The 121,896-nt window shown below is 40.0% G+C and overlaps 5 protein-coding genes and 4 non-coding genes across 31 annotated transcripts; 6 read left to right on the forward strand and 3 right to left on the reverse strand.

Annotated features, from left to right (window-relative positions):
- The first annotated feature begins 6,090 nt into the window (after positions 1-6,090).
- On the forward strand, positions 6,091-6,162 carry TRNAD-GUC (transfer RNA aspartic acid (anticodon GUC)). The gene has a single exon. It is a non-coding gene; the product is annotated as a tRNA-Asp (tRNA).
- Positions 6,163-6,270: 108 nt separating this feature from the next.
- Positions 6,271-6,342, reverse strand: TRNAD-GUC (transfer RNA aspartic acid (anticodon GUC)). The gene has a single exon. It is a non-coding gene; the product is annotated as a tRNA-Asp (tRNA).
- Positions 6,343-6,804: 462 nt separating this feature from the next.
- Positions 6,805-6,876, forward strand: TRNAW-CCA (transfer RNA tryptophan (anticodon CCA)). The gene has a single exon. It is a non-coding gene; the product is annotated as a tRNA-Trp (tRNA).
- A 5,948-nt stretch (positions 6,877-12,824) lies between these two features.
- On the forward strand, positions 12,825-41,007 carry TMPO (thymopoietin). 9 transcript variants are annotated; one of them, XM_055711491.1, is made up of 11 exons: positions 12,825-12,915; positions 25,172-25,298; positions 26,929-27,087; positions 30,621-30,721; positions 35,489-35,608; positions 35,711-35,806; positions 36,364-36,474; positions 37,354-37,443; positions 37,520-37,612; positions 37,745-37,839; positions 39,049-41,007. In XM_055711491.1, the coding sequence occupies exons 2-11, from the start codon at positions 25,235-25,237 to the stop codon at positions 39,338-39,340; spliced, it is 1,221 nt and encodes a 406-aa protein (XP_055567466.1). In that variant the 5' UTR covers positions 12,825-12,915; positions 25,172-25,234; the 3' UTR covers positions 39,341-41,007. The 9 variants fall into 9 exon arrangements, with proteins under 9 accessions (XP_055567466.1, XP_055567461.1, XP_055567464.1 ...); XM_055711486.1 differs by lacking the exon at positions 12,825-12,915 and adding an exon at positions 15,024-15,463 and having other exon boundaries at positions 27,013-27,087; XM_055711484.1 differs by lacking the exon at positions 12,825-12,915 and adding an exon at positions 15,048-15,463.
- A 4,753-nt stretch (positions 41,008-45,760) lies between these two features.
- On the forward strand, positions 45,761-55,335 carry SLC25A3 (solute carrier family 25 member 3). Its single transcript, XM_055711498.1, has 8 exons — positions 45,761-45,914; positions 46,067-46,220; positions 50,119-50,240; positions 52,822-53,001; positions 53,117-53,298; positions 54,026-54,198; positions 54,770-54,880; positions 55,001-55,335. Exons 2-8 carry the CDS (start codon positions 46,073-46,075, stop codon positions 55,159-55,161), a joined length of 1,077 nt encoding a protein of 358 aa, XP_055567473.1. The 5' UTR covers positions 45,761-45,914; positions 46,067-46,072; the 3' UTR covers positions 55,162-55,335.
- Positions 53,476-53,715, forward strand: LOC114017225 (small nucleolar RNA SNORA53). The gene has a single exon (XR_003562136.1). It is a non-coding gene; the product is annotated as a small nucleolar RNA SNORA53 (small nucleolar RNA).
- Positions 55,336-61,080: 5,745 nt separating the features above from the next.
- On the reverse strand, positions 61,081-62,107 carry LOC106631487 (inhibitor of nuclear factor kappa-B kinase-interacting protein-like). The gene has a single exon (XM_055711499.1). The coding sequence runs from the start codon at positions 62,105-62,107 to the stop codon at positions 61,424-61,426; it is 684 nt and encodes a 227-aa protein (XP_055567474.1). The 3' UTR covers positions 61,081-61,423.
- LOC102046678 (inhibitor of nuclear factor kappa-B kinase-interacting protein) lies at positions 61,081-69,801 on the reverse strand. Of its 4 annotated transcripts, none has more exons than XM_055711494.1 (4): positions 69,555-69,801; positions 67,774-68,000; positions 66,026-66,143; positions 61,081-65,141 (listed from the first exon to the last, which is right to left on the reverse strand). In XM_055711494.1, exons 2-4 carry the CDS (start codon positions 67,965-67,967, stop codon positions 64,311-64,313), a joined length of 1,143 nt encoding a protein of 380 aa, XP_055567469.1. In that variant the 5' UTR covers positions 67,968-68,000; positions 69,555-69,801; the 3' UTR covers positions 61,081-64,310. The 4 variants fall into 4 exon arrangements, with proteins under 4 accessions (XP_055567469.1, XP_055567471.1, XP_055567472.1 ...); XM_055711496.1 differs by lacking the exon at positions 69,555-69,801 and adding an exon at positions 69,299-69,496; XM_055711497.1 differs by lacking the exon at positions 69,555-69,801 and adding an exon at positions 68,886-69,163.
- Positions 69,802-69,872: 71 nt separating this feature from the next.
- On the forward strand, positions 69,873-111,113 carry APAF1 (apoptotic peptidase activating factor 1). Of its 12 annotated transcripts, none has more exons than XM_055711479.1 (27): positions 69,878-70,011; positions 71,839-71,980; positions 72,260-72,449; positions 73,708-73,905; positions 77,876-78,059; positions 81,876-81,988; positions 82,529-82,660; positions 83,067-83,305; positions 83,882-84,049; positions 84,956-85,087; positions 88,515-88,628; positions 89,220-89,398; positions 91,274-91,400; positions 93,491-93,616; positions 94,161-94,292; positions 96,190-96,315; positions 97,339-97,500; positions 97,770-97,898; positions 98,687-98,812; positions 99,677-99,796; positions 102,112-102,237; positions 102,587-102,712; positions 104,379-104,498; positions 104,836-104,961; positions 105,719-105,844; positions 106,291-106,437; positions 109,510-111,113. In XM_055711479.1, exons 2-27 carry the CDS (start codon positions 71,843-71,845, stop codon positions 109,651-109,653), a joined length of 3,750 nt encoding a protein of 1,249 aa, XP_055567454.1. In that variant the 5' UTR covers positions 69,878-70,011; positions 71,839-71,842; the 3' UTR covers positions 109,654-111,113. The 12 variants fall into 12 exon arrangements, 6 of the variants coding, with proteins under 6 accessions (XP_055567457.1, XP_055567458.1, XP_055567454.1 ...); XM_055711481.1 differs by having other exon boundaries at positions 98,687-98,806; XM_055711480.1 differs by lacking the exon at positions 69,878-70,011 and adding an exon at positions 70,162-70,274.
- The last annotated feature ends 10,783 nt before the right edge of the window (positions 111,114-121,896 follow it).

Genomic DNA, 121,896 nt, shown 5'->3' on the forward strand with positions numbered 1-121,896 from the left:
TATTTTGAAGCGAATTATTGACAATTTCAAGATTGTAAGAAATGCCATATTTCAGACCAAGTCAGACCAACAGTGGAATTGTTTTGGTCCACTGCAGTCTTTCAGCACAGCTAGAAAGTTTTGACTATTGTTGTAGCCATATGGTAGGCATATTCTAGTACCCCGAATGGCATTACACAGGAATACTTACATTAGTACACAATCTATTCGGGTTTTGGAGTGTCCTGATACATCTCTAAAGGCTTTACTGCATAAACATTCTTTTGAGACTACTCTGAAACAATACATCTCATACACCAAAAGAGATGCATTCTGCATACAAACTTGATCGATCTTCTTCCTTTTAATTACTGAGTCCTATCCTCTGATTTCTAAGCAGGACATCTCTCAGGGTTTTTACTCTTCTGAAGTTGAAATTATTAATTAAAACCAGCCAGCCTCCACTTTTCTTGGTTTTAATTTTCCAATTTTTTACGGTATTTCATCAGTACATTTGCTTGGCAACCCCTTTTGAGGGCAAAAGTGATTAGAATGCAGATTCCCTCTGAGGAGTCTATTCTTATTGGGAGTATCCATTGGATTCAAACCATGCCATAGGAATAGAAATGGCTAGATTCAACTATTCAGCTTTTCTTTCAGAGTGCTTTTTACTTAAACAGAAAATGCAGTTCTGCATGGGCACTTCTTGTCTATCTTATTTTGCAGTTCTCAGGACATAAATTTTCAGGCCCTGAGATTCCTCCAACAAGTTTTTAAAAGGCTCCATTTATTAGACAGTTCACATGATGCAACACGGAGAGGAAGCTGCCCAGCTGTGTGGCTGTATTTAGTACTGTATAAACTATAATAGGCATGCTAATAGGGGAAAGCCCCTTAAGTCCTTCCTCCCAGTAATCCTCCAGGCACTGACATACAATCTCATAGTCCCCTTTACCTTGAATTCAGCTCTTCAGCCATTGATTGTACATGGGATGACTGTTCACTCATTCCCTCAAGTGATGTAAATTGATTTTTCTAATAACTTCTAAAACTTCAGTTTAGCCTTGATCAAAATACATTAGCACAAAAAGACATCACTGAGTCATACAGTTTGCACAACAAATCCATTACACCAGACAGAAATTGTACAAGGCCAAAAAATACAGAAAGAAGTACTGTAAATTAATACGCCATCTGATAATTCATACATTCTTACTGAAAAGCTCAAGTCCCGTGCTGCGAACTTCACAAAGTGAGGGTACAGGCAAAAATTAAATGGAAAACAGAACACATAGAGCAGATGAAGCATTGGATGTGTGTGAATGGGCAGCAATAAGAGTACTAGATAACTATGAAGATTAATCAGAATCAAATGTATTCAATTTGCAGCTGCTCTTCTGGATCAGGGCATCCTAAAGACCACACACCAGTGAAGAGCTCCACTTCTCATCTAAGTTTTATGTTTGTACACCGATTTAGAAGCATTAATTTCTGCAGCTATAGAACACTCTTTTATTCCCCCCACTGAATATAAAATTACAGTCATTGGGCTGAATGGCACTGACTTGTGCCATTTTACAGTCTGGCAAGGAGATGAGTGCCTAACTAACTGCTCACAGAACTTACCTGTCAGCAACTGCTGGTCCTGAGGACTGTCCTCATTTCTTTCCGGCCACCCAGCTCATTGTGGCAACTACAGCTGGAGGGAACTGCTGGTGCAAGGAGCTGCTCTGACAACATTTCATCTTAGACTTCGCCCATTCCCCCTGCTGACACTTTCCAGATCACTCCATAAAACGCTGAAGAGGCAAAACCACTTCTGCAGCTTTTTTACTTTTCATCAGTTTGAACCTCTAACTTTTTTCTAAATAGACCTCTGTACAACAAATCTAAACCAAATGACAACTGATTTGTTTTCCTAGCTTCTTTCATCGACTCTAGTTTCAAAACCCCATATTACTCTTCAGTATCAGGGGAGTTCTTCAGAAGGCTGTAGTGTTTTGGAGGTGACACTGAGCAGGTGTCACTCGGTATTCACCTTGACTAATCTGAAGTAGATATATTTGTAAGTATGCATATATATGAAGCTAACCAAAAGCTATCTCAAGAAAATTGAAAGTAATCACAGTAATCAAATAAAATACAGTCATCCATACAGTTGTTTATGTTAAAAAGAAAGCTTACAATATTTAATAGAAGGCATCATTTTCAGAGTATGGTTCAACAAAGAGTTTATACTGAGAGATGCCCCATGTAAAAGGCTTGATCTAGTTCAAGACACTATTACATGGCCAAATTTTAAGTGGCTACTTAAAATTAGAGACAGTATCTTGACTTTGTAGCACCCACGACCATGTTGCTGGTATCCTGCATTGCACTGTGTCACATCCACTGCTTTTGGACTCCGGGATGCCTGCACAGCTGCACTGTGAGGATATTTTGTTCAGCCAAGCCTTCTGCCTGGGGGACCAGACAGTGCCTCCAAAGCAGCACTGCTGCACTTCACAGTTTGCATCTGAGATCTGCAAAAGGAAACCACAGTCTCAGCATTGCACTTAGGCAACCATAGTGCTAGAAGCACGGGTAGTTCTACATGGCAGGAGAAGTAGGAGCAGCTGCCATAGCATGGATCCATCCCAGATCACACTGCCAAGGATGGTATCAGCTGTGCTGAATCTCAGTGTGCCAGTAACAATATACGTTCCTTGTTAAGGCAAGTAAATATCAGCAGGTGACACAGGTGGATGACATCAAATTGAGGGGAGCAAATGATACGCTCAAGTCCAGGGCTGTCATTCAGCAGGACTTCGAAAGGCTGAAGAAATGGGCCAACATGAATGTCTTCCAATTCAACAAAGGCAAATGTAAAGTCCTGCACCTTGGATATAATAAACCCATACAACAGCCAGGAGCTAACCGGGTAAACAGCAGCTTTGCAGAAAAGGTCCTGGGGAGTCCCAGTGAACAACAAGGATGGACTTGAGTGAGCAATTGCTCTCATAGCAATGAAAGCTAATCCTATACTGGGCTGCATTAGTAACAGCATAGCCAGCAGATCAAAGGAAGTGACTACTGCCCTCACTCCCGTCTGGCACTTGTGAGGCTACCTGTGCACAGCCTGGGGCACTGCAATACAAGAAAGATATCAACAAACTAGAACGAGTCCGATGGAGGGTCGCCAAGAGAATAGGGAGCTGGAGCACGTGACAGACAAGGAGACGCGGCTGAAGATGGGTTTGTTCAGCCTGAAGAGACGCCTACAGGACAACCTAACTGTTGCCTTCAGCTACCCAGTGGGAGGGAATAGAGAGAATGGAGCCAGACTCCTCTTGGAGGTGCACAGCAAAATGACAAAAGGCAACTGATCAAGTTACAACATGGCAAATTCCAAGCAGATGTAAGGGTCAGGGTGGGGAGGTGTCTGGTGGGGTGGGTAGGAATTCTTCACAGTGAGGGTAGACAAGCTGTTGTGGCAAAGAGATTGTGGAATCTCGCATCCATGATGATATTCCAAACTCAGCTGGCTAAGTTGCAAGCAGAGGTTCAGCTAAGTAAGCCGCTAGCTTCCAGTGCTAGATCCCTGCCCAACGCCTGCTTATGGTCATAAAAGGCCTCTTGCATACAGCTGTTGCTCCAGGGAGCAAATCTCTAGTGGGTGCTGAACACAAAGCTGGTGCAATGATAACGAAAGCATGGAACAAGATTGTTAGGACCAGACACGTGGCATAGCTGTATGCAGATTCTGAGAAGAAGGCAGGTGCTTCACAGACTTTGGAACATTGATACTAGTTCCTAGTGCCTGTTCTGCTTTGTGTTTACATGTCCCTGTGACAAATCAACAGGGAATGCATTTGTTCTGTAACTGCAAGTCATTGCAGCCTTTGAATACTCCATCCACTTCAAAACAGCACTTCTGTTGTGCTGACTCATACCTCAGTGTCTCTTCTTGCTCCCCTTCTTAAACAGCTTTGCATAAGTCATATTCTTGCTTTGGATACACAAGGATATCTTTAAAAGACTAGCTTCAGAAGTACATAGAGTTTTCACTGAGAAAACAAAGGTGATCATCGTTTTCGCCATAGCAGGACAGTTGGTCAACCTTTCTTTAGGGTTAAGAACTGCCATCACCAGCTCAGGCCATAGTAAGTATTTTTAGTAGGTATGCTCACTTTCCCTGCCAAATGGGGAGTGGGAGGAGGCTGTGCAAGAGTATGTGCCGGCATATTGACTGGCACTCTTGGTTCAGGGTTGCCCTGCTTGGAAGAAAGTGTGGAGAATGTATGAGATGGCTGGTGCAGTCAGAAGTAGCTGTCCTAAAACGGGAGTGGGTGTGCAGAAGCACAGCGGTGAGTTGAGGTATGACCAAGAACTCTTGTTACTGAACTAGCTGCTCTCTAATAAAAACACCCACAGCAATGTACTGAGCCATTCCAAATGGTGCTTCAAGAGTCTGTTGCACCATAGGCTTTTCCCATATCTCCAGCGTGTCCAGAACTCCCAGCCAGACCTGCTTCTGCCGCCCATGAACAAACCGAAGAGTACAACAAAATGGCCGCACAACTTGTTGTGAGCCTAGCTCCGGTATTCTGAAAGTGCTTAGCAATGCCAAGAATTTGCATGAGATGTTATGGAGACAGTGGAAGTCTTGTTCCAAGAGAAGACAGCCCAAGGAGAGGTCTGTGCAGGAACCCGAGGCAAAACCAGCTCTGAGGCAAAGAGCAGCAGCTAAGGCAGGTCTGACTGCAGCAAGCACCACTGCTTATACAGGTGGTCACACCTCAGCTACCTGACGGCAGGGATCAGGGAACAGCAGGAACTGAGAGTTCGAGTGTCCCTCAAAATGCAAACAGGTGGTAATACAAGAAGTGCGAGTGGTCCCTCAAAATGCAAACAGGCAATGTTTGATCCACCAGAAAGTCTCCTAACTTGAAGTTAACCATCAACAGCTTTTGAATAAAATTTGAACCTGCACAGCAGGTTTAGACCAGCCTAGCAACACTGGTCCCGATCCAGCTGTGGGTGGTTTAAAGCCTATCACCTGATCACAGCCCTACCAGGCCATCTCATTACACTGCCTCTAAAGTAATGAAATTATTATGAGGCTTCAGTTGTTATTTTTCACTTGTCAGGACAAAATTTGAATCTGTTGCATCCACTGAGAAACAAGTTTATATTCAAATCCTTAAATGACTAGGCCAGTTTTTAAAAATGCTTCATTTACAGGTCACTTGTATTTAGATGTTTACATACAGACAGCTGTTTGTTCTTTAGCTATGCTTGTCTGAAAAACCTAAGCTGGGGTCTTTTTGTCCAAAGAGAAAACGAGCAGTAGCGGAGACATCAAAAAAGAACACTGGTTGTTCCACTCGCTTGTTTATTATATGGCATTGCATCTAACAACCCAGCAAATTAAATAGTTTCCTGTCTAATGTCACCGTGATTCAAACTCACAACCATGCTACTGCTGACTGAGTCAGTATCAAGCCATATGGTCAGTGCGTGTCCTTCTGCCTTTTACGCTCAAATCTCAAAGGAATTGGTTTCCATTTCTCTCGTTCCCTTTTTAGGTAGGTCAGAAGCAGGTGCTGGAGCCCCTTCACTCCAAGGACTGCTGACGGTAGGGCTTCTCAGGTTCCCGTAAAAAGAAACTGTCTGCGTGAACGAGATGCAAAAATGCCCAGACACCCGAGCTGCCGCCCGGCCCCGCACCGCCTGCAGCCGGGCGCTTCCCTGGCGCTGCACTGCTCGGGGGGCCGCGCGCGCAGGTCCCCAGACGGCTCCGTCGTGGGGCGGGAGGGAAGAGGAGAGCCCACGGGTGGGACACAGGGACACCCACACACCCACACCCCCCGCGCCGGCACGAAAGGTGCGCAAAAACGCGGACACGAGCCACGGGGCAGCCTTTCTCCTCCCGCCGACCCCCCGTCGGGACCCCGCAGCGCCCGGCACAGCCCCCTCCGCTGCGGGGGCGGCGGCGCACAGCTCACGGCGATGGCGGGCGGTATCGCGGGCTGCGGTGCCCCCCGAGCGCCACCCTGGGGCTCTGGGCGGAGCCGGGGCGGACCCCCCTCCCCGCGGAGCGGCTGCGACGGGGCCCGGGAGCCCCGCGGCTCCTCGTTAGTATAGTGGTGAGTATCCCCGCCTGTCACGCGGGAGACCGGGGTTCGATTCCCCGACGGGGAGAGGTGCGCTCGCGCGTATGTATTTTTTTTTTTTGTTTCCCCGAATTCCTCGGCGGGAGATGGCGCTGGCCCGCGCGCCAAAATGCGCCCGCCCAGGAAAACGAGCGACCTCCCCGTCGGGGAATCGAACCCCGGTCTCCCGCGTGACAGGCGGGGATACTCACCACTATACTAACGAGGAACTGTCTTGATGGCTCTTTTCGCGACACACCTCTTATGCACAAGCCCACACGGCCACCCACCCCTCCCTGCCGGTGGGTGATGGCATCGGAGGGGTTTCGGCAGAAGGGCGGACGGAGCTATCTCCGAGCAGCGGGAACCGGTACCCACGAGCCTGCATACAGCGGCAATGTGGCGGGAGCCAGCTCGGCACCACCGGGGTGGCGGGAGGCCCTGCAGCCTGGGGCCAGCAGTGGGGCGGGCGTGGGGAGGGTTAACGTAACTGCGTGGGAAGGCGGAAAGCGAAGCAGTGGCGGAGGAGAGGGGCCGGCGCGGGGGGCGCGACTGAATCGATGCCGTTGCCATTGCGGGTGAGAAGGGTCGTCTTCCGCCCCTGCCCCGGCCCCAGCTCCGTATCTGCGGGGCGGAGGACGGCGGCCCATTGTGGGCGAGTTCTAATGCTCTGGGTGCCAGTGCCCAGCAGGACCTCGTGGCGCAACGGTAGCGCGTCTGACTCCAGATCAGAAGGCTGCGTGTTCGAATCACGTCGGGGTCATTTCTTTTTTTCTATCTGCTTTCACAGGCTTCACCTCGGAAGAAACGTTGGGATGTTATTATTTTTTTTTTCCCTAAAGTTTAGGCTCTCCTCTTCTTGCTTGAGCCTGAGAGGGAAAACAGAACTATAGAGGAGGGCCGTCTCAGCGGTGTCAGCGACGAGGCAGCCTGCCGAGAGAAACACGAGGAACAGGTGCCAGGAAAGCCTCTCGCTTTCGACAGCCGCGGTTTGGGAGAAGCGCTGGGGCGAGGCAGCGCATCGAGGGGAACGGAATGGAGGACGCTGCCCGCCGTCCCGGCCGTGGGCACCGCGGCTGCCTGCAGCGGGGCAGGCGGAGGGGCCGGGAGTCGCCTCCCGCCTTGGCGGAGCCGGGGCCCGGGGCAGCGGCGGCCCCCGCGGGACACGGGCGTGCGCTGAGCGGGGCGGAGCGGGGATGGTGGCTTAGGGTTAGTGCCGTGTCCGTGTAACGGCAAAGATGCCATTGCACAAAATAGACGTGCCTTTGCGTGTGGTGGTTGTGTGTGCAGGGCTTTCTAGCATCATGCTGAAACACCAAAAGCAAGAACGTGTCAAAGATCTACTTTGAGTTTGTAAGACAACAGGCAGTATGGAAATAATGAGATAAAGTCAGAGGTATGGAAAGCGTAACTTTAAATTGTACATGAGACAGAGGCCGAAAGCATGGCAGGGAGATCTGTTTTCAATACACAAGTTCCCACGAGGCGTGGAAGTGCAGCCGGGGAGGCAGGCGGGCCGGGCAGGGCAGGAGCTCAGGCAGATGTTAAGAACCCTGAAGGCAAACAAAACCCTGATGGGGCGTGAGGGGAGGGAGCCTGGGGCGAGCCTGGGGGGTGGTGGGCTTAGTCTGTGGGGCAGAAGTTTTCTCGGAGCAGCCATTTCCACGTGCTGAGGTGCCAGAGGCTGCTGAGGTGCCAGAGGCAGAAGCGCTCAGAAGGCGCTTGATTTTGATCTAGGTATGAGATGGTGAGTCTAGAGGTAATGCTTTAGTGATTTGGATGGACTGAAAAGTTTGACACTTAATGAAATTTAATTAGGAGGGAAACAGTAGTTTGTCAAGGGCCTGAGTTTGAGGGACAGAGAAAAATACACCCGAGATACAATTAATTCTAAGTTTGTTAGAATTGTGTTGTAAACCGTGGCAGGAAAGGAAGAGAATACAGAAGTCTTAGAACCAGACTCAGCAGAGTCATCAAATTATGTGGGGGTTTTAAAGATAAATACTTTCGGTTTTACAGGCTAATATTTATTCCAGATACCCTTAAAACCTTTCAAATACAGAAATTCTGCGTCTTCCTTAAGTCCTCTGTTCCACTGCTTTGCTACCCCTTACTACAGACGCGACTATATGTAGTTTAACCTTCATGCCTCTTTTGCCATAACTTAAGTCCAGCCCTCGTGCTATTACACTGAAGAACAGTTTGTTCCCTTCCCCTTTTATAGGTACTTCTTACTTATTTGGAATTTGTTACGCCTCTCCATAGCTGTTCTAGAGTAATAGACTGTGTTTGCTGGGCCTCTGGTAATTTGTATCGCTCGCCTCTGGAGTCTTTCTAAATGAGCTGCATTTTTAAATGCCCAGAACTGGTCACAGTATTTCAGCTGATTCAGATTTTACCAGATCTAAACAGAAGAGGAGGACTACCTCACATGCTATGCTGACTAGACTTCCATTTATGTGGTTAGTCCTTTTATTATTTTTTTTTAATGCATAATCTGATGCATGATCTATCAGATGTTTCCCTGGCCCCCCAAAATATCTTATGCCACTGCCTCATCATCCATCAGAGAGCTGGATGTAATAAGCGGTGGCGATCTGCTTGCACTCCTGTACAGCTGCCAAAGCAGGTGCATTGCTCTAAGCATTCCAGATCGTTGCCAGACAGCATCTCTGGCTTGCAGCATCTAATGACAACACAGAAGATCTATTAATAGGAGCTGAAGTTTTCAGTTTTCAGGGTGTGGCTTCACACTAATATACCTAACGTAACATGAGTGCAGTCTGTCACAAAACAGTCTTGTTCTGCCCTGTCCATCCCTGCCTGCATGTTTCCCCTGTCCCACTTGGATCACACTGTGCAGCAGCAGCTGCTGGCTCAGCATGCAGATCTGGTGGCACAACTACTAGATCTAACACAAGGAGCGTGTCAGGAGTGCAGGGTCTGGGACAGGATGGAAGGCAGAATAATCCCTCTCAACAGCAACCAATGGCTCCGTTAAATTTTTCGTCAGTTGTTCTTTGGAGGGAGAGCCAACTGTCCCTAAATAAAAATAATCTAGTGACATTTCAAAACTAAATGAAAGAATCAGATGCACCTTAGCTATGTGCAAATTCTCCCTCTCGATTTCCTATTGGTAAAATGGGGATAATAATTCTCTTTACTCTCACAGCTCTTTTGTCGAGTTGACTCCGTTAATCCCAAGGCACCGAAGTACACTGCTGAGTATTTGTCTTTCACCAGCATTTCTACAGTACGTGTGCTTCTGGGCTTTTGTCCCTTTCTGACTTTGAAATACTTCATTTTGTAACCTCAGTGATCTTTTAACAGATGTTTTCTCTTACAAAATTGATACTAGCTAAATATAGGCAATAATTTAAACCCACATAAGGTTCAAAAATCTTGGAGCTAAGGTAATAGCTTACATATGGTGAATACAGCTTCTGCACTATCTCTGTATATGATAGAAATAGATCTCCAAATAATTCTTGTTTGGAAATGATTCAGTGTGGGAAACTGCCCTGTAAATTGTCCTGTTCATTTTATTTCTGTCAGTGTACTTCAGTAGGAGCTGATACTTCAGTAGGAGCTGATACTTCAGTTTTCAATCTTTGTTGGTACAGGCCTTTGCCTATCAACAGTGTCAGCAGTAAGAAGCGTTAAAACAGTTCTACCACTCAGTTGTACACATTCCTTTCCCTGCCTGGGGATGGTTGTACAGACCACCCACAGTGCTGGGCACCCCTGTATTCACAACAAGGGCAACAACCCCTCTGCTTACCAAGTCAGGAAACACGGATACAGCAGCGTTCCCCCGCGGATGCCAGTGAGCAGTCATCTGGCCTGTCCCCCTAGTGAAACTACATCCACTGGCAAGTTTAGGAGGACATACAACTTCTGTAAGAGAATTGCTCTAGAGCGATGTGCTCCATTAGAGTAAGGCACATTTTTTTCTTACCACTGTGCCATTTCTATTTGGAGTATACTTAAAAAAAGATGTTTCTGATAAGAAAGCTAGGGTTATTAAAAAGCCACCGATTTTTTCTAAATTAATCAAGAACATGGAGAAGAAATGAACGGTTCTAGAAAGTACAGTTACACTGTGCCATAATGATTAGTCAACTGCTTATTTATAGTAATGCTTTCCAGTTTCTATCGCCTTTCCCAGAGGAAGTATTATTTTCATTGTGAAAGCCGCTGTGCATCAACACTGAGTTAATACTTCATATAGGTTTTTTACATTTCCTTTAGCTAAGAAGCTATCCCTATCAGCTCAGTCTAAGACAAGGACACGTCACTAACACTTCCTTAAATGCCTTTGCCATTCGTGGATTTATAGCCTTCACAACGTTATTATGTATCATGAGGCAAATGTTACATGCAAATGCAAACTGTACATCCATACTTCATCACGGATTACATGTTATCCCAACCCTCCAATGAATTTAGGATACTTTTTTTAAAACACAGATACAGAAAATTCATTTTTTCAGTGCAGTGCAAAATAAAACATCTCATTTTTATGGGTGGTATTAGAGGTTAAGAATCATAAACTTGGGGTAACTCAGAGCTAGAAATCTGAGATAGTTCAGAAGGCATTAAGTGTTTTCATGTCAAAGATGACTGTATGACTGAAAATCTCTTTCTCACGCTCAGGAAAGCTAACAAATTCCAGACACTTGGGAGGGTCCTACAAAGGAAGGATTTCTGGCTTCTGCTTTCAGCATACTTTACATTTTTAGGCAAGTTTTACAACTGCAAGTTTTACAGCAGTTTTTCAACCACTGAAAATGGCCATAGTCTCATACCATTTGCACTTTTTTCCTAAACTTCACTTTTGTCACCATCTATACTGACAAGAGCTAAAATGTCACTACTTCTCAGGTAGAGCGGGTATTCTGGTCTTTAAAATACAGAACTTGATCTTACTTCACAGAAGGCACAGCAAAACAACAGTTTTGACCTCCAACCTTTAAGACACAACTGGTCTAATAGGTATATGGACCACTGTTGTTTTGGGGTGTTTGTTTTCTGTAAAAACATTAGAAAGGTGTTTTGAGTTTGTTCATAATGAACTCATTCCCTTATCCCCCTTGACTGATGCCTTATGCTACAAAATGCAAGCTTTCTTTCCTTCAAAAAAACCCAAACAATAAAGTTGCAGATTCTCTGCTGTATCCAGGTCTAATTGTGGTGATAGTTGCAGGTTTCAGTACTAATCATTATGTATGTGCACATTTTGGTGCCTTTTCATATTAATTTCGTATAATCTCGTATAATGCCCCTGTCTTTATCTTGCCTGGAGAATGCCTGTTGTTCCTAAGGAGCAACAATGGAAAGTGTAGAACCAGGAAATAAAGGACAGTTTTGTGCCAGGGATTTTTTGTGGACTTGGCTTCCCAGAGAAGCCTACTTCTCTGAAACAGTCACACTAAAGTCTTATTGATGCTTTTTTAGCTTTTGTCTCTTTGAAAGCAGCTAAATGTGAGACAATAAAAGAATCCAGTGTCCCATGCAAGGGAGTTATATCAGTGTAACAATGTAATGGAGAAAAATCATTCACAGAAGATAATATATATCTCTACAGTTGGGTAAATAACTTTCAAAACATAAAAGGACTGTAAATATGAACTGTAATGTTAATCTGAGGGTGCGGCTCCACAACCACTGTACTGGATTTTGAACAAGTAGCCCAAACACATGATGCTGAGTTTCTGCTGTCTTTATCCTTGTATGCCAGTTTTGCCTGACAGCAAAAAGGCAAAAAATACAGATCCAAGATAAAGCCAGTTAAGCCATCCATTTTTTGTGACCAAAGCTGAACTGAGAGTATAACTGTAGTGATTTGGTACTTCATACCATATTGCTGTTGCATTTTTTAACTGCACTTAATGCATTAAAACCAGACTTACCATCAGTGTTCTTAGATTGAAAGGTGTAAACTGACTTCAGTCTCAAGAGTTTGTTCCTTCCATTCCTAAGGGTCATTCATAAGAAAAGCACCAACTGTATTGTATATTTTGAACAGTACTGTGGGAAAATCACCTTGAGGGGAGGAATTAGAGAAAAATTGGGTCCTAATAGAAGTGTAGTATTACAGAAAGCTTTTTAGAGTAAAATACAGCTATCACCTTCAGGATGGTTGGCATGCACGGAATCTAGATCACCACAGTTCCCTAAGCAACGCAACTTGCTATCCTGGAGGAACAGTGGAGGGTGGAGAGGAGTGGAGACATTGTGGCCAGGCTCTGCTGTACTCCCTGCAGGATTGGGAACCTGATGATACCACACAGCTGATAAGCTGCATAGCAGCTGCCATGAGAAGATGACTGTTGCTGGGCCAACGACTGTGGTGAAGACACAAGCAGGAGCCTCATTATCTATGAGAGAAGGTCGGGAGCTCAGCCCACTCAGCACTTCAGGAAGGGACGGTTAGCACAGATGTAGATGAGCTCAACAAGAATGTAAATAAGGAGCCTTCTGACTAGGGTAAAATAGTTGTGGTAGTGGGAGATTGTGACCTCCTACTCAAATGGCCCCCCCGAAGAGGATGAATCCCCCGCTCAGGGAGCATGCGTAGTAAATTTAAAATGAACTGTATCTTTAAGTGAAAGCGAGAGAACTTTGCACCAATCATAGTAAAGGAATGTATGGCTAGAGTCACTCAAGCTCCACCTGAGAGCAAAGAAAAGTATAAAAAGTGATTGAATGAGGGGAGAAGGGGGGAAGACACCATTGAGACTGACTCCTGGGATCGGCTGATGGGTTGAGCCTTTCTTCTCCCCTCCTTGGGACGCCTTGGGTGAGACTTAAACTAAGCATTTCTTTGGGAAACTTAGAAAGACCTATTAGAGAGTTACCCTTTGACATTTATAGCCAGGCTGTATTGTTTGTAACTTTTCTGTGTGTTTTATACTTAATAACATTTTATCCGCACGTGCTTTCTTGCAGACAGTCACTATCACCAGCAATCCAAAAACCTGTATTTCTGTTGCACAAATAAAACTGCACTGTTTAAGTAGCTAGTTGTCGCAGTTTCTCATTGAATGTGACCGAACCCTAGAGTGTGGTCATGCTAGTTCATGAGCACGACTGGACTGGCGGTACAGACTGCTATTAGTGTATCCAGAACCATGGTATTTTAATATACATATTAAATGCAACTGGACTGATAATGGTAAATTGGATATCACTCAGAATTTAAACCTAGCCATGTCTAACCTCCCACCTCGGTGAGGAGAGTTAGAAGGCAAGGGGGTTTATTTTCTGCCAAATTACTCCACCCCGTTTAATGCAACAAGTACAATGAGTTGCAAATGTCAGCTGCACTCCTGTAAGAAGTGTTGTCAGAAAACAAGCTTCAGGCCTATAGTACTACTATTGTCTGTGGGGCTATTAGATGATGTCTGTACCATTTTTTTAGATCGTATTTCCACTGTTAACTTTGGTTAAAATTTCCCAGACCCAGTTGCCCCCTTTAAACATTTTAAACATTCCCTGCTTTAAAACATTTTAGACTTGATATCAATTGAGGTTGTTCCTTTTTTAGTTCAGTATGATAGCTGAAGAATCTCTCTGCTGCTGCCTTTCTGAACTATGCTGTATCAGTCTGCAAATGGTTTCATAGCTGAATAAGATGTAAATTCTTAAAAGTGAGGGAAAAATTATTTTACAAGGCATCTAGAGGCTTTTCAAGGTGAAACATACTATCTATAGTTTAAATTGTTACTATCAAATTGGGAGAGGAATTAAATTTTCTTTTAATCATTTCTGAAACACTTGTCATGTGATACCATATTCCAGGAAAAACTTTGGGTAAGGTATGCTGAGAAAAAAAATTAGAATAATCTAATTTGTTTTATTCAGGCTTAAAAGTAAGTGATAGTGGTCAATCCACATTAGTATATGAATATTGGCTTTGTATGTGTATGCTATCAATGGAAGAAGTTTCTACCCATCTTTCATCCTTATTGTCTAACAAACTGAACATGTTAAATATATACAACACCAAGAACCAAATACTTTCAGATATAAATTATAATGAACTGCAGATGATGGCTACCTCATATCACTACTTGCACTACAAGGTAAATAAAATTCCCTGAGCTAAGCTTCTCCCTTGTATTAATTACTTTGTTTCACCACGCCAATTCCTCAGCTAGAAGCATCAGTGCGAGTCCCTGATGTGCCTCGAAACTACCCTCCACAAAAATAACCCTCAGCACCTTCACGTGAGTTTTCAAAAGAATAGTTATGCTAACAGGTTCGCTACCGGTTAGCCGGATTTCTCCTGAGGCCTGGTAGCTAACGTACTGCGTGAGGTTAAGCACTTGGCGAGCGACGGCGGCAGGCTCCGCTCCCCGGGCTGACAGCTGCCCCGGGTGCCGGCGGGGCCGCCGCTGCACAAAGCCGCAGGGCAGCGGCGAGCTGGGCGGGCGGATTGCGCCGGGGAAGCCGGTGCCCCAGGAGCCGCGGCGGGGGCAGAGCCGGTAGCAGATGTCACCGCAGGTCACAGGGATCACCGCAGCTTACAGGGATCTCCTTCACCGCCTCCCCTGCTCCTCACGAAAGGCGCGAGGCTGGGCCTGGACCGCCAGCCCAGCGGGGCGCTCCCACCCCTTTGTCCCGTCGGGGGAGAACGGCCTGTCGCTGGAAAGGGCGAGACCCCGGGGAGAGCCCGCGGCAGCGTTAAAGCGAGCTGCACTGTTGTGAGGCGCCCACCTCAAGCGCTGGTAGCAGCCGCCGCCTGAAGCTGAGGGAGAACCCCCTCCGTGCTCCCGCCCCGCCCCGCGCGAGCACCACCCCCCTTCGCCTCTCCCGCCTGAGCCGAATTTAAACTGCGTTACTATCCCTCGCGCAAAGCACTAACGCTGGTGCGTCCCGCGCGCCTCTCCCCTTTTCTGCCCGACAACCAATGGTAGGGCCGCTTTGTTCTCCCCTCTGCCAATCGGGGCGCGGTTTATTGCTGGCTGGGAGAAGCGCTCGGTGTGCGCTCCCGCCCGCGGTGGAGCTGGGTCCTTAGCGCGGGGCAGGCGAGTTCTCCTCCCTCCCCCCCCCCCCGCCCCTTCTCCCCGCGCTTTGTTGGTGCCTCTCCTGGGAGGGCGGCGGCGATGTCCGAGTTCCTGGCGGATCCGTCGGTGCTGACCAAGGAGAAGCTGAAGAGCGAGCTGATCGCTAACAATGTGAGCCTGCCGGGCGGCGAGCAGCGCAAGGACGTGTATGTGCAGCTCTACCTGCAGCACCTTACCGCCCGCAACCCGCCCGCCGCCGCGCAGCCCGATTTCTCCAGCGACGAGGAGCGGGAGCTCACGCCTCTCGGCGCCAGGAACCGCGGCGCTGCCGTCGGGCGGGTGAGTACCGCCACCCCGCTGGCGCGCCGGGATCCCGGCCCCCGCCCGCGCTCTTTCGGCTTCCCGGCGGCTTCGGGCCCGCTTTCCCCGCCCGAACGGGTCTGTCCGCCCCCACCTGCCGCCCGCGGCTCGGGGGCCGGCGTGAGGCGCTGCGGCTCCTCGCTGGTCCTCCCGCCTGCGCTCCCCCTCGCCTTACTTGAGGCGCGGCCCGGCTTGGCTGAGGGCGCGACCGTGCCTGGCGGGGACGGTCCCTACCGGCTGGGGCGGCAGGGCCGGGGCGCGCTGCCAGGCGGCCGCACGGCACCGGGAGGCGAACTGGGACGCGCGGGGTCGGGACCGGGGCAGCCGCCGGGTCGCCCCCGCCTGTGCGCTTCTCGGGGGCGGCGGTGTCGGGGCGGCGGGGCGCTCCTCCAAGCCGGGGGCGGGCGGTTCGGTCGCGCGTGGAGCGCGACACAACACCCCCGCCCCCCCCCCCCCCCCCCCCCCCCCCCCGTAAACTGGAAAGCCTTTACTGCCATTTGGCGGGCGGTCTCGTAAGTTAAATACTTGGGTGTTGGAGGAATAAAGCAGGAGAAACTCTGCACGAGGCTGCAGGTTACTTAAGACGACTCCCGTCAGCTGTCTCGGTTGTACTGAAGCAGCGGTACTCTCTGTAAATATCTCCAGCTGAAAGGATGAAGCTGTGAGGGAACAGCTTGATTATTTTGTCTAATGAAGCGGACTGTTTAGTGTGAAGAGAGTCTGCTTAATGTAGGTGTCTCTCTTACACCTGTAAGCGTATTTTTTCATACAAAGTGCCGCTGCTGCTTAGACTTCCTTCTATCATGTAAGGAAAGAGGAGGGGAGTGGGTGCCATTTGTAATTTTTCCCTTTGCGGAAAATGTGATTTCCCTTTTAATTTTTTAATAAGCAGTCTGTAAATTTGCATATATTGGGAAAGCAATCTTAATTCGTAATTCTAACATGATTGTAATTCAGAGGTGTCTGTTTTCACATAAAAGGCTTGAATAACGATTGCCAACTACTGGAGTTGTAATGTATGTGATACTACATCTATTTAATTGTATCTCAAATACTGTCTTTCAAAGCTAATTTGTAAAAAGGTTGCAGAGAAGGGGACTCCTTTGAAGGTCTTTCATACTTTAAACCTTTTAAAAAACCCCAACAAATGGTTCTTGAATTAAGAAACTGAAAAATGTGACTGAAAGAGGAAGAGATTTCTGACCAAATTATTTACCTTTTTAACATCTGTCTGCTTCAAACACTTAACTGTCATTAACTGGACAAACCTTACAGTGAATTGGACACTTCTTTGATTTACAGATAATGGTCTGCCTGTAGCATTCGTGAGGTGCTTTTGAGTAGAATAGGACGAGCTTGAATCTGACGTTTCACACTTGAAGGAGAAGGAAAGTCACATAACTGCTGAAGTTTGTAGATCTGATTTTTCTTTTCCCTTCTGCAGTGCTTAAGCATAAACAGTTATGGGTGACTTTGTTTGCAGAATGGGTGGTACTCCTACACTTCGTTAACATTGTCTGGAAGGTTCTGTGCTATTTCTGCTAATTTTGTGTGCTAATGTTAGAGCACTGTATCCTCATAACTTCCAAAACTTCAGCAGATAGTCTAGTGACAGTTGCTTGAATTTGGGTCTGTTGTGCGCGCCCCCCCCCCCCCCCCCCCCCCAAAAAAAGAAAAAGGGGGGGGGGGGAAGATGGTTGATGTCTGCTCGTTGTCTATTTAGCACAGCTTAGGTAGTTCTGAAACTGCTTGTATTTTGAGTAGCTGTTGTCCCTGTTAATGCCTTCTGGCATAAGGGTGCTTCCCTGATCAGCTGTCCTTCCAAGAGTAGCGTATGCTTCTCAAGAGTAACTTGCCCCAAAACGGTTGAAAGGGAGAGGAAGTTTACATCCAGCGGAGTGGGATTCTGGTATGGAAACAAAGGGAAATCATAAGGGAAGGACAGGAGGGAAAGCACTCAGACCTATGAAAGAGAAGAAATGAGAAATAAGGGGTGAAAGGGAAGAAGCTGGGACTGCAAGGCTAAACAGAAAGGAGGAATATAATAAAGGAATCGCTTACTTCTTCTAAGTCACCTTGTAGGCTCTGGAAACAAAGGTGGATTCAGCAACCTCTGTCTTACTCCTCTGTGTAACTTTGTTATTTTATCTTAGGTATTGCTTTTAAGTGTATATTTAAAAGGACCAGGAAGCAATTTGCACCGGGTGCATAAAGAAATAAAAGTACTCTAAAATGTACTGGTATAATAACATGGCCCTTTCTGTTATTAGGTTGATATCTGAGTAACAGAATTGCAATGCTTTATTAGTTCAATTTTTATGTATATTGCATGTCTTGGAAGTTGTAGTATTGGTTTGTGTACGTTGAGGGGGGTATGGGAAACCAACAGTTTCAAACTTACAGGGGTTCAGCTATGCAGTGTTTCTAGAGCCCCAAAATGCTTGACTGTATGACAAAGGTATCTTCTGCGGGATTAAAAACTTTGGGCTGTACTATTCAGTGTTTCCTGTATCACTAAAAATTTGAATACTGCTTAACTTGAAAATTGCAAAAGTCTCTTCAGGTGACTCAGTCAAGGCTAGTATTAACTTGCAAAAACACTTGAAAGAGCACTTAACATAGGTTTGCGTTTTGGAAGGTTCTGTCCCACTGTGCTTTCTGCTGTTCTTTACTTTTTGATACTGCTTTGGATATAGCTTAATAATCTACAGTCCTTTAAAAAAAACAAAAAACAACCCACAAACCAACAATCAAAAAACCAACCAAGCAAACTGGTCTGGTAGTGAAGAGTTGCTCTCCCTGTCAGGATGAAATGAATGAATGTGTAGAGGGAGAGGCGTCGGAGAGGGCCAGAATAATTCTTCGAGCACAGAAATGGGTACTTTTGAATAGAGAAGAGCGACACAAGTGAGAGGTGCAGTCTCGTTAAGTTTGTGCTTACTCAGTGGTAATACCAACGAAGGAGTTGCAAGTGCTTAACTTTGTGTCTACCTGCAGAAGCCCAAACGACTTCAGTTTACAATCCCTTTCTATTGCTCAAGTCGTCTGAAAGGTTGGGATCACAGTCGGAAAGCAGTCTGTCCTTACTTGATGGGCATAGACTCTCAAAGATGTACGAAATATATTGTTTATATCGCTTTTAGTGTGAAAAAATTATTGTAATCGGGTTACTATATTGGCCTGAATAAGGGTGGGCCTGTCTTGTCAGGCACTGGAGGGATTTGCCGGTCGCTGAGCCCCCCCCCCCCCGCTCTGGGTCCGCTCGCACTGCGCTGTAATGCCAAGCGCCATACACCCCCTCCCCGAGCCCGCCGGTGCCCGGGTGAGGGGCGGGGCTGCCGGCCGGAGTGGCCGCCAGGGGGCGCGCGGGGCGCCGCGGGTCTCGGTGTGAGGGGGAAGCGGCGGTTGCTGCTGTTTGAACCTCTACCTACCTCGATCCGCCCGCAGGCTTACGGGTGCTGAAGGCGGGGCGAGGGCTGTTTACCTTAAGATGGGTGTGAGAGACAAGTTCAGAGGAGTACTCTCCAATGACCGCAACAGGGCTATTCAAAGATGGTAAAGCTAAACCAGGTCTCTTGATATTGACAATGTTTTGATGTCGCTGTAGTAATTTGTTATTTTAAACTGTCTACGCTGTCACTTTAGTGTTCTTGTTTTCTAAGTTCTGGACATTTGCTAGTGCATTTAGGTGCACGTTTTGTGTTGATAAAAGCTATGCAGCAATGAGACGATACACCAGTTTTAGGTCTACCACAAATTAAGTCTTCTAAATCCATCACTTTTCCAGCACAGCTTTATCAATACTACATCCGACCTATACCTTTCTCAGAACAAATAAAAATCTTAATATGCTGGTGATGTGAAGTTCAGATATTGTGAGACAAGTGTCATGCATACATAGTGATGCTGTTTCTGTTTCTTTTATATTCATGTGGGTTTATTTTGATAGGGGTTTTTATTCTGATACAGATGATTAACATGTATGTATGAGCAGATCAGAACTTACGGGGTTTTATTTTGACTGCATTGTTTTCAGGCCTTGAAACCATCATGCTTTGGGACAGCAAACTCTAGGCAGTTAGCATTTTTTTTTTTCCTGGCACCCAAAGTTATGAATTGGACTCTTAATCTAGTAAGATCTTACTTCCCCTCCGTGAAACTCAGCATTTTCACACTTTGTAATGCAGTGCAGCAACCCCCCTCCAATTGTGTAAAATGCAGTCCGGTTTGTAGAAGGTGATTTCAAAGGCTGTCAAATACATTAAATTCACTAAAAGTAAAATTAAATGTTAGCCAATTTTTTTTGAAAGGTCTTTATTGTGATATATTTAAAAGTGTAATTTTAAATATGGGCACTTCTTTAGATGAATACTTTTGTGGGGTGGGGTGCACGCAGAAGGCTCACTTTGCCCATCTACTCTTACCAGGAGAGGAGACACTTAATCATGCTTGTTTGGGCCTCAATCTGACAATATTGTTTGGAGGAGTCAGCTTCTCCAGCTCCAGTAATATTTTTGAGCAACTTTTTCCTAAGCCTGTTTAGCATAGTGGTATGTCGGGACAGTGGTTGGTATGCAAGACACCTTTTTGCTGCGGGGAGGGAATCATCTGCATCTGAATGCTCCTGGTCCTGGTTAGTTATGGGCTGAATGTCAGGACAGATAGCTCAAAGGAGAAATAACAATGAAATGGTGTTTTTGCCTCTTTAGGAGTATTGTTTTAAAGCACATACCAAAAATATCATCTTGACACTGTTGCCAAACAAGGGCTGTGCAGAGCTTAGAATGTGTAGGTTTTTATGACTTAGCTTATTGGTGCATTTAATGTCCTGGAAGAATCTCTTCTGAAACACTCTGATATTTTTGACTTTTAAAGTCATGAGTTGAAAAAGATCAGTTAGATGTCTCCTCATTACTTTTGTTAATGAAGGTATGAGGAGGCCATCTGGGCCTGAGGAGCCTGTTTGAAGCTTATAGAAGAGGCCTATCAGGTAAAGATGTGTTTTTTGTTTCAATCAACAGCAAAAAAACCTCCAAAAACAAACAAAAAAAAGGCAAGCAAGCCAAGAGCTAGCTTCAGCTCTTTGTGGTCAGAATGGTGTTGTAATGATAATATCTGTAGCAGAGGTAACTGTATGGTTTCAACCCCCTTCCCTAGTGTAAAAGGAAGTTCAGGAAGACTAGGAACGTGGAAGGTGAAAGTGCATGCTTGCGTGGGTGAGAGAATCTAAAGTATATATGCTACCTGGTGAAGGAAGAGAAGAATGTTCCCTGTGTGGCTGCATCTCTTAATTATTATGTGCTGTACATATGTGACCTAGAATATAGATTAACAACTTTGTGGCCTTTTAAATGGCACTCATCTGATGTCTGAGCTGTGAGCAGTAGGGGTGAGGTGAGTAATTCCCACTGCAGTGAGAAGTCCTGCCATGTTGTTCTACACCTTCAGACTTTCTGCAGTTCTAGACTTACCAGCCAGGGAAATCTGCTTGTTAAGAGTGCTGGTGTGATAACAGTGGTTATTTAAATAATATAATCCTGTTGAAGTAATTTTTGTCTAGCAGTGCATGTCAATTGTTCAGCAGGGACACATAAACAAGCCACATCTTCAGATCAGCATTCAGTTGACTGTGAGCCATGATACCATCTGTTAGTTTGGTTTCTTGATTTGTTTTTTGTTTTCAGTTTTCACTCTTTCACTTAGATTCTCTGGAAGCAACTCTTTACTATGCAGCATTCATCTTCTTTCAGAGTGGGTATGTTTCCTTCACTGGGTAACATGGAATTTCGTGTCTGAGGAGAGAAGGGGCTTGGAAGGGTTGAGTAGTCCCTACTCTTATAATTTTGGACTGTTACCATACATAGGCTTGGAAATTCTAAGTCTGGCACTTACTAACTAAGGTTAACATGTAGAGAATTCTAAAACTTGTGTGTTATCAGTATCTCTGAATTACTTATGCATAATTTCCTTTCCATTGTTTTTTGTCTGTCCTGTAGCTCTTGGTAAATACTATCTCCAGGCATTTCAGGTTAAAAATTTCAGTAGGACTTGGTTTAAAAAAAATAATATCCTACTGCAGGAAATGTTTGTGTGTGATAGAATAAAAAGTACAAGGGGAATGGAGACCTCTGTATTTCACAGTATAAGTTTATTGTTGAGACTTGGCATGTGCAGTTCCTTATCTTTCCCTCCCCTGAGAGAAATACAGTTGTTTGTTACCAGAGAGGACACTGTACAAAAGCCTGTCTTAACCTCATTCAGAGAAATAGTAAAGAAGCCCTGAGCCGTTCTGCTTCTGGTGATGAAGCTGCACCTGTTTAGGATTAAAGTCCTTCAGTATCCTAATGTAGGTGCCATTTAACTTGGGATTTGAAAATGCTTCTTTTGATGATGTCCCATAGTTGTCTGTTATATTATTTAATGGCTTCTTCAAGATGTTACTTGGATTTGTCTTTGGCAGAGTAGTGCTAGAACTAGTAGAGGTACCCATACAGTTTTTCTGATAAACTGGTCTGTGTCTGTTGGATTTCTATTCATCGGGAATGCCAAAGATAATGTAAGGGATAGCTTCTCATCGCTTGCATTTTCTGTTCCTCTCATTAGTGAGAGAAGGTGAAAGCTTTTTGCTATCAAGAGGTGACACTGAGATGGTGAACAACTTCTATGCTAGTGTTTTCCTGTGGCCCTGGAACTGAGAATGCTGTGTGGGAGCCCCATGCTTATAATTAACTTCAGTACTTTTTAGAAGGGTTGGGTCCTAGTTACTCTGAAGCTGAGCCTGACAGATACCACTACCAAATTGCCATCTCTTTGGTGTGAACAAATCTGTTAAATGAAGTACGCAGATCTTCTTCCATCTTCTGTGTTTTAGAAAATGGCAATGACTAGAAATATTTTATGCTGCTAGCACTGGATGAAATTAGAAAAACTTCAGATAATGTTTTACTGGTCTGGGTATAATGTTGCAGGAATATTTACATTATGTGCAAAGTGGTCAGCCGCACCACCTTACTTCAGTAAATCCTAATGTTTGCTGCAATTTCATTTTAAACACTTTACCTCTGTACCACAGTAAGACAACTTAAACTTCACTAATGGTCACCAGACCAGGAAAATGTGGGTGGGTTTTTGTTTGTTTGGGTTCTTTGTTTTGTTTTAATTTGAAATGATAATTTTAAAGCTAGCTCTTTTGATCTGTCTCGGGGGTAGTCCTATGGATAAGCTGTGATGATGCACAGCAGTAGTAATTACAGGTAATGTCATTGCTGAGTTTAATGCTGTCATACCACAGCCAAAGGATGAGAGAAATTCTTCTATTCTGCCTGGTGCTTCTAGGGACTGATCTTATTGGACCAGTGAGTTGTTAAATGACAGCTTTCTACTTGTACAAGTGATGTCATTTTGCTTCTGCTTTAAGGACAATAGCTATTAAAAAGTAGAAGTTGAAGACCTCACAGAACACAGGGTAATAAATGCATCTGGCCATATTACTGAAGAACACGTTACCTTCAACTTTTCATCCCCTCCCTGCCCCTCTTCTGTTCTGAAGCTGACTATTCTGATGGTCTCAATGTGTGGTAATCCTGTAGGAAAAAGTTAAATGGTACTTGGAAGGAAAAAAGCTCCATAAAGATATTATGAGATTTGAGTTTTACTGGTGTTAGAGGACTGTATTACTCATTAGTTGCAGTTAGATTTCTTGTGGCTAAGATTTCTGTAACACGTCTAGTAGAATATGATGTAGTTCTTCCAGTGTATATTGTTATAGTCTCTTCTATGGTTTGAAAGTGATGCCAAGGTAGAGACATGTTAAATTAGGTTTCCAGTTTCTTGAAAGTGCCATTGGAATGCTGATTTCCTGTACCAGGGTAGTTGTTTTCTTCTGAAATATGGAAGTAGCATCTTAATTAATCTGCTTGCTGATGTGTGCAAACACCAGAGCTGTCAGTACAGATCCCAACAAGAAAACACAGCATGTGTTTTAGAACTTCCTTCCACTGGTTGGGTAGTTCAGTCATTCAAGAAAAAAAAAAAATCACTAAATATGAAATTCTTGTTAACATGATACTTGAAACAGTGTTATGACCAATGCATTTGAAAGTAAACATGTCTCCTATAGCTGTAGGCTGGTTGTTTTTTGTGTACTACAGAAGTAGGCTCAATTGCTTCAAAAACTAATTAGATTTTTATGTGATAAAGGAATGGAATGATTGGTAGAGTTATCTGTCATTAGTCAAATCTGCCACTTGAGTGACCCTGTTCTTTCTTCAGACTGCTTGGAGTCGTGTTTATTAGAATTAAGAAATAGCATGAGCTCTTGCAATTCTGTTGCTTTTTAGCAGCTGATTTTAAGTCATCATGCTGGGATTTTCACAATCCAGGAGTTAGAGGAAAATCTGATATAATTAGGGGGTCAGTTACATTTGGGAAATCCTCAAACAGTCCTTGTTCAGCTTTAAAATATTGAGAGACTTGAGGCCAGACCAAGCTTGCATGCAAACCAATATTGAACTGGCATTAATGGCTAGCTAGATACTTTTGACTCATGTCAGTCATCTTACAGTTTTTTAGTGATACCTTACTAAATACAGCAAGAAGAAAACTGTTAATTGTGACTGTTACAACATTTGTATTTGGAATTTTAGTCTTGGATAAGTACCAGAAAACCCAGATAGGTCTTCTGGGCAGCTAAGTTGAACAAAATGTTAAGTTTAGAAGTTGTATCTGTTTGTGTTTGTATCTCTAAGTTGTAGAATATAACTTATTTCAAAGCATTATCAGTATCTCTCTTAGTTGAGAGCAAGCAGATCCTAAGCATATTTTTTTACTGTCTTAGCTCCTCACTCTCTTGCAGATCTTGGAGCTTGAAATGCCTATTGTAGTAACTGAGGCTTCCCAAGTTGAACAAATGTTATGATCACTCTGTTAGGATATAGTGGAAACTGCTAATTTAGGAGTAGCATTTTGGCAGATTATTTTGATAACCATCTGTATGTGGTGGTAGTGTGTTGCCAACTGTTCAAGTAGTGTTGCCAGAGTTGGGTTTGGGATTCGTTAGAGCTACAGTAGCAGAGGCCTAAGCAGACAGGCAGGATTTTGAAAATTGGAGATTGTTTATGGTTTTGCCTTTCTTGCACTCACTCTGTAACATTGGGTAATCTTACAGAGATTATCAGGGTAAGTGGAATGGGGATTTTGAGAATTTACTTGAGAGCGTGTAGATACTGAAGAACTTTCTTTTATCGTTAGAGGAAGAAGTGTTGACCTACTAGGTAGGAGAGTAATGAGAAGAAATCCCAATGGAACATAAATATTTGTAACCTAGTGTAGTGATGGTGAAACAGCTAGAAACTTGCTTCTCCAGTCATAGGAAAGAAGTCCTATCCTGTTATATACTTGGATTTCATATTAAAAAACAGGATTAGAATGAGTAGGTTTTGTTTGGGTTTTTTTTCGCTTTATAGGAGGCTTGTAATGGGTATTTCCTTATATAAGTAGGAGAACCGTGCATGTTTGTTTAGTAGGTGTAAATGTTTGAATGGTTTCACATAGGCTTTAATGGTGTAGAGGGGGAGTATAATTACTTTTTGTGGGTTTGTATTTAGGACTCTGCTATCTTCCTGTTCCCTTAGAAGAAAAAGATGTTTTATTAACTGAAAATGCTGTTTCTCCCTCCCACACTTACAGAAAGCCACAAAGAAAACTGACAAACCCAGGCCAGAGGAGAAGGATGACCTAGATGTAACAGAGATGAGTAATGAAGATCTTCAAGAGCAACTTGTGAAGTATGGACTAAATCCTGGCCCGATTGTAGGTAGGTCAACTGAACTAGCAAATACTTACCTGTTCAACAAATTTTTCACTAAACCTCAGTTCTGAGCACTCTTAAGCTTCTCTGATACAGGTACTAAGTTTAGTACCAATACTATTACAGTCCTATTTCCCGCTTTGTTTTCATTGAAGTAGTTATATTGAGAAGGCTTGAAGGATTGCAGTGTAGGCAAGTCCACTGTTTGTTCCTCTGGTGTACTTGGCCAGCTGGAGATGTTCCAACTTCTGTTCTGAAACTGCGTAATTAGTGCTGGGGTAAGTATGTCTTCTGATACTAGGGTTGAGATCTGGGGCCTGCTTACATAGGAAATACATCTTACATAATAACCTAATAGCATTGAGAGCAGAATGAGAGCATGGAACTTCCCCTTCCCTAGAGCATTCCCTACTGACTGCATTGTGCAGTAATGTTTTCCTTTGCTTTTTTTTTTTTTTTTTCTGGCTCCTTGAGTGTAGTGTTCTATCTTGCATGTTAACTTATGTCAGGAGAAGTCCTGAACCCAGCTTAATCTCCTGGCTTGGGCACTCACCTGTGAAGCGGGATCAAAGCGCCTTGCCTTTCAGATTGTGCACTGTCCTAATGGCAGGGGACTTCCATTTCACAACTCTTCAAAAAAAGATGGTTGCCTTAGTGTGCTGAGCCTTCTGTGGAACGCTCTTGAAACCCTGTGTGGATGGAAGTGTCAATGATGGAGCCTGGAGTCCTGTGTATATTCAGTCTTATGCATAGTCTTTTCTGTTAGCTGTTTCTGTATGCCTTCCCATTCAACCTATTCCTCTTGGATACTGCTCAAGTCTTCTGAAAAATTCAAGTACCTATGCAGTCCACTGGAAAGATGTTCAAATTTTGTCTAAGTAAAAGCCTCAGAGGGATTGGATTCTGTTTCTTTTGAGTCTGCCACTTCTTTTTTTTAAGAGTGGCTTCCTCTTATCTGAAATCTTCTGAGGTTAGACTTCTCTGCAGATAACAGCTCAGTCACCTCTACATGTTTTTGCCAACACAGTCCTGACATGGAAGTGTGTGCTAGACTTGATGCCTTTGAGCTTTTAACAGCTGTCTTTGATCAAGTGAGCCAACCTGACGGCCAGATGCAGCGAACAGGAAGTTTTGTAGTTGCTGCTTTCTTGCACTGCCTCTGATGCTTATTGGACTGAACTTGCCAACAGGGCAAAGGTTAAACTAAGAGGGAAGGGATGTTAATCCCAAGGTGAAGGGAGTAATAGGCTTAACAGTGGGATCTGCATGGAAACTGTTGCCCTTGCAATATCAACCTCACTAAATTTTTTGTGAAGGCGTAACAACTCGTGTTTTGCAGCATATGAAACGGAACATCTAAAGAAGCAAGTTCCCTTTCTGCAGATAAATGCTTGTAATTTTCAGTGTGGTAACAGGTCTAAGTTTATTTTAAGAATTCTCTTAAACCAAAAAGTTAGAAGCTGTAGAGAATTATATACCTAGAGGTATATGCTTTAGACCATACAGACTAATTAAAAATAAAAAAAACAACCCACAAGTTTAGAGATTCCCAAGGAATATATAACAGCCAAGTTCTAGCAATCATGTCAGGAAAGATGAAAACTATGTCTTTAGCATATATCCCTCCTTGTTATAGCTACTACTAGGAAACTTTATGAGAAAAAACTGTTGAAACTGATGGAGCAAGGTCCAGAACTAAAGGCACCCGTGCCTTTCCCAGAGATTTCTTCAGCTCCTGAGAACACCAGACAGAATGGAAGTAATGATTCTGACCAGTACAGTGACAACGAAGAAGGTAAGACTTAAGCGGAACTTGCATGTCAACTATTCAAACCATGTATCAGTAATGGTTGCAGAAGAAATATCTAAAGAGGGCATGATCTTGCTTTTAGGTTAGGCTTTGAGATACTGCTGTAGACCATGTGAGTCATTGTCATGGTTTAACCCCGGCCAGCAGCCAAGCACCATGCAGCCAGCTGCTTGCTCACTCCACACACACACACACCCCCCCAACCCGGGATGAGAAGGAGGATCGGAAAAGAATGTAAACTCAAGGGGTGAGATAAGAACAATTTAATAGGTAAAGCAGGAGCCGTACATTCAAGCAAAGCAAGGAATTCATTCGCTATTCCCATGGGCAGGCAGGTGTTTGGCCATTCCTAGGAAAGCATGGCTCCATCACACGTAACGGTTACTCAGGAAGACAAATGCCATGATACCAAATGTACCCCCCTTCCTTCTTCTTCCCCCAGTTTATATAATTAGCATGATGTCATATGGTATGGAATACCTCTTTGGCTATCTTGGGTCACCTGTCCTGGCTGTGTCCCCTCCCAATTTCCTGTGCCTCTCCAGCCCTCTGGCTGGCAGGGCCTGAGAAACTGAAAAATCCTGACTTCGTTGTTGCTGGCTGATGTTTATACTAAAAACATCAGTGTCCTATCAACATTATTCTTACATCAGAGCCAAAACAGAGCACTGTACTAAGAAGAAAATTAACTCTATCCCAGCTGAAATCAGGACAGTATCCACCCCTTATTCCATACCATTTACGTCATGCCACACATTTTTTAATACAACCTCATTAACCACTATCACCCTTCCCATCCTTTGATACAATACACAAACATCATTCCCCTAGTCTATGCACCACCCCTATAGAAATGTCTATAAAATGTCCACAAAATGTCCATTGAGTTCATTTATTCCATAAACGTGATCTCTTATGGCGGTCACTCAGGAGAATAGAGGTTGTATGGGGTTATTGGGCATCAAAGCCAGCTCAAGTGAGGTCACTGTTGCACTTGCACTGCTTCTTGTAAGGCTTGTCCTCTAGTGGTTCAGGTGGTTGCTGCTACAGTCATTCCTATAACATGAAACTCAAATCATGGGTTACAACAATTTAAAGGTATATCCATTACAGGCTCCACCCCTGGACCCCTCGGACTACCCCGTAGGGTTTAACATTGCAATGAACTCTTCCCCTTGCCCCTGCTTTGGCTTGGAGCAGGTTGCAGTCTGTGGATAAATCCAAGTGGAGCCTCAGCGATGAGCCACAGTCTCTGCGGGGGTATACCTGCTGCAGCACAGACTCCTCCACAGCCACAGTCACTTCAAGGTGCGCCTGTTCCAACATGGCCTTATCCATGGGCCATCACCGTAGACCTGCTCCAATGTGGCCTTACCCACAGCCATAGTCCTTTCAGAAGTAAATCAGCTCCAGCGTGGCCTTATCCTTAGCCACAATCCCTTCAGGGCTGTACCTGCTCTGTCATGGGCTTATCCATGGCCACACAGTTTGAGGTGCTCCAGCATGACCTTACGCACAGCCACTGATGCTTCAGTGTGTACCTACTGCAGCACTGACTCATCCACAGCCACAGATGCTTTGAGGTGTACCTTCTCCAATACGGACTTGTCCTTGGGCCAGAATTCCTTCAGAGGCATACCTGCTGCAGCACAGCCATAACCATGGCCACAGACACTCTGAGATATACCTGCTCAGGCATGGACTTAGTCACGGCTGCAGGGGCTTTGGGGTGTCCTACTCCCACATGAACTCATCCACAGGTCATAGTGCCTTTGACTTGAGTACACACTGGAGTTCCAGCCTGTCCAGTACAGCAGCACAGGAACAGCAGCGATGCCCTGGCCACCTGGCAGCCCCAGCACATCACCATTGCTGTTAACAGAATGTTCCTGGGCACAGCACAGTAAGATGATAATACAGCAAGCAGCGAAAGCAAGCAGCAGCCACTAACAAGCACTAGACTAATACACAGTAAGGCAAGCAAGCCCCATGATAAGCACAGAAACCTGCCCCTTAACAGCTAAACAGCAATAACAGCTATAAATTCAAACTAGCACATTCCAATCAAATCTGTTATTGTCTCAAACCCTTCATGTCCCATATTGGTCATGCAGTGCTAGCACAGCGATCCAGGTGCTTGTTCTGGAAAAAGAAACTCTTTGCTACTAAACTGTTCTCTTTAGTCCACTTTGCCCAGACTGGAGCCTGGAAATCTCATAGGTAGAATTCCATATTAAGTGTTCTAGTGTTCTTTGCGTTTTTATGTTTCAGTGCAGTTTTGTCTTATGGTGCTCACAGTAGTTATTTACTATAGGAAGGTGTATGAATGTTTGTGTATTAAACTTCTGTAGTTTTTTGCTTAATGTCTATCGTGTATTACTCAATCCCTTTTATGCTCTGTTCCTTACGGACTTACTTTAGGCTGGTTGATAGATTAGTATTGGGTGCAGTTTTTGCAGTTTTGATATCAAACTTATATTGAAAAAGTATAGGGGTGGCGGAAATGGAACCTAAACCACACCATACAGCTTACAGAAAGTAAAAACTGTAGGCTTTAAAGAGTGTCTTGAATGGAAAGTTAGAAGATGCTTATTTTGTGTGGTTTGGTTTTGGGGGTGGTTTACTTTTCTGTTTTTACAGGAACATCCATGGAGATAGGACAGAAAGGGTTAAACTAGAACCAAGAACTTGATGGTTCTCCCTTGCATATTTGGACTTGTTTCTGAGCTTTAATATCTTGCACTGTCAGGGGGAAAAGGGGTGTTAGAGAATTATTATTTATTTTCAAGACAGTCAAGAGCCCAGTCACAACTGACAGCTATCTCCTTACACTTACATGTGCTTCTTCTAATTACTGTTAAGATGGGGGGGGGGGGGATAAACATACACTCTGCCCCTGCCAAAAACCAAAAAGTCAAACACACCCCCCCACCCCCCCAAACCAACAAACCCCCCCAAAACCGAACAGGTTTCTATAAATGTACTCTTAAGTTGGTATAATGCTATTAGAATTTTAGAAGAGGGGGTGACCATAATACATCCTCTTACTGGTAAAATGATTGCTAGCCACTCACCCTTCTTCATCAAAAAGGAGTTGTATATAAGAGGACCTATTTTAAAGGAGATGAAACATAACAGCCTAAACAATGTTGAAAAGCTTCAATACCCTTACTACAATCAATAGTATAATGGTACTTTGGTTGAAGTAATTGCAGCTTGATACAAGTTCCTAAACGGAACTGTTGGATTGGTCAAAGCTTTTCTGAAGTGTAGGACTTTTAGGACAAAACTGAAATACTTGGGTCAGTGTTTTAAAACAGTTTTTAAAGTTGTTCTTCAAAAGTCTTTGTTCTTCTACATTCAGTTAAGAAACTGTCTCATGACTTTTTAAGGAAATGGTAAGTAATAACAGAGTTATGTTGCCTCTTAAAATGAATTTTTATTAAAATACAATTGGTTTAAACTAGTACAACAACCAGTAGTATTACAGAAACTAGTTATATTAAAACTGGTTACAGAGCCAAAGACTGAACTGAGGCTTGAGAAGAGAGAACCATTGAAAGCCAGGACGAAGACTCCAGTAGCACTCAAACAAAGAAGAGTTGTTGAACACAACCAGGTATGTTTAATTTAGTGGCATCTGGAATAGCTACTAACTGCAGGTGATATGCTCACTAAACACCTTACTACTTTTAACATAATCACATTCAGCTAAGTGGGCTGTGCTGTTTCTTAGAAGTTCTTTCAGAAAGCCCATTCTAATACAGCATGAAAATCTTTTGAATTAACTATAGCTGCTGTGTTTAGCCTGTCTGATAACTTTCAAAGTTATGGTCTGCTAAAGGCTGTTTGTCTGACTTGCCAGCTGCTGTAGCATCTCTTAGAGAAAAGTAATAGGCAGCCTTAACATGTTTGGTTTTGGAAACCTCACAGGTTTTTAAGTCAGATGGGCTGATGTCATCCGGTTGGTTGTTTGTAAACAACTTGATTTACTAAAAGAAGCAGTTTTTTTTAAAAAAAAAAAGTTTGAAAAAGTTTTGGGTGTTTTGATTATTATTTTTTTGGTTGGTTTATTTTAGAAATGTTTTAAATACATATACATACATATTTGTCTTGTTTGATAGCTATAGATACATGTATGCATTTTAAATACTTACGTTTAATCACTTAAACATAGTCATTTAAACGTAATACAGAAGGTAATGTACTTCTATATATGTATAAAAATATGGTCATATACAGAAGTGTATGTGCATACACACATGCACTAGTTATCTATATTATTTTTTTTCCTCAGCTATGCTTGTAGCAGCTGTACTAGAGTAGATGTTAATTTGATGGAAAGCTTCTCCTAAGAAGAAAAATAGCAAGTTTAAATTTTGCTGTGTGTACCACTTACCCTTTACTTAAAATAGTACTGGTTCTGTTGTCTTGGTGAAAGAGGGGTTTTCTGAAGCACCTCAGGCTTTCAAATTGCGGGCTGAATACTGGATTTGTTAGTTGGTAGCTCATCTGTCCTTGTGATGTGGCAACGTCACTAAATACCCTGTTCTCCAGCTTAGGTGACTTAGGATCTTTACAGTGTTATTTGTCTGACCAGTAAGCAGTGGTCGTGTGCTACAATAAAGGACTTGCACAGAAAATGTTCAGTGACTCAAAATCTGACCTGTTAGTAGCTTGATGTACGTTAGCAGCTCAGTGACTTTCCCCACTCACTGATTTATGGTAAATGCCAGTATTTCCGACTGAGATTGTATGTGTGTGGATGTAAGACACATGCATAGCAAAAGCATGTTTATGCATAGAGCAGGTAACACGCTGCTATGTGAGTTTGGGCAATACAACACAGTTATGGAGATATGTAACTAGTTCTGCTTATTTTTATTTGGATTTTCAGAGAACAAGCTGAATGGACTTCACTTCTACAAATCAAAATATGTAGTTCAACACACAAAATACTCCTTAATCTAGTCATGTGACTTTTGCTCATGATGGTCTTTATAATGGGCATCTGAAGCTTAGGTTCTTCTATTTTAAGGATTAATTTTTTCTAAATTGCTGTTTACCCAGAAATCCCTGCCAGCCTCAGTGTAACAGAGGTATTTAATGCAGCTATCAACAAGCAAAGCTTCCTAGTCTTCAGGAACCCATTTACAGAATAAAAGGGAAGAGATAGAGCAATGTGGCATTTTCAAGTGATGAGTGCTTACTCATTTTTTTGTCATCCCAATTTAATTGTAATAGCATTAGGTCATTACTGTGTTTTGTCTTGAAGTCTTTTGCGTCTGCAGTGCATATGCAATATTTTGTGACTTAAATATTTTAATTACCAGTAGTTAATCAAAGGAATATTGCCTGATTAATCAAAAAATTATCTGATTTCAAAATGATGCCAAATTCTTCAGGAGTTCTAACTCTAGCTTGTTAAACCTTTCAACTCCTGACTGCTGTGTTTAAAAAAAAAAACCACCAACAACAAAACCACAAACAAAAAACCAACAAAAAAACCCCACCCAATAAACCAACCCCCAAACCAACCCCACCCATTCCCAACAAAAATTTACAGCTGCTTGAAGCCAAGGAGAACTCAGTGTTTTTGGCCAGCAAATGTGTGTAGTCATATATTTTGCTGAGAATAAAAGTGTAAGATTGGGAAGATGTCTTTTTTTCTTTTCTTCTTCCTGTGAAATTGGAATCTTAAGTTTGCAGCTAATGTGTCAAGTGACCGTACTCATTCTGCAAAATTACATGCAATTGTTGTGCACTGCGTGGCATTGGCTCAAAGACTGTGGTGGCTCTGAGGAGTGGTGGGACTGAATTGGTTGGTATCGTGGTGTGAGCAGACTTGCTAGTCATTTCTGGGTCCTGTGCACCACTAGTCTTAGTCCAGATGTACACAGCTGAAAAGATTGTCATTTCGCATGGATGGACGTTGCTGTTTTCTTAAAGAGAGAATGCAAATAGTCTTTAAGCAGGCTGGCACAGAAGGAATTGGGTGGGGAGGTTGAGCAGGCTTACGGGTCTTACCAGTCAGTTAGCAGTGGAGGGCTAGATGAATTTGAGCTCTGCTGTTTGTGTTTAATTGCCTCCTAATAGTGGAGAACTGGAGGAGTTGGAAAACAACCCTAATTTTAATGTCCCCTTCCATTCAGGTAGGTGAACATACAGTTACAGTTCAAAACTGAGCCTAAGGCCCCATGGTGAATGGCACTGGAGAGAGAGGCTGAACAACATAAAGTCAGACTTTGTGTAGTGATGTTCTGCTACGCCTCCCTGCGGTTTTTTGACTACCTGGATAGCTGGGCTTCTTAAAAATAAAAGCATGCAGTGTTGCAGCTGCAGGCATACAAATTTCATGTGGCCTACACCAAATAAATTTGGTAGGTGATAGCTGAGGTAGACTCAATCTATAGCTTCACTGCTTGTGGGTAATGTGACAGTTAAAAGCACGTGCAGACTAGTACTTAGGTACCCCACACTGTCATACCTTTATTGGCTTATATAGAGTGCTAGTGTACCTAAACATGAGTATTACATTCTAATAGGGCTTTTTTAGTTCAGGTATCTGGGATAAGCAGACAGAGCCTGCTTAATTGACAATGAGGATAACTGTAAACTGTAGACAACTTTATTTTTTAATTTTGTCTGTTGAGTATACTCTGCTGAGGTCTGGATGGGTCTAATGCAGTAGACTGGGTTTTTTTTTTTTCTAGACTTCATGCAAAAAAAACTTGAAACTTGGTACTTAAAACACAAGACTGACAAACATCTGAAGAACTAAGGAGAGAGGCTGTTATTGAAGTACTTCTAACTTTTTATTAGAATAGAACTAGTTCCTAGTCAAACAGCCTGGGGCAGGGGAGCCCTCCATTAGTAGGGTGAGAGCATTGCCTTACAGCTTGTTTGAGTGGAACCACTCTGAAATTTGTGTTTTTCTCTAAGCTGAAGAAAAACCCCTCTCAAAGAGAAAGTGTACAAGAGTGAGGTGGGAAGGTTGCAGGTTAAACTTTTCTTAATAGGGAGGCTGGTGTCTGGTGTTGGGAGATCCTTCATTAGAATGCCGTTTGAATTGAAACGAATATTGGAGACTTAAGCTGAAATCTGCAATTCTATACAAAACATCTGAATCTGTTTGGTCTTAGTCTGTGTAGAAGAAATACATATCATGTGGTTTTCAAAGTATTTCAGTGGCTTTGATGTAAAGCAAAACACTTGTGCTCCCTCTGCTGGGTATGTCAGTGGCTGTAATACAGAACTGATGTTAAGAATTGTGAAGCTGCTCAGCTTCTAGTTTCACGGGAGTATCTTTAAGATACAAGTGGGGAGTGGATAAGGGCATTGTTAGACTTCTCACCGCCCCCCCCCCGCCCCGCGCCACTTTCCAGCCTGCTCTCTTAACATGTTTCAGGGCTAATACTGTCCCAGTGAAGTTATTTCTGCTGTTAGACCTGTCAGTGACACAGTTGCGCTAGTCTGTATAACTTCATTGGCACTGAGCATGACCTCCAAAAACTTGGTAATGCATCAATGCATGAAGTGTTAATGTGCAAAGTTTTCAGTATTAACAAAGCAGTAATTTTTACTTTTAAACTTAACCAAGTGAAAAGGAGAATCTTGTATATAATCTAGAAGAACCAGGCCTCTACCTCCCTTTCTCTCCTGGTCTATGTTTGAAGTTAGTTTTGAGGAGGATTTTTTCTGTGAGCATAAAACTTGCAATAAGGCGTAGGGAGTGGTCAGCCTTTAAGTTTCACGTTTCATGTTGCTACTTATATTTGTAAAGATCTGTGCCATGCTTGGTCAGTTAAACCTACTGTTACGTGGAAATTGTGAGTTTCATCTCTGTGAAATTTTTAAGATTATAAAATATCTCCTGCTGTCCCCTGTGGCTGGAGATTAGTTTCTGTTGAAATATAGGTGGCTCTGCTAAACTATTCCCATCACCGCTTGAGAGAATAGCCCCCTGTCTGGGTAGAGGCCAAGGTGATGCTTTCTGCTTATGCTCATAGATTAATTTTTTTTGTGTGTGTGTAGGCAGGTAATGTAATGGGCTGGAAATTATATCTGCTGTCCATGACTTGATGTAACTACTTGTAGCATTAGTTAGCTCACTCTGAAGTGAATGAATCACCACTTTTTACTGTTGGGCATTATTTAGTCAATTCTGTATTTGAACAATAACGTGCTCTTAATGTAAGTATTGTGGTCAACACTAATAATCTAGTTAGCTATTCATTACTGAATATATTAGGATGCACTATTTTTATATTTTGATTGTGGACACACTGCTTCTGGAGTATGCATGCTATTCTGGCTTTTGGTTGTGGGTATCCAATATTGAGAGCTGGCTTTCATGTATTTGATAATGTGTTTGATGCTTGAATAGACCTTTTCTCAAGATGGAGTTACTGAGACTGTCTGGACAAGTGGATCTTCAAAAAGTGGACCTCTGCAGGCATTTTCTAGGGAGTCTACAAGAGTGTCAAGAAGAACACCAAGGAAAAGGGTGATGAGAGGCTTATTATAATAGACAAGCTTTTTTCTCACTGTTAGGGTCCCAGTGGCTATTTTATTCAATTGTTTTCTTTTGTTTGTTTTAAACAAACAGGTGGATGCTACAGCACAGTTGCCTGTAGATGATGCTGTAATATCAGAGAGTACTCCCATAGCTGAAACTATATTGACTGCAAGCAACGAGACCCTAGTAAATATGCTTAGTAAATACGTTTAATAAATCATGCAAGTGGTATTCTTCTGTAATATACCTTTACTGACAGAATCATTCTGTTGTGAACAGATAGACTTTTAAGGAAAGTAAGACTATTTGGTAGTCTTTGAAACCACATATTTTTTTATCTGTATAAGTACCTAATGCTGTTCACTTTGAGATGGGACTGAGTAGACATCTGGGTCCCATCTGATATCTGTTTGTGGGGAGGGTTGAAAGAACCGCTTTAAAAGTTTAGATTTTTTTTTTAAGTACATGCAGAATATCTGCTTTTAAGGTTGGCTTTTCTTGTGAGCTAAATAGCTTTTATGTTTCTAAATGGCTTAAAAGAAACTACTTGGAATGATAAGCAATGTGTTTGCTGTGCTTATTTCAGAGTATCTGTTAGATAACCTTCTTGAGTTAACTCCTAACATGCATATATGCAATGCACATAAAGGTTTTGTTGTTTGCTTCTGCCACCTTTCCCCCCACCCCCTTATTTTTTTGTATTTTGGCTGATTCTGAGTTTGAACAATTTTGAATCTCGGCAGGTTGTCAATAGGGTGCCTGGAAATTTCAAGCATGCAGCTCCTACACTGTCAATCAGTGAACTCTCAGAAATGCCCAGAAGAACACCAAAGAAACCCTTGATGACAGCTGAAGTAAATAAATTAAAACTTAGATTGCTCTTGCTTACTCTCTGTGAACAAGATTCTTGTGTGTATGTGCTTACCCCTTAGTAAGAAGGGATGGAGGATGTCATTGCCCAGGTGGCTCTAGTAAAAATAGTGTTGTCACATGGCATAGAGGAGAGAATATAAACTTAATTTTATCTGCCCCTTTCAGATTTGGCAGTGGTGGTGGGAGAGTGGAAATCCTGCTGTTTTCTTTTTTGCCTAAGCCAGATATGTTTTGGTGTGTTATTTCTCCTTGTGCTGCTGTTTTTCTAAGCAAAATGTAGAAATTTTTTTCTTTCTTTTAAATTCTTTGAATAACTCAAATGTAGAACTGAACTGGGTTGTCTACCTTTGATCTTGTAAATCAGCCTATCCTGAAAAACCACAATGTTCCTTAATTTAGGTTATCAAATAGTAGGATTACTTTAGACCAAAATCTGAATTTTAAAAGCATCTGTACATTCCTGTCCTTTACCAGGAAAGAAAAGAATTCTTTTTCTGTTAACCTATTCAAGCTGTCAAATTAAGTCTCTCTTGGAAAACTAAAGCACTTGCAAGTATAATGTAATTGTATTAATATAGTACTGTAATATTGTTGAATTTTACATTACTTGGCTGAATTTAAGTGGAGTTCATTTCTTTGTGTAGTTACTTTAGATAAAACTTGTATTAATACTTGTGAAGCCTGTTCTACTAGTGGGTCTGGGGCTTATGAAATAGCTTGCTTTATTTTTTTTTTTATGTGACTGGAATGTAGACTTAGTTGTCAAGTGGAAAGTTGTGGGAAAACTTGGTGTTTTATTTTAAACTGCTTAAGTTTTTTTTAGTTAGTATATTACTGTACTGTAGCATTGTTTATTACAGCAAGAAGAGACAGATTGCCCACGTCGATGCTTTTTTAATCATGTTGGCCACAACCAATCCTGTGATCTACTCAACACAGCCATGATGGAGGTGATGGTTAGTTCTTTTGATCATCTGCATCATTGGCTGGCAGGTGTATTTATGCAGCATATTGTTTATCTTAAAGGAAACTGCGGAGAGCACGGAGTGCTTTAAGACACCAAAAGTGACCAGACAGCTGCCACTAAGAAAGTTTAAACTAACTTCTAAAACCCAAGAAGTAAGCTTCTTGAATGTCACTGGGTGACTTACTCATTCTTACAAATTGCACGTGGTTGTGGTCACTGAGAATCTGTGCAGGAGATTGTTGTGTTGTGGTCTGTTAGGCCTATAACTGTTTTTCATTTCCTAGGTGCTGGAGAGAACTCATACAGAAGAAGGAAGAGTAGAAAGAGATATTCTTAAGGAAATGTTCCCTTATGAAGTATCAACACCTACAGGAATTAGGTATTTCTAAGGTTTATGGGGGCTTGTTTACAACTGAGAAACCTATTTAGGCAGAAGAGTATCTTTATATTGGTAGATTTCTGAGGAAAAATTTTTGCACTCTGGCCCAAGACAGTTGAGATGACCGCCTAGCTCTTCTGTTCTAGGTACATAGGATTGAATCCAAGAGTCTCCTCTTTATTTAAATTGGGGATGGGAGAACAGGGTGGTAATATAGTAGGAATCATTACTGAATTTCTGGATGCTGGAAGTTAAATGGAAGGGGCTTCTCTAATGGCTCATAATATTTAAGTTTTTGGCTAGATGTAACTGCTTTAGGCTTGCTGTTAAATTAAGGAAAGAATTTTCAGATACCCTATTTTTTTAATTTTAAGTAGCAATCCTGTTGTGGTCAAAGAGTACTCTAAGCATGAATAAGGATGGCAACTAGGAAGGGCTATTACATTTTTCCTTTGCAACTTGGTATTTAAACAAAAATTGAAGCAACCTTCTGGATAGTTAAGTGATTCACAAAACTTTGTCCTGTTTAAAGAATATGAGAAAAAGTTGAGATTAACTCTAGTGTTTCCAGCATGTTAATTATAGCTTCAATTTAAACTGCAATTGCATAAAATTTTACCCTAAGGAAAACATATGGTACCGGTTACTACTACTGTGGTGTATCTGCTCACCACTCAGCTTTCTTCTGTCTTGTTTTGAGGTCTATCAGTCTTTTCAAATCTATACTGTTTTTTTTAATAAAAAACATGCATGTGTACTCTTCGTATGTAGGGACTTGGCAATGTCTACTTACTTGGCAAACCCTTACTACTTTGCCTCCTGGCTCTGTGTATTGGCTTAGCCATCAGTAGATATGTTAATGGCCAGGAACAATCTTAGGTTTAGAAATCCCAGTGGGGCTGCATAAGTTATTAAAGATGAAAATAGAGAGAGACACTTCCGTAGAGTTCTATTGCCAGTTACGATCCATTGATTATGTGGGTAGGGTGAAGTGACATTTGAGGTGTTTTTTTGTTAAATGATTGTTTGAATACTGAATGATTAACCTTACAACTAGTAAAGATAGACATGTTGGAGTTTTGAGATGGATATTTCGGGGACTGCATTCAGTAGAAAGAAATTGTAGTTCTTTACACTAAAGCTTTCCTGTGTACCTTAGATTGCTCTTCCAAATATGCAATATTTCAACTTTTTTTTTTTTACTAACAGTGCTAGCTGCCGCAGACCAATCAAGGGAGCTGCTAGCCGACCTATAGAGCACAGTGACTTCAGAATGGAGGAAAGTTTCTCTAAGTATGCTCCAAAATATGGTACCTCAACTGACATCAAGTCGGAGAAACCACCAACAAAAAAAGAACGCTCCATTCCCCTGTGGATAAAAGTTCTTCTTTTTGTTGTTATTTCAGTCTTCTTGGTTTTGGTTTATCAGTCTATGGAAACTAATCAAGGAAATCCTTTCTCTAAATACCTGAATATGGTCTCTCGGGGTGGTGCCAAATGAGTATCTTTCTGAAAGGCACACCCAATTTGATCTCCTGTTTCTAATTGTAGAGAACTCTTCTGCCCTCTCATCGGCTCAAGGACTTCTTACAAATAATGTGATTGGAACCTGATAAATTGGATAAATGAAGAAAGGTAATATTAAATGGACATCAGTAACTTTGTGGACTTCGGACTAGTAGGAGATCACTTTGCCATAGGAATAACGTTTTTTTAGATCTTCAAACTTTTTGTAGGCTTTATTTTTTTAATGTGGACATCCTTTAAATTCATTTTTGAGAAACTGTATATTTGTTTTTGCAAGAACTTGGAAGCTGAGAAGGGCAAAAATGTAGTAAAATGTGAAGCTGTGTTTTTAAAGCTTTTCCTTTGTACAGAAAAGAAGTTGTACTTGTCTCTATAGATTATTGTGGAGGAGGATTTTAACACGTGACAAAGGGAAATGCATCTTTGTATGCATTTTTTTCAGTAACAGTGTAACAGAATTGGGTATCTTAGGATGTAGGGAGAGTACAATGACAAACCTTTTCTGTAGGTTACTGTAACTTTAGTAAATGTAACTGTAAACCTGTTTGCATTTCTGTAAAAGTCTTAGTATCATTAGTAACTCTGTTTAAGCGTAACATCGTTTACATGTATCCCTTCATTTTAGTGCTTAGTGTTGTAGGAGCTGAATACAAATCTTAATTGGCAAGAGATGTCTTAGAGGAACTTATTTATTAGTAATATGCGTGGAAAATAAAAATTGCATCAATATAATTTGCTACTAAAATACTTTTTTGGGTCAAGGTTGTTATCTGAAGTAGTCTAAATTCTGACTTTAGCTGTCGTCTTTTTTCTTTAAAAACGAGGTCTTTCCAACACAGCTTTATGTGATTATCTTTGAATATTCATGTAGAGAAGTATTCTCAAAGTGTGAAAATTCCATATGAAGTTTTATTCTTGTATGAAGAGGGCATTGCTGCATTTTCTGCTACAGTTTCATCTTCTAAGGTGAGATATACTACTTTTATGCAGTTGAATATTTTTCTCAGTGGAAGCATGCTGAAACACTATTGTGTAACTTAGTTGAGCAGGCAGCTGACTTTACTACTACCAGTGAAGAGCGATAAGCAACAATTTTTTTAAAGCGAATGTATACACTTTGGTGTGCTTAAACCTGCAGCCTACAGATGTTCAGTCTTATTGCTTGGTACAAAATCGCAATAAATCATACTACTTATTCTTAAAGTGCTACTTACAAAAAGCTGAGAATATTAGTTAATATTCAGCATCTTTTTACTCTAGGTACAATTATTGTATAGACTATAGCTATGAGGAAGCTTTACTTTCTGTGAACTTTGGGACAAACATGGTAATTTGTAGCAAAGCAATAGTTTTTTTCTCTGTTAAGATTAATGTTTTTTTTCTTTTAATCTGCTTTTTTGAGTAATCCAAATAGCTAAACTTGTGTCAATCCTATAGAAAATTGTAACATAATACATTCACTTTTAGTGTCAAAATACAGAAAAATAAAAAATGATTTTAAAGTGTGTGGATTTTCCTTATCAAAATAAATGCATTGCTGAAAAGCAGCAAAAGCAAGACAACTGATGTATCAGTGGTGGTGTCTGTTGCTGCTACAATCTTCCATCTTAAAATAAAAAAAAATCCAATTGTGAAACCAGAGTGGTTTGTGTCAACACTTCATGTGAGGAATATTCGTCATACTTACACTATAATAATAGTTTTGCACCATAATCCTTTAGCCTGTGTTAGACCTTTAATTTGGGTGGGGGGAGAAGCTAGTCTTCATTTGGTTTCCAGTGCTTAAGGAACTTCCTTTTCACTTGAAATTATTTTTTTACCTCACTTTGCTATATGTTTTAACATGAAATATGTCTTTCTCTTCTAGTTACATGAAATATTTTCAGTTGATCTCCTTCAGGGATACTATTAGCGTCATTAAAAAAGACAAAAAAACCCCAAAAAAACCCAAACCCAACCAACCAAACCCCAAACTGAACTGCAATGCAATTAAATGTCATCATTCTTTCATTTATGCACTGTTTTTGGAGAACCCTGTCAACTTCAGTGTTACTTCACAGAAGGTAAAGACTTTTATACGTTTGTCAAAGTAACTTACATGTAGCTTAGTTGTAGTTGGAAGATAATGCATCTTCAAGACATGAATGAGCTGCTTATACCTGAGGCATTTAATGGTGTGAGATAGCCCTGAGAATAATCTGTTCCTTCTTTATTCCCTCTCTTCCTTCACCAGCCCCGAATATGAATTTACCTGCATTTCTAAAGCTTTAATGTTGTAAGAGTAACACATGTAGTAATGGTGCTACTAGCTGAATAGTTACATGTGCTTAAAACCTTCTAAATGCTGCTGTATAAGTTACACTGGAGTATGCTGTAGTCTTTGTAGCAAAGTGCTAAAGCAATAGGAGCTGCATGTTGTGGGGTGTGTGTTTTTCTTTGTTTTTTTGGGTTTTTTTTATAAATAATCTGGCTTTTGTTCCATTAGTTTATCTTGGCTTCTAGACAGAGCCAGGTTAAACTTTCGGAACCAATCACAAAATAGAGCAGTTATATGGACTGGTAGTGGTATCCAAATCCCAGCTGCAAAAATCTGTTGAATTCTAACATAGTAGATATTGCTTAAGTCCCTCTTAGAGCTAGGGATAAAAAAAGTATGGGAAAAAAAGCCTGTGTAAGTTAATAGGCATGACAAATGTTTCTTGGTTTTGGTTGCTGCTTAGAATGATGTGCTGAAAACATGGCAGATCTTGAATTGTCTTGTTTGAATTAGAGCTAATGCAGAGTTTGTGCCGTTCCCTCTAAATTGTGTGTTAATCTTTCAACACGCATCCAGTCTGAGGAGTCTGTATTGATTTGTATTTAAGTAGGAGAAAGTGTGATGGAATTTTTTCTTCTCCAAGTTTGCTTGTTAGCAGTACGCTCAGTACTGCCCTACAGAATGCTTTCGGGTCTCTCCTAGGCTGCTTCTATGTGTTTTTGCTTGCTTCTTGTGGCACAGCTTAGGGCAATCATGGTGTTAAAATCTTCAGTTCCTGCTAGTTACCTTCTCAGATGGTTCTGTGGACACAGTGTCTTTTAAAAAAAATGTTAACAAGTTTGGTGCAGAGTTATATCAGTAAAGCTGAGTACAAAAAGAATGCCTTTAGTAGCGTGTCCGAAGGAGGCTGCTCAGCAGAAAGAATGGATACTTGCAAATGAACCTTGTGTGGCATGTCTTGTGTGTGGTGTATTTGACTTGCTTTGTGATGGCTGAAGTTGCATATTGGGCTGAAAAGCTTTTTAAAAATTTTTCAAACTTCATCTGATCAAAACAGATACAGGGGTGGGTTGTGATGTATAATTTTAAATCTTATGTTTACAAACTTTGGTGCTTCAGCATACCCTTTGTTGTGTTAATATAGCTTTAACTGTATGTTTGGTAAGTCTTCCTATCTTTGTCTAAAGCTTCACTATGAATTTTGCTTTTCTTTTTCCTCAGGGAGCATACCAGGCTGCTTTGCACCAGTGCAAGAGCAAACTGTGACATATGTATACATACATGCATGTGTTCATACAGCATAGGGTTCACAGATTGATGGAACTTGCAAAATAGTCCTAAATTGGCATATACACCTACAAGTACTATGTATAGATTGAAAAGAATTAATTCTTCATGTTTTCTGTCCTACCTCACTTTGAAATTCTTTGTCAGCATTGGTAATTTGTGGTTAAAAATTCTGTCTGTGTTGCCTTCTTTATCTGTTATTTAGGGGAAAAAATATGTTTTATGAGGGAAAAAACGTAGTGTCTGGGGAGAATTTAGGCTAAAAGAGATTATCAGATGAGGCAGTGGCTAATAAGAATAGGAGAGGTTTCACTGCTTCCAGTGTTCAGAGGAGGTGACTGCTGTTGTTCAACCTAGTTAGTTTGGATCCTGTTAAAGGGAGATGCTGCAGTGTTAAGGCTTCCCTTGGGCTGTGAAACCTACTTAGAGCTTGAAGTGATCTGTTACTGATTCCCTAGAATCATGGTCTGGTAGTGCTACAGTGAGTGAGTACGTAAGCAGATGCTGTTGTGCTAACCTGCTCATCAAAGGTGTGGATGGTTATCTCACTATCTCATTGTGTATTTTTGAAAATAGTAAGTCACCTGGTGTACAAGCTTGTAAGAGCTTTGATTTTGCTTAAAGGTGTCACCAAAATGTTAGAACTGTGAAAAGTTATTGTAAGACAGGAAGTAATTTACGATTTTTTTGATTGTATGCTGCTGGGCTGGGAATGGAGAGGCTGGGTGATGGGTGTTAATAATGGAAGGATAGATGTAATTAGGAAAACTTTGGAGTTGCCAAACTGACGTTTTCCTACTAAACTCCCAAAATTTGAAATGCTACTGATGAAAAAGATGGATTTAATTTACAGTAGCTCTTCTTACTGGGAATCTTGACAGAGGTGGACACCAAAAGGTGATGTCTTTCAAGTCTTCATTACTACCTTCAGTGTGTGTCAGAAATCGGATCAATCTATATGGTTTGAATTACAGGCTATTGCTACTTTATTCTTTCACATCTGGGAAAAGCTGAAGATATTTGCTATATAAAATGACGTGCATTCAGCAGGAACATAGATTATCTCTGTATTTTCATGGGAATATGTTAAGACTGCTGTTGAATAGTACTTGTTAATAGTACAGCTGTTAGTTGTCAGCTGAAATCAAAGAAACGGATTGTTCCACAGACTACCTCTTAAGTGTCAGCACTAGTTGTGCACACAAATTGCCATAATATGTATATAAATATATTAAAAAGTCATGTGTTCATTCTTCATAACTGGAAGGCGCAGAGGTTTTAGATGCATTAAAAGTTAGAAGTCTGCAAGAATTGCAATCGTTTACATGTAATTTCAAGATAAGAGCCCAAGCCTCAGTTGTGTTTAGAGGTTACATAATTAAAAACAAGTATTAGTGTTTGGCTTTTAGAAAAAAACAAGTCATTTAGGTGCAGGTGAGTAGAGTAGGACAAGCAATGGCAACACGAACAGTTCTGGCCTGTACTGATTGCTGCCAAGTAGCTGTGAAGGGAACAGCACTTCAGGCTCTCGCTGGGTTGCTGAATGTAAGTATTTAAAGAATGCATTTTTCCTACTCAGCAGCTGGAGTCTAGTTTACTCAAGAGGAACTTGGCCAACCTAGACTTCTGTGAGTGTGCTATTAGGCTTGTGTCATTTTTGCCTCTTGGTGACAGTCTGCCTGGATCAACTGTTGTGAAATAGAGCAAGTAGAGCCAAGTCCGAAGGTTGGTGTAGCAGTTTGTCCTCCAGGGAAGTTTGTCAGGAGCCGCTGAGCTGACCGAAGGGGTGTTTCTCCAGTGTGGGTGTGTAGATGTGCCATCAGTTGCGTTACGGCTCTGTGCCCAGAAGTGTAGTGGCTGGGATACTCAGTGCGTGCCTCCTGCTTTGCTGTATTCTGTGCAGACGTGTTAAGAGCACTATAAATGGAAGGGACGTGATCAAGACGGTGAAAACTTGGGCATTCTTCACTCCAGTAACTGGAGAGCTGAACTGTGCTGCGCCAGTTTTGCACTATGTAAATCCACTAAAATGAGTGAAATCGTGCTGTGTTAGAAAAGGAATAGCTGAAGTTAGCTAAGGCCGAGCATGCGTGCTGTGTTAAGTATCATTCTACTTTTAACACACCGGTAACTAGCACTTCTTCTGCAAGCGGCTGCGGCTGCTGAAGCATCGGCTGTGCCGAGGTGCCCGGCAAGGCTGCCCTGCAAAGGCCAACGGCGGCTGCCGGCGGTCCCCCCGACCGCGCCGCTGAGCGGCGCCTTCTGCCGAGGGAGCCGCCTCTCGCGGCTCGGCTGGGCTGCGGTTAGACGGCGCTGCGCGGTGCGAGTAACAGAACTGGAACCGGGGGCGATGGCGAGGGCTTCTTTAAACTAATCCTAAACGCCGGGTGCGGTTGGAGCTGCCGCAGAGCAGCATCGAGGCTGGCCCGCCGGGGCCGTGCGCGGTGCCGTGCCCGCAGAGCGGGAGCTGGGGGTTGTCTCCGTGTGGCACCGCCCTGGGCTGTAAGGCGGCTGCAGCGAGCTCCCGCGGGCGGGCTGTGGGAGGGGAAGCTCAGGCACAGGGCTGCCGCGGGGGGGCGCCCCGCCCGCCCGAGAAGACACGGCTCCCTGCCGGCGGCCCGTCAGCCACCAGCCACCGCGTGTCTCGGGCCGGCCGCAGCGGCGGCGCCAGCCCGACCTCCGGAGGGCGGCCGGCCCCCGGGCCGCGCGCCGACGGGCAGCCGCGAGACGCAGCCGGCGCGCTCCCCCCGCTGCCCGGGCCTCCGCCCGCCGGGACCCGCCTGCCCGCCCCCGGGGACGGGCGGTACCGCCCCCTCCCCCGGCGCGGGGCGGGAGGGCGTTGGGCTCGGCCGCGCGTGCGCCGCCGCGCGGGTTGGCAGCGCGCCTCCGCCAATCGCCCTGCAGCTTCTTGGGCTGCGGCTCCGCCCCGTGCGCCGGCGAAGGACAAAGTGACGGAGCCGGGCCCGCGGTCAGCCTCCGCGCCGAGCTGCCGCCATCTTAGGAGGTGAGTTGGGGCGGCGTGGGGCCGCCCGCCCGCCCGGCGGGACCCGCTGCTCGCCCCGGGGGCGACGGGCCGCCCGGCGGGTGCGGGGCCGGGGCCGGGCCCCTGGCGGGCCTCCCAGACCCACGCCGCTCTGCTCTTCTCGCCCGCCTCAGGTCGCCATGTTCTCGTCCATCGCGCCGCTCGCTCGGCTCAACCCCTTCTACGCGCCGCACTTCCAGCCGGCCCAGGATGGGGTGAGGAAGCGCGCGGAGCCGGCGGAGGCGCCTACCACGCGGCGGAGCTTGGCGGCCGCGGCCGCCGCTGAAGGTGAGAGCGGAGGGAGGGTCGCGGCGCAGGCCGGGCCTGCGGGCGGTGCGGGCACCGGTCCCCGCGCTGTCCCCGCTCCCGCGGGCCTGTGCCTGTCGGGGCGGTGGAGGGAGGGTTAGCGCTCGGCTGGGCTCGGTCGGGCTGAGGGAGAGCCGGTGCTGGGCCTACGCGCCCGCTTGGAGGACGAGGAAGGGCACGGGCAGGGGAGGCGCTGGCAGCCTCTTCCGCTCCCCGTGCGGTGTGTGCTGAGTGGCAGCAGGGACGCGGTGTTACCGGGAAAGGACACGAGAAGGTTCTAGTTCCGAGTAATTACAGAGATCCCCGATGGAGACTGTCTTGGGGATGAGAGTGCTTTTTCTGGCTCTGCTGGGCCTGCAGCCTCGGGGACTGAGGCTGTAGGCCGGTGCTTCTTTCTTCGGTGGAAAAGAGCAGCATGTGAATCTGGATGGGTTTGAAAGACCATCTCTCCCATTCTTGTTTCCTTTCATGTTTTTGGTTCTATTTTTTTTCCTTTTATTCACAGCTGAACATCCACATACATTAGAGGTGCCTGCAGTAGTTCTGTTTTGGGGTTTGGTTCCCCTCCCCCTTCCCCCCCCTTCCTTTGTAGTTGCAGGGCATACACCAGGTAGCTTTGCTGTCGAAGATAGTGATGTATTTTAGACTTCAATGCAAGTACTTCCTGTGTGTTTCCTGATCACTTTTGTGACTTCCAAAGGTCAGACCTTGGTGATACTTCTAATAGCGGAGGTAGATGTTAATATTCTAATTCTTCCAAGCTGTTAATAACTTAACAAGCATCTCTGTCTGTATTTTTAAAAAATAAAGTACTTTCCTTAAGATACTTCAATAATCACAGTACTTTAGAAGAAGCATGTTAGTGCTCTTGAATGACCTTTCATGCAATAGGTGAAAGAGAAAACTTGGTGTTGGATTTTATGAAGTTTCAAGAAAGTACTTCTGGCTTTCAGTGTAGTAATCTTGTTGCTAGCTAGCTAAGGCCCTAAGTCGTGCGTTGGTATACTAATTATATTCAGTAGGCGCACTTCTTTCTTAGAAGTGTTATGCTTAATCTTCATCCTGTTTTTAGGCAGATGCGGTGAAAGGTGACCAGAGTTTCTTCATCTTTGCAGGCTTTTCTGCTGCATTCATTATTTCACATACCAGTTGTTTCTCTAGCCTTTGTGTTGGGAGAATAACATGTTGCAGAAGATAACTGAGCTTGTGCAAGGTCACACAAAGTCAGCACAAACCACAAGACCTGTTGAGTTCAGCTCAGGGCATCAGTCATAATGCAGCTTGGAGACAAAGCATTTTATGATCTGCTCTTGGAATTTGTCCTTGTAAATGTGTCAGATCAGAATCAGAGAAATAACATGGTTCTGATGTAGCTGTCTTAACAGAGTAGACATGGTTTTGTACTGTATATTTACATTTGAGTAGCTTCAAGGTATTTTAAGTTAGTGTCTGTGTATGTTAGAGTAACTTTCTTGCCTTCTGTATTACGTGTTTAGCTGATTCTCTTTTCAGGTAACAATTTTCAGGAGATTTGACTTCTCTGAAATAGAAAGTTTGGGATCTACTATACCTTTTTTTTTTCTAATACTGCTATACCACTATGAACTTAAGTACCTGTAAAGAGCTCAAGCCTAATTGATACTGGCTTGCTTTTCTTAATTACTGCTTTCAAATACCTAGCTGACAGGTCAGTCTGAATAGCATTGTAATAAAGCGGATAAAGTTCTGCTTTTCTGTAGCTTCTACAAATGTCTGTCTTTGTCATTTGAGGAGTATGGCTTCTAACAATAAATTGTTGTGACAAAGTGTGAACAAACACTTCTGGTATCTGGTCAGCATGGTAACTACTGCAGGACTGGTGTGCTGCAGACCCAAAGATACAGACAGAGCTGCCCCTTAATACAGACCCAGAGCCTGTTCTCTGATCACACCTGCATAGCAAGCCTGTTTGTGTTTGTTTAACCAGTTGTTCTGGCAAGTTGTAGACAGAATATTACTGCTGTTGGCAAATCTGCTAGCATATCCAGACCATTTCAGAGGTACATGTAAGTTTAAGACCAGCATACTTACACCCTTAAGCAGTATCTCAATTAAAAAAAAATACATTATGCATTATTCTGACTGTTAACTGATCTCTTGCTTTAAGTTTAAGCTTAATACAGTGTCTATGATTTGGTATTTGTTATTTTAGAATAAAGAAAACCCAACATTTTTATTGTCTTGATGATTAATTTTGAGGACTAAGGTGAGACACGTGAATGTGACATGTAACGTAAAATCTGGAATGTTTTGGGGAAGAAGTTCCTTTACAATAACAAAGTTACGAGCTGGATAACACTACCAGGCTTAACTGATGCTCTGTTGAATGTAACTTAATTTTTTGTTGACATTTATAAAGGAATTTATTTCAGAAGCAAAAAGACAGGGCAAAGAAGCTCTGAATAAGATAGGGTTCTGTTGTCTTTTTTCATTAGTGTTTTTCTGGATATGGTTCTTACTGAGTTGGTGTAACACTTTAATGTCTGTTCCATTGTATTGAAGTAACACCACTAGATCTAATAGCAAAAGAACGTAGATATTAACCCTTCCTACTCTGGGGAATATTTTCTACATAGTCTCTTGTTCTCTATATGCTTATTCAGTTTATAAGTTTTGGTTTTGCTTATATATTTTAAATGCTAAGCATAGTAGCAGAACTGTGCTGCCACATTATGCTTGTTTCTTACTGTAATTGTAAACCTGAATGTTTAATGTAATCATATCCTCTGTAGCCTCTTCAAAAAAAAAAAAAAAAAAGAGGGAAACTGATTCTTGTTTTTCAGTTCCAGTGATTTTGCTCAATTGGAATTTGTGAAAACTAGTAACTTCTTCTTTCAAGACTTCATGCTTTTATACACAGTACTGTATGGAACAGTGCAACTGAAGTATCCTTTGATTAAAAATGATCTGAAGGATTCTTTAATGAACCTTGTTTATGAGCTTTGAATGTGATGACTAATTTAGTAATATTCTGCAATTTCATTAAACATAAGTTGTATAAATGTGAGATTCTGTATTTGGAAGAAAATAAAATCTATGTGAAGAAACTGAAAAATGCCTGAAAATATATCTGCATAAAGAAAAATCTGACACTGATCTCATAGATCTATATGGTTTCTACTTAAATACAGAAGTTGCACTGTCAGAATATTTAACCAAAAAACTTTGTCTCCAGAATATAGAGAAATGCTGTTCTTGCTTAATTCCTTGATATAAGAAAATGTTGGATGTTGCAACTCTGTCATAATTTCTGCTAGCAGCTTCTGGTTCTAATTTCTGTGGTTTGTGTGCTGTGAGCTAAAACTTGACTGGTATTGCTTTCTTTAAAGGAACAAACTCAATTTTGAAGGCTTAGAATCAAATCTTGTCAGTCCAAAAGGTGTTAATTTAAAGCAAAATAATTATTTTTGAGTATAACACACAGTTGAATAACATAGTATGGGGATTATTTCAGTTTAATACTTTTGAGAAGGTAGCACTGAGTCGATTTTGTTTCTTTCCTGATCTTTATTACCATTTGTGATTGATCATATATATATGCATTTTTTTTCCCCAATTAATTAGACTACAGCTGTGCATATGGCTCAGGCAGATTCTTTATGCTTTGTGGCCTTGGTGGGATTATTAGCTGTGGAACAACACATACAGCACTGGTTCCTCTAGACCTGGTTAAATGCAGAATGCAGGTTTGTTCTGCATGTTGATATGTGGTGACACTGACAAAGCACGTTTAGTGTGGTGTATTTAATCTACTAATGAAATGGAGGCATAAACTACCCCCTGGACCTCATTGTCCAACACTGCATGTAAAAGCATGGTGTGTCTTTATTTTTTGCTGCAGAATACAGTTGTGAATATGGCTCGCTCAAGTTTTATGCTCTCTGTGGCGTTGGTGGGGTCCTAAGTTGTGGCCTGACACATACTGCTGTTGTACCTCTGGATTTAGTGAAATGTCGTATGCAGGTTTGTATTAACTTAAACGTTTCCTAAACTGTTTCTCTGTGTAGCCAGCATGTTAAAGAGTTTACAGTAGGGATGCAGTCTCTTCTGGATGACAGGAAGTGAGTAAACTTGAATGCTGCTTTATCAAGTCTACTGCACCACTTTCAAGAAAAGCAGAGGCATTTAGGATAATCTGGACAAACTATTTTTTATTACTATTAAGGCACGTTTAACTGACTGTATTTGTTAAAAGGTACCCACCACCATGTTAGTCTTTGCTGGGTGGTGGGTTGTCCAGCACTATTCGTGTGCTTTTAGAGAAAGGAAATAATGTGTTTGTTGTTTTGAAGATCTATGGGTTTTAGCCTGGAGTGACATGCATGTACAATTTGATCCATTAACATTGTGGATATCAATGCACGGCTTACAGATTGGATACTTATTAATGATGTCACTTTGAAAAGAATGGGTAAAACTTTATGTGGTATTGGTAAGGCCATCAGTGCTCATGGCTAGTTTCCTTGAAGTGGTTCTTGATTGAACTGAGTGTCATCACATTGCACTTAATTTGCAATACCAGCTTCCACATTAAAATCATCTAGTGACAGCCTAGTGGATTTCTTCAGGCAAATCTGTGCCTTAGGAATAGAGCAAATTAAAGCACACTTAAAAATTCCTGGAAATAAGAGTAGTTAATGACTTCCTTGTTGCATAGGCTGTCAACTGATTATTTATATAAAGCGGTGATTTTGTAATTGTGCAACTACTGGAATTAGGAGGGAACTATGAATTGGTCAGCCCTGCTAGTCACATTTGGAGTACTGCATGTGATATTCTTTTAAAAATGTGTTGTGGAAAGCCTGTGTTTAGCATTCTTTACAAGAGGGGCTTTTTCACATGCTTGAGAACACTTCTGGTCTCAAACTAGTAATTCTGTAACACATCAGACAAACAGGCTGCATCAAATGAGGGCAAAATGTTGCTTTCTACAAAATTTGCATTGAGACCAGGCTAACTGGTTAGGAATTCCATATGTCTACTAGGAGGGAATAGCTGTAGCTGTGATTTCCATTTCTAGAAATGCAGCTTAAATGCACTTTTCTGCTGTGGTGGACTTGAAAGTCCAAGATCATACTGATTCCTCAGGCTGAGTTTCCTGAGAAGGAGATTGATCGTGGTTAAAGACGATGTAGCATCTTGAACAGTTCTTAATCTGACTGCAGATTGGGTTAATGGGCAGAAGGCCTAAGCACTACACAAGGCCGCATACCTCCCAGGCTTCAGCTGCTTGGTGGGTATGCTTGGCTTGTGCTACCAGTCCTGGGCTGCTTACGTAGTAAGGCTGGTGATACTTCCACTTCTTCTCTAGTACTAAAGAAGAAGGTGCAAGAGGAAGGTTCATGTAAAATCCAGGTTCGACCTTGTCAAACCTGTCAGCATTTATATCTTTACGGATCCAGTACAGAGAGTGTTAGTAATTCTTCCTAGATTCTCCAGGAAGAAACTTGTTGCCTGCCCTCTCGTGTCTTTTTAAAAAGTGGGGTCACTTTCTACATAGGTGATGATTAAGCGTGATTCTGACATGAACGTAGTCTCATTTTACAGTGCCTGATTGAATATCAAATTTTCAGAAATCATGACTCTCTTAAAATTGACATGTTTAGGTGAACTAGTTTTCAAGTAGTTTGTTGCCAGACTGCAAGACAAAATATCAGTCACTGCAAGTTGGCATGCATGTCTCATAGCTCTTTTTGAAAGCTTTGGTTGACTGCTAATTTGTTAATCTTCCTCCTTATCCTCTGAGGAGATGTTGGATGTTGTCAAATACGAAAAATGCCATTGTGATGTGACTTGAAATTTGTCAGAATGACCTGTTTTAAGAATTTCTGTTAAAGGATTTCCTTTCACATGAAACAGAATTACTCAAGTTGGTCTTTTTTAAATTTCTGATAAGTTATTAATGAAATCTCACTCAGTTTTGTGTGCAGGAAGTAATTTATATGTAGCCTTTACTGTGAAGTCAGAGTACAAGTGTAGAAGTTCTTGAGTGCTCTTTGATCTGCTTTGCTCCCATCTTAGTCTGACTGTGTGGAGGGACCAAGCTAACAGTGGACAAATAACCTTTTCTTGTTAAGAATCAGGTGACTCATCAGGCTTGGTTTGTGGTGACATTGGAGTGTACATAGGTGTGATGTGCAGAGTGGATGAGATTGCTGACAGAAGCTATCAAATTTTTAAAGACTCTGATCTAAACATAATTATAGCAGTATACTACTGACAGCGTTAAGATTGTGATTTCAGTAAATCTTTTCATTAAAGAAGGTCATATTGTTGATCCAGAGAATAAATGCAAAGCAAAATTAAGACAGTTTGGTGGTTCCCGAGTATTGAGTAGCGTATTGGCTGTTAAAATAAGGGTTTGAGACTAGCAAGTAATGATTACAGTTACATTCATGTAAGCTTGTGGTGAGTACGTTGTTTGTCCAGGGAACCTTAGGAAGCCAGCTGTATGAGGAATTTTAAGATTTCTGTATTTCAGATGGGGGTGTGACAAGGGAAAATACTAAGCTATATCAAGCAATTAACTGCCTATTCTGTTTAGGTTGATCCACAAAAATACAAGAGCATCTTCAATGGATTTTCAGTGACAGTCAAAGAAGATGGCGTTCGTGGCTTGGCTAAGGGATGGGCTCCAACCTTTATTGGATATTCCATGCAGGGGCTTTGTAAATTTGGTTTCTATGAAGTTTTCAAAATTCTGTATGGCAACATGCTGGGAGAGGTAAGCCTAGTGGTTTACACGAAGCTATATATCTGCAACATAATAGTATGAGTAATGCAGAGTAATCACAAAAGCAAGATTTATTAATAAAAATGTGTGTTTAAATTCAATTCAGGAGAACGCATATTTGTGGCGTACTTCGCTATATTTAGCCGCATCTGCCAGTGCAGAGTTTTTTGCTGACATTGCTCTGGCTCCAATGGAAGCTGCTAAAGTTCGTATTCAGACACAGCCTGGATATGCTAACACCCTGCGGCAGGCTGTACCTAAAATGTTTGGAGAAGAAGGCATCTGGGCGTGAGTATCTCTTGATTTTAATTTTTATTCAGATTCTTTGTTGAGTAGTTTTTCCTTATGAAGAACTGTTGCTAAAACTAATTGTGGCTTTTGCTTTTTTGTATTTTTTGACCTTTGTATTTCATGATAACAACTTAACATACTTCAGGGAATTTGTGCTGAACTGGCAGTTAATTTCACATGCTCCTTAGATCCATCTTTGTGAGTATCTTTGTGCTGAGTTCTGCTGGATAACTTCAGTTTCTAGCAGTTCCAGTCAGAGATACTCAGCAACTTTTTGGTTGTACAGTCAAAGATGCTTGAGTCATTGGCATGTAAGAGTAACATAACTGCATGTTAGCTTTCTGTTCTGATAGAAGTGGCTGTAAATATACGAGTCATTTATCACTATCGGGACTTGGCTGGTATGCAGACATGAGCCTTGCTGCACTTGTAGTAGCAGTGCTGCATTACTGCAATGCATTGTAATCTGAAAAGTGATTACAAAAACAGCTGTGCAGCGTAGGGGTCGGGTACGTTCTAATTTGTGTTGCGGTTTTTAAGTTAGTACTTGGGAACTAATAAAACACATTTCTGTGCTGTAGCTGTTGAGACACTTGGGCCTTACAGTATTTAGAAGTTATATTCTCAGTAGCAACAATAAGCTAGCTTTTTTTTTTTCCCAAGTTAAAAATGCACCTTAAACACTGGAGAAAATGAAACTGAGTTTGTCCCTTCTCTGGTTAAGTTTCTATAAAGGTGTTGCTCCGCTATGGATGAGACAGATTCCATATACAATGATGAAATTTGCTTGCTTTGAACGTACTGTTGAAGCCCTCTACAAGTACGTTGTTCCCAAGCCACGAAGTGAATGTACAAAAGGAGAACAGCTGGTAGTCACATTTGTTGCAGGCTATATTGGTAAGCAGTCTTTAATCCTACACTTTATTAGTGGACCTCCCTGACCCTAGAAGCCTGTCCCTTTTCAGAATATCAAATAGATGTAACTAGAATGGCAGAATTTACTTGTAACTTCAAAATGTGCAGGGGAAAAAACTATATTCAGTCGCTAAGTAGAAAATGGGTCTGTAGCAGGACGATACTCTTAATTGTTCCTATGTATTACCAATGTTAATGTCCAGGGTTGGAAACTGCAGCTGATATAAGTGGAAAAAAACTTGAATCTTTGCTAGGCTGGGGAAGGTTGAAGGAAGAGGAAAGAAATCTAGATGGAAAGGGGCTTTTCAATATCCAAAGACACTGTTTTAGAAGAAGAGGTGCTGCAAGAGCAGAACTGGAGTGTTTTCAGATATTCATGTCACATTATAAGTATGTTCTTGCTGGCCTTTTAGGATACCAGGAGGCTTGATAGAGCTTCTGTGCAATTTATTAGCAGTTTATTAGAAAGTGTGGTTTCAGCTGATTGTACTTAGTGTACAGAGTAATGGTACAGCTAAAACACCACAGAACTAATGTCAAATTATTCTTTCAGCTGGTGTGTTCTGTGCAATTGTTTCCCATCCTGCTGACTCTGTGGTGTCTGTGTTGAACAAAGAAAAGGGCAGTTCTGCTTCACAGGTTCTTAAGAGGCTTGGATTCAAAGGTACGTCCTTACTTTCATGTATTTTGGATCAAGTGTTTTTTCTGTTCTGTGTTTGGGGGAGGATTTGTTGGTTTTTTCCTGGCTTCTTACACTACTTATGCTTTATGTTCTGCTCTACAGGTGTATGGAAGGGTCTGTTTGCCCGTATCATTATGATTGGTACGCTGACTGCACTACAGTGGTTCATCTACGATTCTGTGAAGGTTTATTTCAGACTGCCTCGTCCACCTCCACCTGAAATGCCAGAATCTCTGAAGAAGAAGCTTGGTCTAACTGAATAGACAACTCATGGACTGACTGTGCTGGCTGTCCCAGTGATGAGTTTCATGAAACTTTTATATATTTGACTATGTAGAAAACAAACTCTATATGATGTCATTATTGGCTGTGCCCTCATTCCGCAGGAGGGTTTAAATTCTACCACTGTCATTGCCTGAAATAAATGAGAAACAGAGTGCTTAGTGTCTGTTTACTACTGCATACGTAAGCTTCATTTCATAGCAGCAAATACCTCAAATATTCTCCCCTCCCACCCCACCCCCCCCAAAAAAAATATTAAAAATTAAAAAATTAACCTATTCTACACTTTAGGAGCTAGAGAATTGTGAAACAATTGGAACTATAATAGGCTTTCACTGTTGACAGAGAAGTGCCAAGAACCTATCCTTGCAGAACTGCAGAAACTTAACTGCGGTTCTGTGCACCTTGAGTCCACTATTTTATTCGCCTATAATAAGCTGTTACTGTAGAATAGCTGAATGGCTGAGATGAGACTGCAGTCTGATGGGGTGTCCTAGTCACAATACCAGTGTTCTCTGTAGACGTAAAAGGAACTTTACACATAATAGAGCTGTTTCTGCTTTGGGGTGGTCATCCCAACATATCTTACACTTACTTGACTAATTTCTGCTTCTGTGGGCTTTGAACCACACCAAAGAACTCAGTTGTTTTGGTTGTACTGTGGCATTAAACAGTAGCTGCTACCTTAACAAAAGAAATGCTGATCTTAATAAAAATTCTCAAAGATAGCCAACCACTAAAAGCTTACTACAGCTTTACAGTAAAATAAAAATGGCTTGCCTTATAGTGTTGAGTTTGACAAACTTACCAGCTTTTTCCCTACTCTTGGTACTCCTGTAGTTTGGTTCTGCACGTGCCTCCCCCCCCCAGTTAGTTTAATGCCAAGTTTTGGCTGAACCATTCACTTCTGTGGTGCAAGAAGTCATACCAATTTTTTTGGATGTTACTTGGTGTGAAGAAATACAGGCTCCTAGGCATGCAAGAGGACATACCCACACAATGTTTTAAGGCAATTAATCTGTTTTTTCCCAGTCTTTCAGAAAGATGAGCATGCTGCCTTCTGTGTTTTGCCTGTTCAAGAACCAGCTCTGACAAAAATCCAGAAACTGCCCAATAGTGTATGTAAAGGGTTCACTGTATCCAGTATGGATATCTTAGTAGAACTGGAGCTTAAGCGTCTTCTGTGCAAAAGTGTTTGGGTATGCTGCCTTTCAGCACATGAGCTGATATTGAACTTAGCTTGGCATTCACGTACGTTGCACTGCTCCTTCCTCTTTACTTGTGTCCTTCAGAGTCAAAAGAGCAATTGGAGTAGCATAAATATACAGACTGCTGCATCTTACTGGAGTCTGATATTCCTGCTACCATTTTACATAGCATTGGGTTTCTTTACCGCTGGGAAAACCCTCCAACTTAACGTTTTGGATGGTTATGCTAAATAAGCAAACTGAGCCTTACTTTGGATTGCTGCCTTTGAAAATGCGGAGTAAAACCTAATCTAAAACTGCTCTATGTTCTGTTACCATGACAGTAAACAAATTCTTAAGAGTGGTTGGTGTCTAACTGCATTATACAGCGAAGTCAAACTCTCCAAGTCTAAAACATCTGTACAAGTACTTTGGTGTTGAATTGAACCTATTTCGTGATACAAGTACATAGATCTTGTTGCCCTGTTGTGACTGGGAAACTTAGAAATTACTTAAGAAACCATTAAATGCTCCTAAGAGTTTCCTTGCAGAGGAGCATTAACTATGACTTGACCTTGTATTAAGACCATTGACATTAAATCAGCTTTTGAAGTTAACTTTTGTATGTGGTTCAGCTTGTTGGGGAAAAAAAAAGTGCTGCTTTTGTGTACTGAGTATCATAGTTTCTTTAAAAGCATCTTTTAACTTGGTAGACTCTGTTTGCTGGAAAACATCTCAAGTTCCTTCTAGTCCTGGGAAAGTGGAGCATCTTTGTCAAATTTTAAGGCTGTCAGAAAAGTGAGACACACTTGGTTCATGCAGTGAGGTAGTCACTAAATTTATCAAGACTGTTTTGTGTCGTTCTGTATGTGGAGCAAAATCGCACAATTTTTCTCTAGAATTGGGTCACTTACATGCAGTTTTAAATATGTGCAGTAATAAGGGAATCTTAAATCCATGTTCTCATTGCTCAAGGGTAGACCTGAAACTTTTTAAAGATGCTCAGATAATTTTATCACAGGTAAATCTGAGCTAAGAATACAAGGGGCAGCTAGCTGTTCCCCTTTTCTTCTGTAGCAGAGAAAGGGAAAATATCCTTAGTGCTACTTATAGTGTTGTGTTTCAGTGGGAAACCCAAGAGGGGAAGAGAATTGCCTTGCAGCTGCTGACTTTGTTGACGTTCAGCCATAGGCTTCTAGCCATAGGCTTGTTTGGATGATTGAGATAAATGAGGTTAACATACAGAATGCTGTTGCTTAAAGAGCCACTCACTGGTACTTTAAATAAGCTTCAGTGGGAAAACTTTTGTATTAAACTGCATAGAAAAGGTCAACTTTGGCATTGGTAACTGCTTTAAATGTAATATGTGGTATACGTTTTCTGAAAGTTGAGAAGATGGGGCAGGGGAGCAGTGGTGCTTTTGATGGGCTTGTGCTTTCATTGGAAGGAAAGCCCTGTATTGAAAAGGAGCACTCCATTTTGAACTCTGATAACTCCAGACAAGTCACTAAACTCCCAAAGTGCTTTGTAAAACATGGGTTATGTATATGCTGCTTGTGTATATTGTTTTATGAAGGAGAAACATCCTTTCATGCTATTAACTGGAGCCGAGATCGGCTTTCTGGTTTAAAGCCTACTGTCTATATAATAAATAACAGCTCCATTCACACCCTGTGTTTGTATCAGGTTGTACTACAGATCAAATGTTCTGATACTTGCTGAAATGTTTGTTGCATATCATTTTAAAGCGGGCTGTAATAATACAAATAGTTGTAATTCATTTACATTTCTACATAGAAATGATGTAGTTCACAGTGAAAACAATAAAAATCCTGCTTTTTTTATAGCAAATATGGAGTACCTTGAATAGCTGACCTTTGTAGCTACATGGCCTTGTTACAGAATATGTTTTATGTAACTCCAAGTGATGTGGGAGGATGTTGCTCCAGAAGACTCTTGGTTGAGCTCATATTCTGGTGTCTAAAAGTAGATTCAATGTGTTGGAATTACTTTGCTCATTCATTTTTCAGCATTGATCATGTAATGCTACTGCTGGGTTTTTTTTGATTCCTCCCCCAAGAATCTGTTTCCCAAGAATATAGTACATGGCAAGAATATAATGGGCTAGTTCTATACCTGTGTACTAAGTTAAAAGCAAAGATACCCTGACTATCACTACAGGTTGGGCTGCATGGGATTATATGCTTTAAATAGCATAGCTGCAATTTTCATTATTACCTGAATCTCTTAATCACTTAATAAAATTGTAGAGAGTATGATTGAATGCACCTAGAAATGAACCAAGTCATGAAGTAAGGGAATGTAGTTTTACTGAGCGGATACTCTTCACTACACAGTACTAAACCAAGGAGGTGAGGTTAGTAGTCTGCTTTAAATTTATGACGAATACCTCACTCTGTGCCGCATCTTTTCTGCTGTAGAAAGAGCTTTGCCTCTGTCCTTAGACCAGTGTAATTACAAAGCCACTCTAAAACTTTTTTTTTTTTTTTAGCGCAGTGAGGTGTGTGCTTGAGGGGCAAATGGAGATTTGTAGTACCTGTGCAGATTGTGGGAGAACTACTGATCACTCACCTTACTTCTGAGGACAACTTCAGGCACAGATATTTTTTTTTTTTAATTATTTTTTTCAAGTAAAGGAGCTCAGTGACAAACCTTTTCTCTCTTGCTTGTAGCAACAACATTTCTGAAAGGATCATAATGCTTTGGACCTGCCCTTCCTGGGAAGGAAGGGTGGGTGGTCTGCATACATCTATAGCCAAAGTGGAATTAATGGTTCTGTAATGTTTTTTGCATGCTTAACTTCTCATGGAGACCATGAACAGGACTGTGTGCTCGGTTTCCACTGATAGATGTGCTCTAAAATTTGGAGGTTATTCATCTAGGGATTGAAAGTGAAATCAACAGTTGTTTTTCCTGGCTTACTTTCCGTCTCCTGTTCCAAAGAGAGTGTGTGCCCTTTCCATCCAGAAAGGCTGTGCAGTTGGAATATGTTTTCCAGTTCACTTGTGTAGATAGTGCTTTACTGGTTCTCCAGTTCTGCCTCCAGATTTTTTTTTTTACTGGCTACCGACCACAAATGATTCATTCATAAAAGTGAAAAAAAAAAAAAAAAAAATTACTGTAGCCCATGAGATGCAATTAATCCACTGGTAGCCGTTAACTGCATCAACTGGGCCATAGTGAGAGACATAGGGTCGGTTTCTAACACCGCCGTATCAGTGTTTGGGTAGCCATGTCTGTTGCACCAAGTGCTCTCCTTCACAGGGCTAACATGAGGTTGCACACAAAAAACCCCACACCCCAGGACTGGTGAGTTAGTGAGTATCAGGTTTAATATACAAATGAGATATATGTATTATGTAACACCCAAACTCTTAACGGGGTATGTAAGTGGGCGTGTGTTTGTATATATATATATATATATACACTCAGGTATGATACACAACACATGCTTTAGTATGGCTGATAGTTCTGGATATTCTTTAATTTTTCTGTCTCCTTCAAATGCAATTTGGTTATTTTCAGGGCTTGCTTAAGTGTGAAAGAGCAAAGGGACACTGGCTGGTAAGTAGTGTCTCTGGATGCTTTCCAGGAAAACTTGTCTTTTGGCAGGTTTATTCTTGCTGTCTGTCAGATGGACTAGAAAAGGGTAAAAGAAAATTGGGAGGTAGGAATGGACGTATACCAAAAAGAGGAAAACCTGATGAAACAAAAGCATTTGAGGTTGACTGGGGGCGATGAAGCGAGCAAGGTATGGAAAACCAGCAACCTGAAGCAGGCCAAAAGGCAGAGCGCTGAATGACGATGAGAATAGTGAGGGAGAGGAATAGTTGTATCTTCCATACAATAAGAGTCTAGTAGCTGCAGCATGTTCAGGTATGACCAACTCAACAACTGAGAAGTTGTAAAGGCTTTACTGTGTTCTTAGACTTCTTTATATAGTTTCATTTATAGGGGTTTTCTGTATTGCTGTATCTCTAATTATTTTTAATAGCGATTTTTATTCCTTTTTAATGTACTTTCCTCCCTTTTCCCTCTACTAAACTCATTCCCAATATTTTGTTACTTCAGTGTGCTGCATTTCCACATGTCTTAAACTCTTGCTCTTTGCCACAGAAATACTGCCAGTGGCTCATATCAGTCTAACCTTTTTGGACATAAGTAGCTTCTCTTTGTTAATTCTGCTGCTCGCTCTAGTATTCTACAGACTAAGAAACCAGTTAGGATTCCTGAACAGATACCGTGACACTGGGAGAAAGCCATCAGTAGGGTTTAGTAGGTCTTTCAAAGCATTGTCCCCATATAGAGTTCTGTGTTTCAAAGACGTAACAGTGGTGCATGCTAATTACGATTTAAAATTACAAAACTTCACATAAAACCTTATAAAAATTATTCCATCTAAATGTGTGACAAACTTTTTGCAAGGCATCAGCAATGTTTCTGGGCACTGCTTGCTTCACTGCATTTACCTCAAAATACTGCTTATTTAAAAACAAAAAGGAAAGTGCTATAGTGTACAAAAATCACAGAGTGAATATATTGAGACATATTAAATTGCTACTGCAGTTTTACTAACCCTTGCTTAACTATCTGGAAACAATTTTATTCCTTTGGTGCAGGAAACAAAAGCTGAAGATCTGTCAGTCTTGGGTCCTGCTTTCTTCATGAAAGCAAGCTCTAAAAGTAAGAACATTTTATGCTTTAACATTGTTTTATTGTACAAAAAAGCAATTTATTAAATACAGCATCTGTCATCCTTCAGAAAGACAAATACATGCACAGACACATGGGTTTTGCGCACATTTGTAGCTTGTCCCTCGAAATCAGTATGACTTTTTCTGTCCTTCTCAAAAGAGGAAAAACCTCGTTAAGTTTTCATGTGCTTCTAAAAGAAGCCTTTAAATATTGTCTGGTTTAGTACTGCATATGATGGAGTTAATACTCCTCAAACACTACTATTCCTTAGGCAGTGGCATTTCACAGTGATAAATTCATGTCTGAAATCTTGGTTATTTCATCTTTCATATCTTTGATCTCAGTTTGAACTTGTTAAATTGGCCAGTTTCTCATTCAGTAAAGCAATCTCCTTCTCCCGTCTTAATACATCCTCCACTAATCTTCCTATTCTCAGTGTTAGGTCATTTATTAATGGCTCCAAGGTGACAAAATCCTTTTTAATTTTGTACATCTTGGGTTTTAAGTCATTTGCAAATGTAACAGTCTTTAGAACTTTTGCTCTGTCACCTTCAAGATTCAAAAGTCTATCTGAATGCTTGTTGAAATCACTCCTTAACTCTGATAATGATGTCTTAATTTGCTCGATTTTTCTTGCGTTACTGGATGCCAAGTTTTGTAGTTTTGTGCTTCGATCGATGCTACTGGTAAGCAGGTCACCTATATTTTTTACTGTTGCCTTTTCACCTTTTTCTACTTTATCTTCTAGTGTTTGCAAAGAATCTGTCAGTGCAGTCATTTCTGAGACCAGGCCTGAAATGCGCCTTATGTCAGTTTTTACTGTCACAATCGTCAAGGTTATGTTTTTTGCTACAGAAGCTGCATTCTGTTCAACACTTGAAACTGCATGAAAAAGGGTTGTTAAATTGTTTTGCAGTTCTTCTTGTTTTTTAATTATGCTGCTACACCATGTTTTCATTGTATAAATATCTTCTTGCAGATGTTTAATGTGAGAAATTATTTGAAGATCTTCCAGCTGTTCCATTAAGTTCCAAGTCTTTTCACACTAGAGGGATACAAATAAAAATATTTGACAAGATTTCTAGCTTAACAACTTGCATCAAAAGAAGGGAAAATACCTGAGTGATACTATCTTCTGCAGTCCCAAATACATCAGTGTAGAACTTTGAGACCAAAATATCCACCAAACAGGCAAGCTGAAACATATTCTGAGGCTATAATTAGTTTCATACTAATCATTTTCTTGACACTAGTAGTAAAAAATTCACCAAAGACACAAGTATTTTTAACTTTTTGATTGGTGTTGGTCAGTCCTCACTAGCACAGAGCTGTCTGCTTAAGAACAAAATACCAACATTTAGGTTGTAGAAAGTTGTGCTGGTTTCTTAGTTAATGCCCTCTAAGGATCAGCATTTCCTGTTCAACCTAGCGTATATTCAGTTTTCAATAGGGTTGAGGTTGATGAAAGATTTGAAATTGGGGAGCATACTACTAGTAACTTAGCCACCCTTCCCCAAAAATGTACAGAGTAGAAACACACTGGAATACACTTGTGGAAAGTATTTTAAAAAAATTTCCATACAGAATAGTATTTTTTAATGCAACATTGAATTATTTATTCCATACCTGTTCTGGAAGAGCAGTCTATTTTGAATTAGATCATGCACCAGGTCAGGGCAGCCCACTACAATATATTTTTATTGAATATGACTGTAAACATACAAATCTATACAGAAGGAATAAATATATGAAACTGGTAGACTTTGTAACACTGAGAAATGTAATAGTCTCTTGAATGGACCGTTTCATGAAGGTTTCATGAGAGTTCAAGATAAATGAATATACAAAACCAGAATAAATTAACTTTATCAGGCTTAGGTTTTAAGTGTTGTGTGTTCATAGTGTCTACTAAGCAATCTCCTTTATTAACTTCAGAAATAGGAAATTAACAAGACATAAGTCTGTTGACACAACTTTATGGTGGTCCTGATATCCAGTTTCAATGAACAGCTATCAGGCCTATGGGGTATCTATTTAGTTCCATGGGTGAATTAGATAGTCCCTGCCCCAAGCAGATAACTCCGTGGCTTTCATTAACTTGCTTTTGCAGCTCTTGGTTCACCCAGCTTTGGGAAACAATGCCAGTCAATGTCAGTGACACTTAAGTTCTGGGTTTGGTTCCCCCCCCCCTTTGAAATGCAAAGCAATACCATACCTGTCATGTAATGCCTAACAGAGAACACTCTATAGAAGAAAAGGTTAAAATTGTTTCTAACAGCACCAAAACAAGCAAACAAAGCCACAAAAAAAAGAAAAATATCCCCAAACTAATACAGTGACTGATCATGCTGAACTTGCAAATTACGTGATGGAAGAAGAATCTAACAAGAATATCTGTTAATATCAGGCTATATGTAGTCTGACGCATTCAATGGCAGAACAAAAACTATGCCAGTGATTTTAAGAAGTTTGAAAAAGCCAGAAATAAGGTCTAAGCAGGCTATCTGCATGGGGTCAAAGAAGTAAAAGGTAATACCAGCTGCTATGTAATCCCCTGCTTATAAATACCAGTACAAGACAAGGTTCTTGGTAAGGGGTACTTTACTAGTGTTCTCTGTAACGCTGTTGTACCTAAGCTTCAGATGTTAGAAATGTACTTGGTGCTTTCCTGCACATAATAAAATACATAAATCCCAGTAACAACTCTTGACCTTGAGCCATGTGTGTACCATAAGCACAAAAACATTATGGTATATAATGCATTAAAAGCAAGGCAAATCTACATCTACCTAGCAATACAAACGGAATTCTTCACTGAGCTACAAGTCCATGGAATATAATACACTAAGTAACAATATAAAAAACTAAGTAGTGAAAATTAAATATAAATTGTAATCTGATGTCTCCAGTTTTGACTTTTTTCCCCCTTAAATCTAAATACTTCGCTTCAAATTCCTTTTTAATAAAAATGAACTGTTAATAAATAAGCTGAAAATAATCCTAGATTTAAGAAAATAACTCCTCCTTCAATGCAGTATTTCTTGCTCTCTAGCCTCTTTATTTTAAGTCTGCCTTTCAGTCTGATCCAATGCTTGTTCAAATAAATTAATGACAGTATTTCAGGCATCCTTCACATGTGTTAGAGTCACATTATTTATAATAAAAGTGCTCTTTCAACAATGAAAGAGCATGTAGAAAGAGATGTAGAACAATTTCTACATCCAAATTCACTTATCCCCGTTCTGGTCATTTCCTAAGTTACAGCTTTCTAAATTTGTTTCTTTTGATTTTGAAGATACTATTATGTCGTGCACTGCTTCGTCTAAAACCACTATTTCATTTTGCATTTTCATTATGCTGCTGTTGTACTGTATGCCTTCAAGAACCTTTTGCATCACCATTGTATCAGAAACAGTTTTCAGCATATTATTTTCCACAGTATATAGCTGTGTTGCCAAGTCCTCTATCTTTTTCTCCTTACTTAGCAATTCACTTGATAATCTAAGAATAGAGTGAATAGCATTTTCAATTGTTGGCAAATGGGTCTTACACTCCTCAACTTTAGGTTCATAGTTTGCAAGTTTGTGATTCAGGTCTGTGTCCTTGGCTACCAGACTAGTCTGTTCTTCTTCTAGCTTTTCAACTGCCTTTGCATGCAAGTCCAACTTTTGTTCAACTCTAGAGAATTCATCATCTTCTTGCCTTTTTAGTGTTTTAATATTTCTGGCTGTACTGTCTTCCAAATCTCTTACTCTTTCTGAAAGGGATTTAACTCTTTGGTCAACTTCATTAATTTGGGAAGTAACTTCTGTATGTATGAACTTTGCTTCAGATTTTAAATCGCTAGTGTTTGTGTTCATTTCATCCAAGCTTCTTCTCCAGGAATTTGTAACATTTTTTAACTTCTCATTAATGTTCTGCATCTTTATAGAGAGAGTCTGTTCATTGTTCTGAATGTCATTTATGATGTTATGAAGAGAAGACACTTCCTGCTCAAACTCAGTCATCACAAAGATGGATGAGGCAGCTTCTTGTAGGATACTTTCAGAAGACTCAAGCTGCATTTATAACACAAAACAATGTCCATGTCTACTTAACGAAACAAAACCATTTGCATTTATTTAACAGACATTAAAGTCCCTTAGAAATCACTTTACTTGTTACAAAGCTCCTATAGGAGTTGTTTTCATATTTCATCTTTAAGATACTGTTGATAAACCTAGCATGAAAAAGTCACGGAAAAAGGTATGTTTGTTGTTGAATTTCTATAGAATACATGCTATTTTATTTGCTGTCAACTCCTTATTTTTCATGGTGGTTTTGTTTTTTTAATATATCACACTATGTAAATCCTATGCAACATCTTGCAATCTGAAGTGCAGTATATAAATACCCAAATTAAATCATGTATAAATGATATCATTGAGATCAGTGCTCCAACATCACTGGCATAAGCCATGCTATTCTCTCATCATTATCTGTAAGATATAAGGGACAATTTGGCAGCCAGGCCCAAGTTTTTTACTTGATAATGTCACACAGTTAAGAATAAAATAGCAATCAATAAATATTACTATTACTTCCTTATGTCTTCATATTATTTGAACAGTTCTACTATGTAAAAACACCTGTAAATTTTCCTCAAATCAATGTATATTAGAATTAGACACAGAACTGTACTGGCAGAATGAAGTATGTACATAAAATAAGCTTTTGGAAATAGTTTAGCATCTAAAAATAACACAGATAGAACCACTATATTCACACACTTGAAGAATGGCATGGATTGATATGAAATATTCACCAAAGGCCTATTCACACACAAGTAGAACACATTATGAAAACTTATTTTAAAAATCAGTTCAATTTAACTAAATGACAACAAAGTAAAACAGCAGCAAATGTTCACCAGAGACTATCCAATTAAGATGTTAATAATTACCTTTTCAGAAATTAAGTTAACTTTGTTTTCCACATCCAGGAATTTTACAGCTTCTTGCTGTAAGAACTTGTACTTTTTTTCCATATCAGCAAATTGACCTGACTGCTGAAATAGGAACCTGCAAATTGCAAGTAAATAAATAGTAAATGTAACTACATAATTAGCATATATTAAGGGTTCTAGGACCTGATTCACGTCAATCTGTTACTGCAGGGATTTATGTTCACAGGATTTGTTAGATCAATATGAGGGGGAAAAAATGTTGGGATTTAATGAAGTTGATTTGTCTTCATACTTGAGTCACCTTCCAACAGAGGCAGAAAAATAAGGAAATGTCCATAGATGTACTTCTTTTTTACATTGTACACCACTCAAAAAGGAAAAATGTCTGATAAGACTGCTGATGTGGGGAGGCCATTACACGCTTATAATGCATTGCCTCACAATATATTTTATTGATAAAGTATTATTTAACTGGTGGGGAAAAAAAACCCCAAAATAATTTGGACTTTCTTGCAAAGCATCACAAAATCATGCATAAAACCCTTTGGATTTAGAAAGGCTGGTTATCTCTGACACTGTTTAATTGTAACCATCCAGAAACCTTTGGTGAATTGTGGCAAAGTTTGCGTAGTTACTATTACAACAATGCTAGCTTTAACAGACAGTAGAGGTCTCAGTCCTGTACTTTACATACATTCTAGATTCATTTACTATGAACCTGGGAGGTTTCTGAACTGTAAGCACTTTGTCCAGTTAAAAAGGAAATGACACAACCAAGCAAAACCGCTTGAATTTTGCTGGATGTTTATTAATCCCAAAACAAGGTTTATTGTAGGCTGTGCACGGGTCCTCTCAGTAAGAACAATTTTATTGAGAACAACAGAGTTTAAAATACTTGTGCTTTCTTAAATTGACATTTATTAGTATATTGAATAGCAATTAGAAGTTTCAAAAGATCTACAATATTCTATACAGACTAAGTTAGGCAATAAAAACTGAAATGCTTGCTAGAGATAAATGCAAAACAGATATACATAAAACAGAGTGCAGAAGCATTGCTAATGATTTTGTTCTGTTATGTTGTTCTGCTTCTCAAAGACTTAGATAGTGAAATCTAGGTGATGTAAAAATAAGAACAAACTCTACCTTTGTTTTCAGATAGATCTCTAGAGTGTAATTATCTGGACCAATTTCTTGCACTAGAGCTCCGAGAGTTTCATCGTATCGTTTCTGCATGAAGCTCAGTTTCTGAAGGAATTAAGGTCCTGATGCTGCTAAGATACTGTAAAACATCTTTCACAAAAGGTATCTGACCTTTACTTGAAGACTCCACCTGATGAACAATTTACCACACTGCTGAGCAAATTATTTACAGAAAAGCTTCACTGCCACTGTTGAATTATTTATTACCTGCCAAATAAGCCTTGTTATCCTTTATTGTCAGATTAAGTTGCTCTTCACAGTTAGATGTGGTCTCCAAAGCAGGTATTTACAATTCATGAGCAAGGCACCTTTTAAACTTTCAACATGACAGAACAGATCGAGCTTCTGTAATCCCTCACTGTATACCCATGTTTCCACACTTGTGAATACTGCTATTCTTTTCTTGATCCTTCTAGCTTTAACAGTTTTCTATAGTCACTTAACCCACTGTATTCAAAGGTAACTAATCATATTGCCAGTGATTGAATACAGTATAGAATATTTAAAAAAATAATTAAAGTGCACTTTAGAGGGTTACCTACCAGGTCAGCATCAGGCAAACAGCAAGAGAAATTATGCTTAAGCTTGTCCGCGAGTCCATCCAAAAGGAGCTCCGATTATTGCTGGTCCTGGGACTTGCCAGCTTCCCACAATTACTGTGTTTCTCAGCCTTCTGTGAACCTTCATTGGTCTTGGACAAAGAAACACCTTTTTTCCTTTGCTTAACTTCAGACATTTTGTGTTTTTAAAAAGCAGAAGCAAGAGTATGCTAGGAAAAAAAACAAGACCAAAAAAGGACTGCTTACTTACAAACATCATCAAATATAACCTTTTGCCCATTTTGCTACACAAATACACCCCCAAAAATGTTTCCTTCAGTGTTTACTATGTAGTTTTCCAGTTACGTGAACTTTTGTAAAGTATAATACTTTCATAAGACTTTGTGAATTTTTTTCTGTACTATAGAGCACTGCTTTCATATTGTCTCAAACTGAACCGACACTTCAAACTTTAGCTAATTTCACCTTTCCAGAAATCCTTCATTGGTTGTACAATAAGCCATTTTGAAGATATATTCGAAATCACAGGGACTAAAAGCATGGTATTTCTTTTTATAGCTGATTACTGTCACAATTTCATCAGCAATTTCACTATTCTGGTTTTTTTTTTTTTTAATTACCTACTCCACATTAAAGAAGAAAATTAATTTTTTCATTTTTTAAAAATGGAACTGCAAATCAAGCTTTAATTTAGAAACAGTTCTGTTGCAATGATTTCATGTAATCTGTAAAGCCATAGACATCAGTTAACACAAAGCCATTACCAGAAAAAATACTAAGAATAATGAAATAATGTGTCTAGATAAAGGTGTAATTTCCTCTTTACTAAACCCAAGGTCCAAATAGATTCAGGCAGTATGAATCCCCAGTTCTGAACAGTACAAAAGCTCATACTCTAACCATCCAAGTGGAAGTAAGAGTGGTATTTTCAAGCCTAAAATCTTTCCACCATATTGCTCAAAATAGACTGGATCCCTGGTGGATTTGGTTTAGCACTATTTGAGACAAAAAATCCTCTGCTTCTTTCGGCAGTGTTGCCACGTAGGCAAATGTCTAAGTATTTAAGTATTAGAGATATTTACACAGTCACCTACATTATTTAAAACCTAGTTTGTCAGAGAAACACGAAGCTTAGCGCTGTCTGGAAGTCACAGTACCAGAAACCACACTCCGAGGTTGAAGTACGTAGGATAAAAAACCCCTTCTTGTTCTCAAAAAAATTTTTAAAATTAGCAAAAATGGTATTTTGTAACTTAAAACAGCTTTGGGAGGCAGAGTACGTATCATCTAGTTAAAATTATAAAACAAGAGAGCGAGATGAATAGTAGTCAGGGAAAGCGTTTAATAGAGGAACAGCAACTCGACTTGAACAGAGCAGCTTCGGAGAGCAGCTTCGGAGAGCAGCCCCCCCCCCCCCCCCCCGCCGGACCCCCTCACCGCAGCCCCCCCCCATACCCTGCCGGACCCCCTTACCGCAGCCCCCCCATACCCTGCCGGACCCCCTCACCGCGGCCGCCGCCTCAGCCCTGTCCGCGCTGGGCCCGGGGGACCGAAAGTGACCGTCTGCTCCTCCCCTCCAGGGCACTGCCGCGTCCCCTGCGCCCTCCGGGCTCCTAGGAACCCCCCCAGCCCAGGAGCCCCTCGCCCACCCTCGGCGCAGGCCTGCGGGGCACCGCCCGGCCGCGGCGCCACTCCCCTTCCCACCGCTCCCGCCCTTCTCCCTCCCTCGCAGCCGGGCACCCCCGCCGGCGAGCCCTCCCTACCCTCGGCGCTGCCTCCGGCCTCGACTGCCAGGCGGGGAGGACCAGCCTGCCCCGCCGCTGCCGCGTCCGCCCGCCCCGGGGCCCCGCCTCCGGCCCGGGCCAGCGCTGCTCCCTCGCCCGCTGCGGCCGCGGCCGCTCCCCCCGCCCGCGAGGCGCCACGTCAGGCGCGCGCCCGCTGAGGCAGTGGAGCGGCTGCGGTCGGCACTGCCGGGCCCGCGGCTCTGCGCCGGCGCGGGGACGCCGGGCTTTGTTCCGCGCGGGGCTGGCCGGGGCCGAGCTGCCGCCGGGGAGGCCAGCGGGGCGGGGTGGGGCGGGGCGGGCCGGCTCCCACCCCCGGGCCCCGAGGCAGGAAGCGCTGGCAGCGCGCTGCCTGCTCCGTGCGGGGTGGCGGCTCCTCCTCGGGGCCGGGCGAGAACTTGTTGCCGGCGGCTCCCGACGGCCCCGCGCTGCCCGCCGGGTGAGCAGGGAGAGGGAAGCGGGTGGGACGGACTGGGAAGGGCCCAGCCTGGGCGGTTTGGCCGCGGCGCCCCTGGGGCTGACTTCAGCCCGCGGCTCCGGCGGTGGCGGCCTGGCCCCCTGCCTCGGGGGGAACCGGCCGGGGCCGGGCCGAGCCCGGGCGTGGGGGTTGGTGGCGGGCGGCTCCTCTGAGCGCTCCGGTTTCTGTTTCGTTCTCCCTGCGGCTGGTCGCGGCGGCTCCGGCGAGGCGCGCCCAGGTGTGAGGTAACCCTTTGTGCTGTGTGCTGGCGGGGCGGGGGCGCTTTCCTTTTGTATTTGCTTCGCGTGCGGATCGATTTATTTTTTTTTTTAAACCTGGACATTTTTTCGGCTGACGTCCCCTTTCCGAACCGGTGCGGTGGGGTAAAAGGTAGGTAGGGTGGCAGACTTCCCTAACCGCCTGAGTGTCAGTGGAAATACGAAATTCGGTGAGTGCGGCGGAAGAGGCGCTCGGCGCGGCCCCCGCCGTGTCCCGCGCGCCCCCGGCCGCCGCGGGGGGAGGGGGGAGCGCTCCCGCGCGCCGCTGCGGAGCCGCTCCCGGAGGGGCGCGCGGTCCCCGTCGGAGCCTTCGGTCCTTGCGCCGGAGTGCGACCGGAGAGAGCGCTTTGATCGTTTGGGGCTGTCGGGGGCAGCTGAGGGGTATGGAAAACGTGTATGCAGCAGGCAGGAGTTTTCACCTTCTGCCCTTCTGCAGTTGGTTTCATGACCGAGGGAGAACGCGGGTTGGTGGTCGTGTGTCGGACACGAGGAGGCATAGCTCGGCTGTTGGCGTTCCGGGGGGCTCCAGCTTCCCTCACGAGAGGAGATCCGAGCGTGCTTGTATGGAGGCCTGAACTTGGAGGCAACGTCGAGTTCTCGAGCCGTTTGGTGCACGGGGGTTTTATTTTCTGTTGTATTTCTGCCCAGTGCTGTCAGCCGTGAGACCGGTTCACGTTCTCATTCTGTTGTCCCAATCGTGTGATCCAAGGACTTAAAAAATTTGAGCGATGTAGTTAGTGGGTGGGGTGAAGACCTTTTCATAGAGACGTTTACCAAGTTCCTAGTACATGAGAAGCTTGTGCAGTGATTCTTTAGTTCTGCAAGTGTTCATAAACATAAAATCATAGAAATGTGGAAAAGGACTACTTGGTTTTTTCTTTTCCAGAATTAGCAGTACATACCTGCTTTTTTAATGAAAACTTCATGTAGTGAGCACAAAAGTTTTAATATGAGTCTAATTAATTGTTAAAGATTGAAATTCTTTTTATACCTGCTTCATATGCCTCCAGGTGGAGCAATCCAAGAAATACTGTAGTCAGATTAATTATAATAATGCCTAGCTGGATGGTTTTATTAAATGTAATAGTATATGGCATCTAAACAATATCTCAAGAATACTCTTCATATTCACTTGTGGAATGCTTGTGGCCTGTTACAACTTTACGATCAATATGCCTTTTTTTTACTCTGCTGAAAAGGCATATTAGATTTCCCTAGTGTTTTCTTGATGCTGCTGTACTGTCCAGCCAAGCTAGACTACTGAATCATAAATGGTATAACTAAATTAATTTAACGGTCTCTTTCTCAAGAGAGGAAGTGAAAAAACCTTACATTTTTTATCTTTCTACAGTTTATAGTGTGAGCTTGCCTGAAGAATCACTGTGTTTTCCATTAATTCACACTAATGCAGCTGCTCTGTTACTTTTTCTGACTAAAACTAAGATTCATAAGCTATTTTAAAACTTTTTTCCTTGTAAATTATGTTCTGGTTCTGACTTTACTCCCCCCCCCTTTTCTTTTCACACTGAAGAAATATGGATGCCAAGAGTAAAAAATACTTACTTATGAATCGCCAAGCATTGGAAAAAGACATCAAGACTTCTTATATTATGGATCATATGATTTCTGATGAAGTACTAACATTACAGGAGGAGGAGAGAGTGAAACAACAGGTAGAATTGTCTCTGTTATTTATCTTCCTAGTCTACTTGCATATTTTTTCATCGTTTTTAAAAGTAGTAATTTCTGTATATCTCATTCCTGGATTCAGCAAATTCTTAAGTGAATGATTAGCATGCAGTTTTTATTGCACTTCATAAGGTTGAGATAAGGGCTTGGTCAAGTTGAAGGCTGTTTCTGTAACTGTAAACAGTCTAATTGACAGAGTGATAATTAGATGCTTTCTAAAGGTCTCAGTTTTGTATAACATACCTTTTAATATTTTTTTCTAGAGTACACAGAAGGAGCGAGCAGCTATGCTAATAAACATTATTCTTACAAAAGATAATAATTCATATAGATCCTTTTATAATGCACTACTTCATGAAGGGTACAGAGATCTCGCTGCGCTTCTTCAGGATGGCATCCCTGCTGTCTCTTCTGGTAACAGGAAGAGTTCAATGGATGGAATGACTTCACACGGTCAGTGTAAATACAGAAATCCCTGTGCCTGAAAGAAAAGACAAGTTGCCTTTTTTATTTCCAAGTGACTATCTGTAATACCTGTTCCAATGAAAAAGGAATACTGGTGTATTCACTTGTTTTGGTAGTGTAGTAGTCGGTATTCCTATATTTCATATATTTATTATGGCAGGAGAGTTACAACAGTTACAAGTTTTGTAGGTCATCTTTAAAAATGTTCATAAGTAATGTTTGTTTTAAAAGATGGGAAACCTGAGGCTCTCACAGTTTTCTCTAAATTGTAACATTTTTGTTGTACGTGAAAGACTTAGTTGTATATATTAAAGAAGTTGAATCTAACATAAAGAGTTGTAGCCTCCAAAATTCTGACGTTTATCTTGAAGAGTAATCTGTAATCTCCCAGACTACATTCCAATAGCTGATAAAATCAGGTTGCTTAATTCTCTTCACCAGAGCTTTCAGTTACGCTACATAAGATCCTTTTACCTACATTGTCATCAGTATCATCTTTGAGTGACATTAAATAAATGGGTGTTTTCTAATGGGAAGAACCTTCTAACTGCATATGACTGACTGCCATATTTACTGGCACTCTGTGTTTTAAGAAGTGTCATAGGCATGTGGAATTTGCAAAATTTCAAAATTCAAATTTCAAAGTTATCAATATAATACAGCTGCTTTGTGGCCAGCAGTGGACAGGTAAAGTGCACGTTTCCTTTCCTGCTGTGTTTTACCTGCCCTATTGCAAGTCATGCCATCTTAGTTCAAATCAAAGGAAGTCTTGCTTAAACCACAATACTGTGCTGTAACTACAAAGTAACTACAAAGTAAAAGCCTTACACAGCATGCTTTTCTCTTCTTTTTCTGCTGCATCCATGGGGTGATAACTTCTGGCTGAGAAAGTGACTTGATTGTTGCGTATAGTAATGTTGAGCTGTGTTTGCCGTAGTTTCTACTCGAGCTGTTAATTATCTTCTCACTTTTAGGGACTGATGTAACTAGCTTGCCTCCTATGTGGTTCTTAATTGGAACAGTATTGTATGTGGGAGGCTAGTTACCTGTTAAGTAATTTATTTCTAAAAAGCAATATTTTTTCACTGTTTGGTGGTGTGAGTACTTTTTAGAGCAGTTGTGCAGGACATGAGGTCGGGGGGAGCCCACTAGTTATTTGGGGTGGGGACTTGTTTGGTTTATTTTGATGAGGCATCACATTTAGAAATGACTACTTTTTTTGTGTGTTTCTTGGTTTTAACTTTAGTTAAGACAGTTCTCTGCGAAGGAGGTGTACCACAGAGACCAGTTGTGTTTGTCACTCGGCCAGAACTGGTAGATGCTATTAAACAGAAACTGTGCTGCTTGGGAAGTGATCCAGGATGGGTCACGGTTTATGGAATGGCAGGCTGTGGGAAGACAGTTCTAACAGCAGAAGCTTTAAGGGATCATCAACTCTTGGAAGGTACTTTTAGAAAAACATCTGTATTTTAATAAAAATTACTACAGGTATATGCATATTGGACATACATGGTAAAGTGTCTTATGTCATCTTGAAAGTAATTTGGGATTTAGGTTTATAAATTTCATAGTTGCCTCTGAAATACTTACTTGTGACTTACAGTTTATCATAACCATTGAATGCTCTAGGACCACTAAGTATTTTATTAATTTATGGAAAAAGATTGTGAATAGCTTTTCACCTTGGAATCTGCTTTGGTTTATGAGAGGAGGTGCATCCTTAATTAACTTGAAGTTATTTTGCACTAACAGAAAAAAAATCATATCTAGTTTATATTCCTTTTGGGCGTTGCTTGTTAAGTCCTCAGACTCTTCTCCTTGCTATGTGAGTTTAAAAAATCTTGCTTTAACTTTTGCGTGTATTTTAATGATGGCAGGCATTTGTGGAGTGATTACACTAGTATCCACTAGCTTAAAGCAGGTCATGTGCTAGCGAGGTCCTTCAGTGTGCCATCTCACTGGAGGTAGGGAATGGAGATCTATGTGGCAGCAAAGACACAAGGGTTATTGATACGTTAGAAACCACAGAAGCCTGAGAATGGTCACGTAGGATTTAGGGCTTCTCCTCGCGAAAGGTGGTGGGGTCAACAGCCCAAATGAAGCACACCTACAGCAATGCATGGAGCACGGGCAATAAACAGGAGCAGCTGGAAGCCATTGCACAGCCCGCAACAATGACACAAGTGTGAAACATAGTTGCCATCATGGAAGCATGGTGGGATGACTTGCACAAGTGCGTGCTGCAATGGATGGCTCTAAACTCTTCAGAAGGGATAGGCAAGGAAGGAGAGGTGGTGGATTAGCCCTGTACGTTAGGGACTGTGCTATGATTGTCTAGAGCTTAATGAGGGTGATGATAGGGTTGAGTATTTATGGGTAAGAATCAGAGCGAAGGCCAACAAGGCTGATATCATGGTGGAAGTCTGTTACAGACCGCCCAACCAGGATGAAGAGGCAGATGAAATATTCTATAAGCAGCTGGGAGAGACCTTGTTCTCATGGGGGGGGGGTGTCTTCAATTTAGCAGATGTCTCTGGAAATACAGTGCAGCAGAGAGGAAACAGTCTGTGAGGTTCCTGGAGTGTGTGGAAGGTAACTTCCTGGCACAGCTGGTGAGGGAGCCAGCGGGGGAAGGTGCCCCACTGGGCCTGTTTGTGAACAGAGAAGGACTTGTGGGTGGTGTGATGGCTGGAGGCCATCTTGGGCATAGTGATCACAAAATTGATAGAGGTTTTGATTCTCGGAGAAGTGAGGAGGGGGAGGCAGCAGAAATGCTGGGTTGGACTTTGGGAGGGCAGAGCCTGGCCTGTTCAGGAGACTGGTTGAGAGAGTCCCTTGGGAGGCAGTCCTGAAGGGCAAAGGAGCTCAGGAAGGCCAGGCAATCTTTAAGAAGGAAATCTTACAGGTGTAGGAGCAGGCCATCCCCATGTGCCAAAAGACAAGCCAGTGGGGAAGAGGGTCGGCCTGGCTGAACGGAGAGCTTTGGCTGGAACTCCATAAAACCAGGAGAGTTTATGACCTTTGGAAGAAGGGGCAGGCAACTCTGGAGGACTATAAGGAAGTTGTGAGGTTATGCAGGGAGAAAATTCGAAGGGCCAAAGCCCAACTAGAACTTAACCTGGCTACTGCTGTAAAAGACAATTAAAAATGTTTGTATAAATACATTAGCAACAGAAAGAGGAGGAGGAGGAAACGTACTGACACAGGATGAGGAAAAGGCTGAGGAACTTAATGCCACCTTTACCAGTAAGACCAGTTGTTCTCTGGTTACCCAGCCCCCTGCGGTGGAAGATGGGGGCAAGGAGCAGAATGAAGCCCCCATAATCCAATGGGAAATGGATTAGACACACCACTTAGACACACACACAAGTCTATGGGGCCAGATGGGATCCACCCAAGGGTACCAAGGGAGCTGGCAGAAGTGCTCACTGAGCCATTTTCAACCATTTATCAGCAGTCTGGCTAATCTGGGAGGTCCCAATTGACTGGAAGTTAGCAAATGTGATGCCCGTCTACCAGGAGGGCCTGAAGGAGGATCTGGGGAACTACAGGCCTATCAGTCTGACCTCAGTGCTGGGAGTTATGGAGCAGATGATCCTGAATACCATCACGTGGCACGTGCAGGACAATCAGGTGATCAGTCAGCATGGGTTTATGAAAGGCAGGTCCTGCTTGACTAACTGATCTCCTTCTGTGACAAGGTGACCTGCTTAGTGGATGAGGGAAAGGCTGTGGATGTTGTCTACCTAGACTTTAATAAAGCTTTTGACACCATTTCCCACAACATTCTCCCGGAGAAACTGGCTGCTCATGGCCTGGACAAGTGTACTCTTTGCTGGGTCAAAAACTGGCTGGACAGCTGAGCCCAGAGAGTGGTGGTAAGTGGAGTTCCATCCAGCTGGTGGCCCATCACAGGTGGTGTTCCTCAGGGCTCTCATAAACATACTCGGTTTAGTGTCTTTATTAATGATCTGGATGAGGAGATTGAGTGCACCCTCAGTAAGTTTGCAGACTACAGCAAGTTGGAGGTGGGATGTTGATCTGCTTGAGGGTAGGAAGGCCCTACAGAGGGATCTGGACTGGATCTGGGCCGAGGTCAGTTGTAAGAGGGTCAGCAAGAAGTGCCGTGTCCTGCACTTGGGTCACAACAAGCCCATGCCGTGATACAGTCTTGGGAAGAGTGACTGGAAAGCTGCCTGGCAGAAAAGGACCTGGGTGTGCTGGTCGGCAGCCGGCTGAACGTGAGCCAGCAGTGTGCCCAGGTGGCCAAGAAGGCCAACAATATCTTGACTTGTATCAGATCAGAAGCAGTGTGGCCAGCAGGACAAGGGAAGGGATCGTCCCCCTGCACGTGGCACTGGTGAGGCCGCATCTCAAATCCAGTGTTCAGTTTTGGGCCCCTCACTGCAAGAAGGACACTGAGGTGCTGGAGCGTGTCCAGAGATGGGCAACGGAGCTGGGGAAGGGTCTAGAGAGCAAGGCCTTCAATGGGCAGCTGAGGGAAACAGGAGAAAAAGGGGCTGAGGGGAGACCTTAGAGCTCTCACCCACCTGAAAGGAGGTTATAGTGAGGTGGGTGTTAGTCTCATTTCTCAAGTAACAAGCAATAGGATAAGAGGAAATGGCCTCAGGTTGTACCGCAGGAGGTTTAGATTGAACACTGGGAAAAATTTCCTCACTGAAAGTGCTGTCAAGCATTGGAACAGGCTGCTCAGGGAAGTGGTTGAGTCATCATCCCTGGAAATACTTAAAAGATGTGTGGATGTGGCACTTAGGGACATGGTTTAGGAGTGGACTTGGCAGTGCCAGGTTAATGGTTGGACTCGATGATCTTAAACGTCTTTTCCAACCTAAACGATTCTAAGATAAATGAAACCATTTAATGATTATTATTTTTTTCCTCCTGCATAGGACACTTGATGGAGAAAGCAGGACTTGGACATTAGAAAATGTGATCTAGAGATAGTGACTACAGCATTCTCTGCTACAGCTGACTTTTCTAGATGCCTTCTTGTTCACTGATTTGGGATAATTTTCACATCCTAAACTCTGAACTCTTACAGTAGTGCAAAGTTGAAAAAGTAAATGCTAAGTCAGACTAGCAAGAAGATGGATGCAGAAGGGGTTGGTGAGGGACAGGTAGGAAGGCATGTAGGGAGGAGGGATGACAGCGTCAGTGGCAGTGTGAATTCTTCATTGGAACTTGCCCTACAGAGCCTGTTCCTTTAAAAATAAAAAAGTAGTGATCTTCTAGAACCATCCTTCGGTGTTAATGGTACAGTTGCAAGGCTGGCTTGCAACAGACTTTACAGTTTTATATTTTAATTGAAATTGAGTTACTGATTGCTGTCGTAAACTGCTAGTTGATTTCTGATTTTAAATGTATGGCATGATTAATATTGCTTTTTTTGTTAGATTACTTTCCAGGAGGAGTTCACTGGATCTCTGTTGGAAAACAGGACAAAGCAGGGCTCCTAATAAAACTTCAGAATCTCTGTAGTAGATTAGAGCATGACTCTACCCTCTCACAAAGGCCACCACTTAACATTGAGGAGGCTAAAGATCGTCTTCGTTTGCTGATGCTACGTAAATATTCCAGGTAATGTCAGTAAAATGGAACACTGTTTTTTTTAACTGATAAAACTTTGCCAACTAACTTCGGTCTAATCATTGTGGTGTCTGTGTTGTGGTTACATGTGTCTGTGGCATGTAGTTTGTGGTTTGTTGTTTGTATGTTTTTTTTTTGTAAACCTGCTTCCTAACTCTTTCACTTCTTGCTTCCTCTTTTTTCTGTTTTACTGTAGATAATTATGAAGTGTTGTTCAAGGTGAAGCTAACAATACTTTTAGAATTTTCTAAATTTTCTAAATTTAGAATTTTCTAAATTACTGACTTGCTGATAAAAGTATAAGTAGGTCCAGATAAGCGTACAAAACCTGAAGGATAAATTGATGTTAGAGGCAGATGTGTAACACATGTAGTGTAAGTCTGTTCCTGTTTAGATGTATTTTTTTAATGGAGTAACTTAAGGGACACATTGTAGTCTTGTCCTGGATATGTATATATTTCGTAGGCTAATAAGGCTTCTGCTAGTGAAATATGTTAACCAGCTGTGCTGGAGTCACATTTGCTTGAAAAAATACGAGTTGTTTAATAATGGAAGTTGGGAACAAACAGTTGGAAATAAGAATTGCTCTAACTTTCAATGTTCTCTTCATGTACATAGAACGCTTCGCTGATGTGTAAGGATCATACAGCAGTAAAAGGGTGTGTATCACTGCAGAAAATTTTTTTTCTTTCCGGAACAGGCGATATCATTTTAAAGGATTTGGTCTAGATTTATCAAAATGAAAGCATGTTTTCATGATATGATCAATAATTGGTTGCCAAGAAACCAGTTGCTTTCAAACTTCAGGAGAAGTGACTTGATTTAATCAAGCAGTGTCTCAGTCACTGCACAACTTCTTTCATCTTTGAGCAATAGCTGTAGTTATTAGTTGAGGATTTCATTACTCTCTGGGAAGATCTGTACTAAACTAAACAAGCCTGCATGTGAGTGAAATGTATCAGGAATAATATTCCAACGTTATTATCTTTATAGATGACATAGAGTAGAAGAATACTGGCATTTTTGTACAAGAAAAAAAATATTCTCAGGAGGAAAAGATTTGAAAAACGCTGCCAGGTCTTCCACAAGAAATTTTTTAATTTTTGTGGAAGTCTTATATGAAAAGTGCAAACAAGACACTTTAAACTGAAAGTACAGGTTTCCCTGAAGTATGTTAATTGGTTGTCTCCATTGATACAATTCTTGTTATTTTTTATTCATTAACAAACAAAACAAATCTCTTCAATACAGAAAAATTTGGATGTTCAATTTATGCAAAACATCACAGTTCCTTCTGAGTGGAGAACTGTGTTACTTTCTTTTAGGGTGTATGTGTCGCTATGGCAATGAGCTGTTGCAGAAGTTGGCAGCTACTCTACAGTCAAGTAACATGACAACCTAACATGGTTGATACACTATGCTGTGCTATATTGTTTGTACTGCACAAAGTGACTCATTTAAGAGGTACTTTCTGTGTTTTGTCAAAAGAGCATCTGTATTCTGTGGAAACTGAGGGGAAAAGAGAAAATTACAGCTTTGGAAACAGTTAGGCACTTGGTTTTATTGGAGGGCATTTCAATGCAGCTGTGGCAGTGTATTCCTTATAGACTGCCAGCTATCTCATATAGGATGCTATTCACCTGGGAATGTTCATTAATGTGTTTCAAGATAAAGTAACAGATGTTAGGAGTATTGCAGAGAATGATTGTACCTCAAGTGCAGGGATTGCAGGGACAAGAACTGATTATAAAACTTTTCTCATAGTGTTCATCTTAGTCCCGTTTGCTCTTTCCCTTCTCCTCTATCCTAAACCCTTTGAGCGTATTGCCAAAATTGCTGTAAAGGTAGGAACTGTAGGAATCATATCCTTGAAAATTGTGTAAGTTCATGAAAATTGTCAGTTGGATAAAGAAAAGAAATCCAAGTAGGTGCCTTCAGTGGTGAAAAGGGGTATACAGAATTAATTGAAGGGAGACATTTTGTTGTCTTGCTAACTGTGCAGCATGGACACGTGAGCTGGGAACATGCTACACAGCCTGTGCTGCATCCTGCTGCTAGGTATATGTGAGAATGTCATAAAAACAAACTGAAAGTCTTGATGATGATGGGTTATCTCAGAAATCATAGTGAGCATGGGAGGAGGTAAAGGGGAACGTACTAGGGAGTGAGGTGTGTAGGGTGCAAGTGTATTGAAAACAAAGCTTCACAAGATCTGCAGCTTGTGGGGGAGCTTGCTGTGCACTGAACTTCTCTTTGGTGACAGAAAGTCACTTCATCTATTTCTGGATTCAAATAGTCAACCCACTATATCTCTTGGGAATAAAGTATTAGTCAAAGGATTCAAACTGTGAATCCAGTACGTTTCTTGTGATTAAAATATTAGTTGAATGGAAACTTTCTGAGCAAAATAGCATTATTTATTTCGTTGGAATTAAGAAATTGAAACTATGGTATTCTTTAAAGAAATATTTCAGAATTAAGTCTCCTGTGATTGTTTTCAGAGTGTTTTGGGTTTATTGTTTTTGTTTAATTTTTTTAATAATTCTAATTAGAGCTTAAAATCTGTGTGTGTGGTTGAGGAAGAAAGTCACTGGCATCAAAAGATTAGGAGGACTTTGAAATTCTCAGATTAATTAGAAAATAAAATCAAGCTGTTATTCATGCTGCCCAGCATATTTTCAAGTGTGAAAGTACCATAAAATTAGTAATACATGGCTATGATAGTATTCTTGAAAACCCTCGCATTTATCAAATGGGTGTTAATAGAGGAATTGTATAAAAATGACATATGGGTATCTAAGACTCACATAAAACATTGAAAATGTGGTATGATGTGTATGCACATATTTATGAAGGACAAAATCCTTATTTATAGGCATTGATGGCATAAGCGTCATTTAGCTGAAAAAAAACGGGGGACTCTTGTCATGCTTCAGTGTTAACTGGGCAATTTAACCAATGACTAGTGTAGCTGAAAATTCCATCCCTTTAAAAAAAAAAAGTCAGCAAATGTAATCTGTTTGTAGGATTGTGTTTCAGGAACTTTGTTTCCTCCACAAAACACACAAATAACTGTTATTTCTTTTTATAAATCTGTTTGCCAGCCAGTCTTTTCGACTTCTTGCTCCCTTGGAACCAACCTTTTAAAAACAGTTTGCAGTAACTTCTTTGTCAGAAATAGGCAGGTGTGGGCAAGTCTACTATACGTTACTCTGGTGAGATTCCATGTAGTCACCTGCAAATGTGACTAGCCTTAAGTTTCAAATATGTAGGTACAAAAATGTTGTATATGTAAAAAGAGCCTCATCATCCAAGACAGTTCCTTCACTAGAGGATTAGTCTCATAGAGCTTTCTGAAGATGAAAGAACAAACCTGAAAACTCTTGAATTGGAAGGAAACTGAAATGGTTTCTCCCACAAAGCTTATCACTGGCCTGTGTCAAGCAGAGTTGTTATCTAGTCCTGGACAACTTTTTTCTTCATTTATGATATCTGATGACTTGGAAAACAGTAAATATTTCTATTTTTCTTGGCATCTACTAATGGAAATATTTCTCAAAACTATTGTTTTCATTTCAGTTATAGCTATAAAATAATAAATGGTAAAATCTTGATTTTTTGAGATACTTGCATTCAGCTTTCTTGCATAGTGTTTAATGCCATCTTAAAATATTTTGCGTATTAATATAAAAACTTATGTAGTGATACATTGTAAATTCTGAAACCGTTACTTCATTATTAAAATTAAATGCTGTATTTTAGCACTAATAGTTGATCTGAAATCTACAATATTTCTTTTTGCGCTAGATCTCTTTTGATCCTGGATGACATCTGGGATTCCTGGGTATTAAAAGCATTTGATAATCAATGTCAGGTTCTTATCACCAGCAGGGACAGGAGCATAACAGATGCTGTGTCTGGTAAGGAACAGTTTCCTTTCCTGCACCACAGATTATGTGTGCATATGTATGCATTTTGTTCTTGCGAACTTTCAGAAAGAATCTGATCGAATCTATGTCTATCAGCTTGTGCACAAATGGCAAAGTTTTAGAATTCTGCTCTGTAAGATGTTATATTCTTTGTGCAATAAATGTTACATGTTATCCTGAAAATTGTATGTCTACATTGAAGAGTGCAATGATCCTTAAAAGGATAAATTAATCTTTGTGACACTGCTGCTGTTAGACTGATTATCTCGACACTATTGAGCAGTCACTACTATGACATGCGCATAGTGCAGTTGTAATTATTAGGTCATAGTCTAATTTTTTTGTCTCTCTAATGCAAGCTTGATTCTGCTAAAGTAGAATTTATACTCTTCTCGGTACTAAGCATATAAAATACTACACACAAAAAACAATGAACCAGGTCCTTTGCTCAAAATTTTACTTGGAAAATACTCACAATTTCCGTAGGGTTTTTAATGTTCTTTTACATTTTTCCAATGTTTCTGTGTCTAGGCAATAAATATGAGGTTCATGTGGAAAGTGGACTAGCACATGAGAAAGGATTGGAGATTTTATCTTTATTTGTGAATATGAAAATATCAGAACTGCCAGAGCAAGCTAACTGCCTTGTAAGGGAATGCAAAGGTATACTTGCCACTCTTTAACATACTGTTTACCACTGAATGGATTTTTTTTCTTCTAGGTTTTGACTTACAAATAGAGGAGGGAACATTCTTTAATACTGTACAGATTAAGTAAAACACAAGTGTTTGTTAAATGCTTTTTGTTTTTTTTGAACTAAATTGAAGTGTCTCATGTTGATTTTTGAGTAGTTTTCTTAATTGTATCTTCTGCCCACCCCCCTATTACACTTAAATTTGGTGAGTTTGCTGGTGTCTACATGGATGACATGTTCTGTTTGTCGGTTTGCTACACCTCAAAAATTTAATCAATGTATTGGGAAAATTACCTGATGTATTAAACCACTTGACTAAATTATTGGATTGTGTTCCTTGAAAACCTCTAAGATTAAATTAATCTTTTCCTTCAGGTTCTCCTCTTGTGATATCCTTAATAGGTGCATTATTACGAGACTTCCCTAATCGTTGGGAATACTATCTCAAACAGCTGCAGAATAAGCAGTTCAAAAGAATAAGAAAATCTTCTTCTTATGATTATGAAGCTCTTGATGAAGCAATGTCCATAAGTGTTGAGCAACTGAATGACAATTACAAAGACTACTATAAAGACCTCTCTATCCTCCCAAAAGATGTTAAAGTACCTACTAAGGTAATAACAGCAATGCAGAAATCTCATCATTTTTAGTGAGATACAAACAATAACTTTAAAGAATTCATAAAATTTATAATTTTTGCATATAACTTATGCTGTACATACCTTAATAGCAATTGCTAGATTGGGTCCATTATTGTATCATGACTTATTGTCAGTACTGAAAGTAAAAAATCGTAACTGAATAAATGTATTCATAATGTTTAATATGCATTCCATATTCAATTCTTTAATTAGATTGTAATTAAGCTCTCTGAAGGCTTAAAAGCTGTTGTGTGAAATTTGTCTCCTTTAAGATAAAGGTATGATCAGCATAAATCAGCAAAAATAGACAAAAGATGAGATAATACAAGTTATCTGTCCTGTAGTTTGGTATGGAAGAATTTGTATTATTAATAAAATTAATTTATTACCATTTGTAATATTTGTAATATGACCATTTGTAATGTTTGTAATATGTCTATTTGTTAAAATGTGTGTTGTTGTCAGTTAATTGGTAGCCTTTTATGATATTCATACAAGTCATGTTATCCTTTAGTTCTGATTCTTTTCTCTTTTAATGTGCTTTTTTAGGTTCTTTGTATTCTTTGGGATATGGAAACTGAAGAAGTCGAAGATATACTACAGGAATTTGTTAACAAATCGCTATTGTTTTGTGATCGTAATGGGAAATCATTCCATTATTATTTACATGATCTTCAACTTGACTTTCTCACAGAGAAGAATCGCAACCAGCTTCAGGTAGGATATTGAATAATCAACTTACTTTTAACTTCATTCTCTGAAGCTGGGCATTCTTCAGAAAATGTTCCTTTGTTAAACATTGTCCACAGAACCTTCATAGAATAGGTTCATAATGTAGTTAAACTTAGTATTTTTCTTCTTACATTTATTTAATTTATTAAATTAATTATATATTTATATATATAACAATAAAAGTTAAAATTAAAACCGTTTATTTTCAACTTGAAACTATGGAGTGATTTCATGATGCTTCCACTTGGAGCTAAGAAGCTAACCTGAGAGAAGACTCTATATCTATTATTTCTTTGTCAAAGATGTTTCCAGCAGGAGACGGAATGTTCCATTGATGATTCCAAAGCCATCAAAATTCTACCAGAACAGGATGTGTTTTCTTTAATACAGAGGAGTGCTTTTTACTCCTTTTTTTTCAATTTAGGGCAATACTTGCAGGGAGAGGACCTGTAAGTTGGGCCAAATAAATTTATCAGTTCTGAAGGACAGGACAGAAAGCATAGATAAAAAGAAAAGGCAAGTTTTTAGACTTGCTTTAGATCTACATATGTAAGGGTATTTTTTTGTTAGCTACACACATTTAATGTGGAGAGTGATCTGATAGCTGTTCTCAGTCTAAGAAGGAAGGTTAACAGCTTGTTTTTCTGTCTTTTAATATCCAGAAAATGTTTCTGGTGAAGTCTTAATCAATAAGTTAGGTTAAATGCACAATTTTGGAAGGTAAGCTTTCCTTATTTCGTTTGTTGACGTATTATGATTGAGAAATAATAGTAATAGTATTCCTTAAGACTACATACAATATAATAATAATAATTCTAATTCCTTGATACTGAAACCAGCCCGTACCTTGGTACAGCGTTAACTGAAAGTGTGTTTTGATTCACATTGCAGGAGCTACATAAAAACATAGTAAATCAGTACAAGAAACATTACAAACTTAACATGCCTGTTTCATCTCAAGAGGATTGCATGTACTGGTATAACTTTCTAGCGTATCACATGGCTGGTGCCAACATGCAGAAGGTGAGTTCTGACTTGTGTCATCTGTTTCCTTCCTTGCCCACCATTACCACTGCCTTTCCCCTCAGGCTTTTTCCCCACCTGAACCTCTCTTCTCTCAGGCTTTTGTCCAGACAGGTGAACATTCAATACAGAGTCCTTTAGAGGCTCCACTGATAATCACTGTCTGTTAAGAAAAAGACTTTATTTCTACCCTGTGTTTCATGTTTCCAGCCAATTCTTGAGAAGATTTCTTATTTTGTATCATAATAGCTTGTGTTTTTCTTCTTCTTTTTAAGAAGCTTTGATAAGAAATATTCTCTAAAGCTTTTTGAAAACCCAGGCTTGCTTTATGGTATGATAGTAGAAGTAAATTGATTTCTTCAGAGAATGTGATTAATTAGATACTTTTTTTCAAAGAAGTCGTGAGGTTTTTCCTCTTATGTCATACTAATTTGTGTGTAAAGGTTCATTCTTTGTATTACCAGATTTCAACAGCCACAAAATATCCAGAAAGAGTTAGATGGGCAGATCTCTTGTTTCCAAGATTGCCTTGGTGCCTTTAAAAAATTGCTGTTCTTTAGATACTGAGCTAGTATAAGATGCAGATCATGCAGGAAGACTAATACTTTTAGTAGTTTCACTTGAACATCTATAGAGTTCTTGCCCTGAATAGCATTTGGTCCTGGTTGCTGATTGCTTTATTTCATGTGTACTCAAACTTTTTCAGTTGAACGTCTTTTGAGATGATTCATCTGACTAGTCATATAAAATACACTTTGTATATTCACAATTTGTAGTCCGCATTAATTATGAAGGTTCCTATAAATCTAGGGTTTTTTGGATCATGTTTACTTTATTATCTCAGTCTCTTTAATTTCAACCTATTGGAAAAATGAAACATACCTTCTCTATATTTTGTAGAATAAGCTTCTTAGAGTTTCTTTAGCCTGTCTCATTATGACTCTATGCTTCTTAGAATTCATGCTCTTTGTATTGCTTATTTCTCATTACTTAGGCATGATTTCTATTTATTGGAAAGCTAACAAATATGTGAGGTATTCTTTTTCTTTGTTTAACCATGATAATCTTTTAATCCTTGCGGTATTTACTGATTTTAAATTGGAATATACTTTGAGCCTGTGAAACGTTGTCTCTAAGTGGTTTTTCTGATCCCAGCCAGTACTTTTTTTAACAAGAACAGCTTTTTAAAAATATGTTAATAGCAAGAGTTGGTCTAAAGAAAACATTGGATCAATACTTGAAAATGGTCATCTGACTAATAGGGATGAAGAAAAAATGCTTTTTTTGCCTCAGTCTTTAATAATACTGACAGACTTTGGACTACCCGTCCCCCTGAGTTGAAGGACCACGAGCGTGGTAGCAGTGACTTTCCATTTGCGGATAGCAAAATTCTAAGGAACCAGCAGTATCAGCTGAATGTTCACAAGTCCATAGGGCCTGATGGGATTCATCCCAGAGTACTAGGGAACTAGCGGATGTTATGGTGGGATCTCTCTCGATCAGCTACTAAAGGTCTTGCGAGTCTGGGGAGTTCCCTGCTGACTGGAAGCTAGCCAGGATTATTCCAGTCCACAAAGGGCCTGAGGAAGACCCAGGGAACTACAGGTCTGTTAGTCTAACCTCAGTTCCTGAAAAAATTACGGAGAAGATTATACCGCATACTATTGAAAAGAGTTTAAAGAATAATGCGGTCATCAGGCACAGTCAGCGTGCATTCACAAAGGGAAAGTCCTGTGTAACTACTTTGCTATCCTCCTATGATAAGGTCACCTGTCTAGTGGATGAAGGGAAGGCGGTTGGATGTATTTTTCTGGATTTTAATACTGTCCCTCACAGCGTCCTTCTGGACCAGTTGTCCATCTGCAAGATGAGCAGGCACATGGTGTTCAGGGTGAAGAACTGGGTAAACAGCAGGGCTTAGAGGATTGTTGTGGATGGGACTACATCTGGCTGGTGACTGGTCACCAGCAGTGTTCCTCAGGGTTCAATTCTGGGGCCAGTCCTTTTCAACATATTTATCAGTGATCTAGATGCAGGAGTTGAACGCACCATTGACAGGGTTGCTGATGATACCAGACTGGGAAGTGCTTTTGAACCTCTTAAGGGGCAAGAGGCCTTGCAGAAGGATCTAGATAGATTGGAGAGCATTGGACAGTGATTAATGGGATGAAACTTAGCAAGTCCAAATGCCAGATTCTGCACCTGGGATGGAGTAATGCCAGGCGCAAGTATAAATTGTGAGAGGAGTGGCTGGAGAGCAGCCCTGCCGAAAGGGCTCATTTAGGGGTGCTGGCCAACAGCAGGCTCAATGTGAGTCAGCAGTGTGCCCTGGCAGCCTGGAGGACAAATGGCATCCTGGGGTGCATCAACCACAGTATAACCAGCCAGTCACAAGAGGCGATTATCCTGCTATATTGAGTGTTGGTGCAGCCTCACCTCAAGGACTATGTGCAGCTCTGGGCCCCACAATTTAAGAAGGATGTTAAGGTACCTTGACTGTGTCCAGAGGAGGGCAACAAAGCTGGTGAAAAGGCTGGAAGGAATGTTCTGCGAGGAGCAGTAAGGACTTTGTATTTGGTTAGTTCAGAGAAAAGGAGGCTGAGGGGCAACCGACCTCATTGCCTCCTACAGCTTCCTGAGAAGGGAAGTGGAGAGGGAGGGAGGTGCTGATCTCTTCTCCCTGGCATCCAGTGATAGGATATGTGGGAATGGAGCAAAGCTGTGTCAAGGGAGGTTTAGACTGGACATGAGGAAGTGTTTCTTTACCGAGAGGGTTGTCAAACACTGGAACAGTTTGGTGGTTGATCCCCAAGCCTGTCAGTGTTCAAGAGGCATTTCAACAATGCCCTTAACATGCTTTAGCTTTTGGTCAGACTAGAATAGGTCAGGCAATTTGGCTAGATGGTAATTGTAAGTTCCTTCCAACAGAAATATTCTATTCTAATAATTCTGTTTGCAGTTTCTGATTGCCTTTTAAGTAGCCTTCTCATTTTAATTACATGTAACTATAACAGATTTTTTGCTTTCATTCAAATTCAGCAACTGTTAGGAAGAACAGCAGATCGCTATTAGCAGAATGATCTTTGCTAGACTGGACCAGAAGAAGCTTTTTCAGAGTTGTATCTTAAACCAGGTCTTGTGTGCTATAGAAGTCAAGGTTTGGTTTGTATTCCTATCCCTTCTCCGACTAGCTGTATCAAAGAGTGGTCTTTTGCATTAAAATAGCAAGCTTGGCCTTCTATATCCAGAATTTTCATACCTTATAGAGTAAGACGCAGCAAACAGGAAATTGCCTAAGTTTTTATCTACAGACAATTGCACTGAAGCCTATTAAATACCTAATATATTTCCTGTGCTTTTCTTTTTCCCCGTAAGTAGATTCTGTTGTGAAACTTACACTCTGAACTTAAATTTTTATTTCTTGTAGGAACTTCGTGATCTTATGTTTTCTTTAGATTGGATTAAAGCTAAAACAGAATTGGTAGGGCCTGCTCATCTGATTCATGAATATGTAGAGTATAGTTCAGTCCTGGATCAAAAGGTATGATGCTAAAAGGTAAATGATCGGTCTGTTCCAAACATATTTTTCTGTTTTGCAATTGCATTTTGTTGGATGTGTGTATATATGAGAGATAAATAGAAAGCTTAAAAACCTGAAACTTAAAACCAGTACTAAGTTAAACTTTAACCTGGAGAAGGAAAAAATGAAGAAAACTTAGTTTTCAGTTTTAGTTGTAACTTCAGTATGTGCCAAAGTAATCGACTGTAGAACTCAGTAACTGAGGTGAGCAACAATACCTAATGGTGGGTACGTGTAGTACTCTGCTTTTCAGGAGGTATGGAATTTTGTTGGTGGCTTGGAATAGTCTTTCTGATAATAAGCAGTCAATGTGCAGTGAATAAGTCACTGTTGCCATTATCTTTTATTTGAAAAATAAGGATAATATGCTTTCTTGAATAGGATAATGAAATATTTCAGTCTATCATGCATACTTGCTAATAGAACTAAAAAAAAAATAGAACTAAGTGCTTTTGTAAGAATATTAGCTGTATAGAAAATCAAAAAAGCAAAGGGCACTTAGGAAATAAATCCACTTTCTATGTTATGAAATACTGTCTGCTTTGTACACAGGATAGCACAATACGTGAGAACTTCCAGGAATTTCTGTCTTTAAATGGGCACCTTCTTGGACGACAGCCATTTCCTGACATTATACAGCTGGGTCTTTGCCAACCAGAGACATCAGAGGTGTATCAACAAGCCAAGCTACATGCTCAAAGAGAAACAGGAACATTTTATTTGGAATGGACGTAAGTAGCTGCAGTTCATCTACTGATATGCTGGTCTCTTGATCCAAGAAAATGATGTAATGTACAACTAAATACAATATATGGCTAATATAAAGACCTTTAAGAACTGCTGTGTTTTTTCTGGGGAAAGAAGGTGAAACAATTTTCAAGAACTTGTGGGAGGAGGGGAACTCTGGATATGTAAGGCCACAAATTAGTAATAATTACATGGAAATAAATAGAGCAGTAGATTTACTCTGTACTCAATGGTTTTTCCTTTTAAATAACTGTACAAAGATGAGTGTAAGATACTTTGAACCGTCTCTAAATATTTATTTTTTTAAAATGGTAGTGCAAGTATTGGGTATGTTACAGTATGTTTTTAGGTTTTCTAGTAAAATGTACACTGTAAAAAGGAGAGCATTTGTGCTAACTTGCAAAGTTTTTGAAATTAGATGGACAATAGCGAAATGCTTTGTAATCTCTACCCAGTCTTCACATTTCTTCTATTTAAATAATTTTTTTTTGTTTTCATATTTTGGAAGTTGTTTAAGGAAAAAGTATACATATCTAAACATTTTTCCAGCATAGTCCAGTAGTTATCTGACCATGTGACTGTCTCTGTTAGATTCTTCTGTTTGATGTTGCTCTTCTGGTGTCTGCAGTCCTCGGTGGTTACAAAACAGAATGATCCTGTGTCAAGTAATTATGGAATAACCAGGAAGGTTAATCCAGGCATACTTTAATTTAGGTCTTCTCTTTCAATATTTGGTTGTTTCATTTTGCATAGCTGACAGATTCTAACAAAAACTCTTGGAAGCTGGCATAATTCAGAAGAGTCTGTTTCCAGGTAGTTCAGGGCTTTCACTTTGGATGTGGGAGACTTAGGCTGAAGAACATGACTGAAATCAGCAGAACTAGAGACAGATGTCTCCCATCCTAGAGTAAGGTTCTAAAAGTGGGTTTTAGGATGTGTAGGTGAATACACTGCTCTTTTGACCAGCAATTTTACCTTTATTAAAATAAGCAAAAGAAAAAAATGTTGGCTTAGATGAGTCAGTATTTTGCAGTGAAAAATTGCTTTCATTCTACAGTGCAGCTACTTTGTTTTGAGATGTTTTACCTGTTATTTGAATGCTAAGCCTGAAGGTTGAAAACAGTTAATGATAAAAACTTGAAGTACATTGATTCATTTGACTTTAGAAAAAAATTAATCTTGTAACAATCTGTTCAACACCAGAAATATCTTATTACAGTGACAGCTTTCTGTATTATGATTAGGCTAAACAGGATGATTATGGTTGCTACCAATTCTAATTTTTTGTTAAAGTGAGTCAGGAGTCATATAAGGTGTGTTAGATTCTGTACTTAATCTCTGATTGAAATGCAGTGATAGTCATAGATTTTATTCAAATATATAGTGATAAGAATTGAGTTTTTGCTGTGAAAATTGAATAAATTTACTAAAAATTTACAGATGTTTTTGAATAAGCTAGAAAAGGATCCTGCAGGAGAACGAGAATTCTCAGGAAGACATTTGTATTTGTAAAAAAGCAGATCATGAAATGTCATTAGGGAGACTGTGTCTTGCTGTGCAACAGCTTTGCCTATAAAGTAGCATGTTAGTTTTTCATGCACATGCTATGTTTCTTGATCTCTAAGCTGTTATTATTAGAGGGCAATAAAAACTCTTGAGTGGCTGTTGGAATTCATGTTTCCCTTACTACTTCAGCATGAAGAGTGAGAGGTAAGGTATAGTGGGTTGGTTGGATGGTTTGTTATAAAGCTTGCTCTTCAAGATGTGTGAAAAAGTGTTATCTTTTTATAGAGGATTTTGAATAGTAAAAAGGCACTAGGAAATCCTACTCCTCTAAAATCAGCTGTCTTACCCTGTAGAAATAAAAAATCCTTGAAAAACCTTTACCGCCTGGTTGTTCGTCCACATAGAGATGCGGTTTACCATGCCTGCTTTTCTAAGGATAAACAAAGAATAGCATCATGTGGAGCTGATAAAACACTTCAGGTAAGATACCTATGCATGAGTGAAAACAGATGCTGTTTACCATTTTGATAACATTTGTTAACAGTCTTGTTGCCTTTTTTCTTTTTTTTTTTTTTTTTTTGTTCCCTGTTATGTGGAGATATTAGGGATCTAAAACATACATCCTTTTCAATCATTTGTCTCCAGTATTATTACATAAACATCAAATTGCATGTTTAGAGTAGTAAGCATCACTTTCTAGATCGAAAGCTAAACTGTGTGGTTTCAGGGCTTCTATCCTTACTGCTGTAATACATGAATGTGAGATGCCTTTTAATGATACAGAAAAGTTTGCAGCCTAAGTAATGTACCCCAGCACATTTAATATTTGCTTGCAAAAATGTTATTTCTATTCACTGTGGACCTACAGAATGAGAAACGGTAAGACGTTTTAGTATTTCTATGGGATGATAATGGACATTATTCTACTTTGGTGTTTATTTAGTAAATTGTCTTATGCAATAGTAATAAATCTGGGGAGAAAAATGAACCCCTGAAGCTGAAGACAGTATTGGATTGGAAATGGGCCTGAAGTGGATTAGGTGAGACAGAGAGGGAAATGACTAATATAAATTTGCCAGCAGTCTGCCTGGAGGGGAGCCAGCCAGCTCTCAAGAAAACTAGCAATCAGCCAGCCAGTAACCTGCTAAAGTATCCATATTCCAGACAGCCAAAGGTAAGGGAAAAGAACAACTTTTCTGCAAGCCTTTGCTGTTGTTTTGGATGCTTGATAAGTTGAGTACTAAAGTAATAACATTAGTGGTGCTTAGTTGCTGTTCATTTGGCTACTTAATGTGTTGTTACTGTGGTTTTATTTATTTATTTTGTTTGCTGGCTTCTATAATATTATGATCATGACATCAACTATAGGAGGTGGCTGGTGGATGTACTCATTTTATGCTGTGCTGACGTTACTGTGCTGGGCTTCTGTACTTAATGGCTTCATTATTGAGAATGCAGATTGCTTATTTTTCTCTTCATTTCCACCCAAAAAATTAAAATCTCTGGATTGCAATTGCATTTCAACTGAACTTTTGTTGAAGAAGTAATAGGAAAATTAACAATAATTCCTTTTTCATTGTTTAATTTTATTCATGTTTTTTTCTAATAGTGGCCTGAGCTTTTCAGTTTCAAGGCTGCTTCTAATCGTTCTGTAAAATAAAAAATAATAATTGCTAGATTAAGAACAGATATTCTATAGAATTTACTGTAAATGTAGATTTCCTGTTGCTTCGGTATTTGTGTTCTATTTTTGAGCAAATACCAACCATTTAATTGTCATCGAACAGAAATACCAATGAAAAAGTAAAGGAAAAAGTGGGGAAGTCCTATTGCTGCTGTAAAAAATGCCTTGTGATTTGTGTTAATAATTAAGAATATAAGGGGAGACCTGATTTTTTTTTTTTTTTTTTCTTTTCCTCCCACCACCATTGTACAGTTAAACCCCAGCATTTTGGGAAATTGATAAATATGACACTTTTTCCCAACTGTCCTTTTGTTGCCTATGACTAGCTCAGGACTGAGACTTCTGTTATCCTGTGTGATTTTTCACTACTTCTTCTTTACTTTTTGTTCCTCAAATCATCAGTTGCTGCTGAAATTCTTACTTTCCACACAAGGATATAATGTATATGTTTGTTTTATTTATTTTTATATATATATGTAAATAAAATGAAAAAAAAAAAGCCAAACCTAGAATTTGTTGTTGTAAGAATAGATTTTTTTTAATGGATACAGTGTTTTGTAGTTACTGTTAAAAAAAATACTGGGAAAGGACATGGATTTAGGCTTAAAGAGTAATGGTGGAAAAAATAATTGAGACACATGTTACAAACAAATCTTTTTTAAAGCCAGTTTTCACTGTTTCTCTCCGTAACAAATTCTACTATCCTTACAAATTTGAAGCTCCAATTGAATATTTTTATAATTTTACCTGAAATTATAAATGCTTTCAAAAATAAACCCGATTTCATGAAAAGGTTATATAGAGAGCTGTTCGAGAGGAAAAAAACCCCATATTTGTGATTTAAAATTATATGCAAGTTACAAGATTTTATTATTTCTTGTTTTAGGTGTTTAAAGCGGAAAGTGGCGAGAGACTTCTGGAGATCAGTGCCCATGATGATGAAATACTTTGTTGCGCTTTCTCTGCAGATGGTGAATTTGTAGCAACTTGTTCAGCTGATAAAAAAGTGAAGGTAAGGAAATGGAAAGTAGACAATTTTTTTTCAAATTTATGATTCTAATTTCAGTTTCAACCAACTCAGGCAGAGCAGATTGTTAAGACTAAATTTTTTTGAACTGTTGTAAATCTTGTGTGGATAATTCACTACTTACCAAACAGAAGAGCCCCACTTGTTATATAACGTAAAAGATAACATCATGCTTACAGAATTACCACTTATTTTACTTGTAATGTGAGATGATTCTTTTTAAGTAGAATGTAATGTGTGAGTCCAGTCTTCTCCATAATACACTTCTCCATGAGTGTATCTGTAATTCTTTTTTTCATGTTATTTTTCTGTTACATGTGACTGACTTGGAATTTTTAATTCCTCAGTATTGTAGCAAAACCTTGGTGAAATTCCAGTATTTATCAGATTCTAATCTGAATCATAGAGGTGTTATTAAGAGTGTTTTAGGACTTTATCTGTATTTCAGCATCGTTTACAGATTTTTTTTTTTTTTAAATGAATTGCTTTAAATATATTTAAAAGTTTTTCATCCTTCAATTCTCTCTAGATCTGGAACTCAAGAACAGGCCAGTGTAGGCGTGTATACGAAGAACACTCAGAGCAGGTCAACTGCTGCCAGTTCAATAACAGAAGTGGTCAGTATCTTTTAGCTACCTGCTCACATGACAGTTTCATCAAAGTAAGTGGAAAAGGTTGAGATTATTCTCATGCTGCTTGTCTTAACAGAATAATTGTTGATGTATAAATGTATTTAAACAGCACAAATTACAGGTTTTTTATTGGGCCTGGTATAAGAGAGACGGCAACAAATTAAGAGTACCAACTACATTTCTGTAATCAGATTTCATCAAGGCAGTACATGAGTGTTTATGCTCAGCAAAGGAGAATGGGCAAGTCCTCTATTGGTAGGGCATGAAAATGAGGGCTTTGGCAAGACTTTCAGAGGTTGGGAGGGGAACAGCATAAGAAAAATTAAGGCAGAAATTTAGGATTGAAAACGTTAATAATGTAAAAAACCGGATGCTGAAAGAATGGGGGGAAAAAGGGTAGCATTATGGAAGTGCAGCAGATGCATTTTTTGATTAAATTGTTCAGGCATAGTAAAGAAACGAAGGTGGAAGCCAACACAGGAACAGTAATCAAAGCAAGAGGTTTGTCAGGTTAACCAGCTGGCACTGTTCAGACTGGGAGGCGGTATGTATACACAGAAAGAGCAGAAACTGGGCAACTGAAGTCTGCATCTTGAGGGAGGGGGGAAACCAGATCAAGTAAGACCTAGACTGTGGCAAATAAGAGTGCAATTGCACAGTGCAACTAGGTAAATCATATAGTTAACTGGCACTGAAGATGCCCTGGCTGTATGTTCTTGTTTTTGTTGCAGTGTATGTGCTGATCTTATTCTGCAGTGGTATCATTCAAGGAGTCAACTGCAAAAATTTCTGTTTGGTGGGATTGGTTTTCTGCTTGTTCAGTTCCCTGTAGTGACTCAGTTGCCCAGTTCTAGTGCAAGAGACCTGTTGGGAGTAGACAGCAAGGAGTGAAATTGTTAGTGGGAGGGACAGCTATCACTTCCAGCTGTAGCTGGTAGGATGTGAGGTGTTTTAATTGCAACATGAAGTCTCATTGGAAGAGTTCTTGCAAGAGCTTCAGTTTGTGTAAACTGAAGGTAAAATACAGATACAACCTGACGTCAAGGTGGAAAGAAAAGGTTTTTGTGCTGACCTCCTGGATGTCTCAGGAGATGTATTTGCTGTCTGAAACTGACACCTTGGAACAGGTAGATTTAGAAGGGACTTGTTTAAAATACCCACAATTACAGTAAAAAAAGTGATCAAGACCGAAGACAGTTGAACACTTTCATGAGTAATGAATAACAGAGCTGAAGTATGCACAGTAATCAAAAGGGCTTGATTTTTTTTTTTTTTTTTTCCCTGAGGACACTGTCCAAGCTCTCACTTGAACAGTCAAATAGATGGTGTGTGTTTTGTTATTTTTTTTTAAAATATATATATGTAGGAGAAAGGGAAGAAATTGGGAAACAGAGAAAGGAAGTGTGGGCTGTAGGCCTGGAAAACTGTGTGTGATGAGAGGGGTGGGGAGGGGGAGCCCTAAACAAAAAAACATATGGAATGTTCTTTTAACTTTGTTAGTATGGATGTGGCAAGGATGATGTTTAGGCTGTCCAAGGTTAACCTGAGATTTTGTTTTTGTTATTATGTGCAAGTTACATAATTCTGAACTTCAGAGGTGGAAGGGAAAAAAGCAAGAGGAAGTTTCTTCCTCAGTCTGAGGAAACTGAGTAACTTTCAGTAACCAAGGGCCTTGTCTGCACTGTACAGAAAGTTTAAGTAGTTCTGTGTAATTCTGATGTTAATAGTTTTCATGCACATTGGCAGATGGAGGTAAATTGTGGTGTAGCTTGAGGCATAGCATCAAGTCCCTGAGCATGTGGGTAAAACTAAGAAAAAGAAATTTGAGATTGTGGTTGCCAGTGCATGATTTTGAAAGATCATGAACAATCTGTCTTAGAATAGTTCATTAATATGATGGTACTTACATATTTATTTCTCATGCAGCTTTGGGATTTGAACAAAGAGTATTGTAGAAACACGATGATAGGTCATGAAAATTCCGTCAGTCACTGTAGATTTTCACCAAAGGATGAATATGTTGCTAGCTGCTCAACAGATGGAACAGTAAAGGTACACAGTGTATTTTTAAATCAACTGTTTGTTTTGATGATGATAATGATTTTTTTTTTTAAAGTAGAATTTAAAATATGTATAAGAAGACTTTGTGTCTGCATGATCAACTTTAATGGATTAAGTCCTGGAGCAGTTGATTATTGGTCCAGTTTTTGATGCAAGGTTTTGAAATGGCTTGTCTAGTACCAGGAAAAAAAAAAAACAACTTGGATGCCTGTAGTTGCAAATTAATTCTAGCTAGCCTCATTTTGAGTCCTTTTCACCATCTTTTTTTTTTTTTTCCTCCCACTAATGTTAAAAAAACCTGAGGAGAGGTGGTGAAACTTGTTTAAGAAAAGACTAGTAAGTTTTTAGGTTAATTCAAAGTTCTGTCATCTCTGAAAATGAATCATCACTAGACATAAAAATTAAAAGCGGTTTCTATGTGCTGTTTTTCCTGTATGCACTAGAAGAGAATTGAGAGGTTTATGTTTTTCCTCAGAATGCATTATTCTTATTGCCTTTGATTGCAGTAGAACTATGCAAGTTCAGAAGGAAAACTGGTGGAGGGAACAGAGATATTCCATAGATTTTTGACAGGTCCCTCAGTGAATTAAGGTGCAAAGCAGATGTATACCAGATTTCTCATGATGAGTGTACTTTTAATAAAGTTGAAGAGCAGATATTATTTTTGATTTTATACTTCTGCTAAATATAAGTTAAGACAGCAATGATATGAGGGAAAAACCCAGGGAAAGGGTTCTGCTATAGCGTAATCTTTTATTTTTGTTGGGTTTTTTTTTTTAGTTTGGGTGGCTGGTTTTGTGTTTTTTTTTTTTTTTTCTTTTTGTCTAAGCCATCCAGGCTTGTGAATATTCTAATGCTATTTCTTGAGCAGGGAAAGTAGCAAAGGCTTTTTGGTATTGTACCCTTGACCTGTTGTCTTTCCTAGAAGTAATTTGGAATTAGGACTCTCCTGTTGTATTCTGTTTCCACTTAGTAAAAAGAGGTTTTGTGTATTTCCTTTACTTTCTATTGCAGCTTTGGGAAACACGCTCAGGAAATGAAGTGAAAAGTATTGACATAAAAGATTTCTTCAAAAATGCAGATGAGCAAGCAGATGATGTGGAGGTTTTGGTAAAATGTTGTTCTTGGTCCAGAAATGGTGACATGATTTTGGTGGTAGCTAAAAATAAACTTTTGGTAAGTACCTCACTTCAGTAATTTTCTGGGGGTAGCATATTAAAATGTAGGTAGAAATTATGATTAAAATTTGAGGACATTAAGATGTTTCAGATAAAAGATGCATGGTTTCAAGTGTGTGAAAAGTAAAAATATGTGGGTGACAAACTTCTTGACTGAGGGAAGTCCTTTCAGAATTCAAGAATGTGCACTGTTGAGCATATAAACTATATGTCTATAGTGAAGTCATTCAAACTGGGTGCTAACTATGGTAAATTATGTGTTCACAGCTTTTTGATGTTAAAACATGTGATTTGTTAACACAAGTCATCGTAAGCCATCACAGTACCATCCAATACTGTGACTTTTGTCCTGGTGATGAGTTAGTAGCAGTCGCGTTGTCTCACTGTTCTGTTGAAGTAAGTGATTGTTTTTGCTACAGTATACCAGGGAAGACTACTTGCAATATAAAATATTACATTTGTCTTAATAGTTTCTTGTGTGCAGAGGTAAAACAAATGTAGCTATTTTAGCAGGCTTTCAATGTGCTTCATTCTGTTTAATTTTCGTTTGCTTCTGAAATGTAAAATACCATTTGGGAATAACATTTTAAAGTTACACATTCATTTTGGTCAACAGAACTCACATTTATATAAAGAGACTATTCTATTAAATTTATTTAAAGTTACTTTTGTCATTCTCAGGAGCGTTGCTTAACTCCAAACAAACCAAACCCTCTCTTCCTTCTATATGGTGCTGCAGAATGTGGCAACTCACTAAAAAGGCATGAAACTGCTAGAATAACTTTGGGACTAGCATGGATAGAGTAAGCCTGTAAAGTATCAGTTTGGGAGTGGTTTGGTTGTGGTTTTTTTTTTTGTTTGTTTGGTGGTGGGTTTTTTTTGGTTTTGCAACTATTGATCAAAGAACTCTGTTTTGTTTTTTTTTATACTGTGAGTGATATTTCCCCCCCCTCCCCTTTGTCTTTTAAAATTGTAGCAGTCAAAGAGGCTGCTGATTAACTTTCCCTGACCATCGAAATGTGATAAGCAGGCACAGTTCTTGTTACATCAGTTTTCAAAATGAGAAGTAAGAAAATACTAGAAGAAATAATAATTTAAGTATACTCCTTTTTTTGTTTTGTACTATTTTCCCTGTAAATGCAATCAAAATCCATTTGAGTTTTTCTTTGGAATTTTTATTGTAGTTATGGAATATTAAGTCTTTATCAAAAGTGGCATATTGCAGGGGACACATGAGCTGGGTCCATTGTGTGACATTTTCGCCGGATGGATCTTTATTTCTGACAGCGTCTGATGACCAGACAGTACGTGTAAGGTGACATCTTTCTTTTTTTAAAAAATTGTATGTGTATATATATATAATATGAAATTACTCATTTAAGGAACTCCTTATTCTAAAATTATATATATACTATAGTTATATTATGTATCTAGTAGTTACATATATTTATAGGCAATATAAATTTAAAAAGTTGTTATAAAATTGTAAAATTATTCAGGTATACAGTAAAATGACCTGGCTTTTTTTACTTTATTTACTGTTTATCTAGATGTACCGTATGTGATTTTTTTTTTAACTCTGGTAGCTGTTAAAGAGTAATTGTAACCTTCTATTTTGTTTTAGATTTTTTCTGAATCAGGAATTGTGAAGTTTTTTGTGGATTCTAGCGGGCTTGATATTAATTTCATTTTTAGAGATATTTGTGTGTCAATACTTCGGATAGATTTCTATAATTGTACTGCCTTATTAAAACCTGTGAAAGTAGAACTATAGTTTACCAAGGTAACCTTTCCTTTTCTCCCAAGTTAACATATTCTTGAAATATTGAAAGCAATTGAAGTATAGAAATCTGTACTTGTTATTTTTTGTAATTCAATTTTAACACTTTTCTTTGGATTAGAAAATTCTGGACTTCATAGCTACAACTCTAAACACAGGGGAGTCTACTAGGCAGCCTGGAAGAAGTTAGTTCTGTTTCATCTGTTGGAATCACTGTAGTAATTGTACAATCTTCCCTAGTAAATAAAAATAGCAGAAGCATAATTTTCACTGATTTTAAAAAAACTAGTGTTACTTGCAAGTTTGTAAGACTTTGGTTTACAGGTACTCATACTCAGCAAATTTTATAGCATGTCCTTTAATAAAACTAATTAAATACTGTGTTTTTCAACAGATTTGGGAAACAAAGAAGGTGTGCAAGTCTTCTGATGCTGTACTAAAAAGTGAACTAGATGTTGTATTTCACAATGGTGAAGTGATGATTTTAGCAATTTACAATCAGAAGCATTTACAAGTAAGCTGTATTTGTCAGTCTGTTAGTACTTTTGAATGTTATCAACAAATCTCATTAGGAAGCAGAGGAAGCACTGAAAGAGCTGCTTATCCATGGCTTTCGACAGTCAAATGTGTAGCAGATGACTCTTAATGTATGATAACATGTTTATATCTAGAAACTCTGCCTAGTAAGCAAACCGTCAATTTTTTGGGGAAATTTCCACATATGTTAAAAGTGAAGCTGGATAGAGGAACAAAACTGCTTTCTCTTCATGACTGGGGAGTCTGTGGGCTCTCGGTGGCTTAGATGTGCACAACAGTGTGTAGTGTGTGCAGCATGTATAGACCAGGTGTTACACAGCGTATGTACATAATGCATTGGAACTCCTGTGTAATAACTAAAGGAATCATCTCAAACTGGGGGAATGAAAGGTGTGAACCTAGGTTTGTCTGTAGCCTTAGGAGAGCGTGGGGTCTTTTATAGAAAGAAAATACTGATAGTGGATACGCTTATTACTCTGGACCCCTCCACCAAATAGTAAGTACCCCAACAGCCAGAATATGTTTCTGTTTCATGATAGCAAAATGATTCGGATTATGCTTCTACTTGACTGTAACTGTTTAAAAGTGGGAACACTTTCCTATTTGTTGCAGCATGCTCCTTACACAAACCCGTTGCATGTTAACCCACAAAACAGGCAGTGCCATATCTCTGGGCGTGAGGTAGCGATTTCAGGTGTTCAGCCTAAAGCAGCATCCAAATAGGAATGACTTTGTTCTGGGCTGTGAAAACAGTGAATTCTTATTCCTGGATGTATAGGTAGATGAGTGTTGCAATAGATTCTGCTGCCCTGCACTGAAGGACACTGTGCAGATAATCTTTTTATGTAGGGTCATGTCCTTTCTCCTAATGTGGCCGAAGGCAAACACATAAATTATGTAATCCTGGCTAATCAGTGTGGCCATTGCCTTTATTTCTAGTCCTAGAGATGCTCAGCTTTTCCTAGGCTGCTACTTCTTTTATCTGTCCTGTCAACAAGTTAGCCATTTCTTACCTTACCTAAAAGTCCTATTAAAAAAACCTTAAGTGGAATAGTGGTGGTATTTGAACAGTGGTGAATGTGGATGTGGTAATAGCTGAAGTGTCTTCAGTGGGGCCTTGGCGATAAAAAGATTTCAGACTTTGAGCCAACAGAAAGTGGTCATTGTTGAAATAACATCTATGTGAACAAATATGTGAGAAAAAATAAGCTGCATCTGTTGTAGTGAGGAGAGGAGAGAAACCACAGCAAATGGAGTTATGCCTGTTTATGTGTGGGGAGCAGTTTAGAGTAACAGCTACTCTTAAATCTTCCTGAATTGTAAAATCTGTAGTGACTACTGTGTAATGGTGTAGCCTGGTTCTCATTTGAATCAGTAGACCTGATCTATTTATCTATGATTGCTATTTCTGTGGTAACTTTACATGAACCGTTTCCTAGTGCTTAGATTTTTTGTTGTAAATACAATACTCTGATGTCCTGTAGATGTGCAGTCATGTGAAAAGACTCTCTGGTAGTAATCAAAGACTTAGAAAGCAAGAAGAGAAATTGACTGAAAAGACAAATTGTAATTACGGATGTGTACTGTAATTTAACAGTATATCTCTGCTATCACATCTCTAAACGTTTTTCTTGCAGCTGTGCTGTTATACCCTTTCTAATTTGTTGTATCTCAGAATTGGGGTCCTGGTCACCTTTTGATGTGCAGTATGTTAATTTTTAAACACTTCACACTGTATCTTTCTAAACTTAAACTTTGTAAATAATTTTGTTCTAGAGATTTTAATTTTTCCCCTAAGGAATTGATTTGAGGGTGATACTGAGTTGAGATTTGGTATATTCTGTGTGCTAATAAGTTTAAAATCATTCTTAGAGGATGCACTTAAAATATTTTGTGCTCCATTTGGTATGAGCTGTATAATCTAGTGAGCAAGGTAAATTTGAACATGGAGCTCACTCTGTGGCTTTTGAAATTTGGTAGCAGCATTTTGAATTACTGTTTCCTGTAGTCAGACAAACTGTAAAAAGCCTTCTAACACCAAGATTAGTTTCCTTCTGCAAACCTGTCCTGTTCAGGGAGCATTCAATGAAGGTCATTATACTGACCTTCAGAGTAATTGGTTTATGAAAATAACTGATCTTTACCGTTTGAAACTTGTACAGTCTTCTCTTTCTTAGCTTTATTAGGTATTGTATTTTTACAATAAATAAATAAATAAATAAAATTAGGTATTGTAATTTAAGTTTAAATTTTAAAATGTAGTAATAACTTCATTAATTTACTATCTTGCAGCTTATCAGTGGAAATACAGACAGTGTTATTATGCAGACAGCGGCTCAAGAATCCCCCATTTCCTGCTGTTGCTTAAGTGAAGATCTTAAATTTGCAGCTTTTGGACAGGAGAATGGAACAATAAAGGTATTAAATTCTAAATTAAATTATTAATCCTAAATTAAATTATTAAATCTTAAACACCCTGTCATTTGAATGACTTTTTACAATAATATACTTCAACATAGTACTTTAAAGTTTTTACATTTGTTAGGGATGCCTAAATGACAATAATTTAAGGGTAGAGCAAATAATGTATCTCTGAATTTCATTTTACCAAGGACTAAGTTCATACGAATTATTGGTTGTTCCAGTCCATTGACTGAGAGTTATGTATTTACAATCTCGTGTTATTTGAAAAAGAATTTGCGTGTTCTTTTCTTCCTTTTTCTCAATTATGTAAAAAAAAATAATCATTTCATTCTTTGTTTTAAAGGTATTACAGTTGTTGGATGGGAAAGTCCTGAAGTCGCAGAACACCTACAGGACATCCGTGCAGCATTGTCAATTTACATCTGATTGTCAGACTCTCATTTCAAGTGCTCATGATTCAGTTATACAGGTTTGGAAGATACTGAAAAATACTACGTTGTAACATAGGGTTTATTTTAAATGATCTTTTATACTATGGATAGCGTAAACTGAGTAAATGACTACTGTATTCTCTATTGCTCCATCTTGGGCCAAGGGACTGTAGGAGGTGTAGACTCTACGTATAACTTACATGATAATGAATATTACACAATTTCTGTTTTTAATACTGTGGATGATAGAAAAGCAACAATTCCTTAAAGATGGGTGAAAGGAACATTAACTTTCAAAGAAGATAACAGTTCTGATTGCATAAGGGAAGGTTCAAGATATAGCCAGTTCTGGGTCACATGTGGTAGGTCTGTCAGTGGGCTTGCTTACATTGTCTGAAATGTAAGTAAATTGTCTGAAATGAGGTAAAAAGACCAATCTCTGAGCAGCCTGATGTGTCCAACTAGTCCAGTACAGTGCTGAATGCAGATGCTAGCTGAAAACAGAATGGCTACACTAATGTAGTCTCAGATTAGTAAGTTCTGCCTCTCAGCAAGGAAGACTGGCTCTGGGGAAGGATTCAGGTGTGTCTGTATTAACATTTTAGCTCACCTCAGGGATGCTCTTTTCAAGTGAACGTCCTGGTCATTTATGCTTACTGTGCTTTAGTTTGCACTACAGAGCAGTTGCAGGCATGCTGACAGGATGACTAAGGAGAGCACATGCTCCAGCTACTAATGAGCATTAAGTCCACACAACCAAACTTGAACTGGTTTGAAATAAAACCTCCAAAACACGTATGGGTGCTGGTCTTCAGCCCAGTTTTGCTCAGCAAATCTGTTCCAGCATCAGTGTTCTACCTACTTGCTGATACACACGTAACCTATGCAGCATCCCACTTTGGTGTTTGTTTCGATCTGAAACCAGGGTGAGTGCTGTCTCTGTGGTCAAGTAAGCAGTCCAGACAAGTCACAAGTTTATGGGCTTTTGGATCCTTCCTTCAGGTCTAAAGTGGGTAGCTTTTCTGGGTCCTCGGCTCCCTCTAGTGGACAGCGCCTCAGTTAAAGCTCCAGGATTCTCATCTGAACACCTCACTTTCTGTTCTTTCTTTGATGCTGAAAATCTATTAATTTGAAAACTATTAAATTATTGTCATTTAAATCGATGCTTAATAGCTTCTGTAAAATGAAATGACACTACTTCAGTTTTCAGGGAGTGGTTGAATTAATAATAGGAGTGTCATTTTGTTATAAAAATCCAAAGCAAAATGGCATTTGATTAAAAATATGCTTCAAAATATAAAAGAAAGTTAATTTAACTATGGAAAACATGAGGTCTATCAGATGACGGAAGTCTATTTGTTGCAATAATCAAAGGTTTAAAACCCAAAACTTCTGGGATGCCTAGAAAATTACTGTTTTTCTTTTCAAATTACCAGTGAATTTTAAGCATCGCATTCACTTTGAAAATCAGATAATGTGTGTATTATAGGGAACTCTGTCATAGGTTGACTATTAAATACTATGACATCCTCAATCTCCAGTATCTCTACTATGGATATCTTCAATATTTAACCTTTTAATTAGTTGACACCTCCATAAGAACTTTTTACTACTCCTGTGATTTAAAAATCAACCAGTTAATTTATTCTTCTTGTGTTTGCCATTAAGTTCTTTTCTTTAAAAGTATTCCAACTTTATGATTAGGTATGGAATTGGCAGTTGAATGAATGTGTGTTTCTAAGAGGGCACAAGGAAGCAATCAAGGATTTCAGAATTCTGGAAAATTCAAAACTTCTTTCTTGGTCATTTGATGGAACCGTTAAGGTAAATAAAAGGCTGTGAATTGATAAATCGCATAAAATACATTTTACTGTCTCTTCTAACATTTGCTATTTCCTGCACTTTTTGTTGGCGCACATTTTATTGAATTGATCCTAAAGCATAAGCTGACTTTTAAGTCACATTTGATTATTCTGTTCCTAGTAAGTTTTACACTCTTGTTGTATTTTAACTGTATGACTAAGTATAACAAAATGTTGGCCATATTAGAACTATGTAGCTGAGTTTTATATATTGTTGTGTAAGACACGGGTGTTTTAACCTTTTCACAGTGTTATTCACAGTGTTACAAAGTAACCTGTTTTTCCTGTGTATTTGGTAGGTTTGGAGTATCACCACTGGAAACACAGAAAAAGATTTTGCTTGCCATGAAGGTACTGTTCTTTCCTGTGCTGTTTCACCTGATGGTAGTAAATTTTCATCTACTTCTGCTGACAAAACTGCAAAGGTAGGTTACGTTTTGTGCAAAGATAAAAACAATGCCTTATTTGTCCTGAAATGTATGCTGTTTTTTTTTTTTATTCTGAGTTAACTAGTGATTATGCATATTATCATGTTGTATTTCTAGTATTAAATTTCCTGCATCTGTGAACATGTTTCTAAAGCTGTTATAGTCATTCACCATTGATTTTTGGATATAACTGGAGACTGTCCTGGTGACTGTATAAATAAAATACACATTTAATGCACAAGTTTGTGCAGAACACTTTGTTTAGTTGTCTGTATTGATTTGTTAATAGCCTAACAATCTGAACTTGGAAACCTAAGCTAAGAAAAATTTCTGAAACTTCTGGTGAAAGTGCTGTCCAGAGGTTCTGGTATTCCTGTTCAGAAGCAAGGTGCAAAAAGAAGTGAACTGTTTAATATTTTGGTGCTGCCCCATTAGATTTTTAAAGCATCCCATTAGATTTTTTTAAAAATAGCTTTAAATTAATTGATTGAATCATATTTCTATGAACAGTTTTAAACTTCCTTGTAAATGAATTGGTTTCATTAAAGAGTATCTCCTAAGGAAAAAAAAATATATACTTGCAGTTGGTTCAGTAACTTGTAGCAAATGCATTCCTGTGTGACTCAGATGAAAAGAAAAACAGACTACAGTATAATACGTCTATAAATGTGCACACGTGCTGGTGCCGTTTTAGAAAGAAGTCATAATAGTTTTTGAACTTATCTTTCACTCTTCTGTAATGTTTTACATTTAGATATGGAGCTTTGAAAGTTCATCTGTTCTTCATGAGCTGAAAGGTCACGAAGCCTGTGTGCGGTGCTGTACTTTCTCTCCTAATAGCAAATTATTGGCCACTGGAGATGACAAAGGAGAAATAAGGGTACTGCTTTTACTTTGCTGTTTATTTTATAATTCAGTTGATAGTCAGTTCACAGAGAGAAAAATTCTCATATTTTGTGTTCTGCATGTCTAATTTGTTAGCGTTGTAGTGAACATCGGGAAGTTGAAAATAGCAGTTTGCCACATGAGACAGTAGTTAGTAACCGTATTGATAGATTTATGTTCCATGAATGCTGCAGAACTGATTCACATGATTTACTAGTAATTCTACTGTGAATTGCATATGTAATTAAATTCTCCTTGTATGATACAGTTCTAAGAGGAGAATTAATTTTTTGTATTATTCTGTCACTTCAAGTAGAATGCTTATTTACAATGTTTTTTTTCTCTAATATAGAAAAATATATTTGAGCCTTCCTTACTTGAGAGTGTTTTTTTTTCCCCCCTTTAAGTTTACTTATACAATAATCTTCCCTCTCTTTTTAGATTTGGGACATTTTAACAGGTGCATTACTTCACTTATGCTCCCCTGTTACTGTGGATGAGGGAGAACCAACACATGGTGGTTGGGTAACAGACCTCTCATTTTCTCCTGACAGTAAAATGCTTGTTTCATCTGGAGGCTATCTTAAGGTAAGCCTTGAAATAATAAAATATCCTAACATACCTAATTAAATGGCAATACTCTCATAATTCTAAAGGAAAATGCAGACCAATTCAAAGAAAGACCTGAAACATTTTACGTAACACAAAGCTGCTCCATTTTCATGGATGTCTAGCACTTTTCACTTCTTTCTTCTCAAATCTGAGAGCCCCCTGAAAAAGGTTTCATAAGAATTCAGGCTTCAGACTTGGAGTTTGTTTTTGAACTCCTTATATTCCATTTTTATTAGCAATGTCTTTCATTAACAACTTTCATATGAAAGATCCCAGTAATTTTTGTCTGCCTTAATATCCACTGAATTTCAGCAGCAGTTGTGTTCTTTATAATGAGCAGAAAAATGATCTGTCAGACTTTCTTTTTTTTCTTTTCTTTTTTTTTTTTTTCTTTAAAAGATACTAAGCGTTAAATTTTTTTGTAAAGAGAGATTCAGAAGGAATTCCAGGTGATAATTTTCTACCCTGAAAGACATTATATAAGTAATCTTTGGAAGAGGGCATGTTGAAACTGAGGAAATCAGTCTTTTCATCAATCTCATTGGTTCATATATCTACTGGGCAGATATATTTTTGGGGAAGGGGAAGAGGTTGTCGGTCTTTCAGCCTGTGGATGTGTTCTTCATAATTGTAAATTTCAGGAGTTTATTTTTTTCCCCTCGTGTAATAGCTAATACCTGTTAGAAACTTTGTATGTGAAATGACAGGTTGTGGACTTCTCATCTCACAGAGTGCTGTAGGCTAGGTGATTATTAGTCAGTGTTCAGCCATTGAATGTGCTACCAGACTAATCCTTTGAAGTCAGTTAGTAACCATTTAACAAAGATTGTTGAATTTTCTAATTTAGCATTGAAAACGTCTTCTGACATAGGAGATCAAAAACATCTTTCTTTTCATATTAAAGAACAAGACATGCATCTTGTTTCTAGCTTCCTTCCCATTTTGTCTTGTGGTTATGCAGTATGGTGTTGTGATGCTTCTTAGAGTCATAGAATGGTTTAGGATGTTGGCAGATTCTGGAACTCATCTAGTCCAGCCCCTTGCTAGAAGTAGTTTGCACGGTTAGGTAAAATTGTTTAGGGCTGTCCCCCATCAAGTTTTGTCCCCTGCTCCAACAGGGGTGCCTCAGGGCCTTGAGAGGAGAGTCTGACTGTCGTCTGTAACCCTCTTTTTGGTAGTTGGGCAGCATTTAGCCGCCTTCTCTTCAGGCTGAACAAATTCATTGCTCTCTCTTTCTTCTGTGACATCTGTTTTAGGTGTCCAGCCATCTCAATGACCATATGCTGGACTTGCTTCAGTTTCTCAGTGTATTTCTTGTACTAGGGTAGGGCTCAACACAGTGCCTGGACTGCTGACTGCTAGTTTTTGAATCTAGCAGTTCACTCTGTCATCTACCTTGTATTCCACCCATCCGGTCTTTAACTCTGACTTTAGCCAAGCCTTCAACACATTCTCTTATACTGTTCCTGTAGTCAAACTGGAGAGGTAATCACATTCACTGCTTCTGCCATGCTGTTTGCAGAGCCACCATTATTGCCAGTGGAAGTCAGCTGTGTGGTTCAGCATGATTTACCTTTGGTAAATATGTGCTAGTTGTTCACGATCACCTTCTTGTCTGTCACATGACTTGAAATGGCTTCCAGAAAAATTGTTCTGTAATAATCCCGGATAGTGGAGTGAAAATTACTGGCCTGTAGTTCCCAGCATCATCTTTGTCCTCTGTGAAAATGGGTATGGTGTTTGCCTTTTTCCAGTTATTGGGAATAGATTCAATCACCATGTCTTCTCAAAGTGTTGTACTTCTGCTTTTCTTGCAAGATCTACATTTGTATGATGTGCACGAAAACGCACACACGTACCCTTTTTGTAGGGACATGCCAGTCAGTGAAAATGTAAAACATTTCGGAAGTGGACCTCTAAAAACTGTACGCAGTTTGGATTGTAGAGTTACATGGAAGTTACCTTTAAACAAATGAGTCATTCATAGATGGGGTGCATCTGGCTATGTACTGTTCAACTTGCTGTGTGAGTGGTATCCACTGGCCCAGCACCTGATCATGTATCCAACAACAAAGATTCAAGAGTTAGTTAAGATCAGTTTTTGGATTTTGTGATGTGGTTTTTTTTTGATTTTGGCATTGTGTCCCAGCCCCAGTCCCCCCCCAGGTCTTCATCAAATAATAGACACTTTAGGAAAGGTGTTTTTAATATGAACATTGTAGCTGTGTAGTTGCAAACATGTATTATGCAGACATTACCTGTAATGTTACATATTTCATGAGATGAGTAAGCTAAAAAGTAGGAATACTACCTTTTATAGATGATCAAAGCTGAAGGTAATCTGTTTTGATATTTTGCTACTGCACTTAAATGTTGCAAGAATAGAGGGCAGACTTCATATTGGAATAGTCAGGTAACAGCTTTGTGCTGGATTGCGTTTGGTTCAGTTTTGCATTGGCTTACAGTTTTTCTGATAAATGAGAAATTTCAGTCTGTGTTCATGGAGTAAACTGATGGTCAAAGGTTTCTTCATATCTTTGTTATTAGTACTTAGTGTATTTTCTAAAAAAAAAAAAAAAAATCTAATCTCACTGAAAAAAAAGTGTCCTGCTAAAAAAAACTGCAAATGGTTTCAAATATGTGACTGATCTTGTGAGTCCAGCTAAGTTTCTTGATGCAGGTATAGTTTCAATTGGCTATGTGTTTTGTGTGTTCATTTGGTTATATAAAAATACATAGTCTTTTCAATTTTGGACATGTTACAGTTTACGTCTATTGATTGCACTTTGTAATGCGGTAAGGGACAGTACCTGAATTTACTATTTTGTATGCTTTCTTGAAATTGAACAGCTTCAATCTTTTTGAAGTTTGTTTTCATCTGGGAATCTTATACCTCTGGTAACTGGTCCTAAACATTTTCTACTTACGATTGCTTGTATTTTTAATTCTCTTTGGGAAGGCCGTCAACTGGGCTTGTCATGCTAAGCCTGTTTATAGAATGTATTCTAAGCTTCCCTCAACTAACTGAAAGTGTGTTATTTTTTATAGTGGTGGAATGTAACTACTGGAGAGTCCTTACAAACCTTCTACACAAACGGAACAAACCTCAAGTCAATACATGTATCTCCTAATTTCAAAGTGTATGTGACTGTAGATAATCTTGGCATTCTTTATGTATTACAGAGGTTATGATTAATGTGCTCAACAGCTTAAAAGATAATTAATTTTTTTAAGCTGGAGAAAAAATTCTGCTAAATGTTTGTGTGAACTTGTTAAGCTGTGAATTATATTTCGTTGTTGTATTCATGATGTTTTCATGTGTATGTACATTTATGCGTGTTTTTTCAAATGAACTTGCATTTAATCTTGTTTTTAGTAAGCATTATTATAATCAAGTTTCTATTTGCATCTTAAGTGTGTTGCTTTAAGTTTTGTAAGGAAATTATATTAAGATTTATTCAAAGTAGTTGAAGTTAATATTAATGGCAGTGAAGAAATAAGAGGAATATAATACTTTGAATTTGTATCTTGGGCTAAGGCTGATGGCTAAATGCTCTCTAGCCACGAACACAACTGTACAGATGCAAAAAAAAGTGGGTTTTTTTACTGTGATGCAAAGATTTTCCTTTAGTACAGAATGGAAAGAATCGGGGACATCATTCATTTGAAAAATGCAACTAGCTATCTTCGTGCTTGATGTTCAAAACAAATCAAGTAGCTGTTCAGTTTACAGCAGCAGTGCTTCCCACTGGCAGTAAGAACCTTCGTGCTTCTAACCTTGAGGTAAAGCACATTGTAACACATATAAGCTATTCCTATTAAGGGGAACATCTTGAGCCTTCGTTTTCTCAAGGCAAGATCTGAAAGGGTATTGCAATTGAAGTGGATGAGATTGTGCCACATTTCCAGTTAAAGGATGAATGCAGCTAACCAGCTAAACTGAGGATGGAAATGATTTAAAAGGGTATATATTGAGAAATATAAGATGTGAATTTTAGTTATTTATCCTTTTGGAATCAGCATTCGCTTTGTACTGTGGAGACATTTTACTGTCATCGGCTTTGTTTACATGGGGTTCTATGCACAGGGATCTCCTGCCTGGTAACATGTTGTTATTATTATTTTTTTAATCTTCTAGTTATAGATTCCATATAGGGTAGAAATGTTGATGTTTTGTACTGATTATACTTGACCTATCTTTTGTGAATAACCAGATAACAATTTTTCTTAGGTATGTAAGCGTTGTTCTAGTGAATTGCCTCTCAACTGCTCTGAGCAACTGCACAAGCATTAATATGGTGATTTTCATCTAAGTACTTGATTGTAAAAAGTACATTAGCAAGTGTCTCAACTGATACTGAATAATGGATTTCTCACTTTTAGTAATTTTTTTAACATGCAATTCAGAAGATTTGATACATGTTCTTAGTATTTTCCTGGTTTTGACAATCATCAGTTTTTCCTCTTTTTTTAAACTTGAAATTCCACCATTTCTAAGGTGCCATTGAGTACGGGTCAGTATAATCAAAATACTGCTGGCAGAAATGTAAAGCGATGAAATTCAATAGAAAAAACATGATGTTTTGTATTCTAAGTATGTACAGCATTGAATAAAGATAATCCAGGCAATACTGGCCAAAATTGTAAATCAATTTGAAATCTTGAATGTTTTGGTGGTTTTTTTATGGAGTGGGGGTTGGGATTGCTGCCTCTTTTATCATGTGTTATTGTGGTTTTGTTTTCAATCTAAACATAATGCTGCTTTACAAACTACATGAAAAATAGTTTGACAGGTAAGCAACAGTATTCAGTATGAGGATGGAGGAAAAAGTGAACAAAAAGAAACTGAAGTCTTGCAGCATGTCCTGCAATGTTCAGGACAGAGTTGCTTCTACTGTCTAGTTTGTACAGACCTCATCAGTACCCTCCCTGGGTAGCTGAAGATTCAAGGAACCAGAAGCTCTTCTCAGCCAGTGTTCCTTGATTGCATAGGCCGTACTGTCCTTGTTGCACAGGACCATGTGGGTCCCAAACAGGTAAAAAGATATGGGATAAATGTTTCACATGAGGAATCAGGGCAGAAAGTTGTCGTTTGTGACAATGCTAATGAAACTGTGATGATAGGAGGAGCATGGTTTAATGAAGAAAGTGAATGGTGGATGAGCAGAGTTCATAGATGATTTCGGTTTTGAAGTGGTAGGAAGCAAGTAGCACAGAAGCCTGAATGAGGTAAATGGTGCCTTCTTGAATTATTCTGCAAGAATGACAACACAGAAGCATTATACTTGTTGCTGGAATTGAGGAGGCTGTACTTCATAGAAGGAGGTATTAACAGAGTCAGGATGGTTGCATTTATGTGCAAACGTATGGAGTGGGCTTTAAGTCTTTGTAGCTGAGGTAGAAGAGAAATAATGGTGAGAAAGTGAAGAGCCAAAGAACAGATATGATTCGCAGGAAGAAGGTGACAAAACTTAAATGAAAAAGTATTAAAATAGGAGCCAACCAAGACAGCAACTTCTTAATTAAAATATTTAAGGTTAAGGCAGTTTACTGTAATAAAAAATAGTCCTGCTGTGTCATCAGATTTAGCTGTTCTCTTTGATGTTTTATGTATTTTAAAGGAAACAAAAGAAAGTTTGGCCGGAAGCAATTTTTATGTAGATGGAACATCAATGCTTCCATTATCTCTTGTAATGCCAGATCAAATTTAATCAGTCTGCATTCAGATCTAACTAATGAGCATTGCCAATTTTATCTGGTTCTTTAACTGAAATTATATGCTTTTGTGTAAACAGTTTTTAGGTATATTTCCTAGTAATGATGCCTATCAGATTCTGTAGAAGTTTTGAGTCTCTTCACTTTAGCAATTGGACCTACAGCTCCCTTCACAAATCTCTCTTTCTCTCTTTCCTTTATCAACAAGGAATTGTACCCACATGCAGCAGAGCTGCTCAAGAGGATGCTTTATATTACCCTGATTTGTACCATTCCTTTAACTACAGTGTTCCCCTTCCGCCCCTCCTATCTTAAACAGTCGTTGAAATGGAACTGTAGAGTTAGTTGCCTGAGGTTTTTTCTATGTAAAGGTTTATGGATTTCTTGTAGTGCTGGAGTGTGTGGGTAGAGCTGGAACTGGTAACCGGTTGCCAGTAAAGGAATGTCCTCCACTCCAAAATTATTCTGCCTCCCCTAGAAAATGATGCAGTTAAACTCCCTATTACAGAATGCTGTGCAAATTGCTGATTATTTTTTCCCCCTGATTTTTTTAGTGAAGCCTCTCTATGGGACCCAGTTCCCCAGGTTGTGTCTAGCTACAACAGTTTGTGTCCTTGTGTCTGCTCTCCTGAGGAGTTGTACAGGAGTTGATGCCTTTGCAGGTTTCAGGGGAACGCCAGGCTGAGAAAGCAGTTTGACTCAGGTAGTTCCTTCTGCTCTCCCAGAACAGAATGTTGCTGGGAGGTCACTCTGCCCTTCAAGAAGCCAGTAAATCCAGAATACTAGTAGGTCACGGAGAATTCAGGTATGATTTTGCAATTGCTAGTAGGACATGACCCTCTTACCAAACTGTTTGGTTGCCCTTTCTCCCTCATGGCAAGTACAGGTGCCATGGCAATGCCAAGGAGTGCCAACGTCAGCCTGGTGGCTAGGGTGCTGTCTGGTATTTCCCTCGGATGGCACATGCTCAGGTTTATTTCTCTGTATTTTGCTTTCCTCCTTTTGTACTATAAAGACACGGTTCTATTTGGGCTCATAGATGGTGGTGATGGAGAGAGCTTCCAAGAGCTCTGAGGACTTGGAACGCCGTATTTCTGTTGTGATTGCAAGAAGAGCAGAAGCCAAATGAACCTTACCGTTTGGAGAACAGGGAGCGTGCCAGGTACTCAGAACACTTTCAGTGTGATTTTTGTGCTGTTTCACTTTGCTTTTTCAAGCTAGGACTGGCACACCATCACCAGCTCTGCCAATGTGCAGTAAGATGTTAAGCTGAGACTGGGCTTGTTTCTGAGCTCTGCCGCAGGCTGAGCCGTGTTTTTCAGCGCTTCCGAAGCTGCGGCCCATGCCTCTGCGTGTTGCTGTGGGGTTTTTCGAAGGGGTGGGGAGTGGTGGGTTTGGAGGAGGGGTGTTGGATTTTCCTGGGTCTTCACTCAATTAAATTTCCAAATTAACCCACTGCACACCTTTCTTCGAAGGGGGCTTTTTATGAGAAACCTTGCAGCTGCATTTAACAGGGGCCTAGGCTAGGGCTGTTGGGATGCATCCTGAAAGATCCAGTGAGTATAAAGGAGTATGGTTTTCAGTCTGGATGTGTTACTGGCAGCTTCAGCACCTCCTGTGCCATCTCCTACAGTTACACTTGTGGGGTATGGCACAACAGTGTGATAGTTGGACTAGCCGAACTATTTAAGTAGCGTGTGTGCTTATTCAGAAGGAGGAGTAAGCTAAAGTATCATAAAAGTGTTTCAATAGGCAGTTTCTCTCTTGGGGCCTGACTGTTTACAGAACAAATTAGCTTCCTGTGCTTGTTTCCATTTAACAAACCATGTATTGTATGTATGACAAGTGCTCCAAGAATGGTTAGACTCAAGTCCTTCAGGCTAAAGAGGATTTGTGTTCTGTGCTCATCTGAGTATTTACTTGGGATGCCACAGTCAGACTCTGTGTTCATGTGTATATTTTTCATTTCTTCTCGTATTTACTTCTTTCAGTTAATTTGTGTCCCTTTGTGATTATTTCTTTAGCTTTGTCCAGCTTCTCTAATAACATATGAACTCGGATGAATTTTGAAAATCACGATGTTTAAAATACGCAAAACGAGGCAAAGACAAATTTACGCAAGCTAGCTGGGTAAAAGCAAATACAACAGTACTTAGGTAAAGCATGTGTTATTTCTAAATGCATAAATGCACACAAAGTATGCTTAATATTTAAAATACTTTTAAAAAATGGTATTTTACATTACTCACTTTTCTAAAGCAATAGGCTCTTTCAATTGTTCTCTACTAGCTGTATAGCAAATTTTGTTTCTATAGATAACTTGCATTTTCTAGCACATGAGAAGAGGGATTTTCTGTAGTTCTAAAAATCACATTATTTGTCTGCAGTATTCTCCAAAGATGATAATAACTGGTCCATGCTCCTCTTCCTCAGCAGAGTCAATATTCAGGTTTATGTGTGCTAAGACTTTGTAGCCTGCTGGTTCGAACTCTTACTCCAGTGCTAAGAAATCTTAGTCTTGTCATGTTTTCACACCAAGTTTTACAGTCCCAGAGACACAATGTCAGGGACATTTCTTTCTGTGCTTCCCAGTCAGAACCACTTAAATTCATCTTTTAATACCATGATCAGTATTGGCTGTTGTTTATAAGCCCCTTGGCAGCAGTAGTGTAGGAAAAAATGTTAAGGAAACACTGAAAAATACAATTTTGGTTTAACAGGACTGCAATAGTGCATGAGAGGAATGGCATATTTTTAATGTGAGATTTAGAAATGCTTAGAGTTTTGTCGTCTTAACAGTGTGGGTTTTGTTTTTCATTTTAGTATAGATGAATGATGTAGGTATAGATCATTTTTAGTTTGCATACAAATTACATCTCCTGCTTTTAAAAAATTAAACCATGGTGCCTCCAACTGATGCAGCTTCTACCTCCATTTTGCATTACTCATTTTATTCCTTATTTGAGTTCTGTCATGGCTTTATTATATTTAATAATTTTAGAACTTATTTTAGAATAATACAATGCATCTGTCAATGTGTGTGTTTTGTTAAGATGGAACCTATCCAGAAAATGAGAATTTGATCACAGTGAATACTTTGAGCAGTTAGCAGCAAATACAAGACTTCTTACCTTTTGATTTTTTTTTTTTTCTTCTTTCTCACAAAAGCAAAGTTTGGATGTCTAAATGGGAATTGATAACTGTAAGTAGTGAGGGGCTTCGAGCTTGGTTGTCTTCTGTTTTGAATGTGTTTTGTGCAGCATTTAACGAAGTGGGTTTCCCTATTGAAATGACCACACTCAAATATTTTTTGCTATTCCTAAGGTGACTGTCCATTTGTGTCTGATGAGATTCATTGAAGGGAAAAACTAGAAGTTCTTAAACATAGTCAAAACTTCAAAGCGAGAACAGAAGAATTAGGTATTATAACCCAAACACTTGGTCCAAATGGGAGGGCTGCAAAAATTCTTTCCCAGAGGAAGTAAAGGCAAAATTTAAGTGACTGCAGTCAGACATGAGTAGCACAGCTAATCCAGTAGAAGTGGCATGTTAAAGGTGAACTGTAGTGATGGTGTTTGTACAGTGACTGACAGAAACAGTTAACCACTTTTTGCTTTCCATTTGAAATTCAAGTTTTGCTCTTGCAGATTCTTGGACTTTGCTTTTCTTCCCCTAAGGCAGTTTTAGAGGCTGTTTTGAATAGGATATTCAAATAATTCTGGCATTTTTCCTTAAGAACTGAGCAGAGTTTGAAAACTGGGTACCTCAATCTATCCTTCCCTTTCAGAGTTGTTTTTTCCCAACAGATTCTTGCTACGTTAAACAAGTGAAGCCATGTAACAAACATTTTGGTAATCAGGCCAACATAAAGTACTCATAAATTATCACCAGGCAGCTCTAAATCTGTCATAAATTCTTACTGACTTGCTCACAGGAATGTTTATGTAATTCAAAGAAACTATAAAGAGGAAGTTAAGTCTCCTTTTTACAAGTTAAATCAACTATAGCAAGATGAAAAACACCCACACATTTGGCTTTGGATCAGTGGTGACATTCTTGAAAAGCAAACCTTTATAAAATCTTTATTATGAAATCAAATTATGAAATCAGATTTCAAGGTATAAAAAATCATGTTTTCCAGGTGTCACTGATTGTACTCTGCTTGTATGTTCCATGTATACCAGGCTGTAACCTTGCTTGGGGAATTACAGATTTGGAATCATTCCAGCAAAACAATTTTTGGTGGAGCTGGGAACATTGATGTAATGTAGGATGTGTTAAAGCTGGGAATCATTGAAAGGGGTTTAAGGAATCACAGTTCCAGAGATGTGGAAAAAATACGAGCAAACCACACAACAAAACCCACTGAATGAGATGCTATCTTACATGACATCCCTTAAAAAGAGGTGTAGAAGCTGCAATGAAACACAGATAAATATATCAGATGTTTATGTTATTTTAGAGTACAAATTACAAAGTAAAATATAAGAGAAACCAATAGGCCTTTGTACACCACCAAACGAAATATCAATAACCAAAGTAAATGAGAGGTCATTTAGTATTAAACCTATACAATTAACAAAAAGCAGCTTATTCCATTGATCACAGTGACACAGTTGTGAAATATGATGTTGGAAAGACAGAATATTTGGAATATATTAATCACAGGGACAGGAAATCTGTGTTCTTAACAGAACAGGTGGCAAGGATGCATTTGTTCAAACCAGGTAATTCTGAATCGGCAAGTCCAAACAAAAAATAGCCAAATGTCTGAGATGGATAAGATGAAGTGTCCTTTGAATCACGCCTGGTGAAATTCATCACACCTTGAAAAAATGAGAAATTTCTAAAGGATTGTGAATCATGACAATTCTGGTGTTTTGGAAGAGGTGAGCAAGGCAGCTATTGACCTGAAGACAGTCCTGAGTAAGACAGTGGATGGCAGATTTGGAGAAACAGTCTAGTCTGAACACCAAAGGATTTTTCTAGGTGTTGCTAATTGTTGTGGTTTTATGAGAGACTGGTTTTGGCAAATGTCACTGGCAGATTTCTAATTGTTTTGCTTGTGATTTTTTTTTTAAACTCATCAGTGTAAATACATGAGCTTTGGATTTCTTTAGGGAATTTGATTTGTTATCACACCAAGTTTAGATTTAGAGGAGCTTCTATTCTATAGCACTAGTAGAGAACTTAGTAGATGGATTAAAATATGGATTGTATTATTGGTACAACGTTATGTAATGTTTTTGTCCATGATCTGTAAAACCTTCGATGATAAAGCTGCAGATGATACGAATTGGCTAAAGGGTGATTTGCAAGAATAAGTAGATATCAAAATATGATGCATGTCTGCTTTCAATATCCAACAGAATGTTTTTGTTACCTTATGGATGAGGTATAGCTTTGTCATACATAGTGGACTTTAGAATGCCAGTGACAGTATCTTGAAAATGGTGGTGTGGGAATGAAAGGGGATGGTATCATCCACACAAGCCCCAAAGTGTCTGCAGAGGTATGTCAGCAGGGCCTGTCAGTATGTGAAAAGGATCTGTCTGGAAGGCGTGAGGAAGTGATCTGTGCACTTCATTAACAAGACCTCAGCTGGAGTAGTGCATATAGCCCTGGTATTGACATTTCAGGGACAAAATGAATTCAACCAAAATTTAGAAGAGGATGACAAAAAGGGATCCATGGGCTGGCCAAAAGTCTTGCAGTATAAAGTTTGAGTTTGTTTTGTTAAATTGGAGAGAAAGCTGAGAAGTGATGTATTTGTGATGTGTGGGAGAGAGGCAGGATATGTCAGCCTGGCTGGCAAAATGAACAAGGAGTTCTGTTGGCTGGAAGGAAAACAAACTTGTAAAATCATGTAAAGCAAGAGAATTAGTTATTAATTTCTACATCTGTATGCAAAACTGAGTCTAAGCAAACATCTCAGAAAAACATTCTGTTTCTACTTAAATGCTCCCAGCTGTTCTGTATGCTTCAAATGTTATGGGTTATTATAAAGCTAAGATCTTAATTCCCTTGATTTTCACGTTTCACCTAAAAACAGGTACAGAAAGGAATTTAGGAGACCCTCTGATAATGTTCCTTGCCTCAGGTCTGCATAGCCTGTGCTAGGAGAGTGACTGTAATGAAACACTTTTTGTTGGTCAGCTGTGGATCAGCAAGAGCTTGATTCTTGTACTGTAAAATTTGACCTTTAAATTTTTTCACCTTCCTTTGAAACTGGCTGCTTTAGGAGGTGCAGTATTGAACAAAGGTGATCTGTGCCTTCAGGTGCAACAGGGTTTTTTTGTTTGTTTGTTTTTGTTGTTTTGTTTTTGTTTGTTTTCCTAGTGCAGTTTCTTTGCAGACCGCATCATGTAATGACTAGACTTCTGACTGGGAAACAGGTTTCCCCGAAGTCAGATTGGCAGGGATTTTTTTCCTGATCTTTTTGTGTGGTGTAGGGGGCAGGCTGTATGTGTCACCAGCTGAGATTATTTAGGTATTTCTTGCCTAAGGGCTTTCCTGCCACATCAGGGACTGGGGATGATGATGGCACCTTAGTAGTCTCTTCTTGTAGCAATCAGTTTAATTTTCTAGGTTTTTGAAGTATTTGGCCTAGGTGATTCTTGAAGCTTTACTTGTAAAAGTATAGCTGAGTGAAATGTAATGGCTGTGAGAGAGAGAAAGACGTGGTGAATGATCTAACATCTTTTCATATTAACCTCTACCCACCCACAGTGGTCCAAGATACTTGGAAGTTTCAGTAGATTCATAGAATTCCAATGCAGAATTGTTCACCTAATCCATCACTGATACCTCCCAGACAGTGTACAACAGTGTAAATATATAAAGGTAACTTAAAGAAAAAAAACATTAATCTTTTTTACAGCATAAACTCAAGAACTAAGTAGTGCTAGCCTCAATTATATACACTAGGATATTTTTGCTTAGGACATGCCCCAGTCTTTAATTCTGCAGCCTAGCAATTATCATTATCCAATAATTACAAGTAGAAGAATGAAGACTGCACTGCATCTAATGCATTTTTAAAATTAGTGTAGTCTGTTTCTTTTTTCCTCATGGTGTCACTACACGATAAAGTTAATGCTCTTTGGATATTGTCTGTACTGGAGCGTATTTCCATTTCCTTTCTCTCACTCTGACTTTCTGAGTTTTCTATTACATGTTTAGAAAAGATGATAATAAATATACTGCCTTCAAGTTTGGACGTGTTCTCTCAAGCACTGACCCGTTCTTAACATCTTAACATTGTGTGTGTATTTTTCATTTTCTTTTTTAAAAGGATTTAATGTTAGAATAAATTTAGCTTTGGATAAGGATCTGGAGAATTTCAGCAGTTCTTTTAACAACTTGAAGGTAGGAATTGCCATTAAAAAAAAATTTACAAAAAGGCGTGTATCTTACAATTGAGCTTATGATGTTACATCTGTGATATATTTCCTGTGCATGAGGAAGAAGTCTAAGGCCCTTGGTTTCTGTCTAAGCTTCGCTTTTTCTTATGTCATTGTGAAGTGTTTTGAATTCAGCTTTCTTGATTGATAGGAAAAGTAGTTTTCTTTTCGAAGCTCTTGGTGGCAAGCAGAGAGAAAATTTTGTTTTGTTTACATCCCGATAGCATTTTTGTCTATCTGGTTGTTACCACTTTACCCAGATCCACATTCTTAAAGATAACCCAGGTACCTGACTTCCACAGTGGAAGGGTGAAAGATGTGGCACTAGCAAATGCATATAAATGTCAAGCAGGACTGAAGAGAAATTTGCTTGTGGTGTCGGACAAGAGCAGGAGCCAGGCGCGGAGGTACTGTTCTCTGTTCCTGCATTTGGAGCGTGTCCTTCCTGAAAGGCAAGGACCGAAGGCCATTTCCCTGATTTGCTTTTTCTGCCTCGTCAGTAGGACAGCGGTGCTTGGACTGGTGAATGACGATAATGAGTGTGACTGTTGAGTCATTAGGAATCATCCACCAGTTCTACAAAATCTACGTCCTAGTGTAAACTGGCTACTAGTGAATCTTACGTGTTTGCTTCAGATAGCTGAGCTTGTGATCAACCTCTGTCCAGCCTGGGTTATCAGCTCACAGGTGTGAAGGTTAACTAGAACCAGTGTATTCAAGGGCAGACTTGACAGCAGTAGGGGCAGTTATCAAGTAAGTTGGTTCGCTTAAACAAGTTAGAGTGTGCTACACAGTTACAGAGCTTTTCAGTAGAAGCCCGAGCATTATCCCTCTGTGCTTTCCAATGAGCTGAAAATCCTGCCAACGTTTCCAGGAAGTATGAGTCCTCTTTTCCTCCCACTTTCTTCAGCTAGTCTTTTTACATGAGGTAACAAATAGCCCTCTTCTTAGGCAAGTGCCCACATCTAAATATTGTCTTTAATCTTCATGCCATGTCTTGCACTTACATGCTTGTCACTGCCACACAGTTCCTCCATAGAGCCAATTGTTCTTTGGACTGGTAGTTTGGAGGCAGTTGCAGTTACTATTTCTAGACTGTTCTCTTGATGACATCTTAGACATCCTCCTCCAGTGAAGTGTGAAGCAGGACAGCTGAACAGCACACGCTGAAAGAAATCTAGGGCAAAATTACATGATAATTCTGCACATGGCACAAAGTGCCTGTTTTAATCTAGAATGGATGCTATAAATTATTTCATAGTTGGGTGTGAAAGTTTATTAGTTGTCTAGCATGCTGCTTTCTTTTCCAAAGGACAGACACAACCTTCTTCACAACCTGCTAATTCTCTTCCTAATGGTCACCATTTTATGGCCATGCCAGTTGTCGACGCCGAGATGTTGGCTAGAGATGGCACAGCACGTGTGTGGTTCTGCCACAGAAGCAACCTCTCATAAACTTACTGGCAGAATCCCGGAACCAGATACGCTGAGTGTCTCTTCCTGCTAGCTGCTAGCTCCTCTGGCTTTTAATGAACACCAGGCTAGGCTGGAGGAGTCACCATGTCCAGTCTGAAATGCCACATCTGCTTTAGGAAACCCTCCACCTCCGCAACACAGAATTTCCCTGTTGTTTCCTCAGGAGTTTCTTCAGTCTTTAAGCCTCCTTCCAGCAGCAGCTTTTGTACCTTGCCTATTAGACACCTCGCTACCCAAAGAATTCTCAAAATCCTTTGTCACACACACTTACCTCACTTTGATTCTAATTTCCCCATCTTCTAATGTCAAATGCAATCTACTTTTGTGTCATCTCTTCTTTTGCCCATTCGCCACCCTCCCGCTGTAAGGCAGTTGTTGCAATTAACTCTTGGTTTTGCAACATCCAGCAGCTCCAGTTTCTTCACATACTCTCCTTCACTGTCTCTGCTGCCATCTTACCTTGAGTTAGAGGTCAAGAATAGCAATTTTCCTCACTATCTGATCTTTTGAAGGTGCCTGGCTTTTTCCCTACCCTCACTTTTAAGAGTGACCATTGTCCCCTTACTGCCTACACACTTCTAGTGTACTAGGAACTTGAATGGAAAGTCACCTTGACCAAACAGGAAGAAAGATCAAGTGGCAACGGCTTTGGGTTAGTGTGGGTTTGTAGAGGTCATTTTGGATCTGAAGAAAGGAATACTGGACCGCTGTCCCATGCCAGAGGGGACCCCATGGACTTCTCTCCAACTGGATTACACTGGTATCAGTTAGTGAGGGAAATGTGTCCTGCTAAGTCCCAGGTTTCTGCAAATACAGAAATGCCTTATGCCTTCTTATTGCT

This window comes from Falco cherrug, chromosome 5 (genome assembly GCF_023634085.1).
Source record: "Falco cherrug isolate bFalChe1 chromosome 5, bFalChe1.pri, whole genome shotgun sequence".
In the NCBI taxonomy this organism is placed as follows: domain Eukaryota; kingdom Metazoa; phylum Chordata; class Aves; order Falconiformes; family Falconidae; genus Falco; species Falco cherrug.

Coding starts and splice junctions, on each gene's coding strand:
- TMPO (XM_055711484.1), top strand. CDS start 15,224: ATGTCCGAGTTCCTGGCGGATCCGTCGGTGCTGACCAAGGAGAAGCTG. Junction 30,722..35,488: donor GAGTTGTTGAACACAACCAG/GTATGTTTAATT, acceptor ATGCTTGAATAG/ACCTTTTCTCAAGATGGAGT. Junction 37,613..37,744: donor TAACTTCTAAAACCCAAGAA/GTAAGCTTCTTG, acceptor TTCATTTCCTAG/GTGCTGGAGAGAACTCATAC.
- SLC25A3 (XM_055711498.1), top strand. CDS start 46,073: ATGTTCTCGTCCATCGCGCCGCTCGCTCGGCTCAACCCCTTCTACGCG. Junction 46,221..50,118: donor GGCCGCGGCCGCCGCTGAAG/GTGAGAGCGGAG, acceptor TTTTTGCTGCAG/AATACAGTTGTGAATATGGC. Junction 53,299..54,025: donor GGAGAAGAAGGCATCTGGGC/GTGAGTATCTCT, acceptor TCTCTGGTTAAG/TTTCTATAAAGGTGTTGCTC.
- LOC106631487 (XM_055711499.1), bottom strand. CDS start 62,107: ATGGAACAGCTGGAAGATCTTCAAATAATTTCTCACATTAAACATCTG.
- LOC102046678 (XM_055711494.1), bottom strand. CDS start 67,967: ATGTCTGAAGTTAAGCAAAGGAAAAAAGGTGTTTCTTTGTCCAAGACC. Junction 66,144..67,773: donor GTTTGCCTGATGCTGACCTG/GTAGGTAACCCT, acceptor TGCAATTTGCAG/GTTCCTATTTCAGCAGTCAG. Junction 65,142..66,025: donor TTAACTTAATTTCTGAAAAG/GTAATTATTAAC, acceptor TTATAAATGCAG/CTTGAGTCTTCTGAAAGTAT.
- APAF1 (XM_055711479.1), top strand. CDS start 71,843: ATGGATGCCAAGAGTAAAAAATACTTACTTATGAATCGCCAAGCATTG. Junction 72,450..73,707: donor GGATGGAATGACTTCACACG/GTCAGTGTAAAT, acceptor TTTTAACTTTAG/TTAAGACAGTTCTCTGCGAA. Junction 97,899..98,686: donor TGTCTCACTGTTCTGTTGAA/GTAAGTGATTGT, acceptor TTTTTATTGTAG/TTATGGAATATTAAGTCTTT.